Raw genomic sequence first — 120674 nt, forward strand, 5'->3', positions numbered from 1 at the left:
TCTTTTCGAGACAGGGTCTCTCTGTGTAGCCTTGACTGTCCTGGACTCGCTTTGTAGACCAGGCTGGCCTCGAACTCACAGAGATCTGACTGCCTCTGCCTCCCAAGTGCTGGGATTAAAGGCGTGCGCCACCACCGCCTTGCTCCATTTTCTGAAGAATCAAGTTCAAAAAGCCATTTAAGTAGGATGAGGACATAGTTTCTGACTCTAATACACATTTTAGACTTTCATCATAACCCCTGACATTTTATGATATTCTCACTTATTTTTTAAAAAGTGTATGGGGGCTGGAGAGACGGCTCAGAGGTTAAGAGCACTGACTGCTCTTCCAGGGGTCCTGAGGTCAATTCCCAGCAACCACGTGGTGGCTCACAACCATCTACAATGAGGTCTAGCACCCCCTTCTGGCAGACAGGCACACACACAGGCAGAATTGTATACATAATAAACAAATACATCTTAAAAAAAAAAGTATGGGTTCTTTACCTGCATGTACGTCTGCACCAAGAGTATGCCTGTTACCCAGAGGCCAGAAGAGGGCATGACACAGTTTTGAGCTGCCATGTGGGTGCTGGGAATTGAACCCAGGTTCTCTGGAAGAGCAGAGCCATTTCTTCAGCCCCTCTCCTTTATTCTTGAGCCCAAACATTGCCCATCTGTTCTTACAAAGGCTTGGAGCATCCTGAGAGGTCTCTGTAGCAGTGACATCACAATCCCAGAAGGCTCAAGGTTATATCGCCAGTACAGGTAACCACAGGCATGACTATTTAGATACTTAATTTATTAAATTATATAACAAAGTTTCTTCTATACAGTCAGAAAATGCACATTTAGATGAGAACAAAATTAAGTACAAATACGATAATATTGGTTCCAAGAAGCTATTTTAAAAGCAAAAAATTAGAAAGTGCATTTGGAAAATTGATTTAAAAAAAATCTGTAATTGGCATTTGTCATGAGGAATTGTCTCCCATCTGAATAAAGTATGATCAGAACTGATTCTCCCCCCCATCTCTAAAAGCTACTAGAATGTGGTACAAATATTTTGGTACTACAATTTTAGATCTGATATGAGAGAGAGAGAGAGAGACACACACACACACACACACACACACACACACACACACACACACACACACACACCCTTTAAGACATGGCTCAGCCTCCCCAGCTTCTCATGCTTAGACCTTGCTGCTATCCCAGATCACCCCGGAGAAAGGGGCACGTGGGCACACAAAGGAACCAAAGAGTTTGAGACCACAGTGGGAAAGTTTACGTCTTTTTGGAGACCAGACCAAATAATGACTCCTACTGTAAAAGGAGCATGGTGTACATTCGTTCATTTGAGTAGGTATGTTTGCTCTATCACATTTGCCACAGATGACTTGGGCATGGTCATTTGTCCCAACAACTTAATATAACAAGTCGAAAATTCAATGAATTTCCAAGAGCCATATGTAGACAATGAAAAAAGACACTTGACCTCGGAAGCCACTCCCTCAGGCTGAGATCATCAGCAATGAGACACGACAGTAACGGTGGGTGTGAAGGTCAGGGTGCCTCACCTCCACAGGACCCATGGTCACTGTCAGGAGACCAGCGAGCATGCTTTCCACTCACACATCCACAGCCAACGTGGAAGCACGCACTCAGGTAACATCTGGTCCCAGGTACAAAAGTGTCCTCCAGAGCGGCTCTTCACCACCTGTCCGCATCTTGTAAGATCCCACATCTGATCTGAGTACCAGGGAGAAGCGAAAAGTAAATGTTGGTATCAAGGAGAAGGGAAAAACAAAAGGTGGCCAGGCCAGTGTAGGCGACAGTGGATCCTTTGGCATCGTCACAGAACAGCTGCCAGCCAGGTGACCCACCGACCACACTTGTAGAGTCAGGGACAATGACTTGCACATCTACTAAGTCCCTGCTGCACCAAGGACAGATGGTGGACATTGCTGCTTGGAGCCAGGCTCGGTGGTCTGCACAGGTAGCAGTCCACAGTTTTCAGGGGGCTGAGGCAGGAGCTCAGGGCCGGCCAGGGATAAACAGTGAGATGCTCTCAAGACAAAACTTTGGAATTACCCGCTGTTTCCATTTTTCATACCTTTTAATGAAGTGGGGATGGTGGTGGTGGTGGAATGGTTATTAACAATATTTTTTGAAGATGTTCTGTAAAAAACAATGGCTAAGGGAAAAAATATTTCCTAAGACACATTTCATTGGGAGCACAAATCAAAAAACCCTCACTACAGGTTCTGACCAGAAATTCTTAACTGCCAACTCTTAAACCTGAAAACTAGGTGTGTAAGGATAGCTCAAAATGGGAGAAACAAATTTGAAAAAAGTTGAATGTCATCAGAAAGAAGTTCCGATTGACAATCACAGGGTCCTATACAGGGCGGGACCGGAAGGGGAGGCACCGCCCTCCCTCTGTGGCACCACACTGGAGGTTAGTCAGACTCCTCACTCCAGCATATACAGCTTGAAAGAACTGGTTTACTTTCAAAAAGAAAAAAAAAGCATCATAATTCTACCTGTTCATCTGAGTCCAGCCTCTGGACGCAGCCCATCTGCCTTTGTGCTGTGGCCTCCGGCAGTGAACAGGCCACATCCTAGCTTACGATCACTCATCAGCTTTCGTGAATGAAACAAGTAGTCAAACCAGTAGAAAAGACTGGTGGTATATTTAAATAAATAACTTTATTTATGATACTTCAGATTTTATATATGCCCACTATTTAACAACCAAAGTCCCATAAAGTCTGGCTGAGGCACAAGCGCCAATCAAGGCCTTTGAAAAAAAATCAAAGGTAATAAAGTGTCAGGGAAGAGAAGTTCTGTTCTCCCAAGAGAATCTAACAAACCGAAGTCCCTGATTCTTAAGGTCCACAGGGGGAAATTTAATTTCCTTTTAAGGGTATGCCCAGTCAAGAAGCAGATTAACCCATATTTAGAAAAATAAACCCCATAATTAAGAAAAATATATCAAATACCTTTCATACCCAGAACATACTAACACCTTAACACCAGATTGACAAACCTCTCAGTCAGTCCCAGGCTGGGTGTCAGTCTATCCACGAGCACTGCTCACTGGCACTATCTGCTCACACCATGGCATGGTGAAGAGCTACACCATAATACCCTCTCACTGCCCATGGACAACGTGCCAGAGGACACTCCAAAGGGGGTGGGCACAGATGCTGGAGGTCCTTAAAGTATCTGCTAGTTTAGTGAGACAAGTTATCAATGTACAGATGCTGAGAAATGGCTCACTTTGAAAAGCATTACAACTCTGTCACTGTCCAGGGAGACGTCATAGGTGCCCACGATAGTGACACCGTGGCCTGGAGTGGGGAGGAACCTAGCAGAGGAGCAATGACTAGCTCTGCACGGGCAGAGCTCCTGGGCCATCAGGCTGCAGTTCTTAATCGTCTGCCCCAAGCTGCTTAGCACTGACAAGCAGAATGACCTGGAGGGCCACCTTCAATGACTTCTCATGTGGCTCCTGAGTGGACCTCACTGAGAACCAGTCCCCTCCCTCACTTGCTAGTACTAACCTTCCCATGATGAGGGACCAGTGACAGACACTGGCTATTTGTCAGAGTGGAAGTGCGATTTTTATCATGTAGAAGCAAATATTAACCCAATGGAAGAAATAATAAAGCAAGGACCAGCTCCGTTCGCAAGGCCCGCCATTCTGCCGTGCCTGCAGCCACACAGCTGACCCAGGGCTCACAACTCAAACAGAAAAGACACACCTGTTCTCCAGTGCTCTCCATTTCAGACAACCTCAAACATGAAGCTGGCCTATCAACTTCTTACTGAATTGGTGGGAAATGGAAGTTTTCTTGACTGCCAAAAGTTAGGGACACAGATTACAGAGTATCAGCATATGACAGCTGATTTCTCATCACAAGTGTTAAATGAAAGGACAAGAATAATTTTTATTTACATCCAGTCTCGTGGCTGAAAGCGAGCCATCTTTGGATGTAGAGAGCCTGGTGCTGTGAGCAGTGCAGCTGGGAGGCCCGCTGGTCATCAGGCTGCCGGTCACTGAGACCCAGGCTCCCGGCTTCTGCTTGCTTACCTCCTAGGGAGACACAAGCAGCTGAAGCCTTCTGTTGTTGTTTTTAAAATTAAAAACAGAGTATTGTGTATTAGAAAAGATAGCACAGGAAAACCGTGGCTTCTGCTCAGTCCGACCAGGTCAGAGCCACGGGCAGTTTAGAATCATCTGGCTGGCAGGCTCACGGCCGGGACAGGCGCTCTCCTTCCTGGGTTCCCCGCTCCAGGTCAGGGCTGGAGGTGGTGGCAGAGTCCTGGGCCGCCCTTCAGTGGAATGCATACAGCAGCAGCAGGATGGTACAGATGCCAATGACGCCTCCGAGGATGAGCGAGTCGCGCCGCTTCCTAAGGTTGATCCTTTGTATCAGGTTGTTGACAGCGGGAAAGCGGTCTTTGGGAAACCTTGGTTAAGGTCGTATTTGAGAGAAGCCTCTTTAATGAAAAGTCACAGAAATCACAAACAGCAAGTGCCGAGAAAGCGTGGGGAAGAGAGGAGCAATGCAAATTCCTAAACTGGGGTGAACTCAACCCACCCGGGGCATGTAGAGTGCACGAGAAGGAACAGTGGAGAGAAGACAGCCGCCAGAACCCACCAGGCTTGTGAGCTTGAGCAGGAGTGGGCTTTGCAAGGCAGGGAGTGGCCCAGGCCCTCCCACTTCCCCCTTTCCTGTCTGTAGCCCCCGCTCAGAGGCAGGAGTTCTGAAGGCAACCTGCTTCTCTGTGCCTCAGGAAGGAATCTTAGGACTCAGGTAATGGGGCACTACTGAATAATTTAAAGTTTTAGGTTTACTTTGCAGTGGTAAGCACACTATAGCAGGAATATGGGCTAAAGGCTCCTCTATTTGGAGAACATGAGAGATGGAAGCAGAGGCAGGTGGATCTCTGTGAGTTCAAGGCCAGCCAGGTCTACAGAGTTATAGCTCCACAACAGCCAAGGCTACACAGAGAAAAGCTGTCTCAAAACAAACAAACAAACAAAACAAAAAAAAACATGAGGGGGGGGCAGGCAGGCAGGCAGAAAGATACTAGGCAATTTCAATTTGGACTTTGATAGCATTCCACCCATATTTTAGTTAGTATGTCAAGTCATTCCCACACACTCTGCATGTGTAGACCACAGCGGCTGCACTGTTCCGTGTTTCTGTTGATAAGACATTACATCAAGTTCAAAAGACCAATGACTGTGCAGCGCCCTCCTTGTCAAGCGTCAGTGTATTCCCCCATGACTCTTCAAGGGACATATTTGCTCATGTACCACAGATTGTAATATTGTGTGAGCAGGACTGTAGAATTTCTTCAATGTCTAGAATACAATGTCTAGTACACAGAACTGGCATTAGTATATTTCTGAATGGAAAAAAAAAAGACAACTGACAGAGAAACAGGGTCAGGACACAAGTAAAAAATTGACAAACCTTTTATAAGTAAAAACTTCTGCAGAGAAAACTCTTCACTTTTCCTTGTCCAGTGCAGGGATAAACAAAGCCTTTGGTGATATAAACATTTAGCACCGGGGGCTGATACACGGCCTGAAGCGACCCTGGCCAGCTCGAGCACAGCTCTGGCAGGCCTGTCCTTCTCCACCCTTCCCTCTGTCTTGTCAGGCTACATTCCTGAAGCTAGCCACTGAGGTCCAGCCACTTCCTCCTCCTGAGGCTGACCTCCAATGTCCAGCTATTAACGTATTTCCGTCCAGCAATCAAAGACCCCTGCGGCTCCCCTAATTAACACGCCTGTGCGAACACAGGCTTTCCCTTCTACCTTTATAAACTGCGTTTCCCTATGTGCCATGTCTGTCTCCTGCCTAGAGGCGTCCTTCATCTGTCCTCAGGACGAGTATCCCCGGGCCCTCTCCCTTGTCCTCTGTCTCCTGTCTGTCTCTTCCTCCCTGCCCTCTGTCCCTTTGGGGCAAATACATGTCCTTTGGTTTGAGAACTTGGTCTTGGGGTCCTGAGGTGATACTTTCCCTCTCACAGCTCAGAGGTTAAGAGTGTCTGCTGCTCTGTTGGAAGGCTTAAGTTCTGCTTCCACAACCCACACCAGGCAGTTTACCTTAACTCCAATTAAACTATCTTCTATTACACGTGAGTGTGCATGAACGTGTGTGCGTGTGTGCACGCGTGTGTGCACATTTTTGCTTCGGTTGTCTCTGGGGACTACGCCTCTCTGGGTTCTAATAGTCCAGTTCAGGGGCGAGGCTGAACTCAGGCTCTGCAGAGAGAAGCACTTATACTCGGTCAAACAGTCCCTCCCTTGGCCAGTAGCTAGGCTAGGAATGGGCACTGGTTTAGGCTGCGGATCTGGTGACAGCTGTTAGAAAGTTTATGCCTTCTCTATGGCCTTCAAGCTGTGTCATCATGAAGAGAGGTCCCGCCTGAGAGCCAGGCTCACTCAGAGAAAAAAAGCCCTGTGATGAGAGGGCGGAGACACTGGGGAACGGCAGAGCCCTGCTGATGGTCACACTGGTACAATGCAGCCCCGTCCTATGTCTGTGCGGCAGGTATCTCACACCACGCATTGACCTTTATGTGAGTCCTGGACATTTAAACGCACACTGGGCAACAGAGAGAGACATGACGGGGGTGGGAGGGGGTGGGAGGGGTGGGAGGGGGCGGGAGGGGTGGGAGGGGTATGGTGTAGTGTGATTTGATTTCATGGAAAATACACTGGGTGCTGGGGATGAAAGTATGAGGAACTGAGTCCTCAGGACTCACATGGGTGTCAGTGCACAGCGCAAGCACCTGCAACCCTGGTGCTGCTGTGGGCAGAGGGGAGGAGAATCCCTAGAAACTGAACGCAGCCGGCCTGGTGTAAGCAACGCGACAATAGAAACCGTGTCTCCAACTAGGTGGAAAGCTAGCACTTCAATCCCAGCACTTGGGAGGCAGAGGCAGGCAGGGATCTATGAGTTCAAGGCCAACCTGGTCTACAGAGTTCCAGGGTAGCCAAGGCTACACAGAGACCCTGTCTCAAAAACCAACCAACCAACCAACCAAAAACAAAAAGAACAAACAAATTAGGTGGAAGATGAGGGCTGGCACCTGAGGTTGCCCTCTGGCCTCCACATGTGTGCCACAGAAACATGCCATGCACACACAGAGAGAAACACCATGGGAATGTCCAACATGAATCTCCACTTGCCACACACAGGCTCCTGGTGGGTCTGGGCCAGTCCTCTTTCAGAGCCTGGTTCTCTAAGTGCAAAATGATGAAGTTCCTACTTTCTCCCTTTTTTGGGACTGAAAGAATGAGAGATGAACAGAGCCGTGCTGTGTAAACCGCACACCAGCGGGTGAGCTAGGAGTGACTTGGGATGACTGGTTTTATACTAGACTAAAAAGAAAATTGGCAAAGGATTGGAAACACCAAGCAATACCGGGGACATCCTTTTTCTTAGGCAAACAGATAGTAGGATAAAAGTGCCCTTAAATTACTGTGGACCTGGTTGAAAATCATGAGTCCTTCCTCATGGTCATCTGTCAAGAAGCCCCACCCCTGAGCTTATCTGAGGCAGTCCTATTTGAAGTTGAGAAGCTAAAGATTTAAAAAGTAGAGGTCACAACTAACAAGCAGAGACTCCATTGACCTTGGCTTGTGCAGTCCCCACATCCTACCAACAGGCACAGCGCCCATGTACAGTGTGCCCGTTCCCTTCCACCCTCCTGCACCTGGCCTGTCCTCCCAAGTGGCAAATTAAACCAGTGTGAGGGTGGTACACAACACAATCAGGGAGGAATAACGTGGAGCCAGAGCTTTTAAAAAATAGTTTTGTAAGGCTGGAGAGATAGCTCAGTGGTGGCTATCCCAGCAACGACATGGTGGCTCACAACCATCTATAATGTGATCTGATGCCCTCTTCTGGCCTGCAGGTGTATATGCAGCAGAGCATGGTAATACATAATAATAAATAAAAAGAGTATAATTTTGTGGATAATTTTACAAATCTAAATCTCTGTAATTAAATCTCTGGTGTGCTATCCTCTAGAAATGGTGCTAAACATGAGTTATCATGAAGTAAGGAGGTTCTCCCATGATGCAACTCCTACGGGGCACACTACTGCTACCAATGCTAGTGACCTGCTTCCCACCCCATAAAACACAAAACAAAACAAAATAAACCCTTCATTCCACCAACAGATTTCAAAAAGGATACTGGCCAAAGTGTTCATTTTGCTGTGAATTGACTTGAGCATTCCTCTCTGTGAAGTCATATTTTCCTTTGTTGCCATAGCAATGCTTCAAGAAGAGGAAAAAGAAACACTTGAACTGGCAGCAGAGAACTGCTTTGCCTCAAACCTGTAGTAAGGACAATCTCTGAGCCAACCATATAGGCCTCTGTTTGCTGTACGGGGCACTAACCATCATTGTCTCGTGTGCGCTTGGACTCACAAGTGGATAGGTATTAAAAAATAATTTCCACAAAGCACTTTGTATTCCTTGGAGAATGGATGTTACATTAAGTTATTACCTTGTTGAATATGCATGATTTCCAGCACCACATAAAGCCTATCCAGACATACTTTCCTAGCTCATCCCATCATCGGGAGCTGAGCTCAGTGAAATGGAGGCTATTACTTCAAGTTTCAAATACTTAAGAGAGAAAATGTTTCATATAATATATAATGCTTTAAAAAACAATAAATCATTGATATACTTACTGGCACTTCAGATTTCTTACCACTGTTATGAACTAAACATAATTACCTACTTATAAAATTAATTTACCTAGTATGTATGAGTGCGTCTGTGCACATCCGTGCATGCGTGTGCTAGTGTGCATGAGCCTCTGCATGTCACAATGCGCGTGCAGAGGTCAGAGGATGGCTATGAGGAGTTGGTTCACTCCTGTGGATGTGGAGGTGAGATCGGGTGGCAGGCAAACCCTTTGTGCCATCCCACTGTCTCAGCAGTGATTCAGTGTAAATGCTCTGGCTCCAAAGTGACAAGGGACTCCAACTTGGTAATCCCAGTCCCGAATATTAGTTAATAGTCACAGGGCCACAGGCAAATTCCTTAATTTCTGCTTTGTTTTGGAGAGGGTATGTAGTGATCAGTGTCTACCTCATGGAGCCGTCCCTGAGAAGATGAACTGTCCCTTATAAAGGAGGCCACAGGAGACATGCACGTCCATCTAGTGAAAGGCTCATCTTAGGGAGCAGGACTTGACCTTCACTGCAGCCAACAGGGTTGGCGTGAGCTGATTAGTCAATGTGCAAACAGCAAAGAGGCAAAAGAAAACTATTCCTACCTTATTGTTTCTTCTATCAGACGGTCAGAGCTGGAAAAAGAAAATTTAAAAATTTGTAATTATTAAACATTTTTAAAAGCATTTCTTATTTTTCTAAGTGTATAAACTCTACAACCATTTCTGTATAGAGACGAATTAAGGTTTTTTTTAGAGCATCTAGAGAAAAATCCTGAACTCTGAAATTAATCTAGCCACATGTGAAGTAACTTACATTTTGCTGTTGTCAGCTTACATCTTCTGCATGTGTGTGTGCATGCGTGTGTGTATGTGTGTGTGTGTGTTTCTTTATTATTATTAAAGTCTGGCTAATCTTAGTGACAGCATCAAGAAGTTAAAGCTCAGTCCAGATAACTCAGAGCTGTCACCATTATCCACACAAAGGTAAGAATTACAACCGACAAGACAGTTCTGATGCCTCAGGTAGTAGTATTCAAGCCTCAGAGTTCCTTCCTTTAAAAAGAAACAAATCTCAGCTCCTGGAACTTTAGAATCCAAGAATGTGAACAAAGAATACACCTTGGATGGTCAGTGTGCACGCAGCCAACGCCCCACACCACGTAAGAAGAACCAGCCCTTCCAGGAGGACGCGCAGGGAGCGGAGCTGGGGAAAGGGCATCCTGACATCAGAGAGTGACTGGCAGGTGCCAGGCACGGAGCAGCGCAGAAATAAGTATTTGCATGTCTCCAGCCACTTCCTTACAACAGGATGACTATTCACTCTATAAGATGAGTTCCATAAGAAGGCCAAAAATACTTTGCCTAAACCCTACAATTAAGAATTTAGCCAGGTGAACCAGGCGTGGTGGCGCAGGCCTTTAATCCCAGCACCTGGGAGGCAGAGGCCGGTGGATCGCTGTGAGTTTGAGGCCAGCCTGGTCTACAAAGTGAGTCCAGGACAGCCAAGGCTACACAGAGAAACCCTGTCTCGAAAAACAAAAACAAAAACAAAAAACCCAAAACAAAACAAACAAAGAATTTAGCGAGGTGTGGTAGTCCACGCCTTTAATCTCAGCTCTTGGGAGGCAGAGGCAGGCAGATCAATGTGAGTTCAAGGCCAGCCTGGTCTACAAAGCACAGAAGTCCAGGACAACCAAAGCTATACAGAGAAACCCTGTCTTGAAAAAAACCACATACACAAGAAAAGCCAGTTAGTTGCCCTAGAATTCACTGCACAGAGCAGGCTAGCCGAGAACTCAAGAGATCCCCCTGCCCTGCCCTGCCACCGGAGTGCTTGGATTGCAGGCGAGCGCCACCATGCCTTGCTTAATTCAAAGTATTTTGATCAAACATTATAGTAGGTAAAATAAAGAATTTAGAGTCAATGGGTGTGATTAACTATAAGAGAAATGGAATGCTTCAGTTTCCATTTAGTTTCTGTCATCTGAGTGTTTTTGAAGGCCCGGAAAGCTGGAACGTAGCTCAGCTGGTAGGGTGTGTCGGCTGGGTGCAGTGGTATTCCCTGTAACCTGACCCTTGGGAAGTGAAGGCAGAAGGGTCAGAAGTTTATGGTCATCTTCAGCTGGATAAGGAGTTCAGGGCCCACTTGGCACACATGAGACCTTGTGGCCAACAAACAAAAGCCAGCAAGGAAGCAAACAGGACTGCAAACCCGGAAAACCAGATGAGCCACAGCACTCTACACAGCAGGAAGGAAGCACTTCCCAATCTAACATATCGAATAAGAGCTAACCAGAAATATTTTTTAAAAGATTTATTTATTAATTATGTATACAGTGCTCCATCTGCACGTACACCTGCAGGCCAGAAGACGGCAGCAGACCACATTACAGATGGTTGTGAGCCACCATGTGGTTGCTGGGAATTGAACTCAGGACCTTTGGAAGAGCAGACAGTGCTCTTAAGCTCTGAGCCATCTCTCCAGCCCCCAGAAATATTTTTTTCTTCCACCCAAACTATGGTAATGTCAAGGTTCAAGCATGTGGTTGTCTGAACCCGTCTTACTGACTTTTCATGCCATAAAGCTCACAAGAAGTACTCTAAATGAAAGCAGCTTACAAATGTATGAGCCTAAAGAGGTTTGCTCTAGAGCAAGGCATTTTGATGCTTCTTAGCTGCTCTTTAGTGTAGGATCTCCTTTTATTCTAAAATTGTAAAAGTGTGTTTGTGTGTGTATGTGTGTGTGTGCGTGCGCACGCAGTGCCTGTGGAGGCCACCAGAGGGTATCAGATCCCTGGCGCTGGGAACTGAACATGGTCCTCTGGAAGAGCCAGGGAGTGCTCTAAGCCATGGAGCTGTAGCTTTTTCTCCAACCTGCATAGTTCGTTCTCTCTCTCTCTCTCTCTCTCTCTCTCTCTCTCTCTCTCTCTCTCTCTCTCTCTCTCTCCTTCTTCTTCTTTCTGCTTTTTGGGCTTTATTTCTCTCCTCTCAGGGTCCATACCAGGATTTTTATCAACTGGCAAAGATCACACCCGCGTAAGAGCTAGTTCCCTTTCTTGTGGACAAGTCTGTTTCACATCCCACACTTGGGATCAAAACAAAAGCATGTTGACATCCACTATAACCCCTGGCTAAAAATTTTATTTCAACAGTGCATTTAAGCTCCTATTCTCTCACTGCATAGCTCTTAACATAAACCACTCACATAGCTCAACGTCTAGCTCAAAAGTTGTATCCTTATGGAGCTTACCAGACACAGCTGTGTGTACAGGGAAAAGCAATTCTTCTTCACATTATAATATTACGGCCTCACATGAATTCGCTCGGTAATGTAACAGTTACTATAGTTGAGACAGTGTGCACAGCAGCGGCTCTCAACCCGGGGGCCATCGTGACCCCTTTGGTGGTAGAACAACCCTTTCACAGAGGTCACTGAACACTGTCTACGTATCAGATACTATATGATTCATAATGGTAGCAAAGTAGTTTGAAGTAGCAACAAAATAAGTTTATGGGTGGGGGGTCACCACAAAATGAGGAACTACTTTAAGGGGTCACAGCATTAGGAAGGTTGAGACCCGTTGTGCTATAGAGAAGAAAATGTTTTCACATTTATTTCTCACTTAAGCTTTAGAAACCCCACTATCCCAGAGGGTACTGATTTGTTTACTACTCCTCTAAGCAGCAGGAGTCCCAGGGGTAGAGACTGAGTCTGATGCATCTTTGATTCCCTAGAGTTTAGTACAGTACCTAGCACACAGGAGAGAATCATTAAATGCTTAATAAATGAACGAATAGATGAGTAACAGACACTTGCATTAATAAAATATCAATCAGAATTAGCACTGAAATAATCCTTATAATCTTTGTAAGTTTTCCACAGGACATACACACATATTTATAATCATATTTTTATAATCCCTCATTATGAAACAGCACCTCCATTTGAAGTCTTTTGTTTAAGAAAGTCACGTGCCAGCCAAGTGGTGGTGGTGCACGCCTTTAATACCCGCACTTGGGAGGTAGAGGCAGGCAGATCTCTGTGAGTTCAAGGTCAGCCTGGTCTACAAGAGAGAGAGTTCCAGGACAGCCAAGGCTACACAGAGAAACCCTGCCTTGGGGGGGGAGGCAGGGGGAAGAAAAGAAAAGAAAAGACAAAGCTATAAACCTAGTTCTTGGGGGTAGAGGGAGGAAGACCAGAAGCTCAGGGTCATCCTTGGCAAACCAAGTCACTCTGCTTTGCCATTTATTTCAATATTGTAAACAACTGGACCACCTGAGACAAATTAGCTGTAACAGGGAACCCTGAGATGCCCCATGAAAGGAAGGACAGACACATAATGAAACAAAAGCCACCAGCTGCCAGTTATTGCACAGTTCAAAGCCCATGGTTACCGATAGTCCCTAGAATCTCCTCAATGTATTTCCCAGGTTTTCACTTCACAACAGTGCTGTCTGAGGACATCTATCACCATGTCCCTTCTGTCACAGTGAACTGATATTTCTGAAATCATGAGCCAAACTAAGTCTGTTGATGCCTTTAAAGTCTTATCTGTCTGGTGTGTGGGCATAGCAATGATAAACAGTTTTTATCAAGTATGCGTTCTGTAAGCATTTCACACATGCACACACACAACAAAAAATATGTATGTGTACCCATAAACTGGTTCACTGTAGCTCGCACGTGCGCAACAACAAGCAGCAGATAGAACTTAGGAGCAAGGCTGCCGTAAGCTTGCTGTGCAGAGGGGTGAGTGTGCCTTCCCTGCCAGCAGCCCCCAGCACATGACATCCACATCCAGCTCAGCAGAACTGCATGAGGTAATGGAGTTCGTAAGTACTCAAGAAAGGGAAGGTAAAATCCTTAAATGCCATGATTTCAATTGTAGATGCTATATCTGACCATTACGTAACGTGAGTTCCGTGATACTTAATACACACGCTACAACGCAACCATACAGAAAACTTCATAGAGACTTATTTTCGTTATTTTATTGTAAGTGTGTGCATGCGCAGGTGCCTGAACACAGGTGCTGCAGAGGCACTGGCTCTCCTCTCACTGTCGTCTACCTGGGCGACCTCCTCAGCAAGGGCAGTGTGCACTCTTAATTCCCAAGCCTTCTCTCCCGCCCCACTAAAACCTTTTGCGATAAAACCACTGCTTTGTTGCAAAGGTCACTACATTATAATAATTTTTAAATGGTCCCAGTCCATTAATAGAGTTGCAATTTTACTTCACTAAGATAATACCAACATTAAAAGTATTTCAATTTCTGTTGAACAGAACTGGGGGCTGGGAGACGCTCAGCTGGGAAAGCGCCTGCTGTGCAAGCTGAATCCCATCCCCAGCACCCACATACAAATGCAGCTACACTTGTAGTCCTTGTACTGACGCAGCGCGAGCGCGTACACACACACAGCATATACAAAGGGTTGTTGGTGTAATCTCTTTTTTAGTGTTTACTTTTCCTGTCGTCTGGTTGTGAGCCTGGCCTCCAATGGCAGACCATATGTACAGACCTACTTTTTTTTTTTTTTTTTTTTTTTTTTGTGAGACAGGGTTTCTCTGTGTAGCCTTGACTGTCCTGGACTCTCTTTGTAGACCAGGCTGGCCTCGAACTCACAGCGATCCACCTGTGTCTGCCTCCCGAGTGCTGGGATTAAAGGCGTGCGCCACCACGCCCGGCTCAGACCTACTATTTACTTTTGCTAATCTTACTATATATGCAGAAAGGGCTGACAAAGCCTCAGACATGCATTACCTTAGCAATCCTGTACAAATGGCATGGCTAGTAAAATTTAAAATTAAATTCAAAATATCAAAACTCTAAACATAACCTTATGATGTCATATGAAAAATAAGCAACAGGGAAAAGGCATTAAAACAATTCTTTCCTTATTCATAGGCATGGTTAGATCTAAGGTAGCCTGAATAGAGAATATTCTCAATCATACTTGCTACGTGGTCAATAGAAGAAAAAATTATCAACTAAATACTGCAGTCAATCTTATTTTAGTATGACACACATTGTACAGTGGTTCTGAAGTTACTGGAAATAACCCTGTGCAATTTCACAATGCTTTTAACCTTACAAAGGGACTTCACTTTAATGGCACTCATCCTCATGTAACACAGCTTCATTCCAGTCTGAAAGCGAAAACACGAGAAGCCAAGTGATGTGCTTCTCAGAGCAACTGGTCTTTCAGCTCCCTGTAAAATTAGGCCATGATGGTTCCTTGTTACAACAAATATAAAAATTTAAAGAAACAGCTCACAGGGAAGGCAGTGAGGTGTGGGGCAAACACCAAAATGTTAGGAAATGTGCTTAGTAAAAGCTGTACTATTAAACAGTTATGAGACTGTGACCTACATATCCTCTGAGTCTGGTCTTGTCAGTACATAGAGAGCTCCCCCCCCATGTGTGAGTGTGTGTGTGTGTGTGTGTGTGTGTGTGTGTGTGTGTGTGTGTGTGTGTGAGTGTGTGGTATAAGCACATATGTGTGCATGTGCTAGAGCACATATGAGCCAGGGGAGGCTGTCAGACATCCTCCTCTACCACTCTCTGTCCTACTCCTCTGAGGTACCAGGCTCAGGTTTTCCAGCAAGCTTGGTGACCCTCCTGTCTCCATGTTCCAGTGCTGGTCACAGGTACATGTGACTTACAGGTGCTGGGATCTGAATCCAGGTAGTTTTGTTTTTGGTTTTTTGAGACAGGGTTTCTCTGTGTTATCTTGGCTGTCCTGGACTCACTTTTTGGGCCAAGCTGGCCTTGAACTCAGATCAATCTGCTTGCCTCTGCCTCCAAAGTGCTGGGATTAAAGGCGTGTGCCAGCACACATGGCTGGATCCAGGTCTTCATGGGTATGTCGTAAGTGCTCTTCACCATAAGCTATCTCTCAGTCCCAGAACTTAAAAATTTAAAAGGATTTCACAGGGAATTTACTTTACAAAGTAAAAGATAACTGGTTACATGAAGAATATTTCCTATATGTTAATTTCATATTTGTATATGTATATGAAATATTCAATAAATTCAATAAATAAAAAGTTTTCTATACTAGGGTATGTGTATTCATGTTTATGAAAGCAAAATTAAGAGCCTTGTTTATAACTACTGATCCACACAGCAACTATGTATTCAAGTGTTAATGACACAACAGGGGCTGGAGATCCGAACATGCTATGGTAGACTAAGCTCTCCTCATGAGCCTGTGCTCAAGGAGGATCTGACGGGGAAAAGACACAAAGAACAAAGCACTATACACCGTCTTAGCGCTTTGAGGGAAACAACAAAGAAGCCAGAGCAAGGGTGACCAGCTGAGCTAAGAGACCAGGAAAGCCCTCCCTGAGGAGGGGCGAGTGAGCACAGCCCCTCAGCATGCCAATGAACAACGCCTACCTGGGAGAGCAAGAAAAACTATTAAAACAGAGGATAGACCGAGCAAAAGCATGAGGAGGTGACAGGGACAGGCCGTGTGGCAGGCAGCGAGCTGCAAAGGGAGAACGTGGCATGGACGAAGCCATGGAGTTAAGTTGGTAAGATGACCCCACTTGGAGGGAGCTACAGGCCCAGAAAAGGCTGATTCATCTGAGGGACTGGGGGAAGAAGGGAATATCAGAGCAAGAGCTCTTTCAGTAAGTGGACTGCGTAAGAGGCTCTGCGACGCCCACTCCACCTATGTTTACGGTTTGCAGTCTGGCTAAAACTTCACTGGAGCCCTGAGCATATCACATTCTCTCTGGTGGTTTTCCAGCTCCTCTGGCAAAGGACGATTTGTGCCTCTCGCTGAGCTGACTGTAGTGAGCCACCTACTGGCCCAGGGATATTCGGACTTCACACTTTATCTATGAACACCCACACTTTATAACTGGAAAATCTTAGCACAAAGAATCCCTGAGCTGGATGAATTCACTGGTAAACTCTACATACTGAAGAAGGAAGCAACACTAAGCCCGCACAAACTCAGGAAACAGAGAAAGGGACACGTCCCAAGTCACTTAAGAGGGACAGTATTACTCGTAATAAGACCACACAAAGACATTTCCAAAACAGAAAACTAGATTAGATTTCCTCAGAATGATGCAAAATTCCTTAGTTCCAGCAGTTACAGAAAAGAAATATTTTATGATCAAGTGGGATTCCAGGTATTCACACTGAGTTTAATGCTTGATAATAATATAATTTATCATATTATAGTAATTAAGGAGAAAGACAATTTCCCCTCACTAGCTACAATTAATTAATTAATCAATCAAAAAACTAGACCCCCATATTAGCAAGAAGGAGCCTGGAAACAATCACCTCAATAAACTCTGAAATTAATTCAACCACATGTGAAGTAACTTACATTTTGCTTTTATTTATCAGCTTAAGTGTGTGTGTGTGTGTGTGTGTGTGAGAGAGAGAGAGACATCCCTTATTATTAAAGTCTGACTAGATTAATGACAGCATCAACAAGTGAAAGTTCAATCGCGATAACTCAGAGCTGTCACCATTATCACTCAAAAGGTTAAGGAAGAATTACAACCAACTGAATGAGCTTGGTGGTAGACGCCTTTATCCACCGAGCCATTCCTCTGACCCGGTTTTGTTTTGTTTTTCTGATAAACGGACCTAATAATATCAGGCCAACTCCTAATGACTTATCATCGTGTCTACAAATTAAGGCCCTGCTCAGAAGAGAAGCTTTTGCTTGTAGTAAGTGATGATTAAAAACAGACCGAAAACTGGCCAAGATACAGAAAATACGAGATGACAGAATTGCCAGGCGTGGTGGCGCACGTCTTTAATCCCAGCACTCAGGAGGCAGAGGCAGGCAGATCGCTGTGAGTTCGAGGCCAGCCTGGTCTACAAAGTGAGTCCAGGACAGCCAGGGCGACACAGAGAAAGCTTGTCTCAGAAAAAAAAAAGAGAGAGAGATGACAGAATTTGCAGGCCTAAAGGGGTTGCATATATCCCACGGGGGAGCCCCCTCTTCCAAAGGCTGGGCAGAAAGAGTGTAAGAGCCAGAGTTGCTTGATGACTACAAAACAGTGTCTTCTGGATGCAGCAGGATAGACACACAGTGAACTCACACCAGCTGTGACACATGCCCAAGATCTGTGCAAGCCCAAGCCAGACCAACTGCAGCACAGACAGGGCAGCTGAGTGGAGTCCCAGTCCTAATGAGCAGTGACTGACACCTGTCAGCTGCTGGCCAGGAAAGGGTGCAGCCCACAACAAACAGACCACGCTGCAGTGCTGGGACACACAGCCAACAATATTTGATGGGAGAAAAAAAACGACACAAATCTGAGTGGAAAAGGAAGCGGAGGTCGATCTGGGAAAGCCGAAGGAGGAGGGTGAATTAAGACCAAGCGCATTTGGAAAGTGTTCTGAAAGTAATGACCACATCCTTGTTTCTAGGCGTTAAAGTCCCTTTAACTATACTGCCAACCTGTTCCATTCAACTTTCTCTTGCCTAAGTTTCTAAGTTTCTTTATTTCACAACAATGTTGAAAGAAATACATATAAAGTACTTTGAAATGAACGGAAGATACAGCCCAATTTCTATTTTCTCATCCTTTTTTTAAACTTTAAACAAATTAACTGTACTTAAATAGCTTCACTTTTTTCCTGTATCAAACTTTTAAAACTTACTGTGAGTAATCAAAATAAATGCAAACCTTTCTGAAAAAGTATTATAAAATATAATGTACAATATGTTCTGAAGTCCTCAAATAAAAATCTTAATGTGAATTGTTATTTTGGTATAGTCTTTTAGACATCAATAATTTAATAATCTTTTTCAATACATCTTACTCATTTTTGTGTGCACACGTGTGTGTGATTGTGGGCATACACATACCACAATCCACTTGTGCAAATCAAAAGACAACTTGTAGGAATCGCTTTTCTCCTTCCACTATGTGGGTCCTGGGATCAAGTTCAGGTTATCACGCTCGGCGCAGCAAGGATCTGAACCCTGAGCCATCTTGCTGGATTTCAGATAACTTTTTGCCTTATGTATGTGTGTATGCTTGATATGCACGCATATGGTGGGGGGCATAGTGTATGTGCAGAGGTCAGAGGACACCCTCGGGTGCAGTCGTCACCACTCACCTTATTTAGAAAGGGTCTCTTGTTTGCTGCTGTACATCAGGGCTAGCTGGCCCATGAACGTCAGGTTTTTCCCATCTCCTCTCCCATCTCACTGTAGGAGCACTGAGATCACACACAGGCGACTGCATTTGGTTTCCCATAAACTTTGGAGAAATGAACTCAAGTCCTCATGCCTCACAATAATCTTTACACAGACTGAGGCATCTCTCCAGCCCAAATCATTCCTGTTGAAGTCAACTACTATATTTCTGGTGTTTCATGTTTCTTACTTTTGTTTGTTTTTGAAAATAGGGTTTTTCTGTGTAACAGCCCTGGCTCTCTTGGGACTCCCTCTGTAGACCAGGCTGGCCTCAAACTCACAGAGATCCGCCTGCCTCTGCTTGGAATTAAAGGTGTGTGCCACCACGGCTGGTGTTTCTTACTTTTTTGAGAGAAGGTCACACGGCTTAGCCTAAACTGGGCTGGAACTCACTATGTGTATCAGGTTGGCTTTAAACTAGTGATGTTCTGTCTCAGTCCCCTAAATGCTGGGATATATAAGCCTGTGTTATCATGCCCAGATGACTTGTCCTTTTTGAGGCAATAAATACAGAAACACTAATGCAATATAATTTGTATATTTTATTACTTGGATATAGTACCTTGGAAACACTCCAGGAATATATTGATATAATTCTGGATGCGATGTAAAATTCTTTCATGGTCATGGTCTTTACCCAACACAGAAACAACTACCAAGGCTATCTAGGTCTATAACTAAACATATTCTAGAAGAAACTGCCCCCTGTGCCAATCAATAATGTGCAACAAATAAAAGAACAGCTAGGGCCCACGAGATGGCTCAGCATGCTGCCCAGGCCAAGGACCTGAGCTTGATCGCTGCAGCCCACATGGTGGAACCAGAGAGTAGACTCCCAGAACTTGTTCTCAACCGCCATGTACACGCCGGGACACATAATACACAAATGCGTGTAACTGAAGAAAAGGAGCTGTAGAGATGGTGCCCTGGAGCATGACGACCAGAGCCCACGGAAAGCACGAGGAGGTGTCCGGGACCACCTGTAACTCAAGCCTCAGAACGAGGGGGCAAGGCTACCTAGAGCAAGGTGGCAGAAGGCTAGCCACGCTGCGACCCTGCTTAATGAACAGTGTGGAAGAGGAGGACTATTCCCACCTTAATGAGCAGCGTGGAAGAGGAGGACTATTCCCACCTTAATGAACTGCGTGGAAGAGGAGGACTATTCCCACCTTAATGAACTGCGTGGAAGAGGAGGACTATTCCCACCTTAATGAACTGCGTGGAAGAGGAGGACTATTCCCACCTTAATGAGCAGCGTGGAAGAGGAGGACTATTCCCACCCTAATGAACAGCGTGGAAGAGGAGGACTATTCCCACCTTAATGAGCAGCGTGGAAGAGGACTATTCCCACCTTAATGAGCAGCGTGGAAGAGGACTATTCCCACCTTAATGAGCAGCGTGGAAGAGGACTATTCCCACCTTAATGAGCAGCGTGGAAGAGGAGGACTATTCCCACCTTAATGAACAGCGTGGAAGAGGACTATTCCTACCCTCAGGCCTCATTCATACACACACACACACACACACCCCACACATGTGCACACACACATAAAGATAGATAATGAAAGCAAAAATAACTAGTTCTAACACTAGAAGAAGAATCATGACTTCTTTGATATCTCTCTCTCTCTCTCTCCCCCTTTCCCTCTCTCTCTCTCTCTCTCTCTCTCTCTCTCTCTCTCTCTCTCTGTGTGTGTGTGTGTGTGTGTGTGTGTGTGTAAGTACATATGTTTGTTCATGTGTGCTGAGATGCACTCTTACTCGTCTGGCCTGCAGTGGTCTTGAACTGGTGAGCCAAAGCAACCATTGGACTTATCTTCCTAAGTAGCTGGGATTACAGACATGTGCCTCCACACCCTGCCCTGTGTTTTCATTTTATTTTATTTCTATGTGTATGGGTGCATACACATGCATCTACATGTGTGCCTGGTGGCTGTGCAGGCCAGAAGAGGGCACTGGATTCCCTGTGACTGGAGTTCCAGATGGTTGTGAGCCGCCATGTAGATGCTGGGAATTGAGCCCAGGTCCTCGGCAAGAGCAGCTGTGTCCTTAATCACTTAGTTATCACTCCAGGCACTTGTGCCTTGATTTTAACAGTTGATATTTAAAGTGGTGGCCTTTAACGGCAAATGAACTCAACAGTACCTTAAGCTTATCAGACATAACCAATTAATGACATTCAGTAGCAAATAGCAAACTAATTCCTAACACTATTACAGATACTCAAGGGCTAACACGCTGAGCTCACAGATAACTATTCTGACCTTTAAGATCTACCACAAAATACAAACAAGAAAAAAATCATAGAGAAAAATAGAAGATACAGGAGTAGAATGTGGGGCTTGTTTTAAGACACATACACACACGTCAATTATTTTCTGCTGACATCTTTTGTTTGTTTGTTTTGCATTTGTTATTTGGTCTTATTACTCTTTATAAAGTTTCTTCATTAAGTGGTAAGAGGCCACTCAAATATCACTTATCAGTATCATTACTATGGATACGTTAGTAACTTGCAGTAGGGATAACTGCAGCACAGCAGTATGCTGGTTAAAAGAGAAGACATGCAAAGAGCAGAGTGAAATCCACCAGGGGCATCTTTCACCCATGGCTGCTGAGCTGCCATCCATCTCCATGGGACCTACTCAGAGCAGGATGCCCTCTCGCCAGCACAGCCCTTACTATATAATACAGTGTCTTTAAGGCAAGCGGGTCAGCAAGCACAGGCAAGCGGTAGGTAGTACTCACTTTCGAAGGTGATCATGTTCTTTCAAAAACAGTTCAGTTCTCCTGTTGTTTACACCAGACCCACCTTTATATGACCTAGAGCAACGTCAAGAAAAGGCAAGAACATTTAGAAGGTCCTGCAGCATCAGGCTAAGGGACTAACCCTAGTGCTGGCAGAAGAGAGCAGACTGTGCTCTCTGTAGTTTCAAGCACACAATCAGAATATAATGCTTTAATTTCCCTAAAAAACTACTACCACACATGTAAAAGACAAATGCTTCTCCAGTTTAGATTTAGGGGTTTTCTGATTTTCAGAAAGGTTCTTAACAGGGAACCTTACTTTTCTTTTGTGTATTAACTAACTAAGTAGTTACTAATTAGTACATAGCACATGGGACAAGAAGGCTACGGAACTGACTTATCCTTCCTGCTCATCAGCCGGAGCCTCAGGAACACTGCAGCCCAACTGTTCAATCCCGGCACACTCAGTGACCCTTACTGCCATCAAGACTCTCATTTTCTTCTTTCTCTCTCTCTTTCTTTCTTGTTTTTGTTTTGTTTTGTTTTGTTTTTGAGACAGGGTTTCTGTGTGTAGCTCTGGCTGTCCTGAACTCTCTCTGTAAAACAAACTGGCCTTGAACTTAAGAGATCTACCTGCCTCTGCCTTCCAAGTGCTGAAATTAAAGGTGTGTGCCATCAAACCTGGCCTTTAAGAACAAATTTTTTAAAAAATTCCTGAACTGTGCCAGTGTCTATGAAAAGAGGGTCATGTTACAAAACCTGAAGGCTGGCTGAGAGGCAGGGACTCCCACATCTACGTGCCACCGCTCTGCAGCCAGATCATCCCAGGAAGCCTCTCAGCGCCTACGTTTGTAAGGTAACCTAACGACAGCTGCCTCTTGCAGAAGAATACGACTAGGGAACCAAAAAGGGAGTAAATGGAAAAGGACTATGTAGAATCCAAAAACAGCACAAAATCCTCCACCAAACCAGCAAACGAAACCCCTGAGTATCTCTTAGGTATTAGTACATTTACCTCACTAACAAGGTCCCCTCTGGAACTTTGATGATAAACTCCTTCAAGGCCGAGCTGGCCTTTTCACATCAACATCTACAGAATGACTGTCCACAGCTGGTACTCAGATAACAAATGAATGAATGAATTTTTATCAAAGTTTTTCAAAAATTAAAGAGGTTATATTCTAGTGGCTCCCACAAATGTATAGTTATTAAAGGCTAGTCTTTATGTTGGTTCTGACTGCAGCCTTCAAAATGTGTGTGTGAGGCAACTGTATAGACATTAAACAAGGCTTATACATTCAGTCAACAGAACTGTCATACTATTAAACTGTCACAGTACATAGGTCAGGCGTGGTAGTGCACACCTTTTCTCATAGCTGTTAGGAGTCAGCGTTTGAGGCCAGCCTGCTCTACACAGCAAGTCCCAGGCTTGCTAATGCCACACAGAGAGGCTCTCTAGGAACAAGTTTCTCAGAGCACACATTACACATACTAGTTATGATTAGTGTGTGTCTTAGTTGATATAACTATCATAAACTATCACAAATGGGACCACAGCAGTATCACTAGATAGCCCAATGGGAAAACTGTCTAGGTGGAGACACACCTGCCACCTCAGCCCTCAGAAGCAGAGATGGGAACGCTCAAAGCCAGCCTAACCTACTCCTCAAGAAAACAAAACCAAAAGAGGCAGTCTTCAGCATCAGATACTCCACAGGACTTAGAAATATATGTGGAATGCTAGGTTATGCTGTTGAGGGGGAGGGGGAGGAATGGAAGAAAAGAGTAAATCTTGCAGACCGAGATGGCTGTAAAATGTTGGAGGTCCTTAGTCTCGCATAAGGCTTTGACTTTGTATTAAACTGGGAAATGCCTGCCCCCATGCAAACATAGCTCAGGATTTCAGGGATGCTAACGTAAGTGCCAGGGCAGCAGAGTGAAGCAAGAGACTGGACACGGACCCTTCACTGTGGCAGTCATGCCCTTCTTAGCATGGATGGGGCAGGATCATTCAAGCTGTGCTTAAGATCGAGGTTGGCAAGGGCTCACGGGAAGACTGGAAGACGGCAAAGTAGACTCAGCCCACACTGGAGCAAGGCACAAAGGACAACGGGATGAAAATCAGAACCCCTGACAACTAAATCATGGTTTTGCTACTCGCAATTACCCACAGGCACAGCCTGAACCCTCATACACATTCTATACAGTAACAGGAAAGGTAACTTACTCAATATCTTTTCGTACTGATCCCATGAGATTCTCCCTTTCCCGTATTGCCATAAAGTTTGCTTTGGTTTTATGGAATTCATGTGTATAATCCTGAAATAAATCAACATCCAGTCTCAACACAAACTATTAATATATTTTTATCTCCCAGATTTTGCTGTTGTTTTTAATTAACTGTTCCAGTAAGAAACTCCAAAACAACGTCAGACATTTATGGTGTTCGTACCCCTTTTTTATTTCCCGAGTCAGGGTCTAACTCAGTCCAGTCTAGCCTTGAACTTGTGATTCTCCCGCCTCTTCCTTCTAAGTGCTAGACTGCAGGTCTGACCAGCAGGGCTCTGTGTATATGCTACCCCTGAGCTGCATTCTTTACCCTCTCTCTCTAGTGAGAAAGCTTTCCGCGTTTTACCGCCGGTCATGATGTCAGCTCTAACCCAACGCTCACAGGTTTGCATTAGGCAATTATTGTTGGTCCTTGGTTGTGTGTGAGTGAGGGCAAGGGCATGCACCCGCACTCCTGAGGACTCAGTGTGGGGCCGTGTGCATGCTCACCACCAACTTTACCCCTGAATAGACTTCTATTCCTTCCTGATGTTGCTTTCCTCAAGACAAGACCCCGCTATGTAGCCCAGGCTGGCCTAGAATTCACTTCACAGACCAGGTTGACTTCCAACTTGTGGCAACCTACCTGCCTCTGCCTTGTGGGTGCTGGGATTATAGTTATGTGCCACCACACTCAAATTTCCATTTGTGGACCAACAAGATGGCTCAGCAGGTAAGGGCACTCCTGCCAAGCCTACTCAGAGTTCAATCCCAAGTCAATAAATGTAAAAAAAAAAAGAAGTTTAAAAAAAAACCCTCCTATTCTTCTTTGCATATACGTGTGCATGTGTTTCCTGTGCACATGTGTGCAGAGGCCAGACATAAACATGGGCAACTTCTTCTATTGCTTTCAGTCAGGTTTTTTGTTTTGTTTTGTTTTTGGAGACATGGTTTCTCTGTGTAGCTTTAGCTGTCCTGGACTCACTTTGTAGACCAGGCTGGCCCTAACGATCCACCAGCCTCTGCCTCCCAAGTGCTGGGATTAAAGGCGTGCACCACCACGCCCGGCTTCAGTCAAGTTTTTGAAAAAGGGTCTCTCACTGAATCTAAAGCTTACTGTTTTGGCTAGGAGAGCTGGCCAGCAAGGTCAGAGGATCATCTGTCTCCATCTCCCACAAGGTACACATTGGCATATAAATGGCCTGCCTCTAGGTTGCTCTAGCAACCTGACATCATCACCTGCCGCCGCCACCAGGAGCCCAGGATAAAAAGCCAAACCTGCTACGTCATCTCTCCCTTACTTTGTCTCTTACACTCTTACTCTTGCACTATCTCTAAAGGCACACTCCCCCTCCCCCCTCCCCCCATGGCCGCCTCAGGCCCTAACTCCTCTCCCTTTCCTCAAATAAACCTCCCCATATCATATTTGTTGCATGCCACCTAAACTCTGTTGGTAACACACACATGCACGTGGCCATCTTGATATGGCTTCTAGGGATCTGAACTCACCCTATTCCTATCACCACCTTGAGACAGGATCTTACTATGTAGCCCTGGCCGACCTGGAACTCACTGTATAGACTAGGCTGTCCTTGTACTGAGTGCTAGGATTTAAAGTTGTGTACCGATTTTTAAAGAGTTCTTAAACCATATGGTTGATTAATTTACTTGGTAATAAAAATGTTTGCCTCCCAATCTGTACTTCAATATTTTAATACGACCTAATAAATATTTAAACATTTATGTTTTGTTATACTTTTGATATTTGCTAAGATGATATTCTAAACAGTTAATTACTCCGCTTCCATGTTACCTCGATACCATAAAGATATTATGCCAATATGTCACCTGCAGAATGTCTCTATGTCGCTGCAGCGTGTGCATGAGTGCTGCATTCAGCGAGGGGACCCCTGCACTGCTGGTGTACTCTGCCATTTTATCGTTTACTCCCGTAAGCTAGAAAGGAAAGGAGAAAATATTTTGAAAAGCACTAAAAACAGCTTAAGTAAATTACTTGCCTGTAAGCCCTCTCTGCCGACAGTAAACAAGACAAGACCCAGTCAAACCATAACTCCCACAAAGCACACGTTACAATCTGGATACACTTCAGAGGGTCAGAGGAGGAACACGCCCTGAATGGGCCTGGCTTCAATGAACAAAATAACAAAGAGTCATATCTAACAAACAGCAAACAACTGTTTACCTGAGAGCACTTACCCTTGCCAAAAGCTGTTCAATTTCAATGGCCATGGTCTCGAACATTCTGTCTTGGCTTGATCCATTTAAGAGGGGTGTTGTGTCAGAACTAAAAGAGAAACTGAATTTTAAAAATTCCATTACTTAGCCCTTTAAAACACCCTTAAAATAGGGTAATTTTTCTTACAGAGGTCAAATGAACCCTGAAACATTCCTTCTTTTTCTTTAAAGACTGATTTAATGGCAGGGTGGATAAAGCTGCTTGCTGCTAAGCCTGGGATCCACACGGCAGAGACAGAACCAGCAGCTCCTCTACGTTATCCTCTGGCAGTGTGCACTCTAATCCCTCCACATAAATAAATGCAACTTTAAAAAATTTAATTATGACTTTTTCTATTAAAACAATGCCACACGTCTAATATACTATATGCAGTACAAAATATAAATGAATATAAAGACATTCCAAATGCTGTTTACTATTCTCCAAATGAAAGAACAAAAAATGAAAAGGAAGCCAAAAACTCCTTATAATAGTGAGGGGGAAAATAGGCTATAGATTACATTATGAGGCCTATGAGAAATAATCTTTAGCTTTTCTCCAAAATTATGGGTTCTTATACCTTTAAATTCTCCCTTCCTTTAGTGACTCTTATCCAGAAATAAAGCAGGCTTAAAGGAGCTGATTGGATAAGCAGCTATGAAGGGTCAGGCACCAGCCACGTGCAGCGAGCTCTCCCGCTAGCTCTCCGTAGCTCCACTCACAGTATGCACCCACCTCATACTATTTTACAAAACCCTGTTTAACGTCTCTTTATATCAAAAATAGCTGGTCAGAAATTTGACGTTTTACAGATGAAAGATGTCTGACAGACTCAAATTCTCAATTTCATTAGTTTCTTCTGAAAAGCCAGTAACTTTTATTAGGAACCCACACTGTACATAAGGTCACACGAGCAATATGGTACAGATCAGTTATTCCCAACACAAACAAAATGAATCACACTCTCCAACTTGAGTGAAGACCTAGCCCCGTCCTTATATAGCATATGAATGTGGCAACTCAAAGGTTAAGTCAAGTCAACATCAAAAAGAACTTTCACTACTAATGTTCCCCTCATATGCTTATTTCCTTTCTTCTTCTCTTTTTTTTTTTTTTTTTTTTTGGTTTTTCAAGACAGGGTTTCTCTGTGTAGCCTTGGCTGTCCTGGACTCACTCTGTAGACCAGGCTGGCCTCAAACTCACAGCAATCCACCTGTCTCTGCCTCCTAAGCGCTGGGATTAAAGGCGTGCGCCACCACTGCCAAGCCATATGCTTATTTTCATAACAAAACCAATCAGTGAAACAGCCAAAAAGTAGCTAATAAAAATGTTTACAGGATTACTGTAACTTTACTTATGGGTGCGCTTCTTTGCCTGGGTGAGTGTACGTGCGGCCCATGCACACAGGAGCTGGGAGAGACCAGGTGAGGGCAGCAGGAGCTGTGAGTGTGGCTGTGTAGTTGCTAGGAATGAACCCTGGGTCCTCTGCAAGGAGCAGTAGGTGCTCACAGCTGCTGGGCTCTCTGCAGCCCCAGAGGTTTGTGGGTTTTGGTTAAAGCCAGAGGCTTGCTCTATAGACACAGGCCAAGCTAGCCTGGGACTTGGGAGCTTCCTGTCCCCCTCTCTTAGTGCTAGGATTATAGGCATGCACAGGCGTCACAAAGGATTCTTATTTTAGATGAGTAAGCAGGTCTTAAGCTGTATTTCTCCTTCAAACATTCCCATTTATATCATACTCCTTGCAACATGACATAAAAACATCTAATTCTTAGCCAGGCACTGATAAACACCTGTAATTCCAGCACTTGGGAAGCAGACATAAGAAGGAAACAGGGTTGAGTGCAGCTTGGTGTGGGGGTTGGGCTCAGTCCTTTACTGTGTCACAGCTGAGCCATGGTGGTGAGGGCATCTCGTAGGAAAGGCGCTCTGTGTAGCGCCTCCACAAACCCTCCCTACCAGATACACTTACAGAACAGTGGGCCAATACAAGTCAAGGACACTGCCTGTCTTTTCACAGACATACGCCAGCACCTGGCAAATAGTGACTAGTTATGTTCTTTAAATATTTGCTGAAAGGATGAATAACAAGGCTCTCTATCACTGGATATTTCATATTCACCAGGCTTAGGACAGTACAGCTGTTCAGGGAAATGGTCAAAAACTCATTCTCTGCAATATTAGGATTCAGTTCAACTTAATTCACTTGATAGGTGTGTGATGACCCTCAGCTCTGGATTCTCAACATACAAAACCCCGAAGATTCCTAAAAACACAGCTCTGGCCATTGCTGACTATTTGTGTGGCATGCTTCCACTCCGGGCATCAGCCAGAGCACCCAGCACGCAGTCTCTACTTTGTTCCCCAGTGCTCTAGCCTCAGCCTGCGCCTCACAACCAACCTTAGGCTCTCTAGAGAAGGCAGACTCAGTCTGCAGCGGAACTCACTGTTTCCAAGACAGTGTTTCTTTCAGAGGGAACCCAAGCAGAGAACACAGAAAGATCATCATGCAGTACTATTTCCGGACAGATTTGAGTTCTAAAATTGCATACTTACTGGTAAAACCAAATGTGAGCCTTAAATCCAGAAAGGAAAAAAAAAAAAAAAAAACCAGAAAATGTACTCATTAAAAAAGAAAAAAAAAATCTTCACTCTCCTTACTTGGTGAGTGAAGTAAGTGAAAGCAACACCTTGCTCCGAGGTCCATGGGACATGCTGCTAACTTATGTTTAGGTCCCAAGATCAACATATTGGCCCTGCTAACTTTGCAAGCTATAGGCCCTTATGAAAAAAGGAACACCATTTTGGTTGTGATAGTGAAAAGAGTTTTTGTTGGAACACACACACACACACACACACACACACACAAGAATGCATGCACACACACATTATATAGTAGGTTCTGGAGTGAGGACCTAAGTTTAGATTCAAGCTCAGTTTTGCTGTTTTTGTTATTAACTAAAAAAAAAAATCCACCCTCAATTAATCTTTGAAAAATAAGATTTGATTAACAAGTGACAACTGTGCTATCAATGATCTCACTGCTAGGGTGTATATAAGTATAGTCTGGATGAAAATATTCACAACAGCTTTTATACAAAGCTCTAAGAACAGAACTTTCAATACAGTGATTATGTTAGCTATTAAAATTATTATTAATTAGCAAAAATTAGAAATGCCCATCAAATAGTTAAATTTTAATACAGTTATTTAATATATATAGCAAATACAGACAGTAGAGTTAAATGCACCCATAGCTGAACCTCAAAGATAATGTTAAATTAAAAAAGCAAACTGCAAAATAGCCTTTGTGTGTGATGACCCTCAGCTCTGGATTCTCAACATACAAAACCCCGAAGATTCCTAAAAACACAGCTCTGGCTGTGTTTTGCCGAGAAATATCAAGATATGAAACAAAACAGTGATATTTATATGTAAATGAGGACGACAACGTGGGATGCTATTAGAGGCTTTGTTTGAATTTGCAATGATTATTTCCTAAAAAATAGGCTGAAGAGATGGTTCAGTGGCTAAGAGCAATGGCTGCTCTTCCAGAGGACCAATTCCCAGCACCCACACGGCAGCTCACAGCTGTCTGTAACTCTAGTTCCAGGGCACCCGACACCCTGGCACCTATGCACATAAAATAAAATTAAAATAAATTATAGAAAAAAATACCTTAAAAAAAAAGAGAGACACTAACAAAAAAGGGTTCTTGATGCTATTCCTTATATTTCTAAGTATCTCAAACATTTCCTGATTTTCTTTTGAAACAAGTGATAAAGTAATCATAAGATTTAAAAATATAATCTTCCTTTACTTGTAATATGTTAGGTTCTCAAAAAAAAAAATCAAACGTTAGAACTAGCTTCTGTGAAAATAAACAAACAAAAAAAGCTAGCTTCCATGGTGGGGAGGGTCCTGCACCAGATTCATTCATTCTAAAATAAACACCAGAAAAAGGCTGCACACTCTGCATTTGGACAGCTCCTCAGTTCCATTCAGAAATTAGAAAACAAAAATCAGCCAGGTGGTGGTGGCGCACGCCTTTAATCCCAGCTCTGGGGAGGCAGAGGCAGATGTATCTCCGTGAGTTCAAGGCCAGCCCGGTCTACGGAGTGAGCTCTAGGACAGCAGGGCTATACAGAGAAACCCTGTCTCAAAAAGCAAAAAGGAAACAAAAATCACTGTGGGCAAAGCAGACATTTCTTTGGACTAATTGAGATGGAAATTTCTTTAATCTGCTATGGAGCCCAGGATGGATTCCCGGTCATGTGTCTCCTATCTTGGCCTCCAAGTGCTGGGATGGGAGCACAGGCCTGGCTTAAGAAACTTATTATTGATATAAACTCATCTTTAAACTCTAGAAGTTTCTTCTTGAGCTATTACAAGCTTTGTCTAAAGAGTTCAAGTAAATGTTAGTCTCAAGAATTACAAAGAATTCCAGTAAGATAACACACACAGAGACAATGACAAAGAGGCTGACCCATCAACAGTACCCAGCGGACCAAGTCACAGAGTTCCACATCTCAGTTTACTTTTTTAAACATGACTTAGTTTAAGGCAAACGAGGGAATCCGGTAGTACCTATACCTATCGCGGCCTCCGTCTCGGGCACTGCTGTGACTGTAGCTCGTACACAGTTTACTGAAGGAAACTAGTTTCAGGTCAAGTTCATTTTCCAGCTGTCGAGCTTGTTTCCTGAGATCTTTAAGAAAATTACAAAAGTAAATCATTAGTTTATCAGTAGATATTGAAAAATCATCATGTACTGATTTCTGATCTAGTTCCCCAGAAACCAAAGAAGACATACTCAAGAAAATAAATTGTTCAAGTAAGTTTAACTTTCAGACGGCGTAACGACGGAAGCGGTAGCAGGGGACACATAACCTGTCATTTTCCTTTCAAAGACAGCTTGACAACCAATGCCGGAACATCCCTAAGGTTACCTTTACAGAAATAACCAAAAGTTGTAACTTGAAGGAAAACAAGGAAAGAATATAAATCACAAAGAAGTGAAAATGGTTTATAACCATCACATCAATTTACCAGCTAACTCTGTAAGAAGCCAGAGTTTTCTTTTTATGTTTTGAAGCTTTGTTAGGATTTTGGGATTCTTTTCAAACGGGCAAAATATCTTAGCAATTAAACACAAAGAAAAAGCAAATCAACAAAAAATAAAAATTGCTTTTTCAGAAACACTGTGGGGAAGGTAAGTAGAGGTTAAGAACATGTGCTAGATGGGCATGGTGGTGTATGCCTGCAACCCCACCATTCCTGCAACCCCACCACTCCTGCAACCCCACCACTCCTGCAGCCCCACCACTCCTGCAACCCCACCACTCCTGCAACCCCACCACTCCTGCAACCCCACCACGCCTGCAACCCCACCACTCCTGCAACCCCACCACTCCGGGAGTCAGGGGCAATGCACTACGAACAAGGCAAAATACAATTGTAACAAGTTTTTTAAAAAAACACATGTTTTGCTGGGCATGGTGCCTTAATCCCAGCACTCGGGAGGCAGAGGCAGGCAGATCACTGTGAGTTCGAGGCCAGCCTGGTCTACAAAGGGAGTCCAGGACAGCCAAGGCTACACAGAGAAACTCTGTCTCAAAAACCAAACCAAAACCAAAACCAAAACAAACCAAAACAAAAAAGTCCTAAAACCCATATGTTTTCAAAGTATAAGCAAATAGATAAACTGGTATAACAGCTTGGCTTCTAAAGGGCTGAATGAAAAATGCCATGCCTGGAAACCCACATACAACACACACACACACACAACACACACACATATGTATATATGAATATTCTTATTCATAGTGGAGTTCAATGAAAGGACTGAAATACAGGAAAGAATACAGTAAGAATGTCTCAGGACTAAAGACTATGAAAACACTGATTCACTATATTTTGCAATCCCACTCCCAACGTCAGGTCAGCCACCTACCGTCGCTGGGATTTACTGACAATTCTGTTAACCCAAAAACCTCTACCTTCAGGTTTTGTTTTGTTTTGTTTTTTCTATACATGCTTACAGCCTGTGGCACAAAGGTATATTGCCAATAATGGCTTGCACTAATTCTTACACAGCATAGTGTTTTAAAAAACCCATAGCCTAATGACTATCAAAGAAACCAGTAGCCACTTACACATAATTAATAAATAAGTTCTAGCGCTACTACAAGTATTTCCAATGGGCATTTTAAATACGTGTTTTAAACTATATGCATGCTTCTCTGTAATTCTAGCTATTTTTCTGTCTAATGGAAAACATCAACTGGCTGACGGTGACAATACCTTACTTCCCGGGGGTTTCAATGGACGAGAAGAGGAAATAGATTTAAAAATAGTAATAAAAAAAAAAGTAAGGAAGCAAACAGTTAAATGATAAAAATGGGAGCCATTTCTGATCTTTGTGATCATCGTGGGCTAGGAAAGTTTTTTTTTTTTTAATATGACCTCACTTGAGTGCACAGAGTTTCAGTAATTAAGCAAGCACGACTGAATGTTTTCTTGGCGGGGCGAAGAAGAGCAAACGTATTCATTAGAACCCTTTGACTTTATCATTTGAACAAAACCGATCTTGGAGTCCAGGGCGGAAGGTAAAGTTATTTTCAGGATTCTGTCGCCCCAACTGTGAACGTAGCCTCCATCTCAGGCTGCCAGTAGGGATCCAGGAGGAGACATTCCACTCCAAACTGACCCCCAGGCCGGCGCTAAGTTCCTCGCTCTTAGGTTTCCGACAGTCACCTCAACTCCAGGGTTCTGACTCCTCGTCTTCCGGGCTCTGGACATGGTCGCTCGGCACTCTCCTCCTAAGAGTTCGTCCCCGAAGCCTCCTCCTCGGAGTCTCCCCACCCCACGGAGACGTCCACCCGGAGCCCCAGGCGCCTCCTGCTCGGCTCCCTCCACTTCACCCCAACCCCTTCCCGGATCCGGTTCCCTCCGTCCTGCCCCTTCCCCAAGTTCCCAGGCCCCGGGGCTCCCCCTCGGACAACCTCCTCCCGCAATATGCCCGTTTCCGAGGGAGGCCTGGCTTCCCCATTCTGCTGCCTCCCTCAAGAGCAAAGCCTTCTCTGAGTCCCCTCTGAGCCCAGCAGGACCCACCCGGGGGCCTCGCCCTCACCTTCCCAGTAATTGCTGCTCCCCGCCGCCATCTTTGTTGCCCAACGTCAGTCGGGACAGACGAGTAGCGGCGTTGAGGGCTAGAGAGTCAGCTCCACGCCTCCTTTCCTCGCCCCCCCCCCGCCCCGCCTCCCCGCCCCCAGCGCCAGGGTTGATGGGATACGCGAGCCTCCGTAGAGACCGCCACCTGACGGACAGTTAGTTATTTTACAGCTTTAAGTAGCACGTTTGAAAATTGTGGTTTAGCTTGTGAAGCCGCCTTGAGTGAACCTTTCTGTTCTGGGTGGTCTTCGTAGCACATCTTTCTGCGCCTTCAACCTTCAGTTCTCTCATCTCGGCTTCTTCCTCCTTTCAGCAGGTGACTGAGAGGAGAGAGACGGTTTCTGTCGGCGTCCCCTAAATAGGATGTCTTGGGACCGGGGAGTGTAGCGCTTAATGGGCGAGATGCCCGCTTAGACAGACGTAAGAGGCTCTAGATTTTATCCCCAGCCCTCCATAAACAGAACATTGTGGCACATGCTTTTAGTCCTAGTACTCAGAAAGTGCGGATAGGAAGACCAGAAATTCAAAGTCCATCTTGGCTTCATAGGAAGTTCAAGGCCAGCAAAGGATAAATGGAATTCTATCGTAAATTAAAAATAAAATAAAATAAAAATACCTTCAATCAGCATTTTCCTTTCTCAAGAGTCAGCAGTTCCTTTCCACATCCTACCTCTACCCCCGCACCCCACCTCCCCCCCATCTTCCACTGTCCAGCGTGTGTCTTTCTTCACAAGCTGTTTTCCCTGTAGCTACAACAAAGCCTCAGCCCTCTCCTTTCCGGTCAGCAAACGTAGAAAGAGTGTGCTCACTGCTCCCATGTTCCCAAACCTGAGGCTCACTGGTTAAAACTAGCTGGCTGGCAAGCCCCAGTTTTGCCCTTCCCAGTGCTGGGATTACAGACATACGCTCCCACGCCTGTTTTTTCATATTTGTGCTATGGATTTGAACTCATATCCTTATGCTTGTATGAAAACCACCTCACTGGCTAAATATAATATGCGTTATATTAATAAATTGCTGGGTGTTGTTTAAGACCATTGAGAAGCTGGTGGTGGAGATAACGTAGCCACCCCGTAGCTTCCCACATCCACATAACTCATACCCAAGCATGTCTCTCTTAAAGCGTCTCACAAGACCCCATGTCTGCGCATGGACTGACTGGCTGGCTCTGTGAGAAAGAAAAGGTCAGACAGCCAAATGCCCCAAAGAATAAAAATACCAAGTTCACAAAAACAGGAGAGTAAAGGATTGGAGTCAAAACACCGTGTTCTTGATCACAGCCGGAAGGCCGATCGCGCCCAGTCGCCTTCCCGACGTAAGGATGCCTGTGGTGGCCATGGCTCACCGGAAGTCTTACCTAAGAGAAGACATTCCTCCTGGAACTCTTTTTGTGGGTCAGAGTCTCCAAGCGGCTGTTTCTGCTCTCCAGGCTTCTTGGGTCTCTCTCTGCTGGATGACGTAAGTGTCCGACCTCATGCTCTACTGTAGTCTGTTTGCTGCTGTTTCATTCTTTTACGTCCTCTTGCCGTATTCCTGACAAGGAATTTGAAAATAGCCTGGCTATCGCGTTTCATTCTTCGTTTGGGACACCGAGCCGTCTCCCCAGGTCCCTTGGGTGCTCGTTTCTGAAACTCTATTTCCCACTGTTGTGGCTGGAGACTATCTGCTATTCTGTCTTCAGGTGGATGGACAGACAAGTCTTTCCTCTGCCCCCACCATGTTGCTGCTGGACCTGTTTGGTGAGTGTATTTCAATTACTGGGTTTTTCAGATCTGAAACTTTGCAGTCACTGCCTCGCGTCTTCTTCGTGGAAACTGTTCACTGCTGGGACTCTTTTAAAATTCATTCATTATAAGTTTGTTTATAGCTGGGCGTAGTGACACATCCCTTTAATTCCAGCACTTGGGAGGCAAAGGCAGGTGCATTTCCATGAGTTTGAGCATGGCCTGGTCTACATCATGAGTTCCAGGGCAGCTGGGACAATGGTTTCCAACCTGGGGGTTGCAACTTCTTTGGAGACTGAGGGACCCTTTCCCAGGGGTCACCTAAGCCCATTGGAAAGCACTGATAATTATATGACAATTCATAGCATTAGCACAATTGCAGTTACGATGTAGCAATGAAAATAATTTTGTGGTTGGGGGGGTGACCACAATACGAGGGACTGTATTATGGGTTGCAACATTAAGAAGGTTGAGAGGCACTGGCTTAGAGAGATTCTTGTCTGAACTTTTTGCCATTTCTGGTGAGACGGAATATATAAGACCAAAATGAGCCACCTGAGCTAAATATGCGTGGCCCCATTAGGTAGCTAGCAGGTGTTTAAGACAGAACCAGTTATTCTAACGGCGTGCAAGAGGCTTAGAAAATATCTCTCATCAAAGCTCCCAGCCTGAGACCCTGCACAACTCATAACGTTTGCCCCTGAGGGCTCTTGGGATGTTTCTTTCTTCTTTGGCTGCATCAAAGACCCACACCACCAACCAGCTCAGCAGCAGAGAGGTGCAGCAGCCCCCAACACCTCAGGGGCTGTTCACGACCCAGGAAAGGCCTTACCGGGCTTGGAGGACCTGTGAGAAAAACGCAAGACAGGAGGAACAAATGGGAAATGACTGACGTGTAAGGGTGGGAAGCTGGATTCTCTTTCAGACTAGGAGGCAGGAGCTCCAGGTAATGGAGCTGAGGACCAAAGGCTAGACCACATACCACGCAAGGTTAACAGCAGGGAAGAGCCCAAATAAAAAGAGGACTCTGATCTGAGGACCCCCAAAAGTAACCTCATCCCATGCCATGGCTAATTTCCTAATCTATTGTGTAGGTAAGATGTAGGAGTCAATCAAAGGCTTTGCATCCCCTGTAAAGGAAGCCCTGTCACACAACACAAACAGCCGGGACTTTGCTCCCTAACTGATGATGGCACACTCTAATGCCCGGCTCAGCAGGTCTTCAACACTAATCCATAAAAGAGTCAAGGAAGCTGTTGCTGGCACTGGGTGTGTTCTGGGAAGTTGTCCCGGAGACTGCTGGCCTCTCACCAGGCCGCTGAAGTCCATGCTGGACAAACCCACAGATGCAGAGTCAGCGAGCGCCGTGTGGCAATCTGCAGTGTTCTGAGTCCTTCCTAATCAAAGTTTTCAGGTTCGTAAGGACAAGGCGAGGTGTGATAGATAGTGTGGGACATTCCTTGGCAGAAGAGTTCTGCCACTTTCCCACTTTCCCACTTTCACGTTGTGGCTTCCGGTATTTGGAACAGGTGGCCACATGGGTTCAGCCTGCAGATGGAGTGGGTTTTTCCCTATGATGCTGGGCATCAGGGACCGAGGGCTTCCACACTGAGGCACTGCTCTACCGCTGAGCTGCAGCTCCAGCCTCCCCCGCCCCCCTCTCTCTCCCTCCTTTCTCTCCTCCCTCTCCCTCCTCTCTCTCTCTCTCTCTCTCTCTCTCTCTCTCTCTCTCTCTCTGTATCTTCCTCTTCCTCAGTGGTTGTCTACTTTGTTTTGGGGGACAGGATCTCTCACTGAACTGATTTGCCTAGATTGGTTGGCCACCACATCCAAGGAATCTTGTCTCTCTACTCTCAGAGCTGGGGAGTGTATGCAGCATCCCCCATCATTTTTGTGTGGGTGCTGGGGAGTCAGGCTCAGGTCCTCGTGCTTGCACTGTCTCCACTTTCCCCTTCCTTCCCCAGCCGCTTGTTGTTCGTTTTTTTTGTTTGTTTGTTTGTTTTGTTTTGTTTTGTCACTTCTAATTTTGAGACAAGAGTCTCACTAAGTTGCCTGGTCTTAAATGTATTCTGTATCCTCCAAGCCTTGAACTCTTGATCTTCCTGAGTAGCTGGGGTGATGGGCCTGCAAGAATTCTTCTCAGGGTACCTACAGAAGACGCCTCTGCTCTTTGTTCGCTGCTTGGGGGACACGGTGTGGACGCCCCCCCCCCTTGTTTTATATCCCATGACACGTAGGTTTCTCTGGCTTCAGACAGTCAGGTAATAGAGTAGCTCTCTTCCTGCTCCCACATTCCTTACTCCCATTCCCACCCCCCCACCCCCCACCCCCTGCTAATTTTTTGTTTTTTTATTTTTTTGTTTTTTGAGATGCATGTTCCAATCTTGATTTAGGGGGCCTTGAGCTCTGCAGCTCAGGCTGGCCTCAAATTTGCAGTGATCCTCCTGCCTCAGTTTTCTAACTTGTAGGATGACAGGTCTTAACCCAATACAGGCTTCCTTTGACTTTTCTTTTGATAGGTAACTTTTGGTAGAATGCTGTCTCTTTGAAGCTCTGGGTGCCTGGACGGTTACCATCATCCACTGACTCCGGTTAGTGTTGTTTCTTTTGGAAATCCGTATTTGCTGTTATTATTGCCTTGGGTGTGGGTGGGCGGGCATGGCTGCCACAGCATGCATGTCAAGGTCAGAGGGACGACATGGGCTCTGGAGGTGGAACTCAGGTTTCAGGCCCATGTAGCCTGTGCTTTCCCTAAGGGGCTGTTTCTCAGATCTAGAACTTACCACCCTCTCTTGCAGGCAGTCGGGGAGGGCCAGCCCCACCCACTGTGGGTGGAACTGATGCCTGGTGACGTTCTCTGTTAAAGTTGATCTGGTTTAGGCTAGCCCTTACTTTTACTGTGCAGCCATTCATTTTCTAACAGAAAACATGTGTACCTGTGTCCACTGCATGACATGCTGGACTGCTGTCACTCAACCAGTGACTAGGTCTAAACCTGGTGTTCTGCACTCGTGTGGTTTCTCTGCTGTTAGATGGGACGCTTCTCCTACCTCCATTTAGGAAGCAAAGGCTTAGGCTACTACACTTTCCTTAACAGTTGTTTTTGTTTTTGTTTTTGTTTTCTGAGACATGGTGGGCCTATGTAACCTTGGCTGTCTCAAAATTCCGTACATAGATCAAGCTGGCCTTGACCTCACAGAGGTCCGTCAGCCTGTTTCTCATCTACTAGGATTAAAGGTCTGTGCCACATGGTCCAGCCAGCTTTTCTAACTGCTTGTAATAAAGTCTGTTTCAATTCAGTCTACCCAGAGTTACAAGTAGAACTAAACTATATTATTTGTAATTTGTCTGTAAATTACTTTGTATTTCTTTCACATATTCATTATCTGCCATTTATTTTTTAAATCTGTATCCAAAAAAAAAAAAGAGTGCACTTTGTGTATTCTTGGTGCCCTAAGGTAGGAGGGTGTCAGATCCCCAGGAACTGGAGTTAGGGATGGCCAACCACCATGTGGGTACTGCGAACTGTTTTTGGTTTTTGTTTTTTGTTTTTCAAGACAGGGTTTCTGTGTGTAGCCTTGGCTGTTCTTACTCGCTTTGTAGACCAGGCTGGCCTCGAACTCACATCAATCCTCCTGCCTCTGCCTCCCGAGTGCTGGGATTAAAGGTGTGCGCTACCACGCCCGCCCGGGGGGTACTGTGAACTGAATTTGGGTCATCTGCAAGAACAACAAGTGCTCCTAAGCAGTGAGCCAGCCCTCCAGCCCCCCAGCCCTCCAGTCCTCCAGTCCCCCGGCCCCCCAGCCCTCCCTCCAGCCCTCCAGCCTTCCAGCCCTCCAGCCTCTGCTGGTCCTATTTTCATGGCTGAGATTTCTTGTCAAGAGAGAAAAGCTCAGGTATTTCAGTGGGTGTTTTAGGTGACAGGGATGAAAGTGCTCTAACTCTGCAGTTCTCTTCTGACAGGATTCCAAGTCATGGCTTTTGCTTTTCTTTCGTGTGTTCTGTCTCATTAGAAGCTATGTCTCAAGGATGGCCTGTCCATGTCACTCCCACCCAACTCAGATCACACTTAACTCTGATGCCCCATCTTCCGGTCTGTGGTCCTGCTCCACGTGGGCATGCTTTAGCCACGTGGTGAGTCCACACGAGGCCCAGTAACCACGCATGAGCTTTGTCAACTTGGCAGTGGTAAAAAAAATTTCTGACCATGCCATCACCAAGAACTAATTCCAAATCAAATGTACAGCGATTCCAAAGTATCTGGGGCTGTGCTTGCCCGTGCTTTCTTAAACCGCCTCACTACCATTTTGACTCTGAGCATTCCACCCACACTTTGCACTAACGTCACACTACACGAGGGCAGAGAATGCTGCTGGAAACACCCCAGCTCAGACTGGAGACTATGTTAGCAAGTGCAGTGTGTTTACTGTACAAAGTTCTCTGCCCTTATAAAAAATGGCTTAATTGTGGAAAAGGAAAATTTGATTTTTTTCTCCCTACTGTCACCCCCAGCATGTGAGCATCCTATTACTGGGTTGTGATGTGTCAGAACCTGTGCCTTTAAAACTGCTAGTTGAGTAGCTGGGACTAGGAAAGGTTCCCAGTGACTTCTGGGATGGCCCTGACCACACTCAGGCTGCTAGTGCTGCCTGTTCATCAAAGTGGTGTGCATATCATCAGTCAGCCAAGATTTAGGTGAAAATAAATGAGTGTATTTACCCCATTAGCATGTACATGTTCTCATCTTTAATGGTGAAATTATGTGTCCCAAAAAACTGTTTAAAATCAGTTCTTTGTGACTGATTAGCACTGATGCTTGATCTGCATACCTACCCGTTGTTCTTATATACCTAGGACTGTGTAAAAATCCTTTGGGCAAAAGAGGCCACAAGTAGACATCGCCACCAGCCCTATTAGACCCTGGAGATAGCAGCAGGCGTGTCTCTCTGGCAGTTGTTCTTGATCCGCACTGGAAGTGTCACATCCATTGGCTGATATCCCTCTAGTCTTCCCTGCAGTTGCTCCTCAGCCTGGTGATGGGACGGGAGGGTGGGAAAACTGGTATTTTTCTCGTTTTAAATTTGATTCTAACAATCTCTACTTTCAAATTATATCAAGAGTATATGGCTTCTATATACACTTTTCTTTTTCTTTGAGACAGGATCTTGCTGTGTATCCCAGGCTGGCCTCAAGTTATCCACCCTCCTGCTTCCGTGCCTTAGACTGCGGAGGTCTCCGGCGTGCCACCACGCCCATCCCTTTTCTGTTTTGCGCTATTCTGTAATGAAATGCTGTGAGACACCTGGGCTGCCAGGCAGCCGTGTGCATGCTCATCGTCACCCTTGAGGGACGCGCTATATATTGTGTTGGGATCGCTTGGGTTTTAGTCAGCACTCTGAAAAGTAGACTTTCAGTGTGTGTGTGTGTGTGTGTGTGTGTACCTGCATGCGTGTGTGTGTGTGTGTGTGTGTGTGTGTGTGTGTGTGTGTGTAAGCTCAATTTTCTTAACCAATATATTTTGTTAACAACTTAGTTACCGACTAACCAAAACAATAGGAAATGAGGATTAATGGACACAATAACAAAACCTCAAGGATATCAATTCCGAGGAACAATTCTCCAGGCATGAGCCGCAAGATTTCTTCCGCTGGAACCTGGGGTAACCAGAACCCAGAACCTCCGCAGGAGCCGGAGCCCCGAAGCCTTCCCTTGAGCGGTTCTCTCTAGGAGTAGTCTTAAAGTACAGCGATGAGCAGCCAAATCTACCCCAACTCTCCAAAAAGCCCCTGCCTCCAGCTCTGGGCTCATTTATATATCTCCTCCCAGAGTCTGTTCACTGGATCTTTTAAGCTGACAACAATTAAGCTCCTACATGAGGTGGTTGCTCTTTTAGTGAATTAACCTCACCTGTTTTTTCACGAGACCATCCCGATCCCGCACTTGGAAACCTAAAAATCAGGTTTATCTCTCCTTCAGTGTGTGTGTATGTGTGTGTTGTTGTTGTTGTTGGGAACGAGCCAAATTTCTTAGACTCCCAAGAATTTCTTCTAGGCCATCTTCTGGTCTATCTTCTAGGCCAACTCTAATTTTATTTTTTTTTTTAATCTTTCATTTCCAGACTTACTTTATAATTTCTTGTGATAGTCTCCATTGACTCTATCTTTTGTTTCCTGACCTACAGTATTTGATAATGCCAACAGTTGAAATAGACAGATGCTCTTCTGTTTGTCTTTACAGTGCTGACAGAGCTGTGAGGTTCCCTCTGCCTCTACCATGGCAATGCCTTCCACAGGAACTGAGTTCTGCACAGCTAGCCAGGTTCTAGCTGTCCTATTCCCTATGCTCAGTCCCTTCAATCAAGCCCTGTTAAACAGGAAACCACACACAGCTTTCCCCGTATCCCCTTAACACCCACATCCTCCACACAAAACCCAGCGGTCAATCCCGCCTTCTCTCTGCAACGTCGAATGTCTGCAACTCCCCAGCAGCTCTCTAACTCAGCCATCCCCAAAACCTGCCCGCCCCTCACTCATTCCGTGCTTGGTCTTTAAGATCAACTCTAGGTTCCTTATGCCTTTTCAGATCCTAAATCAGAAGCCCGCTTGCTGCTGGGCTCTTCCAGAAACGATATGATCATCACAAATGACAGTGTGTACGGATGTTGGAACCACAGGAAGTACTTGGAATCCTAACGGGTGGTGCTCAGGTCTGAACCGTGAACCCTGGGCCTCGTGCATGGTAGGCCACTGCTTTACCGCTGAGCTACACCCCCAGTCTAGACCCAGCATCCTGAACCTTCCTCATCCCTCCTTCACCTTGGCTCCGGTCGATGACAATCCCAGCCTACAATACACATTATCAACGGGGCATTTATTCTGTGCCGTTTCTAAACAGCCCACCTTAAATTTTTCCACAACTATCGCTCTTATTTTCTACTACAGCTTTGACTTTGTCTCAACTCCTCACGGTCTTCTATTTGAATACATCATTTTGGCTGAAGTTGAGGTATCCATAATACCTTTGGAGATAAGGGATCTTACTATGTAAACCAGACTGGCCTCGAACTCATCAAGGTCTGCCTGCCTTTACCTCCTGAGTGCTGGGATCAAAGCCACGGCCATGCTCAGCTAGAGTATCACGTTCAATTGCCGTGATGCCTTCGATCTAACTGTGCAGCTCATACCCTTTGTCTGCAGGCTTCATCCAGGATAGATCCAAAACTGTACAGTACCCTTAACGTCTCTTAACTCCACTCTACTCCACTGAGGCCAGCCTGTCATTCTTGCCCATCTCACGGATGTTTGTTTACACACTAATGGGAAAACAATTCCATTTGACCCTAGCCAAAAGTACTCAAGAAGCAGCATGCTTGTTTTAAACATATTACTGCTCACGAGGGTGAAAAGTGTAACATTAAATGTTGCACTTTATCATGCTCCGTTGCTAATGACAGAGTTACTTAACATTTATAGTAATAGAGAATCAGCAATAAAGTTGGCCTTTTAGATGCAGGCGAGGAGGAGACATGCCGACCTGCGTGCTGGCATTTATTTGTATCTGAGAAGCATGCAAGCAGTGACCACTGCATTTACATTGCTGGTAACAAATTACAGACATCTGAAACACTGGACACAATCAGTAGATTATGTTTATAGAACCAACCAAAAGACTTCTGGATTTAGGCATGAGAAAACAGTAAAACTCAGGACAGGATTTCAAACAATTAAACAAGCCTTTACCAAAGAAGTATAAATATAACCCAATCTCACCTAAAGACAAGTACGAAACACCTGGGAAATTAAACTTTTGTCAGACTTCAGACAACCCACTGAACCACAGCAGGTTTTCCTGTTTAAATATGTCTTCTCAACAGAAAAGATGACCTCTAAAATAATCTTTGCTTGTATAGCTGACGACATACTTCCAAACCAAAACAACAAATGAAGGAAAACAGCACTGGCTACTCTGGGGGTTCAGTTTTGAGCTGAATACCATGCTAAGTGCATCTCAGTCAGCCCCCACTTTCATCCTATTGAAGACTGTTCCTCCACAGACGTGAAACAGAGACACCGAGCCTGTTTTGAGAGTACTGCAATTTAAAGTCACATCGCACATGGCGTTAGTCACAGGCTGGGCCAGGCTGCAACCTCTCCGAACTCCCTCAGGCGGCTTTGAGAGATGCTAAACGCTGCTGAAGCCCAGCCTGTTGCGGGTTCGGCTCCTCTAGTCTGGACTGAGTTCCCTGTCAGCACAGCCCAGGTTTCTTAGGTAGCTCTACTTTCCCACCCCCTGTGGGAGCAGCGATATTGTTAAGTAACACGAGACACTGAATTCATCACCGTGCCTGACATGCCAGGACAGGCTATTCTGACTGAATTTCACCTGGAACAAGGAGCATGCTCTTAACAAACAGGTTAAAAGCTCTCAGGCTTTCCTGGTGCAAAAGGCAGCACACACGCAGACGTGAAGCCGGCGCAGGGTTAGAGCCCCGCACTGCCGCCGCTGTGTGGTGCTTCTGTGGGGCGGCTGAACACACCATTCAGGATGAGCTACACAGCTGGGGGTGCTTTTGGAACAAAACCTTTTGTTAGTGAAGTCATAAAGCTGGGAACAGTTTATAGGTGGCTCCTATAGTCTAACCTTGGTACTATTTTCTACTCGTCAGGTAGAAAAACTAAACTTAAAACTTTCAAAATTAGAGCTGTAACTTTCTTTGGTCTATTGGTTTTGAATAAAGATTATGAGGCAACACACAAAGAAAGACAAACATCGTAAAATAACTTTTATACAGGATTAGTAGATCTGTTTACATATAAAAAACAAAGGACCCCATTACAGTTAGATTTCACATAAATTACACAGATTAACGTTTTAAAACTACTATTCAATTCTTTTAAAGTCCCTTTTAAAATTTTCATTTGAAGGCACAGTGCATGAAATAAAACCAAAAGACTGAAGCACTTAAGATGAGTAGGTGTTGGTTGTGTCCTATAAAGAGCTATGAATAGTTTTGGATCTGGGGAAATATTCTGGAAAAAAAAAAACAGAGGTAAAAAGAACATAAAAAATACCATGTCATACCTCCAAAAATCTATAGCATAGAATGTAGTTAGTACATTCATGTTACACCATTTATACACATCTTGTCTATATTTACATAATTTCTATCCAATTGCCTTAAAATGGTAACCTACTTTCAAATTTCAGAATAAACCGGGATAATGTTCTGAGAGTCAACTGGTATCATTAATGAATTTTTTAAAAACCAAATATAAATGAGAATTGGGTATTGGGAGGGTTTTCTTCAAGAACTAGAAATCCAAGTTCACTTGACATTAATCAAAGGCCCTAATCACACCCCCCAAACTGCTATAATTAAAATAAATCAGAAACCTAAAGTTATCAACAAATTGCTAAACAGATCACTGAATATTTAACCTTAGTGGGCTTTTAGTAGTAACAATAAAGGAAGGATTTGGGGGGGAAATGCTAGGCTGCTACTGTGAAACAATCCCCACCAGAGACCCACACTGCAGGACACCGTGACACACTCAGAGCCAAGGAGCTTTGGAGAGAGCAGGGACCAAACCCGGCACTAGTGCAAGTCTGGCGAGCCGACGGATCGATTTAATGCTGGGAAGAAGCGCAAACAAGTGGAGCAGTGAGTTGTAGTTACTGGTGACCTGGTGCTAGCTCAAAAGCACAGCAAGTTCAGGCATAAACACTACCCCCTTTTATTTTTCCACTCATAATTAAGTTTTAAATTCAATGTTCACTAATTCAGCAAATCTCCTTCAGATGAAATTACCAAATATTAACAGGTCAAGCACACTGAGCCAAACACAATGTTTCCTTTCCCAAAGCTGACAGAGTCCCAACGCCAATCCCCTCGGCGAGAATGGCAAGTGTTCTTCACGGTACCAGATCCCATCACTGTCTGGAGTTCCGGTGTAGCTGCTTGAGATTGTCCCACCAAACTATGAACACACGTGCGCATGCGCACGCAGACACTGAGCACCACCGAGCCACCGTGCCGCTTTTGTTAAGGCTCAGGGAGGGAAGAAGACTTACAAACTCATCACCAGGACAAAGCAATGCCTTGTGAGCAAAGGAAAGGCACATCTCAGACTGGAGCAAGTTGCCTAATCCTGCGACCGTGGGGTCCGTGACACTAGAAACATGGAAAGTCCCCAGGAGAAGCTCAAGGGATGCATTCCCCATCTCGTATGGCTTCAGTGCCCTCCGCTGCCGAAGCAGTCTGGGACCAGATTGGCTCCACAAATAAGAGGAGGCAGCGCCAAGGAGACAGTGTTAGTAGTCATGGGGCTTGTACATTCATGTTCATAGTGATGGGGCGGGGAGGCCTGGCTTTCCAGCTCAATGCACTAGAAGTTCACTAAAGACTCGAAACTGTGAGCAGAATTTGGGTTTAATTTCAGGAAGATTGACTAAGAGCTATTCTGCATATTCCTTTCTAAAAAAGTCCCTTACATGCTAGGAAGGCGTGGCCTGTGGCTGATGGGATGCACTGTTAAAGACACACTGAATCCGGAGAGCAAGTGCAACGTGTCCTTTAGTGAACACCAACACGAGTAAAATGAAGACTGTCACACAAACTTGGTTCCTAGCTGTAATGTCCCAAGCAGGGCCCAGCCACAGGCCCCTTGTTGGTTTTCTGAGTTGGCACTTTTAAGAATAAAGCTGAGAAAAGAACAATACACATCATTTAGAGTCACGAAGCATTATTAGAGGAAGTGGAATCATGTGCCCTTCATTAGCATTTTTCCCATTCATGTGGCAAAAACAAGGATTCAGGCACTCGGACGCCAGGACCCGGCCATCTAACAGCACAGCCAACAAACGTCATGACCTCACCGGTCCCTTCCACTAACCAAGATCTCGACTTTACCCAGCCACTCCGACGCGCTCCTCACCATGCGCGGCCCCGGTGGCCTCTGTGAGCTGAGGGTGTGGGGAAACTGGTGCGCATCAATGGTATGAATACAGTTTGGAAAGGTAAGAGCTAGTTTTTTGATCCCCTGATTTAGTACAAGTTCAGCAGCAACTTGGCCATTGAAAAACATTCAAAGATATTAAAACTGTTACGTCATTGGTAAGATTCACACTTACAAAAAGCATCACTCCACCGAACAGCATTAAGACAGACACAGTAAGATGCAAATCGTCCGGTCTTTGCATGACTGGCAGTGAAGAGACCTTCACACCAATGTCCTATAGCATGGCAGTCCTTCAGTTGGCTTGTTTAAATGGAGAGAGCCATACTAAAAAGCTTTTAACTGAAAATTTTAACATAATTGCTTGATTTAAAAAAAAAAAAAAAAAAAAAAAAGACCGTCACAGGAATCATCAGGATGAAGAACCGAATCACTTGCTGAGGAGCCCTGTATGCAGAGGCCATGCTATTTCCGTAACAGTACGCCACCGCAGGCGCAGGCGCAGGCTGGAGCATCAAGGGTAGACATTTTGGATCCAAATGCACTAAGAATGTACACGGAGGTTTCTTCCATTTCTAGATATTTTCATCAGTGGAATTTGGAACCTTTAGGTGTGGGACCAGATGGAAACCATAGGTACAACACGGAAAAAGGCTGAGATTTAGGAAACGTTGAGGAACAGGCATTCCTAGAAGAAAGAGTGCGGCACAGATCAGCGGCGGCACCTATGGGTTTCACAGGTTAGGACAGGCGACATCGCCGCTTCCGCTGCAGCTCCCTCTTACCTCTACTCACCGGGACACGTGGCGCCTCCGCAGCAGCGCCACTGAGTTCTCCTTTAAGATGAGGATACTTAGAACTTGGCTAACCCTTTCAAGAGAGGTAGTAAAATCCTGCTTAAAGCACAGCTCACCAGTTCTGATCCAGTTTGGAAGCAGGTAGAAAGCAAATATGAAAGCCCGTTTTATTCCATTTCCTAACGCCATATGTGTTTAGGAATTATCCAGCCGCCATTAAACCTGAATCAGAAGAAGCCCCAGCTATCGCTAACCAGAGAAGAGAACTCCTCAGGAGATGGAGAAAAACTCGAGTTTTTAAAGCTTTATGTCAGAGTCTGACTGGTGTCCCTGCCTTAATGTTTCTGGATTCTTTTGGCCTTTAAAATAAAGATAACAAACTAAAGCCACTAGTAAACTCCTGATGTGCGAAATACATCTACTAGATGGCTTTATGCTGTTACTATATAAGCTCTGAACAGCTCATCTTAAATTAAAAAGAAAAACAAAGTGGCTGTCCCATCTTCTGCTGCATAAACAGAAATCAGATTTTTTTAAAGAAAAGGTTAAGAGTATTTTAAGGAAGGGAAGTGCAGAACTGCCCGTGATATTTAGCAGGTTAACTTCCCAAAGCTCTTTGAAGGAGGAAGGAATCTCTCTTCTCACTGCAGTGTCTCCCGAGAGGAGCTGTCATTTTTGCCTGGTGCTTATGCAGGGAGAGATGCAAAACGTGCTTTTCAATGTTTGCTAGAATATAGTGTTTCCTCCTCTGTGTCCGTTTCATCCTGGAACTCATGACTTAGGAGGGACTTCTTGGAGCCAGTTGACATCATGCGGATCTCATCTTCATACTCATCATGATGTTGCCGGAGCCGATGGAAGCCATCTTTGTGTCTGTTAGACTTGATGGAGCAGATGCACCAAATGATGCAAGCCGTTAGGACCAGAGCTGACATGGTGGCACCTGTCCGACAAGACCACATGGGGGTGTTAACAAGCAGCACTTTGATGGCACTTTTAATAATGTGTCATTTACTTTAATCTCATGCAATTAAGAGCAATTTGCTTGTCTGGAGATGTTCTTCTGTGGCAGACCGCTTAGCTGGCAGGCAGGAAGCCTGGGGCCCAATCTCCAGCATCTCAACAAAGCCACACCACTGATTAGCAAAGCAGCGAAACTCAGAGCCCAGCACCTTTACATTTCTGCTACCCGAAGACAATTTTCAATACCTCAGTGCTTTTTTCCAAGATCATTTTTCTTTTTTCTTTCCTGACAATTATTTCTAGGGCAAGCTCTCTATCATAGGCTGTACTCCCAGCTCCCCAGATTGTTATTTTTCTTCTTCTTCATTTTATTTTTGTAACTTAAAAATGTTTAAATTACATTTTGCTTATTTATCTTGTGTGTTCATGTGTGTGCACACATGCATGCATGTGGAGGGCAGAGGGCGACTTGTAAATTTTGGTTCTCTCTACTGTGGGCTTCAGGGATTGAGCGCAGGTCAGCAGGCTGTCCCACCTGCTGAGCCATCTTGCCAGAACTCACTCGTTCATTTAGTCTTTCTATCCATCCATCCATCCCATCCCATCCATCCATCCATCCCATCCATCCATCCATCCATCCATCCCATCCATCCATCCCATCCATCCATCCATCCATCCCATCCATCCATCCATCCATCCCATCCATCCATCCATCCATCCATCCATCCCATCCATCCATCCATCCATCCATCCATCCCATCCATCCATCCATCCATCCCATCCATCCATCCATCCATCCCATCCATCCATCCATCCATCCATCCATCCATCCATCCCATCCATCCATCCATCCATCCATCCATCCATCCATCCAGACTAGGTTTCACTATATCTCAGGCTACCCTGAGACTCTCAGGTCATCAGACTTGTATAGCAAGATCCTCTACCTGCGTCAAGCAGATGCAGGACAGTGGAACACTGCTTTTTCCACATATTTTTCCCTTCATCTTTCAGTAATTCAAACAATGGCACAAATTAACCCTGGGGGAGGGGGAAATATTTCCTCTTTCCTGGACCTTGAAAAACCAAACATAAGTTCTAACAACCAGTGTGATCTTGATATAAAGCAACATTTGCTTATTCAAGAATATCCAGTAAGATTCGCTTGTGCCAACTACGGCTCTAGGAGTCTGGGGATCAGCTCAGCCCTCTGTTGCCTGGAGCTTTTGTTTTGGTTGGGAACACTGAATGTAGATACGTCCCTATGGTGATGACTGTTATGATAGGAAAATGGTCACTGGGTGAGCTCGAGTGGTGAGCTCAGGAGAGGTGAATCTGAGTGTGAACCTGAAAAACTTAGGGTCAAGCCAGGAGAACACCCAGGACAGCAATAGTTTGGGAAAATCAGGTTTAGTTAAGTAGACTCTAGGGAAAAGGCAATTAGCTAGAGGTGTTTGTGGGGTCTAGCCACTCTCAAAGGAAACAGAACTGGTTTTAACCTGAGTACAAAAAAAAAAAAACCTGAACATCTTTACCTGCCACAGTTACCACGAGTTCCCTTGGCAAGCCAAATATCCGGTTATCTGTATCAAAGACTATAAGCACAGAACTAGCTGCGTCATGATGTACAAAGACCTGTAAAGATAAAGTGCAAGAATCATAAAAAAGTCACTTATAGGGCACTTTAGGGAATCCAGGCATTCAAACCCTCTTCTGGCCTGTGCTGGCACTGCACACCAAATATTAAAATTAAAAATGTAAAAGCCACTTATGGCACACAGCAGCTCTGCTTCAGTAATGCTTTGGGCCTATAAAGCAAACCAGGAAAGTAACTTAGTGTCCTCTATATTACACAAAATGCTGTTCTTTTGTTGCTGAGGAATAGAAAAACACCTCAGGCAACAAAAATATAACAGCTGCTGTAATGAAGAAGTGGGCATACTTTTTATTTCCTTATCCTCTCATGCTTTCTAGGAAAAAGTCTCAAATTAAGACACAAGTGTTATTAACATAAGCACTTCTGCAATCCACCTGAGTTCCGTACCTGGGAATGCTGCTGCTGGTACCCATCAGCAATGGCATTGATGTTATGGACTCCGGGAGCTAGAAGCACATGGAAATAGCCCCCCTCTTTTGTGTGTACTTTTATTCCTTCGTTGAGTACAATGACTGCTTTAGAGATTGGTTTACCGGTCTTGTCTTTAACCAACCCATGGACTCCTTTGTGGACCTGAAAAAATTAACACAATTCAAGTTTTCACAATTCAGCAGATATTTTACAAGCAATGGCTTGAGGCTTGATCAAAATCAACCCAGCACACATGCAGGAGCATGCTCGTGTGCATACACACCCTCTACACAAAACAGCAACAACAAAACTCTTACAGCTATGAATAGGGCACATTCTATAATCCTAGGTACTTAGGAGGTAGCTGCAGGAAACAGAGTTCAAGGCCACTGTCATCAAGTTACCAAACTCAGGCTCAAAAAAAAAAAAAGTTTGATGAAGGTTTTTGTTGATTATACGCCGATGATGAAGCCTAGCATGTCTGAGGCTCTGGGTTTGAAGCCCAGAACCAGAGGCAAACATCTAAAGGCAAGCTCACCTCCACCAGCATGCTAAGGAGAGACTTCTTGTTCTCGGCCCACAGGGCAGGGAGCTGAGCTGCACTTGGGAAGAGGCAGCAGCTTGTGTATACTGTGATTTCTGGGCAATGGCCATAGGTGACACTATAATCCTGAAATATAAAATCCACAATCAAATTAGTACATATAAAAACTCATTGTGTAAAACAGAGTAACTGGGAAGAAAATGGGTGAAGTAAGCAGTGTTTGTGATGCATCTTACAACAAATATAAATAAACCATCATGTGTGATAATGGGTCCCTTGAGGACAGTGGCTATGACTGGCCCACTCTGGTGTGGCAGAACTTCCCACGGTGCCTGTAAGAACAGATGATGGTTGCTGGGGTCTGCTGAGCTGCTGAGTCCACATGGAGAGCCAGCTTGCCTCTCCACTCTGGGACTCCACTGTTGCTCCCACAGCCCTGGAGGTGGAGGACAAGCACTCGGCCCGACCCCTTCAGTCTGAGCCCGCTGTGACAATGGCAACTGCCACAGCAGAGAACCCAGTCAAGCGCAGGAGCCACTTGTGCAGAACTTTGCCTGCCATCTTCCCGAAACTTGCTCTTTTGCACATTTACCTAAGGATATTAACTTTTTCACATGGTCATGAAACATCATCTTTTTCTGTTATAACTTTTTTCTCTGTTTTGAGATTATATATAGTTATATAATTTCTTCCTTCTCCAAACCCTCCCTATGCCCTTCTTGCTCTCTTTCAAAGCCATGGCCTCTTTTCTCATTGATTGCTGTTGCCCATATTACCTGAACATGTTTATGCATATAGATTTCTAAATAGAACATTATATAGACTGAGCAGTCTATATAAATGGAACATGTGTCTCTCCAGGGCAGGCTATAACTAATTGCTGTGGTATTGGATAACCAGTTGGTGTGCTGTTCCTTAGGGAATACTATTTCTCCAACTCTAGGCATTTCTAAGTTGCCTGTAGGCCGCTGCAGGGTGGAGGCCCTGTGGTCCCCCATGCACTTGGGCAGGTCTGTTGTAGTTTTCCGTGTTCAGGTCATAGTCAGGCAGCCATGTTGGTGATATTTTTATGGTTTAGCGTCTGACATCCCTAGGAGATAACCTCACAGCAAACTTCTTGATCCTCTCTGGCTCTTACAATCTTGCTCTCTCTTCTGAAATGTCCTCTGAACCTGTAAGTGCTGGAGCTGTTTTCTAGATGTGTCTATTGGGACTGGGCTCTGCAGCTCTACATTTTGATTGGTAGTAGCTTTCTGTAATGGTTTCCCTCTGTTGTAAAGAGAGGTTTCCTGAGGAGGCATGAGGACCACACTCGTCTGTGGGCATAAGCACAAACACTTAGGACGTAGTTAAGGGTTATGCTGGCCCAGGGAAGTGCTGGTTGTCGGTTCTCCTCCAAGAGCTGTGATTTCAGTAGCCCTTGGTAGTTAGCTGGGCTTGTAGTACTAGGCACAGCTCCCCTCTTGTTGAGCCGGTCTTAAGGCCAATTAGAGAGCTGTTGGTTACCGACAACGTATTCTTGCCACTACTGCACCCTTATGGTTATTGTACCAGAAACTCCATTTTTAATTTTTTTCACTATAATCCATAATTTCCAAATCATGTCAACTCTAGTTCAATATCATCAAAATTAGAACTTTAACACTTGATTCTTACCTTATAGTCACTATTCTAATCAAAGCCCTTATAACTTCTTGTCTAGACTATTTGAAACTAGTTTTTTTGCAGTGTCTCCTTCCAAAATAGCCTAGCCCACTATTATGAACCTAATTTCTCCTTAAGACAACTCAATGCCATTATAATCTTACTCAAAATCTTCAGTGGCTTTCTAGTCCTTATTAAAACTTAATAATTTAAAGCCCCAAATTCTTTTCATTCTTGTCTCTATCTGGTAAAGGCCACTCAATAAACTGCTAAGTGGCCTCTCTGTGCATGCTGCTTCCTTCTGAGCATCCTGCTTCACCGTCTCTGTATCTCTATCTCCATATAAAGGGAGGGGAGGGCTGTGGCTCTGACTAGGTAAGAATTTTCTGTCTTTAAAATTTCATAGTATGTGGAAAGATGCTCTCTTCTAGGTCAATTAATTCTGAAAAAGCCACTTGTTCAGTGGGCCTTGGAACATACTTTATTTATCATGTTACTGCAAAATGGCTCCCACATAGTACATTTTTTGAACAAAAAACTTTAGATCTATTTTATGTATGTGTTTTGCCTACATGTACCTATGTGCATCACATGTGTGGACTGCCCACAAAGATCAGCAGGAATCCTATCCCCTGGACTGGAATTACAGGTGTCTGTGAGCCAGCATGTTCCCGGCATGTGTATTCTGGAAACCGACCCTGGATCCTCCGGAAGAGTAGCCAGTGGGTTTTTTGTTTGTTTGTTTTTTGTTTTTCAAGACAGGATTTTTCTGTGTAGCCTTGGCTGTCCTGGACTCACTTTGTAGACCAGGCTGGCCTTAAACTCACAGAGATCCACCTGCCTCTGCTTGCCTGAATCCTGGGATTACAGCATATGCCAACACGCCTGGCTCTAACCAGTGTTCTTAACTGATGAACTAGCTTTCAAGGTCCCCACATAGTAAAGTCTTAAATAATAAAGAAATAAAGAAATGGAAATGAAGTCAATTTTCTCAACACAACCACTAAGTGAATCCAAGCAGTCTTTTATGCAGAAAAAGAAAAGGCAGTTTCAAATTCATCTGGAATTGTAAGGACCCTTGAATGCCCCAAACAATCCTTAAGAAGAACAAAGAAGACTTATAAATCCCGATTTTTGAAAAGTATTACAACGCTGTAATGAAGAAGTCTAACAGCAAAAGGACGACTGCAGACCTGTCCGGTGTGGTGGTACACGCCTTTAATCACAGCACTCGGGAGGCAGAGGCAGGCAGAGCTCTGTGAGTTCGAGGCCAGCCTGGTCTACAAAGCGAGTCCAGGACAGCCAAGGCTACACAGAGAAACCCTGTTTTGAAAAACAAAACAAGGGGCTGGAGAGATGGCTCAGAGATTAAGAGCACTGTCTGCTCTTCCATAGGTCCTGAGTTCAATTCCCAGCAACCACATGGTGGCTCACAACCATCTATAATGTGATCTGTTGGCTTTTTCTGGCACACAAGCAAAATACTGTATACATAGTAAATAAATTAATTAATTAAAAAAAAAGAAAAACAAAACAAAAACAAAAACAAAAGAACTGTCAGGTTAATTCAAGACCTAAGCATGTCAAGGGAGTCATGAGTTACTTTCCTGTCTTAGAGACTGTGCCTCTCCTTCACTGGATGACCAGCATTCATTTTTATTTTTAATATTTATTTATATGAGTTTCCTATTTGCATGTATGGCAGAAGAGGGTACTAAACCCCGTTATAGATGGTCGTGAGCCACCATGTGGTTGCTGGGAATTGAACTCACGACCTCTCGAAGTGCAGCCAGTGCTCTTAAGGACTGAGCCATCTCTCCAGCCCCATGACCAGCATTCCTAAGGCCATTCTAACTGTGCTCTCTAAAACATACCTTCATGCTGCCCAGGTGACTGTGCCACTCTGCTCCACGCATCACTCCTCCAGGAATGTTCTCGTCTATAAAAACCATTGGGAAACAGGATCAACAAGACCAAAAGGCTCTGCTGTCCCAAAAGCAATCAAGCAAAACAGGAAACCCCGGGTAGAGGAAACGCCTACCTGACTTATTTGGGCAACTGGGCTGACCCATGTGCATCGATGGATGGTTATTTGCATAAAGAGATGCCAAATGCTTTAAAGTTTCTTTGTTTTCCACTACCAAGAAGAAAAATTTGAAAGTCAGTGGAAAAACTGAAAAGACTTTTGTTCAAGTTCAGTATCGCGTATTTGAGTCCTCTTCCTCTTTTTCTAGTAAGTTCTGCACCCCACTGAAGTTTACTGAGGAGTTGCCATAAATAACAACGTTGTTTTGTTTAGTCCAAGACAATCAAACTTACAAGCAAACATCTTTACATGAAAAAAATACTAATGGTGAATTTATACAACAGAAGAAGATACAGTCTTCTTTGGTTTTACTATACCTCAATTATGGACACCTGGAGCCTAATAACAATACCCATTGTACACTGCATTGAAAACAACTCAAGCTGTCTGCATATGCTGTGACCTGGAGAAGAGTCAACAAGCAGCTGCTTAGCTTACCACAGGGCACAACCATGGGCAAGGTGTCAGGTGGGAGGGAGCGGGCAGACTGTTCTCTGAGAATTGGCACTCCCTTTTGTGTGTCTAGCACACAATCTCAAAATCTACAAACATGAACTTCTCAAAGCCTGATTGTAGACAGCACTGAGCAGACATGACTAGAGGCTGCGACTCAACATAGCGTGGCCGTCACCAGGTCTTCCCTCTCCAGCCTGCCCGAGTTCTTCATGTGCGGGATGGATTCTTGTCTACGGCTGACTAGTTGAGCATGAAGCAAATCAATTGCTCACTACTGACACACAGCACACCTGTCTGGACGGGCTTGTCATACGGATATGTGACCAACACAGAGCCGCCATCTAGAGCAATGGAAAGGCTGAAGTCCTGTTTCTGAATCAAGTTTTCAATGATGGCTTTGGTTTCAGGTTGGGAGACATTACCTTAAAAAAACAAAACAACAACAAAACCAGAAAAGTTAAATACAAAATACCAAGTTTTAAATTTCAGCGCAAGTATAAAGAACCATTCTATTTTGAACTCCACTACAACGCTGGCTTACAAAACCTGTGGGCAGCCAGGCGGTGGTGGCACACACCTTTGAGACCAGGACGCTGGAGACAGAGGCTGGTGGATCTTTTGAGTTCAAGGCTGGCTTGGTCTACAGAGTGAGTTCCAGCACAGCCAGGGCTACACAGAGAAGCCTTATCTAGAAAAACCCAAACCCAAACCCAAATCAAACAAACAAAAAGACCAAAAACAAAGCAAAATGACCCCCTCCAAGACCAACACCCCCCAAAAAACAACTTGTGGGTAATTGTCTTTCCACGTGCTGCCTCAAGCCAGCAAGACATGTTCTCAGAGGGCGGTTACTCCAAGTTGTGCACAGTGAAGAGACTGTGTGCACATTAGTACATTATATACAATAGTGTGCACACATGCTGTGCGTGTGTCCACAGTCAGAAGGGCAGAGAGGGCAGGGAACACACTGGAACACCCCAGGAATCCTAAGTTTCTTTTAAAAAGATAAAACGCAAAACTTTAATTACTTTTGCAAAGTGAAAGAAAAATGTTCAAAATGTTTTCTGGCTGTCTAGGTTGATTTATAGTTCACACTCACAGCTCAGACAAGTAGCACCCATCACTCATCCACAAGGTGGGCTGAGCAGTCTCCAAGCCCAGAAACACTCATGTCCAAAGTACCAACTAAGTGGCCTAAAGTTTGGTCCTACTTGTGAAATCTGTGTCCAGGTCTTTGCCGCGGGCATTTGCTTGCCCGGCCTTTGAGGTGCAGTCTTTCTCTTGTGCTCGCTCTCGCCCGTCTGGGTTCAGAGAAGGGACAATGACAATTCTAGTCCTGTCGACCAACTGAAATAAAAAAGACACCAGAAGCTCGTTTTTTTATGTGGGCCCAACAGGTACTTCCTCCTGAACAAAAGTTCATTTTAAATGTCATTTTAAAAGACAGAACACTAATAGAAACTAAAATGTAAAATTCTCATTTGCTTCGAATAAATTTTAAAAGAAAGGAGACAACACTGCATAACTAACGCTCCACGTGACCTCTTGGTGACAAATAAGAGTCACAGAAGCACTCCCGACACACGAAAATCCAGCTTGCTGGCTGCTTTTCTGTGTAAATTTTTATTGGAACATCATCAAGCCCATTTGTTTATGTTTAATTACTTTTGTGTATTATATTATGAGATTGAGTAGCTACACAATGTCTGCTGCTGTTAACCCTAATTATGTACTGTCTGGCCCTTATAGAAAACATTTGCTGATCACTGCCTTAGTAGACACGGTGGGACTATTTTCTGGATTACAAGTGGAATATAAAATCTGAAAATAGAAATGCCTTTTCAGACAAGGAGAGTGGAAAACAGCGTGTCCAAAAACCCTAGGTAGGCTATCTGCCTTGCTATACTTTCTCCTCAATATGCCCCATGGGCACTAATGCCTATACATGTGACATGAAATAATTTCCTAGGTGCTTCACCCTGCCTATTTCTGATAGTAGGACACTCATCATCATTTTCACTGCATTCAGACTCACCCCAGAAACGCACCTGTGGGGGTGTTATTAGAGAAATCTGACTGTGGACCCATACTCAATGTCTGTGCCACTATCCCAAGGACAAGGGTCTCAACAAAATTAAAAGGGGAAGAGGAGGAAGCAAGCAGAAGACCACTGTGCTTCCTGGCTTCGGATCCAGTGTAGCTGGCCACCTCCTGAACATCACAGGCCTTCACCATAGCGACGGGCTCTCATCCCCTCTATGCGAGAGGTACAGTAAACCCTTTCTTTCTGAAAAGACATTAGGCCCTTTGGCTCACTGGTTCCTCAATCTGCCTTCTGGAGCGTCTAAGGTAACTTACGCTTCACCACAGACCTACTCAACAGGTCTCTGCATCCCGTCACCTCCTTCTCTTTTGCCAGGTTCCAGTGTCCAGACTGCATTTCACTCATGATATGGTCTCTTATTACCATCAGCCCAGTAGATACAAGCCTGGCTATATGTAAAAACAACCTGGGCTTGGGTAGAACATGCACCTAACATGTACAAGGCCCTGAGTTTGATGTGTAGCATGTGAGCGTACATGCCTATAACCCCACATTCAGAAGTGGAGGTGGGAGTGTTAGGAGTTTGAAGCCAACATGAGCTATATAGCAAGTTCAAGGCCAACCTTGGCTACATAGTGAAACTCTGTCTCAAACAAATAAACAACCTAAAGCTGTGGCAGTTTATTCCTGGGGAGGAATTCCTGGGGAGTAAGGAGTTATAAAAGAAATATTGCTGCCTCCTGGGGATGAAGTCCAGGCACTGGTGTTTAAAGGCTTCGGGTATTTCTAATATGCAGTCAGGATTTCATTATCTCATTTGAAGAAAGAACAAACAAGGGTAAGGAGTTGTCAATGAAGATGACAAGACAATTTTTAATCAAGTCTCATCTCATCTAGTCACATTGGTCCCTTCCGATCCTGATCAATACCAGTTCCTTCCCAGCTCCTTTGGGGAAAGGTGGTATATTGTAGCAACACTGCATGGACTTTAAAGCAAGATACACTGGGCTCTGTTTGTTTTTAATTACAAGAAAAACAATAGACTTTATATGTTGGTTTAGATTTGTTTTACTAATGACTGGCTTTGGATGTTTAGTAAAGTAACAAATACCTCCATTCACTTTCCACTTGTGTGACAGATCCCCATCCTTCAAAGGATGAGCGCTGAATGACACTGTGTATAAAGTCCTGGCCGACAGTGCTTGGCACGGTCAGGTATAGTGAACAAGTCCTAGTTCTTTGCACCTTTCCTAAATTATAAGTAGGCAATGCTAATTACTGACTGTTCTTGCCCCCTTTTCCCTAAAAGAGCACAGAACAAGGCTTCTTCACCGTGTATGACTAAGCCGTAGGACAAGCTTCTTTTCTATAGCCACAGATGCCTAAGTTAGATAATGCTGTGTCAGTATATATATATAATTTATTGCAGCCAAGATCCCCAACAATTTTATATATTACATGAAAGGTAAAAAGAATTACGTCTTTCATTCTATTTTTCAATATAGTGATTCGTTTATAGGTAATTGAGAATGGCGGTTCTTTAAGTTAGAACATACAGAATTGTGGGTAAGGTTTAAAGGAGCCTCAGCTTACAGGACTGACCGCAAACTTTCAATATTTTCTTCTTCTTTGCTTCTCAACATATACAAAGAAATATACTAACTAGACAGACACCATGAACAATGAGTTTATGCAAAGATGATTCTTTTCTCCCCACTCTACCCCACCCCGAGACAGGGTTTCTCTGTGTAGCCTTGGCTGTCCTGGACTCGCTTTGTAGACCAGGCTGGCCTTGAACTCACAGAGATCTGCCTGCCTCTGCCTCCCGAGTGCTGGGATTACAGGTGTGTGCTACCATGCCCAGCTCGGTTTTTTTTTTTTCTTATAGTAACACAATGTATACTAAAAGTGCTTCTGTGTAAAATCTAGTAGGAAATTTAAACTTTTTCAGTGGCGCCCTGATATCAGTTACTCTGGAGCCTTTGTCTATATGGCAAAACAAATTAGTCTCTTACTTGGGTAACAACTGGGTTCTTTTTGTAATTCAGGCAAAGAAATTCTGCCAGAGCCAAAAGCAGTTCAGTTCCAACTGGAGCGTTTCCATGGATACCAGCAACAAAGCGAATTTTTGGTTCTTCAGGTTCTGATATGTTGGGCTTATTGGAGATTTCGAGGGACCAAATGTGGCGATACTCAGCACTCTGTCCCAAACTTCCAGAAACAAAAAGTCAGCGAGCAATCAAGTGCTACATTAAACTTAACTTACAGACTTGCAAAGTAATGGTGGAGATGGAGACACCAGGCACAAACCCTTTGAGGCTGTTAGACAGAAGCATGGTGCCAGAGAGCCAGGGGCGGCTCCGTGACTCCTGCCAGACTCGGTCCCCACGCTCACTACACTGCCCTGGCTCTCTCTTCAATTCTTATTATGGAAATATTAAATATACTAACTGTAGGAGTCTCTCCTTTTAAAACTTAAAGTAATCTTTATGAGTAACACTTTATACTTTACAGTAAGTGCAACATCAGTTTGACAGTAAAAGCTAAGTCAGCAAATACAAAATAAATGATCAGATTTGCACTTTCACAAGATCTTCGAGCAGAAGGCTGCCTTTCGTTACTGTGACGGAAGAGTGAGCAACTCTAGACTTGAGTAACGTATTAGCGTTAAGTTGGAAAATATTAATAAGATAAAAGTCATTGTGTTTTCATTCAATGACACTTACTGCCTATTGATCTACCACCTAAAAAGCCTGTCCCTACCAATGGTAGATATGCTGTGTTTTAAGGAAACATTTAATTTTCAAAAGCACGTCTTGATTTAGAAGGGTTAAAAAATTTAATGAGCTTTAAAAAAAAGTAGCTAGCAGAATAATGTGCAATTTGGGCTTCGTTTAAGTAGGGAGACCATAAACTGTATGCAATAGTATGGCAGATTTTAAAGCCCAAACAAGGCAGAAATACTAAAGCCAGTTAAAGAAAGGAAATTAAATGGTTCTGCCAAACTAAATATTGCTCTGCATCTATAAACACCATAAATCAGGATTTAAGAAGCTAAAGTGTCTGTCAAAATTAAAAGAATCAATGAAATGCGATGAGTGAAAAAGAAAAGGGCTAAGTGATGCTGAGCAGGTGTACAGAGGCAGCTGTGTGCTCGTGGCACAAACACCCTCCCACAGCAGCCAAAGCGCAGCTGTCAGCTCTGCATGGATACTGCGGGAGCCATGCAACAAGACGTGAAGGAAGGCCTGGAGTGACACAGGGCAGCTGAGCAGAGAAGCCCAGAAAGGAAGGAAGAGCTGCCCCAAGCACCAGTGTGACATGCACTGTGGACTGTTCCAGGGTCACAATCTAAAGTTTCAGGTGTGAGACTATAGGCAGACCAGAGCAAAGCAGTGACAATGCCAGGCCTTTTCTGTACGTGACCCGACAGCTGTCCACTGCCCTCAGCAAAATAAAGAAGCTAAACAGCACTTAGTGAGAATACAAGTCTGCAGCTGGACCTCAGCAAACATCAGAAGTTAGTCAGAGGAAGTGATACAGTCTACGCATCGCTAACCTAACAAGTGGTTTCTGCCAATACTCACTGCCAGAAAATCTCCTTGTGAAATAAGGCTCCAACTTGCATACCCCCAAATACCTCTAAGTAAGTAAAAGATGCATTCCAATGTGGCAAAGCACAGATGGACCCGCTTAAAGGAAGAAAGAAAAACAAGGCGCTCTTACGTGGTAAGGTTTGTAATGTGTGGGTAGTTCATTACAAGTCCTCTCAGGAACTCAGATAAGTCTTTGTATGAATGGTACCGATACAGAGCCAGGTCTGAGGATGAGCTCAGCATGAAGCCTTCCAGGCCATTCTCAGCCGAAAGGTGTTTGATCAGTGCTTCGAACTCTTTAGTAGTTGGGTCGCTGGCGTCGTCAGTGCTGGTGCTAGCCCCCTTTCCTTTCTTTGATTCCCTGTTTGCATCTGTTGAAGATCGAACAAGCGTGAAGTTGACCTGAGTAGCACCTTCACTCCTGACGGTCACGTTCTTGGTAACGGGGTTATACCTATAATAAAGCAGACAGGTGAGACCCATGCTCTCTCAGTATCTAAGAACTGGGAAACAGACGGGCAGAGAATGAAGAATCCAAGGAAGAAATGTGATGTAGGTTCCAAAGCAGTCAAGTTTTTAACTTTGAGTTAATTTATTATTAAAAACAAACAAACACATGTAATTGTATAATATGAACGAGTTTCTAAGATTCATGCCAGGCATGGTGGTATACAACTTTAATCCCAGCAGAAGTGGACAGTTCTCTGTGCTTGAGGCCAACATGGTTGCCATAGTGAGTTCCAGGTGTAGAGAGACCCAGTCTCAAAACAAACAAATAAAAAAACAAACAAACAAAGATTTCAGGGGCTGGAGAGATGGTTCAGTGGTTAAGAGCACTCATGGGCTGCTCTTTCAGGGGACTTGGGTTCAAATCCCATGACCCACATGGTGGCTCACAATCAAACTCCAGTTCTAGGGATGCAACGTCCTCTTCTGGCCACTGTGGGCATGCTCGGACATACATGTAGGCCACTGTGGGCATGCTCGGACATACATGTAGGCCACTGTGGGCATGCTCAGCCATACATGTAGGCCACTGTGGGCATGCTCGGACATACATGTAGGCTACTATGGGCATGCTCAGACATACATGTAGGCCACTGTGGGCATGCTCGGACATACATTAGGCAAATATTTATACACTTAAGATAATAAAAAATTAAAATAGGACTTTGAATGGAAGTTTGCGCTTACTGCAGATGCCCAGCGCTTCCTAGTGTCTGAATGCACCTGTCAGCCTTTAAGGTATGTGGGTGGAAAAGCCTTAGGTAGCAACTTAGGGCATTCCCTACCAAAGACATGATTTTTGCCTGCTTCTCAGCTACTCTGCTGTTCTACTTTCTCTAATTATTCTGCCAAAGTAGAAGAAAAAAGAATAACCCAATAGTGTGGGCTTCTGAGCTATTTCTGAGCCACTAGATAGTTAAACGCTCTGTTCTAGGTGAAAAGAAAGGTACTAATGACTGTAAGGGTCTCCACGTATTTAGCTTTCCTCCAATGGATGGTCAAACTAACTTCACAAAGATGTTGGCTACAAGCAAGAGGGGAATTGTAGTGAGAAATCTGGTTTCTTAAAAACCCAGTTGTGGCCAGGCATGATGGCGCACGCCTTTAATACCAGCACTCTGGAGGCAGAGGCAGGCAGATAGATGTGAGTTTGAGACCAGCCTGGGTCTACAAAGCGAGCCCAGGACAGCCAAGGCTACACAGAAAAACCCTGTCTCCAAACAAACAAACAAACAAACAAACCAAACAAAACCCAGTTGTGTTGGGACTATGGTTTTGTTTCAATCCAGGTGTGGGATACGGGGCTGCTTCAGACTGACAACAGCAGCTGGCTCTGGTTTGGCTCTGGTGGAGCTGCTGCTGGCTGCTGGCTGCTGGTTGGAGATATCCTGCCCACAAAGACTGGACTTATCCCAAGGAACTCGACACCTCTAATCAGCGGAAGTAGTCTAAAGAGATCCATGCCCCTCCCCCTCCCTTCTAGCCTTCTTTCTCTCCTACCGACAACTGGGGGGTTAGAAGGGATTGAGGTGGAGAAGGGAGGTAGGAAAAACCCCAATAGTCAAAAGCCTGGCTGCAGGGACTATTGTGTGGTAGTGCCTACTCTTGTCAAATCATGAAGAAAACCAGCTGAGCGTGGCGATATGCCTGTAACCTTAGCGCTCCAGAGAGCGGAGCAGGAGCGTCAGAAATCCAAGGTCAACCTCAACTACAAAGGAAGCATGAAGCTCAGCCGGGTCATCACCAGCTCCTGACCCACAACAACAAAACAAGCAAACAAAGCCAACAACAACAAAGAAGTTTCAGATTAGCTGTTTCCAATTCTATGCCAGTTGTAAAGCCGGACATGGTGGCACATGCCTTTAATCTCAGCACTCGGGAGGCAGAGGTGGGCAGATCTCTGTGAGTTCAAGGCTAGCCTGCTCTATAAAGTAAATACAGGATAGCCAGATTTAAAAAAAAAAAAGAAAGAAAGAAACCCTGTCTCAAAAAATAAAAAAACAAACAAAACCCCAAACCAACCAACCAAAACAAACAAACAAACAAAAAAACCCCAAAAATCCAATTCTAGGCTATAAAGAAAACCAGATTGCTTTAGTTTTCTGGAAAATAAAATAAAATAAAAGTCATAGGTTCATTTTCTTATTTTTAATAAATAAATCTAGTTGGGCATGCATGCACTTGAGAGGACCAGGAGTTTTGGGGTCAGCCTGGGCTATATGAGACTCTGTCAAAAAAGCAAACAAGTTCATAAAGAGGAAAATGGCTTACTAGGAGCCTGTTATCACCAGAAAGTTTCATGGAAGCAATGATGTAAATGTTATCGCAAAAAAATGAGTGCAAGTGAGAGCTTGGCAAAGCTGTAAAAGGGAACTAACACAGACCGGTGTTCCCTGTGGGATGGCGTGACCTTACTCAGCAGAACATGAGCATTGGCCTTTTCCTCCCTTCTTCCGACAAGCACATCTCAGAATTACTACTAAGAGCGAAGGCCATCACAGGGAGAGGGCAGGTGTGAGAAGGCACAGAAATATGACTTCAGAGACCTATTTGACGGCTCAGTGCCATAGGCAGCAGGTGCTCAGTAGGGAAACTAGCTCTAATACTCCCCGCCATTAAACTCCAAGCTGCTTGGCAGGCTCTTGGGGACTTTCTGGAAATAAGGTTCTAGAAGGGAGCCATGTCTGTCTTATTCCCAAGCCCTGTATTTGAAAGCACTCACCACTTACCCTCGGGCAGATGCTGTGATCTTATATGTCCCCGGGACCAAGAGGCGCCAGTAATCTCCAGCTTTGTAAGTAGTCACTGGGTGGTTGATCTCAGCAACACTGAGCGTGGCATTCAGTATGCCTCTTCCATCTGTGCCATCGAGAACAAACCCTTTGACACCCTGATGGACCTGGACAAAGGACAAGAATACCAATTTTAAGGGGAAAGATCGTCTAATTACTTTAGAAGCTTATATCCAAAATACACATTGCTAATAATATAAACAAAGGAGCTACCAGAAGTTAGGGTCCAAGTAAAGCCTGCGAGGCCATGGAAAGAGCACAGTAACAAGAACATTTTAAACCTTAGGACATTAGGCCGACTTCAGAATATAGGGTGCTGTGAGAGAAAACATGCGGCGGGGTGGGGAGGTGGGGATGGGGGCGAGCCAGGCCTGTTTTGAATGGATTATTTTCTAAGGAGATACAACAAATACATTATATCACATCACACATCATATCTATAGATACCGTTTGTGTGCTACTTTGTTCAATCACCTTTTTCCTCTTCCCCATTTAGACAAATAAACTCATCTATAGCCATGAATTTTCTAGGTAAATACACAAAACAAAGCGGAATACAGAAATAGGGCAAATATATTATAAACAAATTAGAACTAGAAAAGGTATATTGTGGGGCTGAGAGACAGCTCAGTGGTTAAGGGGCACTTGCTTCTTTTGTAGAGGACCTGGGTTTGCTTGCCAGCACCCACATGGCCTTGTGGACACTGTCCACATGCAGACAAGCACTCACGCCCATGGACTACTTTAAAGACACACTCTAACATAAAAGCCTCACATACACAAGGCTCGTTTTGGTCTTGGAGGGAATCACATTTGTTCCTGAGTAATTTACCTGCTTCATAAACTGGATCAGAGACCTTCGGTTTTGTTCCCAGTACTTTGGCAGTTCGTTCTCAAATGGATATTTCACACAGCCTAGTTCGATAGTTACTTCAAAGCAATTTGTCTGTAAATAGTTCCAGTCCTGCATACCACCTAAAGACAAGGAGTTAAAGGGCATCACTCTGAATACACGTTAAACAGTTTAGACTCTATTAGGTGAGAATCATTCCTAGTAAAAACCAGACCATCTTGGCTCTGCAAACTGAAACACGGCAGTAGCTCGCGGGAGGGCTCTTGATGCTGTGCATTCATGAAGAAGCTATTAATTAGCACAGGAAAGGTCCACAAGGGTTTGGAGGTAAAATGCCGTCCCCTGGTCGGGCTGTAGTGTGATATGTCTCCGCAGAACTCAAAGAGCAGTCCAACAGTCACTGCACTGAGTTAAAGCATTTGGGCATTAAAAAAAACAAAACAACAGTTCTTTCTCAAAATTGAAAGGGATCATTAGCAAGCGGCACCATTCAGGAGAACAGAAAACCCACGTTGTAAGGCCTTGATGGTTACCTGGGACATTATACCAACTAGCTCCATTTGTTATCCCATGAGGAAAATACTCATTAGGGTACATATCCTTGCAAGGTCTACCTTGGAACATCTGGTGATTTTCCTGAAAAAGAAAAAAGAATCTTTAGTAGTACTTCTTTGCATTGACATTAAAAAAAAAAAATTGCTGGGTGGATACAGGTAACAATTTTAAAAAGTTACCAAAGGGGTTATGTAAGAGGGTGTGAGGAGGGAGACTTTTCAATATATAGTTTTCTGTATCAGTTGGATTTTGACTCTGTGTGGACAGAAGTTTTGAAGCCTGGGATCCTCTGAACTCCATGGCATGCAACTGCTTTCTCCATCCCACACAACATACATTCACATACAGTTACAAGAAAAAAGTTAAAATTAAGAGCTGGGTGTGGCAGCAGCTGTGGCTGTCTGCACAAGACTAAGCCAGTAAACATTCCAGTGCAGAGTGGGGACAATGGCATGTTTTCCTTATTTTTATTTATTTGTTGCCATTTCTCTAGCTGTTTTCTTCTTTTAGGACAACACTCCTGATATAAGCTGTGTCTTAGTGTTTTCAGTCTCCAGCCTGGCATTTGGCATGAACAGTATCCAGGCTGGAGTCAAGCATAAAGTACATGAGCAATCACTTAGAGTTCTGAGGGAGCACAAATAAACACTTTAGGAATCCAGAGGACAGAAGAGGGCTTTTGACTGGGAAAGATGGTCAAAGCTTCACCTCCCAGCTTGGCAACAGAAAATAAGGACAAAAAAGCACAAAGAGAAAAATACAAAGTTTATCTATTACCTTGAGAATCAGCCATTTAACTTTAAAATATATAAACAAACTCCTAATAGAAACTTGCTCTGCCCACTGAGGCTTGTGATCCCACTGCACTCACAAAAACCATAATTTTAGATCATTGTAATAAGTGTATATGTGCTTTTGTGTGTGTGTGTGTGTGTGTGTGTGTGTGTGTGTGTGTGTGTGTGTTATTGTATAGTCCTGGCTGGCTGTCCTGGAACTCTCTATGTAGACCAGGTTAGACTTGAACTCAGAGATCCTGCTGCCTCTACCTCTCAAGTGCTGGGGTTAAAGGTGTGAGCCACCACACCCAGCCACATGCTCTTTTGCTTTCTGGTTTCTTGCTGAAGGCTGGCACCATGATCTGCTATGCTTCTGACTCCATCAACTTCCACTGATGTCTACCTACCCATCAGATTATACAGTACATAGATGCACTAGTCTACTGCTGGACCAATATGTATACCACAAACATTCATATAAAAGTTAAAGGATACTTTAAAGAAATCTAAGCAGATTTTTAGCATTCTTCCTCCATCTTCTAAGGTCATCTAGAATAAACCATAAACTGGACATCACTGTTCTAGGCATTAACTGCTAACTGCTTAATGAAGTCTGACACTTTTTGTTGTTGTTGTTTTGGTTTTTTTTTTAAATTTTTTATTAACTTATTCTTGTTACATCTCAATGGTTATCCCATCCCTTGTATCCTCCCATTCTTCCCTCCCTCCCTTTTTCGAAGTCTGACACTTGTGAGGCTGTTTACTTGTTCCTCCTGCTGGGAAGGGTGAAGTTATGAGGGTTTTGTGTGTGTGTGTATGTGTGTGTGTGTGTGTGTGTGTGCGCGCGCGCGCGCGCGCGAGCGGGTGGGGGTAGGGTGGGGGAGTGGAGGGTGGTGTTACAGTACTTTTCTGTCTCATACAACCCTTCAATTTTTTCTTTTTCTTTTTCTTGTTCTTTAATAAAGTATCAGAAGGCACCTTTAATTTCTTTCCCTTTTCTTTCTACCCCAGCAGCTGTGAGTTTCAGGCCTCCCCTTTAGCTCACGGTCCTTTCAAACAGTATCTATGCCTTTACATCCTACCAGATCCTCTAAACTGTGTGCATCTGACACTGCCCTCAGAATCGCAGGACTCTCATGTGCTCCATTCCTTGTTCAGTATCTTAGACTCCATCTTCTGGCCTGCCCTTCACTGGCGCCTCTCTACCCCAACCCTACAACCTGCCTCCTTCCACAGGTTTGCTTAGCTCTTCCTGACTGCACAGCCCTCCTGATAGGCAACGTGGGATGGGTGCACAAGTCATGCTGTATTTCTTAGTGTTGTTTTACATTTTCTTGTTTGCATGTATAGAGGTCAGAGGGCAACTGTGGAAGTTGGTTTTCTCCTTCCACCATTGGATCCATCCCAGGAACTGAACTCGAGTCACCAGGTAGCACTGTTGCCTGCTGAGCCAGCTTGCCAGTCCTGTGGTTATTAACTCAGTTACTTGCATTTTCAAGATCACTCACAATACTAAGGGTAGAATTTTGGTAATTATAAAGATTTGCACCACTTGAGGAGAAATATTCGGAGGATGACTACTATACAGCCATCACTCGCTTTAGCCACCCAGAAACCTCCTGAGACTTTTCATACTGGAGAAATCATACTGGAGAAGCATAAAGATGAAATTTTGAGGAGATGACTTTGTGGGTGTTTATTAAGGTTTAAGAAAGCTTTTACTTTTTTTTTGGGTGGGGGGAACCTTTACTTTTACGTAAGTTACTTACTGGCCAAGAACAAGAAGGCTGTGTGAACAAGGAGCGGGAACTTTATTAATCGCCTCTCCCAGGGACAGCAGAAGATAGACACAGACGCCACAGAAGGCGGGATGCAGTGCGATTAAGAAAGGAAGAGAGAGCAGGCAGGACACAAGCAAATGATGGCTGTGAAGACTCAATCTGGATGAACTCACACCGGGTTATGCCGTTCTACTTTTGGTCAATACAAAGTTCCTTACTGAGAATAAGAGGAATCGGATGAAGTGGGAAATAAGTTGGGAGGCCAAGTAGCAAAATGTGACACTGCTCCCCAGGACTGAGGGCTTGGCTGTGGTCAGTGAAGAAACACTGAAGATAGCAGCTGGCCACAGCTGTGTGACTATTCTGGGTTATACCTGTAACGACGAGATGGAGAAAAGTGGTGGTTGCACTGGTTGGTTTTGTCAACTCAACATAAAGCTAGACATATCAGTTGAGAGCATGCCTCAGTCAGACTGCCTGTACACAAGTCTACAGGGCTTTTCCTTGTTGTTATTGTTGTTTGTTTTTGTTTTTTTGAGACAGGGTTTCTCTGTGTAGCCTTGGCTATCCTAGCCCCTTTACAGACCAGGTTGGCCTTGAAGTTACAGTACGCCTCCTGCCTCTGCCTCCCAAGTGCTGGGATTACAGGCATGTGCCACTGTGCATGGCAGCATTTTCTTTTCTTTTCTTTTCTTTTTTGGTTAATGATTGAAGTGGGAGGGTCCAGACCACTGTGGGTGGTGCCATCCCTTGGGAAGGTGGTCCCAGCTTTTGAGTGGGCTGCACAAGCCACAAAGAGGAAGCCAGTAGGCAGAAATTCCCCGTGGATTCTGCATCAGCTCCTGCCTCCAGGTTCCTGCCGTGAGCTCCTGTCTTGGATTCCCTCAATGGACTGTGACCCAGGATATATATACGCCAAATAAACCCTTTCCTCCCGATGCTGCTTCTGGTCACGGTCTGTATCAAGGCTATAGAAACCAAATGAGGACAGTGCTACCTGCTGAGGACTGGGTATTGAGATATTAGTATGTCAAATGTGCAAGATCCTTAGGAATATCACTGAGAGAAATGGCTATGGGTCTAAGTTAGGGAGAAAGATAAATTTTAAAAGTTTAATGGCCTAAGGAAATAAATGAAGGCAAAGAATTGTGAAATCATAGCAAATGAGTGCAGATTATGATGGGAATATGTAAACAATCTGATCAATTAATTTTGATTTTGACAGATGGTATAATATAGTCTTTTTTTTTTTTTTTTTTGGTTTTTCGAGACAGGGTCTCTCTGTGTAGCCTTGGCTGTCCTAGACTCACTTTGTAGACCAGGCTGGCCTCGAACTCATAGCGATCCGCCTGCCTCTGCCTCCCAAGTGCTCGGATTAAAGGCATGCGCCACCACCGCCCGGCATAATATATTCTTATTACTATATGCATGACCCCCCAGATATGCCAATTCTTTTATTGTTTTTGGTTTTTTGGGGGGGTGTTTGAGACAGGGTCTCTCTGTGTAGCCTTGGCTGTCCTGGACTCACTTTGTAGACCAGGCTGGCCTCGAACTCACAGTGATCCACCTGCCTCTGTCTCCCGAGTGCTGGGATTAAGGGTGTGCGCCACCACTGCCCAGCAAGGCAACAATTCTTTAAGGTAAAATAAACAGCTGTATTCTTTGATTAGCAACTCTGAATATGACTCTGCCAAGGTCCGTCTGCAGAGAGGGAGTGAGTAAAAAGGCAGAATGACAGAAGATTATAATTAGAGAGCACAGAGCTGTAGTTATAACCTTTATGATCCATAACCAATAAAATCACAGACTCAATCAGTAGACCAAGATTGGAAACTACTATACCTAGTCCCAGCATGGAATTTTTCTTAGAACTATTTAAATTAAAATTCCAGACACACATACCCTTTGACAATTCTTTGTGTGTGTGGTGGTTAAAAATAAGTCAGTAATGTGTATGTGGAGAACAGAGATTGAAGAGTGTCCTCTCCGAATCATTTTCCACCTTATTTTCTGAGCGGAGTCTCTCTGGCTGCCTTCCCAGGGCTAGATTTACAGACGTGCTCTATGCCCAGCCCTCTGTGTGGGTGCTGAGGATCTGACCTCGGGACACCGTGCATGTTGTTGCCCTGCAAGTCCCAGTCACTGTCTTAATATTTTGATTTGGAAAAATAATTGTGCCCATTATAGGAAGTTTAAAAAACATAGGATCTTGTTTGCCCTTTTTACATTATGGTAAACTTTAAATACCTTAAATGAGTCACTGGTGAGCTTTGTTTTGTCTTTTGAGCCGAGGTCTCATAGCCCACACTGGCTCGGAACCTGCTTTACCAGGGTGTCCCCAATCAGCATCCTTCTGCCTCATCATCCGGCTCCTAAGGCTGGGGTTCAGGCGCGCACCACTACACCAACTGGCAATGTTTTACACAGGGAGCCAGCGACTGAAACTGTAGCTTCAACAGACCTAAAAGGTCTCTGTAACACGTGTTCAACCTTTCCTGTACTGAGACGGTTGCAGGGCTTTTCTTTTGTGTTGGTATAGTAACTAGAGCGGCCTATTTTCAAATGTTCAAAGAGAAAGCAACTATAGACTATTTGTAAGGTATGGTGTGGCTGCATGGCAATAAAATTTAACTTAGCTCATCAATTCTGCCTTAGCCTACTTTACTGGGCCTATAAATTAAATATGCATCATCAAGTGAAATAAGCTGACATCATTTATGTTCCAGGTCCTGAGATAGAAAACATGACGAGTTTAAAAGTTAATGGAGAAGGAGATATAGATGTTCAAACGTGAGATGGGAAACAGGAAAAAGGAAAAAAAAGAATGGGGGTGGGGAGAGCCACGGTGTCTTCACTGTGAGAGCACATGACCTGAATGCTTTAAGGTAGTTTTCACTGAGTTTACTTTCCAGCATCTGCTGTACAAACATACCTTGGAATAAGAAAGTGCTATTTGTTGGAACACGGCATCATCCGGTGATTTGCTGTATGTGGCAACTCCTTGTTCATCATCATCAAAAGGATAGTTAACCACCAAAGAACCTACAAGGGAAACAGGAAAAGGCTGCTGACTGTTTCAAAGTGGATCAGCAATTCAAAACAAGCTTTTTCAGTTGTTAGTGATTCAGCTAGCCTGCCTTCAGGGTCCGAGCTACTTCCTATGTCATCACCTGCCCGCCGTCACCAGGTGTATACGGGTATAAAAGGACCCGCCCACCACCCCTCTCTCTGCGTCTCTCTGTCCATGTCCTTCTCTGCCCCATGGCTCTGTCCCCGTCCATCTGCCTGCCCATCCACATGTTCCCATGACTCTGTCCCCATCTGTCTGTCCACATGTCCCCATGGCTCTGTCCCCGACCATCTGCCTGCCTGTCCACATGTCCCCTTGGCTGTGTCCCGTCTGTCTGTCTGTCTGTCTGCCCATCTACATGTCCAGTCCTCCTGGAGGCCCTAACTCCTCTCCTTTTCCCCTCCCTGAAATGAACTTCCTCAAACCAGTCGCGTTGCATGGTGTAATCATATAACAACAGCACAGTCAGAAACGGAAGGTGTTGACTGTGACCCTGACAGGACCTGGGGGAAGCTAGCTCAGCTAACTGCATCCTAAATGAGATGCTGCCTCAAGCTGCTGCTGCCTGAGACCCCCCCTGCCCGGACAGACTGTACCCAGAACTGTCAACTGAGATAAACCCCTTCTCCCTTAGGTAGCATTTGTCACGGTGTTTTATCACACCAACAGAAAAGGTAAGACAGAAGGGAGAGCCAAGAAATTTGTCAAGGTCAATTATCCTACTATAAATGAAAAACAGAGACTAGGGATGTGGCTCCATGACAGAGAGCTTGCCTAGTGTGCACAGGGCATTGGCACCGACCCCCAAGCCTAGTACAACAACAACCACCAGCACCACCCACTGCTTTCCTTACAGTACTGAGGAAAATCAAAGTGAGTAAGTGGGAAAATAATGCCCGTGCACAAAATCTAAAGGCTCTTTAAAATGGATAGCTCTTTGGAATTTACTGGTCTGATTAATCTATCAGATCTAAAAACAGAAGTACGTAAGTTTTTAACAGTTTTACTTTTGTCTCTTTTTGTTTGTTTTTGTTTTTGGAGACAGGGTTTCTCTATGTAGCCTTGGCTGTTCCAGAATTTGCTCTGTAGACCAGGCTGGCCTCGAACTCACAGAGTCCACTTGCACCACCACTGCCCAGCTTACTCTTATCATTTTTATAACTTTGTTATAAAGAACTTGCAAATAAAAAATATCACATAGTGAAATTAGCCGCACCCAAAGCCTACCCATGTCAATGAACTTCTTACAGTTAGAACAGCCGTTCTGAAGCTGTGGGCCTCCACACTGGAGTTCAGGGAACGTGTAAAGCACACTCTAGGGCTTCACGCATGCTCGGCAGGTGCTCTATGGGCTCAGATGCACAGCTACGATGTTTTACTTCATACGGACCTTCCCGTCTACTCAACTGACTCCTTCCTGAGGAGTCACATTGACATAGATACCCCTAAACCCTCAATGAGAGTGAGATCACTATACTGCAGTTAAGTAATTAGATATATGGAGGGGGGGGCACAGATAAAGAGAATGTGTTTGGTTCTCATGGTGAAAGAGGAGAAGAGGAGAGCAAGATAAAAAAGGAATGAAGGAAGGAAGGTGAGAAGGGGAAAGGCTGTAAGTGCTCTGTGGCAGAGGCAGTGACAGAGGACACGGTGGAAGAAAGCCGAGGGTTGTGTAAGCACACAGGACTTGAGCAGCGTTTTCAAACACTCTCAGCAAGCGCTGCCTGGTGGCAGAGGGGGCTGCCTTACGCACCTCCATGCAGATTGGCTGACAGCACAAACGGATAGGACTTCACCCAGCTCATCACAGCAATAGTCTCTGGCTGGGTGGGGTCGGTGATCGAAACAAACTGGTCTGGGAAATTTCGGTTTAGGTCAAAGTTGTTGCTGTTGTTTCTGCCGATTACACTTATCGAATCTCCTGCATGATAAAGGATTAAAGTTTAAGGCAGGCTTAACTACATTTTAATACAACACATACAATTTCAGGCACCTGAACATGAAAGCACCTCAGGCTCACTGCTACCAACCTTACTGAGTAAAATGTATCTTTTAAAAAAATTGTGTGTGTGATTTTTTTTTTAAATCTCTTCCAGATCCTTACAGTGGTAAAGTCATTACTCTTTAGCGTCTGTCCTCTGCTCAATCTTTGGGAGGAAAAACATCCAATTACACAAATGATACTAAAGCATAGCTCAAGTGTTAATAATGGCATAAGTGACCCCTGGAGTTGTTGGGGCTTTATCGTGAGAAAACAGACCAGCAAAAAGAAAACTGTGGTGTGCTAACATTTGAGTTAGTAGAGAACACTGTTGGGTATTTAACAAAATAGAGGGGGAAAACTTCAACTCATGCTTAACTGTATAGACTCTTACTGTGAGTAAGAGTCTAATTATTGTCATTACAATAAGAGAAGAGCTGCAAGTGAAGGGACAGCCACCTGGAGGGCTCTAACCTTCAGAAGGGTTGGAGGTGTCGGGAGGGGGTCTGTGATGCTGCCAACAGTGAGAAGCCAAGCACCTGAGCCTGAGCCTGCCTGTACGGGATCCCCACGTCAGCTCAGTGTGAGCTATCCACCTGTGCCTGCATGTCGACACTGCGGGGTCTGTTCCACTCACAGGGGTCACTGCTAGGGGCAACTGTGGGAGAGTAAACAGACTGCTTGGACATACTCCAAGTTGGCGGCAGTTGGCTGCAGAGACAGGGACAGCTCTGAAAAGCTGTCCTTTTTATAAAAAGAAAGTTTCTCTGCCTGTTACCCCACTTTATGCCTAGGAAAGGCATCCCTTAAATAGAGATGGGGAGTCTGACACCTGGCCCAGAGGTGAACACAGATAGTTGTCACCTGGCAGACCCTTGCTGGCGGTGAACACTCTCCCCTCAACCATCCACAGCCCATATGCACCTCCCACCCAACCAGCCACCAGCCCCCTGGCTTAGGTGTATATAGACTTCAACTGCTTAGCTCTCCCTTAAGACTCACACCTGTATGGTCCTCATGTTTCTGAATATAAAAATAAGTTTAATTTTTCCCTGCTAACCTATCCATTATCAGTTCATTATAGGTGAAAATTATCAAACCCTTAATGGGAAACAAATATTTAAACGTTCCCTATGGACTCATGGGTTTGGAAGAGACACATTCTTATCTCCTAGGGTCCTGTAGAAGGTGTATGCAGCCCTCCTCCCAGCATTGCCTCAGAGGAGATGGGCTTGCCTAGGCGAGGCAGGAAAAAGAAAAAGCAGCAACTTAGCAGGCCTGACATATGGATGAGTAAGTACAGAACCCCTTTGATGAACAGCTGGAGAGATGGTTCAGCTGGTAAAGTGTCTGCTATGCAAGCACAAATACATTTTAAAAAAGCTAGGCGCTGTAATGTGCATCTACAACTCCAGCACTAGGGGGCGGAGCTGGGCAGATGCCCGGAGCTGACTGACCAGCAAGTCCAGGCGCTCAAAAATAAGGTGGAGAGCAACTGAATAATAACCCAACATCAACCTCTACCTTACACACACACACACACACACACACACACACACACACACACACACACACGTGTGTACATACACACACACACACTCACACACTATATACGTATGCTTCATCACATGATACAGAGTTTACCTTATTTTCTAAGTAACATAAAAGCCAAAATCACTCACAAATCCCACGAATAAAGTTCGACTTCTTCTCTATTCCAAATAACAAGCTGTACAAGAACCAACAGGTTAGACGCTAACAGTCAGCTCTTCTTTACCTTCCTGGGCCTTTTCATACCCATCAGGGTTCATGGACGGCATGAGGTGGATTCTGGTGCTGCGGACCAAGTCCGTCACTTCGGGGTCTGTGCCGAAGTTCTTGCACAGGTATTCGATGAGGTTGAGTAGCAGTTCTCTCCCGACCACTTCGTTCCCATGCATGTTTCCAATATACTTCAATTCTGGTTCACCTGAAAACAAAAGAATTATATGGAAGCCTTTTTTTTTCTCTTCAGTTAACATGGAATCTGTTTATTTTTCCCTAATATATAAAAATCCTGAACCAAAATATTAAGTAAACATATATTTTCCAACGTCATGAAAAATCTTAAGCATATTGTGGCTTAAGCATATGTGTCTGAGCAGGCTCAAAGCATATACGTCTGCACATCTTGTGTGTCTATAGACAGATGTGTCGTATGCAGATATGTCTATAGACAGATGTGTCTAATGCACATTGGTGTATAGCCCCCCACCAAACTGAACTCAGCCGAAAGGATCCAATCTGTGAACTTACTAAATACCATGCAGATGTGGATTCCCAAGTGCAACCTCTTTTTGCGAACAGATTGGCTCTTTTCTGACCAGGTGTGCTTAATTGCAGTTACACACTATACAGATGACATTCTGCACAAAGCACGGTGACACAACACTAGCTCTGAGGGGCACTACTGCAAGCCTGTGGAAGGCCATCGATTACCTGGCTCGTGGACACCTGGGTTGTCCGATATCTCCATCACATAGAGTTCCCTGGACTCTACTGACTTTCCCAGTGAATAAAGACGGGTGATGTTGGGATACTCATTGGCAAATCTTCTCAAGAAGATTTCCATATCCGGGAAATGGTGGTGGTGAAAGTCTTTGGGCTGAATTGGCTGACGGGAGGATGACGTTCCAGAAGGAATATTAGGAACAGCGACTGTGCCTGGAGTTGCTACAGTCCCAGTTGACTCAGGAACTACTGATATCACAGTTGGTCGAAGGGAAAAATCCATCTCTGTGGCTGGTCCTTCTTTCACCATTATATTATTAATAGTCAATGGCATATACCTTAAAAAATTGGAAATGGAGGTGGCTTGGTGTGAAGACACACAATGTTTTAGCATTATAAAAACACAATGACTTTTTTTTCATTCTCCTGCACTTAGTGATCTATCAAAACTCAAAACTAAACCAAGACCACTGTATAAATTAAGCCATCTTGGAATGTTATTTCATAGGAAATCTTGGATTATTATGTCTTTCACAAGCTTCCTAGGTATCACACGTTAGACTGTTTGCCAGAAATGTTGCTGTGACACGCAAAGGGGCGGACAAGCCGGCTGCGGCTGTGATGTCAGGGCATATGCTGCCCATCTTTGCAGCCATTGCCAGGTTGGCATTCCCGCCTTCCGCTCGCCACAAAGCTCACAATTAGAGGGTATCAGTGAAATCTTCATGAAGTGCGTGCGCAGAAAGGTTTGCACAGGTGAAAAACGGCTGCTTTAATGTATCGGAAAGCTGGGAAGACAGGTCTTAAAATTCTATCTATGGAGCCCTGGGCTGCTTCTACTTGATTCAACTAGCTGAGGTAATGCCTCTGACAGCAGGGCCTCTCATAAAGCTTTGACACTCTTTCTTCAGCCCAGTGTCAGGGTGATGCTTCGCGCTGTTGGACTGTGTGACCACACACTCTGTGACAGTACTTATCATTATTAAAGGGGGTAGGGGAGGACCAGAAAACGAGGAAAAACAGAACCCACATTTGGTAGGTTTTGTCTTACATCTAGAGAGAGGCCTGGCACTGTAATTAAGAAACGTTTAAAACTTTTACCCAGTTGAAACCGCTGTAAGATTGTAAATTCCAGGAACGAGTAATCTGTGGAAATCACCAAATCTTCCAGTTGTGATATTGTGATTAATGCCAGCCACTGAGATGGTTGCATTCTCTAACCCAGACCCTGTTACTGCATCCTTCACGAATCCTTTAATTCCAATGTGAACCTAAAAGACAGAGATCAAAACTTAGAGGCAACGAGGCAATCAGTTTGGTGCTGGAGTTTCTAAACAGTAAGACTACTATACTAGTTTCTTCTTCTTCTTTTTGTGACAGGATCTCATTATATAGCCCTGGCCTGCCTGGAACTCTAAGGAGACAACGCTGGCCTCCAACTCACAAAGATTCCCTGCCTCTGCCTCCTGAGTGCTGAGACTTAAAGGTGTGCAGCACCATGTCTAGCAACCAAAGTATTTTTTAATCCCTTGAAGTTGAAACAAAACACAGGCAAAGGGCTAAATTTTTTTTTTAAGATTTATTTTTATTTTGTGTGTGTTGGCCTTCATGTATCACATGTGTGCCTGGTGACCCAGAGAGGCCAGAAAAGTAGGTTGGATGCCCTGGCATGAAATTACAGTTTCGCTGTGAGCTGCCATGTCAGTGCTAGGAAGCAATCCTAGGCCTTCTGCAAGAGCAGCCTGCTCTTCCCCTGAGCCAGCCCTCCAGCCCCAGCATTAATCCTAAATTTAAGTTATAAAACTCTCTACAGCCCTGAGGTGCTTCTGAAGTTCCTTCTCTTTGAAGCCACACTTTGAATTTTCTCTCCAAACTATAACTTCTGGAACAGTCAATTGTTGCGTGAGTTTTTCTGATATTTGCATTAAAACTGATATGCACGCTCACAGTGGTAAAGGGTGTCGGGCAAATATGAACGCATGGCGTTGTTAACCTGATGGTGCAAATTTATAGGGGCTTTTGGTGGCAGGAATTGAACTCAGGGCTTCGTTCGTGTCAAACACTCCTTCCCCCACTACAGATCTGGCCACTTACTTGTAAAAGCGTCTGTGACTGGCAAAGCATGGAAGTAGGGTTGGGTTAGGGTAGAGAAGGTGGCGAGCGTGTACTCTAGTAGATTACAAACTAGCCATTTCTAAAGACGCCTGCACCAGTCATTCATTCGTTTATTTACTTATGTTTTGGGTTCTGTTTTGTTTTTTGAGACAGGGTCTCTCTGTGTAGCCCTGGCTGTCCTAGAACTCACTCTGTAGACCAGGCTGGCCTGGAACTCAGAGATCTGCCTGCCTCTGCCTCTGCCTCTGCCTCTGGAGTGCTGGGATTAAAAACATGTGCCACCACGGCCTGGCCGATCCACAATCTTAAAACACATGAGATAAAGAACATACTATTTAGACTGTTATTCATGGGCATTCAAATCTCTCTCTTATTTAACCCATTATTTCTAAATCCAAACCTTGGAGTCAGCAGTTTTTACCTTTTCAATCAACGTGATCAAAGACTCGCGGTTATTCTCCCACTCTTGTCGAAGCTGGGACGCAGGTGGGTACTTGCAACAAGTCAGTTCTAATGTGATCTCAAAGCAGTTGGCCCAGACATAATTGTAGTCTTGCATACCACCTGCCAAGTGAAGGGGAAACAAAAGTTTATTTACAGAGGGAAAGGAATCCAACCTCCAAAGACTAAAGAAATTAAATTATCCAGATTTTTCCATGTACACATTTTTGTTTCTATTAAGTTGCTTGAAAGTGAAGAAGGCTCTTCAGTTACATAAACTAAGGATGGTTTATACACACTGGGAAGGAATTGTATATACACACGTATATAGAAGGAATGTATATATATATATATATATTCATATACATACAGACATATGAGAACTACATTTAACTGGTAGGATGAGCAGCTATGAAGAATGATTAAATCAACTAATAAAAACTGTTTTAGTTGCTTACGATTTCAGACCAATCCTAACTTTTATATATTCACAGTATTTCTAGAAGTTGTAGAGGTTTTACTATTTTGCCCATTTTACATATGTGAGAGTTAGGCACAAAGAGATTAATAAGCACCTACTACTCTCGTTGTATTCCCTCTGTCAAGAAAACGGCTGCTGGATGTTGTGCTGGACGTCGTGGTGTACGCCTTTAATCCCAGCACTTGGGAGCAGAGGCCGGCGGATCGCTGTGAGTTCGAGGCCAGCCTGGTCTACAAAGCAAGTCTAGGATAGCCAAGGCTACACAGAGAAACCCTGTCTTGAAAAACCAAAAAAAAAAAAAAAAAAAAAAGAAGAAGAAGAAGAAGAAGATGGCAAGAGACAAAGACTCCACCTAGGGTGAGGCAGCTACTTCTGAAAGGCGTTGAATGGGGACGTGCTGAATGCCTGAAAGGAGATAAGCACCCATAGCCACCATCTTTCCCACTTTCCTCCTAAACAAGCCCACACATTCATTCTGCATAAGCATTTGACCTTATCACTCCTGCCACTTGATTTTCTCACGTCTTGTTTTAGGAGGCTGAGTGGAGGAGGGAGAGCACAACTTTTCTGTGAGCTCACCTTGCTCCCACAATGTGGGCTGACAAACATGCAGAGACCCAGAGGCCTCCCACTCCTGCCTGCATGTGGGACAGGCCCTGACCTAGTCATGCCCACTATCCCTGAAGAGATAACCCAAAGCTCAGGTTTGCTGAGCTAATACCTAGAATTCGTCAAATCCTCCCAGGTACCTGTCCCTGGCAAAGCAGAGGTCCTCTCTCAGCTGTCCCCAGAGATCTTGGCTCCACCCTCTGGCAACACAAAATACAGATGCGCACTTTGAGGGTTAGCTTTCTCCAACTCTTGGTACATCTTAGAAGCTAAACGCAGGATCGCTCAGCGATGAGCGCTAAGAGGTGTCCTTGAGTGGCAGCTCTTCTGCCCTTTACAGGCTGAGACACTTGGGTCTTCATTTGCAAGATGTGAGCATTAGGATCACATACGACTTCAGACCCTCAGACTCTGTGGTGCTTGAGAATGCGTGCTAGTTTGATTATACAAGAAAGGCAAGAGAACACTCGAGAGAGGGAGACAGTTCTGAGCTCTGTCTACAGACAAGTCAGTGTTACTGTCCAACGCATAGCTCGCTATGTCCACCAAAGAACAGGGCTTAGCCAGCATGAAGAAAGGCAAGCATCCCAGCCCAAGAGACTCGGTGCTGACCACACAGTAAACAAGTCCGAATATGCTCATGTCTATCCATGTTAATCAAGTGCTTGCAAGCAAGGACAAGTTTTTAAATTAATTTCAAGGGTTGCATGCAAAACATTGGGTTTCATGTTTATCTCATTTTTAAATTATTTTGAGGTGCTGGGAGAGGAGCGTGGGACCTACACGTCCAGACAAGCACACCGCTGCTCATTTAGATTCCTAGCAAAGGCCAAGTCTTTGTCTACAATCTAGAGGTAACACCTATAGCAATAAAAAAGAAATACAGGAACCAGGCAATCGTGGTGCACACCTTTAATGCCAGCACTTGGAAGGCAGAGGCAGGTGGATCTTTGAGTTCAAGGCCAGCCTGGTCCACAGCCTGAGTTCCAGGGCAGCCAAGGCTACACAGAGAAATCCTGTCTTGAAAACAAGCAAACAAACAAAAAACAAAACCAAAAAACAAAAAAAAAAAAAAAAGAAAAGAAAAGAAAAGAAAAAGAAAGAAGAAAAGAAAGAAAGAAATATTGGGCTGGAGAGATGGCTCTGCAGTTAAGAACACCTCTTTGAGAGGACCAGGGTGGGAATTCCCAGTACCCACATGGCAGCTCACAACTGCCTCTAATATGACACACTCACAGTCATACAGGCAACACATGAAACAAAAATAATATTATTAAGATTATTATTTCTTTTTTGTTTGTTTGTTTGTTTGTTTTTCGAGACAGGGTTTTTCTGTGTAGCCTTGGGTGTCCTAGACTCACTTTGTAGACCAGGCTGGCCTTGAACTCACAGCAATCCGCCTGCCTCTGCCTCCCGAGTGCTGGGATTAAAGGCATGCACCACCACACCCGGCTAAGATGTTTATTTCTACAGTATGTATATTTTGCCATAATTTTTAAGAACCAGCAAAGAGATATTATGGGCCTATACTAGTTGTTTCAATTTTAGGATTGAGGGGAAACTTAGAAAGGTTTCTTGGGAATTGTTTTGTTGTTGCCGTTTTTCCTGTTAGGTCTTAAAGAAGGATGGGTAACTCTGAGTCAGAAAAGGGGTCTGAAGAGTCGTGGGCATGGAGTTATAAAAGGGCTGGGTAGGGTCTGGCATGTTGGTTGAGCAGTAACTAGTGACTGGTAAGCCTCAAGATGAACACATAGGAATCCAGTGGGGGGTCAGGCTGAAGAACGAGCTGGGTCTGAAAGAGTCCAGGAAATAAGAGGCGTAAAGACTGCATTTCGCTTGTTCTGAACAGAAAAGTGGCCTCAGGAATGGATGGTCCAGAAATGAGGACTAGGGAAAGAGAAAGGAATGAGACAAGAGCGAGGAGGATGGGGAGATAAACAGCCCTTTCCAGCACTTTAAGCAACAGCTCAAGCAAAGAGCAATCTGACCTAAAGGTGATGGCCACAGATGGGAGGAAGAGGGCGCGAGCGAAACACTGACAGCGGCTGCTGAGTGGTGGAGGTGGGGGAGCCAGGGAGGACCCCAGGCCTGAACAGCTCAGCTACAGACAGAAGGACCTGGGCAGAGTGGACAGAGAGGTGACAGCCTAGGGCTGGAGAGTGGACGGAGGGGGTGACAGCCTAGGGCTGGAGAGTGGACGGAGGGGGTGACAGCCTAGGGTTGGAGAGTGGACGGAGAGGTGACAGCCTAGGGCTGGAGAGTGGACGGAGGGGGTGACAGCCTAGGGTTGGAGAGTGGACGGAGGGGGGTGACAGCCTAGGGTTGGAGAGTGGACGGAGGGGGTCACAGCCTAGGGTTGGAGAGTGGACGGAGGGGTGACAGCCTAGGGTTGGAGAGTGGACGGAGGGGGTCACAGCCTAGGGTTGGAGAGTGGACGGAGGGGGTCACAGCCTAGGGTTGGAGAGTGGACGGAGGGGGTGACAGCCTAGGGCTGGAGAGTGGACGGAGGGGGTGACAGCCTAGGGTTGGAGACTGGACGGAGGGGGTGACAGCCTAGGGCTGGAGAGTGGACGGAGGGGTGACAGCCTAGGGCTGGAGAGTGGACGGAGGGTGACAGCCTAGGGTTGGAGAGTGGACGGAGGGGGTGACAGCCTAGGGTTGGAGACTGGACGGAGGGGTGACAGCCTAGGGTTGGAGAGTGGACGGAGGGGTGACAGCCTAGGGTTGGAGAGTGGACGGAGGGGTGACAGCCTAGGGTTGGAGAGTGGACGGAGGGGGTGACAGCCTAGGGTTGGAGAGTGGACAGAGGGGGTTGACAGCCTAGGGTTGGAGAGTGGACAGAGAGGTGACAGCCTAGGGTTGGAGAGTGGACGGAGGGGGTGACAGCCTAGGGTTGGAGCAGGTTAAGCCCAAGTCTCAGGTTTCTGCAGAACGTTTAGATAGAAATATCCAAGAAAACATTTTAAAGTTCAAATGTAAGGCTTCTGGAAAGGGGTTATTAGAGACTAGGGCACTCACCCGTTCGTGGCAGGCAGTGTTCTAGGTACAGGGGTACGGGTACGAACAGACCAGGTGTATACCAAATCCACGTGCATTCTTAGACAAATCTGGAAAGCATCAGATGGTTCACAGAGACTAAGAGTGATGTGGCAGCTAGAGGCTGGTGACAAGGAAGACACCTCTGGAGAGGGGCTTCATGACTGTATCTTCCTTGTCAACCGGCATCTGTTTAGAAGCACGTGGTAGTCAGCCTTCGCGGGTGGCTACGAGGGGCCTCCCAAGGGGGTACACTCAGGGGGGAAGGCTCACCCTGAGTATGAGCAGCACCAGCATTACCTCTGTTTCCTGACTGCACACAGTGTGACTATGCCTCGCCTTCCCACCACCATGATTTCACTGACTGCACACAGTATGACTATGCCTCGCCCTCCAACCACCATGATGGATTGCATTCCCTTTAAGACAGAGTCAAAGTGAATCCTTCTTCCTTTAGTTGCGTCTGCCAGGTACTTTGTCACTTCAGCAAGAAAACGAATATGCATTACTGAGCCAGAACATGAGAGACAAGACAGAAGCAGCTGGATAGAAGCCACAGAGGAAAGCACTCCAGGCAGAGGGCAAGACTTGTCAGGCCAGGGAAATGGGACGATGGCTACTGTGGCTTCACCTGACAGAAGAGAAATGGTTCAGCGTGAGGATGGGCCGCGCTAGCAATGGAGGGTCACACAGGGCTTTGGTGCCGAGCAGAGCGAGCTTAGAATTTTATTCTAAGAACAATAGAAACTACTGAAAAGTTATCATTTTGGTCTTATTCTGTTAAAGAATATAATTGCAAGATAAAGCTTAGTGCCTTAAGTATATCTAAGGGTATATTATGATGTTAACTGTTGTCATAGTTTGGACATGGCTTGTGTTCTGGAAGCATATTCCACAGTGTGGGGAGGTCACAGGTGACTGAGCCTTCACAAGGTAGAATCTAACAAAAGGTAATAAGGTCCCTGGGGTGCTGCCCTTGGGAGGGGTTGACAGTTCTGATGGAATCCTGTTAATTCTCAGAAAGAGTCCTTACACGCTAGGCCACCATTGCCTTGCTCTCTTCTGCATGTGGCTGGTTCTCTTTATTTTTCTGCCTTATCACTGTCTAGTCTAGAGGGTCCTCACGAGAGGCCGCTGTCGAACCTGCATGACTGGAACTTCTTCACAACTATGACCCCAATGTCTGAGAGAACAGACTAGCACAGAATCATTTATTTGACGTCATAGTTTCAATTTCAGTTCAGGGCTGTGTGGACTTTGATGCTTGGCAGAACATCTGGGTGGTGGGAATGGCAGCTCGGGAGGTTCTCTGCCTCCAGGTGATCAGAAAGTAGTGGTACAGAATACAGCCCTGAGAGGAATGACCCCAATGCCCTCCCTCCTTCAACAAGGCCCTAATAATGTCTTACCACCTCCTAGTAATGTATGAATATATTCATTAGGTCAGAGTCTTCCTAATCTAATCAGTCCTGTAAATACCTTCCAGACACACCCAAAAGTGTGCTTTCCTCATCTCCTGGGTGTTTCTCAATCCAAGCAGGTTATAATTAAGATTACCCCATCAGAGTTGCTGAAATCATGAGGTAAATAAGCCACCTTCCCTTGTTAAGCCTTGGGTATCCTGTAATAGCAGCCCAGCAGAGACTACCAACGATTCCACTCGCGCTGTTACGTGACAGAGCTCTCGAGCGTCTTCACCTCGCACAGCTGAAGCCTGCGCCCACTGAACAAGCCTCTTTTCTCTTCTCTCCTAGGTTCTTGGCAGCTGCCATCCTGTTTTTGATTCTAGCCACTGCCTCATGAATTCCACTTCTTCACAACTGGCTTATTTCATTTAGTATTACTGATGACAACACAATGGCCACTGTGTATACGAGATTAAACTAAGATTATTATAAAAAAAAAAGTTTAAGTTAAAAAATATTACTAGCCAAAGTTTAGCCTTGTTGAAGAAACTAAACAGAGAACACAGGAAAATAACAATGTAAGGGTAATATTAATATGAATTCATCTTTTCTGCATAAGTGAAATTTAACAGCTACTTTATTATAAATATGGCCACTTCACACTTTAATTATGCCAGTAGGCAATGAAACTGTAACAATATAATAGCAGCAAATACACACACACACACACACATATACCCATACACATAATCTCACAAGCATTCTTTTATCTGTTGTTTATTTTATTTCAATAGCAATTTGGGAAATATTTTTTAAAAAGTAGAAGGATCAAGTTTATGTAACATTATAGAATGTTACCTAATCTGGTTTTCAGATGTAACTTTTATAGGACTGTATTTAGTAGCCAGTTCTAAGCAATGGCACAAGTACATCCTCAGGGTAGTGAGCAGGAAAGGACAGAAGTCTCTTAACAGTAAGATCAGGGGCAGAAGAGACCCTCAGCTAAGAGGAGCACTCACTGCTCTTTCAGTTGATCTAGGTTCAGTTCCCAGATCACTGAGCTGCAGCTCCAGCTCCAAAGGATCTGACACAGGCACTGCACACACAGGGATGCACTTACACCCATGTAGGTAAATCCTCATACACATAAAATATTTTTTAAAAATTAAAGATTTAAAAGTATATCTTATTAGTCTCTAGTCCTATAGATCACACATTTAAATACTGATTATTTAACACATAACTCTACGAACAATACAAAACTAAAGGACAGATTCTTGGAGATGAGCTCCCCCCTCCGTGTGTGTGTGTGTGTGTGTGTGTGTGTGTGTGTGTGTGTGTGTGTTGGGGGTGGAGAGGTTTGAGACAGAGTTTCTCTGTGTAGCCTTGGCTGTCCTGGACTCTCTTTGTAGACCAGGCTAGCCTCGAACTCACATCGACTCGCCTGCCTCTGCCTCCCAACTGCTGGGATCACAAGCCTGTGCCACCATGCCTGGCTTTTTTTTTTCTTTAAAGATTTATTTATTTACTGTATAGTGTTCTGCCTGCATTGCGCTGCACACCAGAAGAGGGCACCAGAGGAGACAAGCTTCTCTCTGTGGGTCCTTTAGGCTGAGGAGAGACTTCAGTGAGCAGTGCACCTCAGCCTAACAGAACATCAATAACAGCTTCCCAGTGCAGAACCTAGTGTTAGCATCTTGACATGTATGCCCCAAGTTCTTCTTTGACAAACTATGTTTAGGTTAAACACAAAGCCATGTAAAATGGCATCAGAAATAAAAAAGGACAACTTAAAAATAGTATCTCAGGGCTGAGAGTGGTGACACACATCTTCCATGCCAGCCCTCAGGAGCAGAGAGGCAGGTGAATCTCTGACTTCCAGGCCAGCTGGTCTACAGAGTGAGACCCTATCTTAACAAACAAAGCCAACAGCAACAACGCTACCTGGGAGCTGGTGAAGGCTCTCAGTCTTAGAAGCGCATGCAGCAAGGCCCTGGGTTCAAACTCCAGCATCACACCAAAGCAAACATAAAAAGCATCTTTACCACAATCAAAAATTGTGACAGAAAGTGAGTAACAACAAATATTATAGGATTAAATATAATAAAATGTATGACACATATCAGTATCACAAAACTTACTGTGGGACGTAGATCTTAAGAGTATTAGGACGCTTGTAAGGATACAAAAATTTCCCAATTTAATTTATAAATATTAAATATAATGTTAAGCAAGGTCACACAATCTCAGGAAGAAGTAAGGCTCATATTCTCTCTCATATGTTTGAAGGTATTTACCTAAAAGGTATAAAAGCTTTACCATGGGTCATAGCAAATGAACTCCTTAATCTATAGAAAATTTAATCATAAACAAAACTAGAGGCCAATATGAATGCTTCTATATTCTCAGAAGAATGCCTTTCTAATTATGTTATGAAAATGTGAAATCATTAAAGAAAATAATAGAATTTAACTGCCTAAAGCCTATAAATATCTTTAAAACACTAGCATAAAGACTATAATTGTGTGGATATAGTACAATGTGCCTATCCAATCTCCATGTGATAAATATACAAATTTTTATTTTTCTGTATGTGTGTGATTTTTTAAAAGTTACACATAGATTTTATAATGGAAGCATTTTCATGCCTTCTAGTAAATAGCCTCAAACAGTATGAACAAATCATAAAGTAATTTTACATTTAACTTTGTGAAAAGTCACAATTCTGCCAGAATTTACCTAGATACGTTCTTAAGTAACTGCCCAGTTATAAATGTCTTAGCATTCTAGATGTGCGGTGGTATGTCACTGTGGCTTTAATTAATTTGTGTTTCCCTGATGACCAATAATACTGCACATCCCTTCCCATGAAGGGACATCTTTCACGTACATATTTATCATCTCTACTGGGAAACCTATGAAGCCAGAGACTTGTAAACATGACAATGTGAGGATGCTCACGCAGGGTCTCAAAAGCTTATCTTTCAAGTCCTGGCTCCTGAACCATACTCCAGATCCGCACATCTGTCCTGAGGCAGCACAGCCAAATCATTGAAAACAGAGGCACAGAAGAGTCCAGGACTGGCTGGAGTGACACAGAGGGCAGATCTCAACAGCACCACCCTGCCTCTGCAAGCTGAGCTGACGCTGGAATCACACGCCACCTAAGGCGGGTCAGAGCTTACTGTGAAATTTAGCTAGGCCATTTCCTGCTAGAACAAACATGCGAAACCACCATGAAAATAGGACCAACAAGGAAGGGAAGAAGGAAAGAAGGAATGGATGGATGGATGGATGGATGGATGGATGGATGAAGGAGGTTTTGTGGACAATGTTAAGAGGCTTCATCAAGCACCATTGCTGCTGGAGCTTCAGGTGAGAGGAACTACCACACTGTGGCCAAACATTTCACACATTTGGCAAAGGTCAAAAAATTAAATCTATCCCTAAACTTCTCAAAGACAAAAACAAATTTAAAAGTCCCTGAAAGCAGCCAGAGAACAGCCAGTGCAGGGAGAATACTGAATGTGCAGGAAGACAATTTAAATACCTGTGGCCTCAAGGCAGAAACTAGAGGCCAGGAGGCATAAGGCAAATATTTTAAAGTGCTAAGCAAAACAACAAAACACTAATAACACCTGACAACTCATAACATGGGTTTTATATCCAATAAAAAATATCCTGCAGGAAGAAAGACAAAGCAGACATCCAGTAAGAGAAAACCCGAGAATCTACTTTAGGCAGATTGATTTTAACATAAATTAATACAGGCAGTTCTTCAAGTAAAAGAGAAATAATGCCCAGAAATAAAGAACAAACAAAAAGCAGCAGATGTAATTATGTGGGAACTATATAAACTATTTCTAGCCTGGTGGGGTGGCAGATGCTATCTGTAATCCAAGCACTCAGACGATCTCAAATTTGAGGCCAGCCAGAGCCATACAGTGAGACCCTGTCTTTACAGCCAAGGGTTAGGAAAGTCACTCAGTAGTAGAATGTTTGCCTGGCATGTGCAAGGGCTGGGTGCAGTTCCTAGTAGACATAAACACAAAAACTACTTTACTTTCTCAGCAATAAGAAAATTGAGGCAGGAGGATCATAAATTTAAAGCCAGCCTGAGCTACATAAAAATATCCTATCTCAAAATATAGCTGTACCCCAAGCTCCCAAAGCTAGAAGTATAACAAGAAAACTAATTAAAATTATATTTAAATCCAAACCTACTAGTGATTATATAATCAATGTAAATGTTACAAACAAACAAACCACCTGGCAACCCATAGTCTAGAGTGATAGGTTACATCACCTAAAAGAAATTATCAAAATGAATTAACATTCAGTGCTGGAGATCAGATCACTTCATATACAAGGCATAGATAAGCTAAAAGTAAAAACAAAAACAAAAAGCCTGGGAAAACATGCCATGTGCACACATTCACAAAGCGATGAAAGGCGAGGGATGTTAGGTCACTGCTAGAGTACTTGCCTAGCGTGTGCAAGATCTTAGGATAAATTCCAGCACCACAGTGATGAACAGAAGGAAGAGAAAGGGAGGAGGGAGGGGGAGGGCAGAGGGGGAGGGAGGGAGGGGGAGGGAGGCAGGGGAGAAAGAAAAGAAAGAAAAACAATGAGGAACAATAGTACTCTTCAGAGAAATAAAATGTGAGGAATAAAATTGTATGCTAAAATGGCTACTCCACTAAGACACTATAACCCCAACTGAGTATCTAAAACAGGACTTCAAAATACAGAAAACAAGAACTGATAAAAGTGGGAAGAGCAGGTAGACTTCAGTATTTTGTCAGTAATCACACAACAAAGGGACACCCAGGTCAGCAGAGACTAGAGAACCCACAGCTCTGGGAACTAACTAGGTCTAAAGGCGGCTTCTGCTGCCCCGCCCATCATCCGCAGGGTACACAAGCTTTCCTACCGTGTATAAACACGCATCAGACATGCCTCGTCCTGGGTCATGAAACAAACAGGTTTAAAGAAGGGAAATCCTGCTCAGTGTGTTCTCTGGCCTTGGTGGAAGTGTAGAAACCAGTAGGAGACCTAACAAGCAGCTTCTTTTTGATAAAAGCTCATAAAAGGAAAGCACATTTTCATTACCTCTACCTTCTGAAGGTAATTCACGGATGCATTACCTACTTTAATCTACAGTTTTCTAAACTCATGACTTATCAGACAGAAGAACAGAAAACAAACTTATTTCACAAGATCAAACATCAAAAAAAGCTATCCTGCCTTAGAAAAATCAAAAAGTCTTTAGTCACCAGCTTCAATTCATAATTTAGGAATTGCTTCTAAAACTACCTTAAGATCTGAAAACATATAGAGATGCTGTATGACTTATGAATAACTTAAGATTTTGTATGTGTGTGAGATGACACAAATAAGCATCAGTTGACGTCTATGATAAACTTAACATTTGCTTTTCGGATACTAAATGTCAAAGACCTCATAAGTAATTGTAAGAAATGTAAGCAGTTGGTTTGGATCTGTTGTCTTGATTTTTTTTTTTTTAAATCAACACTAGACCTATCCACACAAAGCTAGCCTTCACTGTACCAGGAAGCAGCCACTGAGCTCTAAGTAGATCTGACGTTGCCACCAGCAGCCACTGCCAAATTCAGCCAAGACATTTGCTTGTTTTTAGGCTAGTATATAAGTTGGCTCACCATAAAGGGGAACCGTCAGACTTCACTGTAACAGCTGGATACAGGCAAAGAAAATTTTAATTTGAGGAATAAAATACCCAGCTCTAGGCATACCTCAAGGCAGTAAAACACCTTACTAACAGTAGAAAGGATCCACTATTTGTCTTATTAATTGCTGTAATCAGCAAGCCTCTATGACCACTTAATCTCTTAGGGGGCTATACAAGCCAATGAGCTTCAACTTGTTCATACTAAACTGAAAAATATGCAACAGTCGTAAATTTGTGATATTGAGGCGCAAGCCCAGAGGCTTAAAAATACGAGGCAAGCACTCTCCTGCTGAGCTATCCTCCCAGCCCACTTCACAAGTATTGAGTTGATATTAAAATGTTTTCATCTTAAATTTGAGCAGTTCTAAACAAAATAATATCCTACAGAACACAAAAGTTTAAATAAAACTTCAACTTACTTTAAATGTATTCAAATAAATGAAAATGACATAGAATCTTAGAATTGTATTTTTTTTTCATTTTAAGAGCTTATGTGTAGGAGTATTTTTGCCTTCATGTATGTCTGTGCACCCTGTGTGTGCAGTGCCCACATAGAGATGAGGGGTCAGATGCCCTAGAACTGGAATCCTAGATGACTGTTAGCACCACAAGAAGATAAACCCAGGTCCTCTGGATGAGCAGCCAGTGCTCTTAACTAAGCCGTCTCCAAAGTAACTATTAGGACCTGCCCAGCGCTACAACAAATTGTTACCCATAGCAGGATTAATTGCTACAGGTAGCCAAAGGTTCTGATCACGTGATCTACTCATAGCCGTTACTCTTTGTGTCACAAGTCATCCTCATATGCTTTGAGATACTCAATTCACCTCTAAAACAGAGCAAATCCCTGTTACTGAGATCTGGCTTTAAAAAGGAGAGAGACTTGAACACAGTCAACTCTTTATTGAAAGATATTACTAATCTCCTCTATCTTAAACAGAAGCATGTTAAGACAGCAACTATCAAGCTGGGCATGGTGGTGTCCACCTGTGATAATACCAGTACTTGGAGAGGCAAACAGATCTGAGTTCAAGGCCAGCTTCATCTACAAAGTGACTTGCAGGACACCCAGGACTGCACAAAGAAACCCTGCCAAGCCCAACAACTAAAATCCCAGCAACCTCCCCCTCTCCCAAGGCTCAAGCCACATCCCAGCAGAGTGCACTTGGTTTATTTTACCGGCTGCTGTTGTTACTCTCTTACGGCACGTTTACTTTTTAAGTTAGGTACCGTAAGAGAGTGACAACAACTGATAAAATAAAACAAGCATAACAAAATACTCTACTGAAAGGCATATGGATGTGCTGCCCCCTCACGGCGTCTCCCTCTTGTGAGGCAGTGCTGGGATGACACGGTGCTGGGCTGGGGGTGAGCATCACTTGGACTACTGGGCAGGCAGCACGCACATGTGGCTATCCTCATCTAAGGGGCGAGTCATGTCCCAGGCAAGGTATGAGCAGAGTGATGTCAGAGTCTATCGTGCCATGCAGAACCGTGCAGAACTTAAGGCTTATGGCTCTTCTCTGTCTGGAACTTTCCACTGAAGACTTTCAAATTATGACTGATGGCTGGTAAGTGAAGCTTGGGAAAGCCCAACTTCAAATAAGGGCAGACTCCTCGGAGTTTCAAAAGGTAGTAAGAAATTCTCACAGTTTAGATGATAATTCTGCATTCCTCAAGATACTTTTAATGACATTCATTAAAAAAAAAAAAGTTTAAAAAAAGGCTGGGTGTGGTGGTGCATGCCTTTAATCCCAGCACTTGGGAGACAGAAGCAGGTGGATCACTGTGAGTTCCAGGACAGCCAAGGCTATACAGAGAACCCGTTTCAAAAGACAAAACCCAACACAGTAACAACAACAACAAAGTTTAAGTAGAAAAACTGAACCAAATGAGCGGAAAGTACAAGGTGACCTTAAAACAAAAAACTTCCCCAATGTTGTCTTTAAATTCAAGTTGTCTAACTCCTACCTGAACTTGTTCTTTCTCCTCAGGTAACTCACGTCTGCGTCCGCTTCCTTCCCCACTCCCACTAGATACATATTTGCTAACGATACGATTCCACAGAACTAACTAATTACACAGCCCGCCTGTTCTCCTTCCCACTTGGTCAATACTCGCTCATATCTTTGAATTGTATTTTTCCTTATTGAAGTATTCTTGATCATCTGAATTACACAGCAAAGGGGTCAAGGACTGAAAACATCTAGTTTGTAAACATGAGCTCTGAAACCTTGGGAGGGATGAATCCCAGCCAGCAAATGTGGCTCTCAGCGAAGGCGGCTGGGCCGTCATCACATTACAAAGTACACAAGCGTGCTGATCTAAAAGGTCAGGCTCCACACCAGGGTGAACTGCAGCCCACAAAAGCAAACTCATGGCTCAAGTAAAGGCAAGTGTGCTGTTTGAATATGGTTTTACCTTTCTCTTTCCTTTTACATTAGAGAGTGCTCAGACTTAAGAGGAGAAAAAGGAAGAAAGCTTCAACCAGGTCTTTAACGTACAAGACGAGGTGAGACCAAAGGCACTTCACAGCACAAATTTCACTATCGGTCATACTTTAAACGTGCGCAGGCTGAGAATTAACGTTTGAATTGTAGGCGCTCCTGTAAGACGACCTCCTGGTACAAACTGCTACAAACGGTTTTTTCCACTCTGGAGGTGACAAATCACCCCTCTGACCATCTATGTTCTGGTTGGATTTTAACTCTAAACAACTAACTTACGCCAGGAAACAGTATCGATTCGATTTTCAAAACTGTGACTGACATACGTCCTTCCCATGCCTTACAGCCCGAGCCTCTTTTCACTGGGATCCCACCCAGTCCAGAGGCTACTTCTTCACAGCTTCTTGGCACTTGTGACTGGAAGACCAAATACTACCTCTGCTGTCACTTCTCCCACAGCAAGGTTGAGGTCGGGTGACTCTTTTCTGTGGGTTCTCCTTGACACTGACCAGTGACCAGTCCTTTGGTTCTTCTGGCACGATTTTTTATTATTTTAGCTTATTAGTTATTTTTCTCTCATATATTGCACCCTGACCACAGTTCTCCCTCCCTCCTCTCCTCCCAGCCTCAGGACCTCACCCCCCTCACCCCCCCCCCCCCCCAATCCACTCCTCCTCTGTTTCCCTTCAGAAAAGGGTAGACCTCCTGGGATGTCAACCAATCACTGCATTTCAACTTGTAACAAGACTAAGCACATCCCCTCCTACTAAGGCTGGCCAAGATAGGAGGACAAGGATTCCAAAAGCAGGCAGAAGTGTTAGAGGCAGCCCCGGCTCCCACTGTTAGGAGCCCCACAAGAACACCAAGCTACACTACCAAAACGTATATGCAGAGGAGCCAGCTCAGACCCATACAAGCTCCTGATTATCGGCTCGTGCCTAACTTCTACCTCTCACACCATTTCCATGTATTACTACACATAAAGGCCTTATCACCAAGAGATCACATTCCAAATTACTACAAAAACTCTCCCTCGGCTCCTTCCTCTAAGACTCTGTGCCTTTCCACACAGAGTCAGACGCAGGGGACTCTGGAATGGGCAGTGCCACTCTGCCTAACGTGAGCGGGCAGGCACTGCACTCAGGATCTTACAGGGGCATGCTCTGCGACGGCAGGGGATGGCATGGCTACACGGAGGCTCGCTAGAGACACGCTGACCTGTGAAGGTCCAGATTTGCCGGGGAAAGATGAGGAGTCCGGCGCACAGGAAAGTCGGGAGGTGAGGCTGGAGAGGCAGACCCTGCTGCAGTTCAGACCTGATCCTCCCCAAATGTGGAACCCGCGGGGACAGAAGAGCCCTTTTAGACGGCCTTTGTGTGTTGTGTTGTTTCTACTGCATAGCTTTAAAAACAAAGTAAAAAAAAAAAAGCAACACTTATTAGACCCTAACACATCTCTCCTAAGCCTGACAACTTTACCTCAGATTGTCAACAGACTTCAGGAAACCAGCTAGGAGGCAGCGCCCTGGACACGTTATTCAGGTCAGACTAGTTTGCGTGCTGTTCGGATCCACTAGTCTTCATGATCTAACAGTTACCGATAGAAACACACTTTAAAGTCCTTATCCTTATCCTTACGGATTCATCTTTTGTTAGTAGCAGGCACTGTGCTTTTTTCAGTTGTGTGTTGCTTATTTACTTCTTTGCCATAGATGTCAGTGTCCTGGAAATGTCCTGTTTCATGACATAGATAACACTGTGCTCCTCCCCTCACGGCAGCATGTAGAGCACATTGGTGCTGCTCAGAGTAATGGCCGTTTTAGAGGAAGAATGGCTGTCCACACGACCAGAGGAGTTCACACTTACACCAGGCTGCTCTGCTTATGTGATGTGCATCTGCTCACATCTCAAAACTCTGACAAGTGTATGAAAAGAGTGGGAAGAAAGCTTGATAAATCAACGGGATGTTTTCTTCTTCCGAAGGAAGGAAAAAAGAAAACCATACTTGCTGTTTTGAAAAGGCTCAGCTCCAAGTTAGCAATGACTTAAAAACAAAATCCCATAGCTATGAAGCACTCCAGCAGCTGGCCTAACAGGACGCTCCACGTGTGAACAGCACGAGTCTGGTGACTAGAGTTCTGACTAATTTCCTATCTCAGGACTCATTCAAATTATAGCAAAAACAACCCAAGATAAATTGTAACTCAGTCTTCACTATAAATGACTGAGGTATATAAACAAGCCAGAACAAAAGAAAGAGAAAGTTAACAGTCATAGGGGAGGGGAATAAGGGGAAAATGGGAGGGAGGGAAGAATGGGAGGATACAAGGGATGGGATAACCATTGAGATGTAACAAGAATAAATTAATAAAGGAGAAAAAAAATAGTAAAAAAAAAAAGAGAGAAAGTTATATGCAAATTGTAAGCTGTTTTGTTCCCATTAGAAAAAAAAAATTGAAAGTAGTTCGATTCTGTGGCAGCCATCAACAATCAAGAACAGTGCTGTTCCAAGCTGGAGGCCATTGCCCATTACTGGCTTATAAGATATGTTAGTGGGTGTAGATACACTTAAGACAAATGACATAGAGCAGACTAGAAGAAACAATTCTACATCTATTACAATGGTAAGTTAGTATCAGCTTTTTGCAGTGATGGGAGAGAGGACCGAGGGCCGGCCATGTGCTACATTAAGTGCTCGTGCCCCACAGTTAAGTATTGTCTCATGGAGTTTTTTTAAAAAGTTTTTAACACATATACACATAGATGAAATGCATATAAGCAACCAAAGGGGGACTGATGGCTGCTCAGTGGCAATCAGTGCATGCTGCTCTTTGTAGAGGACCCAGTTTGGTTCTGAGCACCCATGCCAGCAGCTCACACCCACCAGGACCCCAGTTTTAGGGGATCAGACACTCTCCTCCGGCCTCCAGACAGTAGTACTCATGTGCAGAGACAAATAGGCATCCATATAAAGGTATATTATAGGATACTAGTGAAATTAAAACAAAACATTAAGACCTACCATAAGGCAAACTTATTTTCTCAGGGTAGGAGTAAATGTAGGAAAATATTTTTATTAATTTTGAATCCAAAGTTCAGGTGTCTAATACTTTAAACTATGTACCTAATTTTTTTTTTCAGTTAACAAGAATTTTTTTATTCAACAATTCGCAAAAGATGCACTATTTGCCTTCTATATACAAGACATGATTCTAAGTCATGGAAACAGAAAACCAAATAAAACTGAAGTCCTGTCCTGATGAAGTGGAAACTCTCGCAGAGAGAAGCAGTCACAGTACCTGATACAAAGCTGAGTGCTTAAGAGAGTTCTCAGTGGAAGCTCCTATCCTATGAAGCTGGTCATAGAGTTTTATCTTTACACACAGGGATTGAGGGTGAAAGAATTCACTAACATGTTCAGGATCAACTAACTTCTCACACACACGCACACACAGAATTGAGACTCAGACCTGACTGTCAGATCCCAAGGCTTTGATCTTAACCTCTATGCCTCTGTCTGCGGGAAAATAAAATCTAGCCATGCCCTGCCCTAGACTGTTTCTAAAATGTATGCAGATCTCTGACTTTGAAAATTGTTCCAATTACGGTCTTAGGTTTCTTGCCTTTCCTAAACTATATACATGTAGAGAGGGAGATTCTTTCTTGCGTGTATGTGTGTGTACATTTGTGTAACTGTGTGTGTGTGTGTGTGTGTGTGTGTGTTGTGGCTATATGTGTATATGAGGCCCAAAGAACAACCTCAAAATCATCCTCAAGAGCATGGTCCACCTTTGAGGAAGGTCTCTCACGGCTGGCCAGCAAGCCCCAAGGACCCTCTGGTCTCTGCCTTCCCAGTGTTGGGATAAGCCAGAGACCACTACACCTGGCATTTCCACATAAACCTCAGGTGCTCATGTTATCTCCCCAATCTTTAAAGACAGAAACTCTTTAAAGGGTAATCTAAACTACAGTCCAGTTTCATTAAATATGATTTGGAATATACATATTAAACCTTCAGCTAATTTTTATGTCTTAAAAACTGTCAAGAAGGCCGGGCATGGTGGCGCACGTCTATAATCCCAGCACTCGAGAGGCAGAGGCAGGCAGATCTCTGTGAGTTCGAGGCCAGCCTGGTCTACAAAGTGAGACCAGGACAGCCATGGCTACACAGAGGAACCCTGTCTGGAAAAAACAAAACCAACCAACCAAAAAAAGAACAAAAAACAAAACAAAACAAAAAAAACCTATCAAGATGGCTACTCAGGTGGCTGAGACAGGAGGATCAAGTTTGATGGCAGCTTGGGGGAACTTAGTGAGACCCCTATTTCAGAATAAACTTTAGAGGCTGGAGAGATGACTCCGTGGTTAGAAGCACAAGCTCAGTTCCCAGAACCCACACCGTGGCCTACAACTGTCCGCAACTCCAGCTCCAGGGATCCAGTCCGCTCTTTGGCCTCCTCAGGCACCAGACGTGCATATGGTGCACATACATACATGCAAGCAAACACTCAAAACACACGAAATAAAAATAAATCTTTAAAAAACGTAAACTTTAAAAGAGAGCTGGGGACGTAGCTCAGTGGCAGAATGATGCTAGCACGCACACAATCCTGGGTTCAGTCTCTAGTACTGTCTCAAAAACATCACACAGTCAAACAAGAAGGACAAAAGAAAGAGTGGGGGAAAGACATGCACATGGCAGAGAACACAGCACCGTGCTGTTTAAAATCGTCATCCTGGCTAGGCTCGAGTAATCACAGGCCTACTAGGACCGCCAGTCCCAGCTGGATCCTGTGGATTTGAAAGACAAGTTGAGAGAAGCAAGGACTACCCATGGGCGACTCGACATGTTAGTCAGCCTTGGCAAGGAAGGTAAAGGTGGCAGCAGCCAGCTCACCCCCTCCCACAGCCTTATCTGCTCTCTGATCCTTATAGCAGGAACTGTGTCTGCTCTGCTCTTACTGTGTCCCTGTTGCCTGATACGGAATATGGGACATGGCAGGTAGTCAGGACCATTTTTCTAAGTGAATAGTTATGCTGCATAAGTTATTTCATCTTTTAGTCCTTGGATGTCTATAAAGCCAAAAGAATAAAACTAGATCAGTTTGTCACTTTCAGCTCTAAGACAACTACACGTCTTTGAGCAGGAATTCATAAATACATCACACAGAGTATTAGTAAAGCCATTCCAGGGCATCCGGCTTTGAAAATATGCCCAGTCACGGGGCTTTACAGCATCTCCCTATGGTCCTGCAGGAGATAAATACCGTGATTTTGCCCTGACCGAGCTGCTGGAGCCAGCACGGCTTTCTCTTTAGGAAGCAGTTGCTGCGGCAAGAAGAGAAGCTGGCTACTGTAGAAACAGCACAGTGCATCTGACTGGTCAGTGCAAACAAGACTGAAGTTCATGTTCCAGAAACAATGAACAATGGCAGCAACAAAGCTTAGCCTCCTCAGATGTGGGAAGAAACAGCAACGCCCAGTATCTGATTTAATGAAATGCTCTGTGACTATGTAGCAAGGTACACTTCTTTTCTCTGAAAACAGGATGATTACTGTTCAGTGTGTTTTAGTATATTCTTCAATTGCCAATTAGGAATTATTTTTTAACTTTTTTGGAATTTTTAACCAAAAAAAAAAAGGTAAATTATCATTTATTCCATTAGCTTAAATAATAGCTCTAATTCATAAGATAACATATCCAACTCACAACACTACTGGTTCACAAAATTAGATTTTAATAAATATTTACTAACGATTGAAATGTAAGGATTGCACAGTAAAATATGCTTCCTTATCAAAAGTTTCAGTGGTTTTCAAATCATGTCCAACTTTAACCAGGGAAAAGGTTAGATACTAAATATTTCAACCTTTTGTGGATATCTGTTAAACAGGAAATATGAATAGAAACTACACGGGGGTCAGGAAATTCTAGAAGGTATTCAGTCCTCAAACTAGAGCTCATTTCTAGTATGTGCAGCTAGACATAAAAAAAAAAAAAAAAAAAAACAAAGTGATTAGCCAGGCACGACAGCACCTTTGGTCCCAGCACTTGGGAGACAGACGTAGGTGGATCTCTTTCAGTTTGAGGCCAGCCTGGTTTACATACTGAGTTCAAGGACAGCCAGGGCTACACAGTGAGACCCTGTCTCAAAAGTAAACAAAGGCTTAAATAAAGGTGAATTAACAGATATGTCACAAGATGTTCTATAATGAGACTACAGCATCTCACTATAGGCTCTAATGACATTTGGATAGGTACTCTTTTAAGTTTGTTTTTTAAGGCAGTCTAGCTGTGGAGTTCAGACTGTCCTCAGACTTGTGACCCTGCTGCCTTGGTCTTCTGAGTGCTGGGATGGCATGTGTGCCACTGTGCCAGCTTCTCTCTGCATACTGTTTGTGTGAGGATGATGTATGCCCTTGTTATGTGTGTAGCGAGGGCGCACACACCCATGGACAGGCATGAGGAGGCCAGAGGACGATGTCAGGCATCTTCCTCTCCAGGGCTCCACAGTGGATCCGTCACTGAGCCTGAAGGTCCCCTTTTCAGTTACGTTTCTCTTTCAATGCTCTTTCCTGGATCCACTTCTGTATATTCTTAACCAGTCTAAATTTTGTGCTTTATTATTCTGAAATTTTTAAGATAACAGCTACTTTCATGACTTTTTGTTTGTTTGTTTGTTTTGATTTTTGAGACAGGGTTTCTCTGTGTCTAGCCCTGGCTGTCCTGGAACTCTCTTTGTAGACCAGGCTGGCCTCAAACTCAGAGATCCTCCTCCCTCTGCCTCCCGAGTACTGGGGTTCCAGAGTGCGCTACCACGCCCAGCTACTTTCATGACTTTTAATTAATTATTTACATTTGATAAGCATGGCTATTTTGCCTGCATGTGTGTCTGCGCATACTTGAATGCCTGCTGCACTTGGGAGGCCAGAAGAAGGCTATCAATCCCCTGGGACTGGAGCTACAGACAGCTGTGAGCTGTCATGGGGGGACTAAGAATCCAAGCTCTGCAAGAGCAGCAGGTGCTCTTACGTGTGTACCATCTCTCTGGCCCCGCTTTCATGACTTCTAAAAGAAAGGCAAACAACTGAAGTGTGTCTGGTGTACATCCATGTAGGCACATGTATTTGTACATGGGACATGCATACAGGTGCATATGTTTGTGGGTATCCATGCATATGTGTGTGGAGACCAGAGGTTGACATCAGGTGTCCTCTTTAACTGCCCAGTTTATTTACTGGGGCAGGGTCTCTTACTAAACCCAATTTAGCTAGCCTCGCTAGCCAAAGGCACCCTGTTCTCTGTGTCCAGAGCTCTGAGATTACAGATGGGCCACAGTGCCCATCTAGGCTTTTGTGGGCTCTGGAGATTTGCCCACAAGCATTGTAGCCACCCAGACCTTAATAGTTCTATAAAAATAGTATTCTATGAAAAATTGGAACCTTTATATATTATGACATGACCTCTATGGAAAATAGTTTGCTATCCTCTGAAGAGCTAAATGCAGAACTAATAGTTGGCCGAGCAATTGCACTGCTATCTGTACATCCAAGAACTGAGAACAAGGACTCAGACACTCTCTCGTACAACACTGCTCAGTAGAGCACCACTCACAACAGTGAGGCAGAAATGCCTCAGTGCCATCAACGGAGAATGAACAGGCAGAATCTCTTACACATCTGTGCACACGCGTACACATTTTATATGGAGCGAGTGCCATCTAACTGTACAAAGGAATGCTGTTCTGGTACATGCTGCAGAATGCGTGACCCCTGAGAACACTATGCTAAGTGAAGCACACCAGATGAGTAAAATGCACAAATATTTATGATTTTACATGAAATATCTAGAACAGGCAAATTCCCAAAGATAGAAAACAGGTGAGTGGTTTCCTGCAACTAGAGAAAGGAGAGTAGTGGGGATTGTCAGCGAGCCGTTGCTGAGCGGCTGAGGTGATGGGAACGTTTTGAGAATGGACGGTGAAGGCTGATAACCCTGTGGGTGCTGTTACTGTCACTGGAGTCTCATGCTGCAAAACTGGCCAGGCATCATGCCGTAAGTCTGTGATCTCGGCACCTAGAACATCTGAGGCAGGATGATAAGAAGGAGTGCGATGCCAGTCCGAGCCACGTGACACTCCAAACCAACAACAACAAAGGCTGGAGTGGCTGAGTCATGTGATAAAGAACTTTCCTAGGTTGACTGGACCCCTGGAGTTTGATTCCCAGCATGACAAAAATTTAACAAAAACAGGCACCCATATGCGTGGGCATGCAAAAAAACCAAGATGGCAAATTTTCTGCTAAATACATACATACATACATACATACATACATACATACATACATACATGCATAGCTATGTCTATAACTATATTAAAAAGCAAGCCAGAATTCCATGATCAGTCCACAGATTAAAATATAACAGCGAATATATGCTTTTATGTAAACAGTAAGATTGGTGGTCACTGTACTAGGCCAACAACTTAAGACACAGCTGCTTGGCTCTCTGTCCCCTGACATGTGATCTAGTCTGTATAATGATCTTACTGGGAAACTGGAGTTGAATTATAATATGGGGAGTGACAAACGTAAAAACTGGAATGTTCTATAAGACAACAACTTGAACTTTTTTTTTTCATTACAATTACATTTGTGTGGGTGGGCATGTAGGTATGCAGGTAGGTACACACATACAACGGTGCATCTGTGGAGGTCGGGGGTGACTTTCAGGAGTTGATTCTCTCTTTCCACTAGTGTGGGTCCTAAGGACCTAGTTCAGGGTGTCAGGCTTGGTTGTAGGTGCCTCTACCCACTGGGCCATCTTGCTGGCCCCAGCCTGGACTCTTTACAAGATCAAATGCAATGGCTGAGCCTTGACCAGATCCTGGATTTGAAGATGAGGGAGCCACAGAGGATGGTTTGGGGCCAACAAGGGAAACTACAGGTAGCCTGTGGGTCACGGCACCGACTTCCTGCTGGCTCCTCAGTCACGGTAACGGTGCGTGACAGAAGACCATCTATGCTTGGTAGAGCAACCTATTTTTGGATGATCTGGCGAAAGATTGTGTAGGGGCATTGTGTAGGTGGGGAGGCAAAGCCTGTGGAATAAGAGAAGAGTGGATGGATTTCAATGAAGGACATGTGCATGTTTCTGTGGTCGTGTTTCAGTTTTACTGTACTTTTAGAAACCTTAAAAATACAAAGATTAACATTTTGAAAACTGGAACTCTACCATTTCCTCTTACGTTCAGAACACACATAAGAAAGCTAAGTCACTGAGGGGAATGAGCGGTCTCAGTGCTTTGCATACCTCCCACAGAACACACATAAGAAAGCCAAGTCACCAGAGGGGAAGCGCAGTGGTCCCAGGGCTTTGCATACCTCCCACAGAACACACATAAGAAAGCCAAGTCACCAGAGGGGAAGCGCAGTGGTCCCAGGGCTTTGCATACCTCCCACAGAACACACATAAGAAAGCCAAGTCACCAGAGGGGAAGCGCAGTGGTCCCAGGGCTTTGCATACCTTCCACATCATACCAGTGTGCACCGTTTGTGATCCCATCTTTGAAGGTCTCGTCTTCATCTCCTGGGCAATGGGGTTCGCCAGTTTTCATTATGGGGTGGTTAGAAGCATAAGCTCTTGCCAAGTATCTAAAGACGTCATCGTCGGAGGTTTTGCTATAGGTTCCAGTGGCCTTATGCTCAGGCGAATCATCGAAAGGGTAGCTTGCTACCACTGAGCCGCCGTGCAGATTTCCAGACAGCACAAACCTTTGAAAACACAATCAGATTACACCTCCCTTTAAAAGACACAGAACATACCAAGCATTTAAAAACTCCACAGGATCTTTCATAAATGAACTCATTTTTTTTTTCTTTCTTTCTTCATCCTTTTTTATTTATGTACTCAGTCAGTCAAGTCAGTCAGTCCTGAGGATGAGCCTAGAGCCTGGGCACACGCTAGGCACGTGGTTACAACGGACTCTATGAAGTGATGACCTATCCATAAATGAAATGCTTATCTTGGGGCTGGCAAGGTAACGCAGTGTATATCTGCCACCAAGCCTAGTGCCCGTCATGTAATCCCTAGGATCCACAATAGTGGAAGGTGAGAACTGAGTCCTATAAGTTATCTTCCGACCACCACACGCACACGTGGCATGTGTACTCCCCTATACACATAAATAAATAGAAAAAGTTACTTAAAATTTCAGAACTAAAGCTATAGTGTCGTGGCTGAGTACTTGCTTAGCATGCATAAGCCCTGGGTTTGATCTCCAACGACTAGTAAACAAGACGTAAAACGGGGCTGCTTTTACATTTCCAGTTAACCACAGTGTTTTACAGAGTTTTCCATCATTGAACATGTTACTGAATAATACAGCATTAACATACAGGGTTAGGAAATGCCTTATGTGAGGAGTTTCAGATTCATTGATTAGATTGACGTACAGGAACTTGCCAGAATCCAACCTTCCCCGCCGCCCCCCACCCCCACCCCCCGACCTACAAAAGGACAGTTTCATATAGTATAACGTCAAACTTATGTTTCATAACAAAAGTTGCTAATCAATACTTGTTGAACAAAAGAGGTAAGTTAATAACCTTATGTTCTGTATACTTACTGCCCAAAAAAAATGTTTAGGTTAAAGTATCTCATTTAAAACACAGTTTCACAAAATCCTTATACCAAATTATATTTTCAAAGTTGAAAGGATTCAGGAAAAAACAACCTGATACAGTGAGCTTCTTCCAGAGAAAAACAATACAGCGCACCAGGGCCATCCTCTGCTACAGCGCACCAGGGCCATCCTCTGCTACAGCGCACCAGGGCCATCCTCTCTGCTACAGCACACCAGGGCCATCCTCTGCTACAGCGCACCAGGGCCATCCTCTGCTACAGCGCACCAGGGCCATCCTCTGCTACAGCGCACCAGGGCCATCCTCTGCTACAGCGTACCAGGGCCATCCTCTGCTACAGCGCACCAGGGCCATCCTCTGCTACAGCGCACCAGGGCCATCCTCTCTGCTACAGCGCACCAGGGCCATCCTCTGCTACAGCGCACCAGGGCCATCCTCTGCTACAGCACACCAGGGCCATCCTCTCTGCTACAGCGCACCAGGGCCATCCTCTGCTACAGCGCACCAGGGCCATCCTCTGCTACAGCGCACCAGGGCCATCCTCTCTGCTATAGCGCACCAGGGCCATCCTCTGCTACAGCACACCAGGGCCATCCTCTGCTACAGCGCACCAGGGCCATCCTCACTGCTACAGCGCACCAGGGCCATCCTCTGCTACAGCGCACCAGGGCCATCCTCTGCTACACCCACAGAGGCTTCTGATTGGGCCACTGACTAGGAGACTGACCTGGACAAGGCTGCTTCTAGTGTGTGTGTGTGTGTGTGTGTGTGTGTGTGTGTGTGTGTGTCCACTTGGGGCAGGGGTCAGTTCTAGGGATCAAATAAGCCATGCTCTTGTCAACCACATGCTACACTGAGCTACAGCCCCAGCCTCATTTCTACTTCTTAGTGGACCACTAATGTGGCTCAATTTATAGATACAGAAAAATCACAAGAGCTCCTTTTGAGGCGGAAACTAAAAGTAAAGGCATACATCCTATTTGCACATCTTTCCCTTAGGTAACATTCAAACCATTACTACAAACAGATTAAGTATTTTCTCTTTGCATTCTAACTAGAATTTTCCTGAGCCTCCTTACTTGTAGTTGAAATAAACTGGTGTTTAGAGATTCTAAACATATTTTTCTATATGTTTGAAATATAACCCAAACTATCATACAGGTAACCGGAAAGACTACTTTAGGCATGACCAGTGCCATCTCTGAGGCAAACAAACAATGAAAATTATTTATAACAGAAGAACTTAGCCAATGACGATAAAGACACTTGACGATAAAGGAGATTAGTTTAAAATGAATACAATTTTCATTAGTGCCCTTCCAGACCCCAGAGAACGCCATTTGGGGAAGTGGTATTAGCACAAGCTTTGGAGCTGGGCAAATGTCTCCCAGGGCTGCTGTTCAACAGTAATGTGATCAGAAGTCATTGCCTCCAAATCCCCATTTCTCTCTCATCTATCAAATGGGAATATTCTATCTACCTCTCAGAATTGTTACAACTACTAAAGACAGCACACATGACACACTGAGCAGGACTGTGCTAGCTTCTCAGCAAACGGTCATTTCTTTGGAGCCGTCTAACATCCGGGTCAGCTTTCCATTCGGTTTCTGACTTCCCCCGCCACTGCCACTCTGAGTGACAAATCAACACAGAGCAACAATGAAGGTGGCACACTAGTTTTCTAATTCTACCTAGCTATTTACTTTCTGAGTGTATTTTTTAAACAACTCAAGTTGTTTTTTTTTTTTCCTTCATTGACTTTGGGAAAACTATAAAAAGGCTCTTCTGGTTCAGGCACTTCATATAGTAGCAAGCATTTTTAACATATTAACTATGAGGTGAATACTATTGTAGGCACAAAGAATACATATGAACAACAACAAAAAAGCCCTGAGGATTCTGTGTAAGTGGGGTACACTACTTCATATATTGTTAAGCTAAAACTCCATTAAATAGATTGTTTTGTTCAATGTTTCTTATAACACTTCTCAGAAATATCATAAAGAGGACCTGACACCTTAATTACTTTTGCGACCAGAATATATTAGTAATCTATGACAGTGATTAAATTTGATTTTCTGTATTCTAATTACATACTTTTAAGATCCAATGTCACTCTTCTGGGGACAATTACAAAACAAAGCAGTACTTGTCACAGTGGGATCTTTGTGTATCAATTTCAATCCTATTTGAAAGATATTTTAAGATTTCCATTCAAATCCTCAAGTGTTTCTCATGCTTGACTTCAGTATCATAAGATTTAAAAAGTTAAACTCTAACATTATACTCTTCCCATAGCCCTAAAAATAACCTCTTTAAAAATGGAGGCTATGATATCTGAATAACAATAAAGACTCGCAAAACTATACCTCAATATACAACAGTACTCAAAAATAATGTGTCCACCCCAACATAATGACACTCTTTACAAGTATACCAAGGGTTGGGGCGTAGCTCAGAGGTAGAATATTTCCCAGGCCCTGGGGTTCAACCTTCACCAACCAGAGAAATAAGTCTTAGAGTTTTACATATTCAAAATAACAGCCAATTTTTCTTTTTCCCCTGCCCCTCATCTTTCAGTGCTGGAGGTGGAACTCAAGGCCTCACACGGGTGAGGGAGGCACTCCACTACTGAACTATAAATCCCAGCATTAAAAGGGGATGGCTCATGCCTATAATCCAAACACTTGGGAGGCAGAAGGCAGGCAGGTCTCTTGGTTCCAGGGCAGCCTGGTCTACAGAGTGAGTTCTAGGACAGCCAGGGCTACACAGAGAAAACCTGTCTTGAAAACAAACAACAACAACAACAAAATATAGCTAGGTGAAAAGGACATCAGGAAGTCATTGAAACAATTTATTCCTCAAAACACATTTAAAAGTGTAGTTTGCTAATATAGACTAATATCTGTGTTTTTCTTTTTAATACCCCTCCGGTCTCTCAATCTCTAATTGTGTGTTTGTGCTTTTAATTTTATTTACATATCAGCATCGTCTGTTATCTATTAATTATTAAAGGATATGCATTTTGGGTTAATTTTATAAATGACTTTTCCTTTTTGGTTAGAGTAATGTCTGAAAACAGCAGCAACATAAATTTGGGGTTGATTAGGCTAATCAAACCACTGCCCCATGCAATACCTACTGATCCAGGAGCTTTTACAAACCTCATACGCTCTCAGTGAAGCAACGACCCTGACATAACTCGTGGCCACCAAATGATACAACTACCACTTTGGGAGAGTTAAGCAGAGACTGAATTTCTGCCTTGAGACTTTCAGTATAGCCTCAAAGTGACCTACACCAAAGGGAATCCTTCATGTTGGCCAGAATGACCAAAGACAAAAAACAACAACAACAACAACAACAAAAAAGAGCCTTACCTGGCAATGACAAGCAGAGGCAGGAGGATCTCTGTGAGTTTGAGGCTAACCTGATCTACACGGTGAATTTCAGGCCAGCCACAGCTATACAGCAAGATCCTGTCTCCAAACCACAACAAGCATAAAATAAAATAAAGAGCCCTGCTCGCCACAGTAACTGAAGGTAAGTGTTATGTCAAAATCAAATTTATGCAGATGTGCAGAGATCCGACATGGTATGGAAGAGAAAACAGGCCTAGAACATTTCAACGAATTAAGCATCTACGAGGGACCTTCTGAACGTTAACGTGAAAGGTGGGTGACGAAAAACCGTTTGGAGCCATCGCAAGGTCCACAGATTTCCCAGGCCTCATAACACATGACTGACATCCCACAGAGGAGATGATTTCAGGAGGGCAGGACTCAGCTCAGTTGGCGCAGCACTTGCTAACAGGCATGGAGCCCTGGGTCAACCACAGGCATGGCGTACACCAAGGGTCGGGGACACATGCCTGTGTTCCCAGCTACCGCAGGAGCAGGGAGCTCCCGTCACACACCTGGCTACCCAGCCAGCCCGTGGCTAGCCTGGGCTACATAAGAAATGATTCCAAGTCTCACAGAGAAACTTCTTTTGCTCATTTTTACATTGCTTCATCTGCCTTCATCAAAAAGCCTTCACATGCAGATACAAAGATGGTAACTACTGCCTCATGAAGCTACAAAAAAGGGAACGTGCTGGCAACGCTGATCCTTGTGAAAGGAAAGAGGTCCACAGATTCCATCTGGAGTTAAGTACCATCTGCCTTTATTCCTTTCTGTTACTACTGGTATCTGAAGACTCACACCACAGTCCACAAGAGAAAGTCCTTAAGATTTTAGCTCACGAACAGTTTGCCAGGGGGGACAATTTTCTGTAAAGTTTTAACTGAATAAACACCTCGCTTAATATTTATAATCTGCTCTCGCTACACACTAGTTTCCGAAGGCCCTCACACTTCTACGTCTCACGTCTTAAAAATCCCACACAATGCTTAAATGCTATCCGTGTAAATGCTTAGCTGGGCTGGGCTCCCCAGTGAGAAGGTGCACAGCTGGCATCGGAAACCAAGCGGTTCTGACCCGTGGGGGTTCCCCTTATTCCAAACTCCCCTAAACACAATCAGAAGTAAAGCAGGAGAATCGGTTTCTATCCACTATCAGAGGAAGTGACTGGGGGGGGGGGGCGCGACGGGGTGTCATTTGCTATTTCTGAGCTACATTCTGTCTTCCTGGCTGTGGAGCACTGAGTAACCACGCTTCGATTCCCCCCTCCCCCGGTCTAGGTAACCAGTCTGCCCCTCAATTTCCCCCGTATGCAAAACAAGAGTATGAGTGTTCTCTAGAGGGTATGAGTGGCGTCTAGGTCGCCCGGTTGTGGTCAACATCAAGTGATAAAACGCAGTCACAGAAAGTGCTTGCCACAGTGTTTCTAGTGATGACATTGACAGCTTAGCTACGTAATGAAGGGCCATACTTAGGAACCCTTAACATCTTACCCACTGCTCCCGTACGTCGGTCCTTCAAAAATAGGGACAGAATGTCAGAAAGAAGTTTTCCCCCTCTGGCTATGCACGGCACAAACGACAGCCCCGGGCAGGCTTCTCTATTAACAAGGAGGTACTGCAGCCCAGCCTCCGTTCCAGTTACGGGGTGTCCCTCTCCACACCGACTACCACCCCTCCCCCTTAGGCTGGCAAGCTTTAGCCTGAGCGCCTACTGGGTGTCAGAAAATAAGCCTCCTGCCCTTGAAAGGCTGGCTCCTCGCGTGGGTGCGAGAGCGGAGTCTGGCAACACTCACTTGTTCCTGCGGATCCAGTCGATGAGGGCGCGCACCTCCGGCACCTCGTCCAGGGAAGGTGGCTCGCCGGTGCTGAACTGGTCAGGGAAACTGCGGTTGAGATCGCGGCCTCGGCTGTTGTCTCGGCCGCTGGTCCCAGGCGGGCCGCTGTCGCCGAGGCCGCAGTCGCCCTCGCGGGCGCGCTCGAAGCCATCGGGGTTCAGGCTGGGCAGCAAATACACGTCGGTGGTGTTGAGCAGGCGGACGAGGCGCGGGTCCCCGCGGCGGTAGCCCGACGCCAGCTCACGGGCCAGGTAGACCAGCACCTGGCGCGACACCGTCTCGTCGCCGTGCATGTTGCCCACCAGCTTTACCTGCGGCCGGCCCGGCAGCAGCGGCCCCGCGGCGTCCAGCCCCGCGGCGGCGGTGGTGGGCGGCGGCCCCAGGCCGGCCGTCAGGCGCAGCACCCACAGCGGCCGGCCCTCCACCGAGCTGCCGATGCTGAACAGTCGAGCCAGGCCGGGCGGCCCCGCGGCCGCCGCCGCCTCCAGTGCCTCGCCCAGCGCCGCTTCGTGGTAGTAGTGGTCAAACTGGCCCTCGGCCGCCTCCGAGCCCGCGACGGTCGTCGTGGTCGCCTCAGCCTTCTTGATGTGCGCCGCCTGGGCCGAGCTCTTCAGCAGCAGCAGCAGCAGCAGCAGCAGCGGTGGCAGCAGCCGCAGGCGTCCCAGCCGCCAGGGCTGCCGCTCACCCCGGCCGCTCGCCATCTTCCAGCAGAGCCGCTAACGCCGCTCCACTCCTGCGGCTCCGCACTCCGGGCGGTGGCAGCCCGCCGGATCCCCTCCGCGCCTAGCAACCCCATCCCGCCCTCGAGCCTCAGCCAATCGTAGCCCGGAATGCCGGGGCGTCACGCGAGGGGGCAGGGTCTTCCTTAAAGCGGACGATTCCCTCCGGGCGTGCCTTCTCCACTCTACCAGTTCCTAGAGACTTGAGTCACGCTCCCTTCCTTCACTAAAGGTTCCTCTCTCTCTCTCTCTCTCTCTCTCTCTCTCTCTCTCTCTCTCTCTCTCTCTCTCTCTCTCTCTCTCTCTCTCTCTCTCTCTCTCTCTCTCTCTCTCTCTCTCTCTCTCTGTCCTCCCTGCCTCCCTATTTCCTCTTCTACATCTGCTCTCAGGCTTCCCTTCTTTGCGTTCAGTCTCTTCTTTATGGCTTCTCCTCGGAAATTCGTACCCCTTTTTCTCTGAGAGCTTTCACTAACCCCCTTCTTTGTTGCACCGTTTCTCAGCCACGCTTGCCACGCTTTAAACGCTTTAAGAGCCGATAATCGAAAGAATCAAAAGGTTCCCAAGATTTCAAGGACTCCTGAGAAAAATCAGTAAGTTAGAAAGAACCCACGTTGAAGAATCAAAGGTTCATCTTCTTTGCACCTTTTTTCCCTGGTGAGGAGTTCTTCCTGGGCTTGCGCCCACCTGCCTGCATGCTATTGATTAGAATGAGACACCTGGTGCACCTCATAAAGCAATCCATTCTATTTTTGATTTGCCGCGTGGCTAGATGTCTCCTTTATGAAGTGGAAACTGCCGTGGTAGGCTCCCTCTGTTAATGTGGTCTGTTTCAGTGCACCAAGAGTGTTGGGCTGCAGTCAGTCGTCTATGTGTGCTAGGCTCGGCTCTCATTGGAGAGAGAATCATTTTGCCCTCCGCTAGCACTGATTTTGAGTAGGAACATCTAGATCACCTCTGTACACCCATAGCTATAGTTTCGTAATGCTGTTTTTAAGAGATAGATTTGGCATTTCTAGAAATACCTGCTCAGCAAGTGTAATTCCCCACGCGGGTATTTGGGTAAATCCAGAAAAAACTAACCTTCCAAATAGGGTTTAATCACTTTAGCTTGAAGAAATATGAAAGTTTGGCAATCCTTGTATCAAGTGTGAAATTCTAACCCTCTAACAACATAATTGTGATAACTATTATCATCTTCTTCTTCATCATTATCATCCCCTTCTTTCAGTACTGGATATTTCAAGGTCTCTTTCTGAACTATAATTGAATCTTCATAGGACCAGTGGAATTCAGTGATTAGCAGGTATTTATGAGTAAGTAATGTGTGTCAAAGCTGCATGCTGGGGGGGGGGGGGCAGGCATTGGAGAGATGACTCAGAGTTTAAGAACACTTGGCTGCTCTCCCAGAGGACCTGGGTTCAATCCCCACCCACATGGCAGCTCACCACTGTCTGTAGGACCTAATGCAAACATACATGCAGGCAAACACCAATGCACATAAAATAAAAATAAAATTCAGAATCTCGAAAGCTGGGAGCTGGGAGGCAATGCATTGTTCGCCTAGCTAGAGACTCGGGTGCAGCCTGTGATAAATGCTGCTGTACATCCGTGGAGGCGTTCTCGGGAGAAATCTCGTTCCTTCTGAGTAGGAGGGAAACAGAAAGATAGGGGGAAGGAGCCAAGAGGGAAAGAAAGAATTCCGGGTAGAAGGAGGAGCAAACACAGAAGGTTGCGAAGTCTGGGAACAGAGACCGTGGGTTCTAGAATTGTTTGTAGGTCCAAGGTGCTGGTGATGGGGATCAGAGATGTGGAGGTAATAAGAAGCCCAGGGACACGGGGCCAAAACAGAAGGACCCTGCAAACTAAGACCTGGGCACTACACTTGATCCAGGATCCAGAGAGAGAGCCAAGGATGGACTTGAAGCTGATTTAGAAAAATCCCCGTCTGGCAGTAACTTGGAGAATGAAATAAGCAATCGAGGCTTAGACATGAGGCCGAGAGACCTTCAAGATGGTCCAGAAAGGCATGACCAGGCCTTGAACAAGAGTGGATCTGGAGGAAGCGGAAGGAAGGAGCTGAATGCCAGTGACTGTAGGAGTGAAATGGAATGGCAGGCTGGCTCCAAACTGAACTAGTGCTTTGCCATGGTAACCAGCAGTGTGGTGGGACACCGGTCCTACAGAGACACGAACAAATGGCTGCTCACCCCGGATATGGGACCAATGACAGAGACACCGCTAAAATCCAACTTGGGGAGCCAATTAGTTATATTGTGGTTACTTACAGGAATACGAGTGAGGGGTTGCTTACAGGAGCAGAATCGAGGGAAAGGCAACAGCGGCATCACCAAAAGCTCACCCCAACAGGTTGACCCTGCCTCTTCTAGTCAATTCAGTTGGCTTAAAACATCCTCTGGGTTCCTCAGGCGGCCCCTGCCTCCCCCTAGAGTCTCCTCCAGGCAGCTTAGCAGGTCTGAAAGCCTCTTTCTGCAGCCTTTACTGTTTATATGCTTGGGGGTGAGGGAGGGGGAGGAGTCTGGTAAATCTGGTCCGTTTCAGGAACTTCCTGGAGCCAAAGAAGTGTTTGCTTCTGGAACTAATGGAGCTTCCTGGGAGGAGGGGGAAGTGTCACCTCCCCTTTTAACGTTCTGCATCTTAATGAGCTGTCCTCCCGAGATGGCGGGTTCCCTCCAAATCGCAGAGGAAAGTGTTAAGACAATACACTGTCACTCTGGCTCTGTGAGCACTTCTTCTCCATGCCCCACTTCTTAGGCCAGGCTGCATCGTGCATGCATCGTGCACAACAGCTGTCGCTCATCTGAAGTCAAGGCCAACTCCCTGCAGAGACCCTCTGCCCCTCTCAGAGTGCTCCATCATCACCCAAAGCAAAGGAGCCCAGGAGACTTATTAACTTCTAATCAAGTATTTCCTTCTCTATCATTTCCTTCTCTTCTCTGAATGCCCCCTCACCCTGGGAGGGCAGCTTCAACTAGGGAAAGTGGCTGAAGCACAAATAAGCAAATGTCGGTGAAATAAAGGTAGGTAACTTGAGCCAGTGCCTTCCCTGGTGTCCTTCGGCCTCCCACGGCGCACTTGTGGGCTCTGAAAAGGCTGGAGCCTTCTTCCTTCCAAGTACAACTTGGCAAGTCTATGAAACTCAAAGCTACAGACCAGGTCACTGCTCAGTGAAGGGGAACAGCAGGGCAGAAGGCTGGCATTGTAGTTACCCACAGCTGAATATCACCCTCTGTTTCAGAAGGCTGGAAGCTTGTGACAGGTGTCCCTTTCTCACTCCGCCTCCCACAAAAGTACTGGCTCACAAATAACCAAACTTGGGGGACGCTTTTTTTTTTTAATGGCTTCTTGTTTACAGAAGCTGAGTGGGAGTAATCTGGATCTTTAAAAAAACAGCAGAATCTAGTGGATAGCCAGCCTTATTCAGAAGATTTGTAGATGATTAAGAAGTCAGCATGGGGGGCTGGAGAGATGGCTCAGAGGTTAAGGGCACCGACTGCTCTTCTAGAGGTCCTGAGTTCAATTCCCAGCAACCACATGGTGACTCACAACCATCTATAATGTGATCTGATGCCCTTGTCTAGCCTGCAGGTGTACATGCAGGCAGAGCACTGTATACATAATAATAAATAAATTTTTTTTTTTAAAAAGAAGACAGCATGATCATGATCATGCACTTGTAAATGCCTCGTCTGGCATTATAAACTCATTCTGACAGCCACTTATGGAGCACACAGCTATTACGAGGTCCGCTTTGTGAGTTCAAGAGCATTGGGAGATGAGTGGGGGAGATCTGTCTCGGAGGCAGAATCTACTGAGGGCCCAGAGAACACAGGCGCAGCAGATGACAAGCATGCGCCATCAGGGCAAGTCTATAGCGGGCATTTTTGTAACAGCACAGGAGGACACACAGTCCAAAGAGGTAGGCACAACTGTTTCAGTTTCAAAGTTGAAGACATGGAGGCACAAGGTCACGGCGGTGGGCGGGCAAGCTCTAGAAATCTGGCTGCAAGCCGAGCTTGGTGGCGCACGCCTTTAATCCCAACACTTGGGAGGCAGAGGAAAGTGGATCGCTGTGAGTTCGAGGCCAGCCTGGTCTACAAAGTGAGTCTAGGACAGCCAAGGCTACACAGAGAAACCCTGTCTCGAAAAACCAAAAGAAAAAAAAAGAAAGAAAAGAAAAGAAAAAGACAAAGAAAGAAATCTGGCGGCGAGTAGCTGAGTGTTTGGCCTGTTATTGTTTCTGTGTCATGATCTTCAAAACAAACACCTGCTGGTAGACTACAAAAGAAAAGGCGGTTACGCTGAGTCAGAGAACACCTCCGTCGTGTTATTAGCCCTTCGGCTTTGATGTCTGTACCCAGTTCTTATCAGTCATGTTCTAGATTCTTCACCTTGAGCAGTGGTTCTCAACCTATGGGTAGGAAACCCTTTGGGGGTCGAATGACCCTTTCACAGGGGCCACCTAAGACCATCAGAAAACACAGAAATTCACATTACAATTCATAACCGTAGCAAAATTACAGTTAGCAAGTAGCAACGAAAATAAATTTATGGTTGAGGGTCAGTCACCACGACATGAGGAACTGTATTAAAGGGTCACAGCATTAGGAAGGTTGAGAACCACTGACCTCAACTGAGATGATTTACATGTATAACAGACCATCATTGTGTGTGTGTGTGTGTGTGTGTGTGTGTGTGTGTGTGTGTGTGTATGAGTACCAGTGCCCTGGGGGCTGAAACCTCAGTTTCATGCATGCTAGGCAAATGCTGTACCACTAAATTATGCCCCCAGCCTTAGTTTTGTTTTTAATAGAAATAAGCAAGAGAGCGGGGGCGGGAGGGGGGGACCAGGGAGAGGGACTAGCAAAGTGTACAGGGAACAGTGGCTAGAACAGAAAACACCTTGGGAGAAGCAATAAGAATAAGAGGCAAAGCCACAAAGGTAGGATGGCCAAATAATGAGCGACCTAGAACGCCATGCTGGGCAGTAGGGGTAGTGTTAGCTACAGAGCTGTGTGTGAGAGTGAAATAGGTAACACCTATGCTTTAGCAAGAATGTGCCGAGTGTGTGCAGTAGGCTAATGAGAAGCTCCATTTAGACAAGAGCTGATTCTGCTAAACTCAGAAAGGCAGAAGGATTTGGGGCTGGAGAGATGACTGCTCTTCCAGAGGACCCAGGTTCAATTCCCAGCATGGACACGATGGCTCAGAACTGTCTGGCTCCAGGTCCAGGCAATCAGCCTCCCCCTTCTAGCCTCCAGTGGTGTTGCATGCATATGGTGCACATAAATACATGCAAACAAAACGCCCTTGCACCTGAAATTGTTTTTAAAAAGAGTGGGCTGGGGCTGGAGAGATGGTTCAGTGGTTAAGAGCACCGCCTGCTCTTCCAAAGGTCCTGAGTTCAATTCCCAGCAACCACATGGTGGCTCACAACCATCTATAATGTGATCTGATGCCCTCTTCTGGCCTGCAGGTGTACAAGCAGACAACACTGTATACATAATAATAAATAAATCTAAAAAAAAAAAAAAGAATTGGCTGGAGAGATGGATTAGCAATTAAGAGCATTCTCTGTTCTCGTAGAAGATGCAAGTTTGTTCCCAGTGCCTGCATAGTCGTTCACAACCATCCATAAACTCCAGTTCCGGGGGATTCAACGCCCTTGTCTGACCTCTACAGGCACCACACACACATGCAGGGAAAACAGTCATACACATAAAATAAATAAACTGTAAGGAAAGGAGCGTTGGGGGTGGGTGGGTATTTAGGTTGTTGGGTTTACAATGTTTAACAATTGCCTGAAAAAGAACAAAGGGAAGAATACAAAAGAGGAAAATGACAGGACCAGTGAGGGTGGCCAGGAAGGTGGCTTTGCCATGGAAAGAAAGAAAGATGTCAGAAGAAAAGCTAAGCAGAAGGAGCTTGAGGTGTGGGAAAGGAATTGGCCATTGGGCTTGAGAGCTTTCAGACTTGAGGTGCCTGTGTGAAATCCAGAGCGGGCATGCCTCTTCATATGTTAGCTTTTTTCCTTTTGAGACAGAGTCTTCTGTAGCCGAGGCTAGCCTCCAACTCACTATGTAGCCAAGGATGGCCTTGGCCTTGAACATCTGTTCTTCTTGCCTCTAACTTTTGAGTTCCAGGTGTGTGTGTGTGTGTGTGTGTGTGTGTGTGTGTTGTGAGGCCGGGTATCAGAGGAGGTAGGCATGTCTAGGAGGTAGTGGGAAGGGAACAATTTCTGAAGCGGTGTCCCTGAAGTCGGTCTTCAAATGAGTTGAGCGGGCCGGATGACAGCTAAGTCCGTGTAGGGAAGGTACTGTGGCCCCATCTGAACGCAAGCAGCTCTCTTCACAGACCAAAGTTGCCACTCTAAGGAGTCTCAATTTAAATGTGACCACACTGCATCCATTTATTTAACAAGCATTTATTACACATGCATCATATATCCCAGACATTATTGACAGCAATCAAGAAAAATAGCAGATGGCACTTGGACCGGGGTTGTAGTTGATTGGCGCAATAGGCATGCATGGGGCCTGAATCATTACCACCATAAAAGAGATCCTGCCTTTGGCGGAATTTATATAACCTAGGAGGCATCAATGTGAGCAGATGGAAAGTGAGTACTCAAAATAAATTTTTAGACAGTGTATTAGTTATTCTTCTCCCTGCTGTGACATATTTGGCAGAAGCAGCTGAAGAAAAATGGATTATTTGGGGGTGACGGTACAAGGAAGATAGGGTCCATCATGGTGGAACGGCACGGTGACAAGTGTGTGAGCAAAGTGGTGATGTTGCATTGCCGTCACGAAGCGGAGAAGAACGGCAGTGCTCAGGTCTCACACACACACACACACTTTTTTATTTTTATTCAATGCGGGGTCCTTGCCAAAAAAATGGCCTGGGACAGTTCATGGTGACACAGAAGTGTTGAGAAGAAATTGTATTCTAAATATATCCTGAAGGTAGAATGATAAGACTCGTTGATGGGCTAGTGTGACAGAACTAGAAGAGTTAATGAGACCGCCAGCATCTAAGGTAATCAACTAACGCTACGGAGTGGAGTACCATTTGCTGGAGGAGGAAGACTCGAGGACAGGCAGGCTTGTGGGCAAATAGCTGAAACTGTATTTGTAGAGACGCCTGTCAGACATCTAAGGAGTGAAACAGGCTGTTGGAGATGGAAATACGAGGTCTGAGGAGAGATCCGAGCTGAAGATCTCAGTTTGAATCCAGGGTAGGGAGACATTTAAGCTTTAAGGCAGGACTGCCGCGGAGGCGGGGGCCGAGGGCGGGGGAGGAAAGAGAGCCGGAAAGAGCCACGTGAACACTGCGCGGTGCTTCCATGTGCGCAGGTGGACAGAGGAAAGCCTCAGAGTGGTCAGAAAGTGGGAGAAAAGCAGGAGTTCTCGGAAGCCTAAAGGATGTGTTTATTGTCAGGTGTGGGCCTGGGTGCCTGTAATCCCAGCACCTGATAGGTAAGGCAGGAGGATAGGAGACTGAGGCCAGTCTGGGCTACACAAGAGTTCAGGCCAGTTTGTCGGTCTCAGAAAAGAAAAAGAAAAAAGGAAAGAAGGAAGGAAGGCGGGAGGGAGAGGGTTGGGGGTTCTCACAATGAATGTGAAGGAGAAAGAAGTGATTATGCTAAATGTTACTCAGAGGGCAAGTACAACCAGGACTAAACTATGCCACTGAGTTTGGCAGTCCAGAGATTACTAGTGAATTTTCTTTTGTTTTGTGAGACAGGGTCTCAGGTAGCCCAGGTTGGCCTTAACCTCCATAAATAGCTGAGATTAACACCCAACTCCCGACCCTCACATCTGAAAACAAGTTTGGGGTAAGAAAGAAAATTATCATGTCGATCATAATCTGCGTAATAGCATTTCCTTATATTTATGTGGGCTTTTGAGTACATTAGCCCAAGCGATGCTCACAGCGACACTGCAGGCTGGCAAGGCACCCTGAAAGGGTTCTCAGTTTTAGGCTGCTACTGGCTAGCTCCGGCAAGAATACAAGACACACGGCAGAGCTGCAGGTATCAGCTCCGTCTGTGGAACCTCTCCGGTGCCCCTATCACCACGCCACGGGGTCCGCTGTACTTTGCTCCACTTAAAGTCTATGCGTATCATACACACAGATGACTCACAGTGAGGAAAAAGTGAAGGGTGATCACAGACAAGCCTGCAACAGAGACACAGGTCGGTGAGGCTTATGGCAAGAATGCGAGAATCAGCCGGGCATGGTGGCGCACGCCTTTAATCCCAGCATTCGGGAGGCAGAGGCAGGAGGATCACTGTGAGTTCGAGGCCAGCCTGGTCTACAAAGTGAGTCCAGGACAGCCATGGCTACACAGAGAAACCCTGTCTCGAAAAACCAAAAAAAAAAAAAAAAAAAAAAAAAAAAAAAAGGATGCGAGAATCATTTTAAGGGTCAGTGGGTCAGTAAGAAAGAAATGCAATGCAACATGCAGGTGAGTGTGTATGCGGCTAGTGCCTGTGGAGGAAGAAATCCGAAGACTTAAACTCGGCACCGCAGAGCCCCATCGGCTTAAAGAACGAGAGGAGCTGACAGAAAAAAAAAAAAGATGAGGAGACCATGCAGCTCAGCCAGAATCTTCATGCCCTTGCTGCTCCGTTGCGAGCAGGAAAAGAAAGCGATCTTAGCGTGAAAGGGAAGTGTTAATCAAGGGAAAACTCAGGATGGACTTTGGCCTGGCAATCCTTGCGGCTTACCTGCTCTTGCCCTTAACCCACCTCCTAGTTACGCTGGCACATGTTCCGGAAAGCTTTCTCTGATCTGACAGGCGGGGCTTTCGCTTTCAGCCCACCCTTTGCCAAGGTCCAGCCCAGCTTTGCCTCTGGATGGGGCGACACTTTCTATGGAATCAGACTGCAGTTAGAGTTTGTTTGTCCCCTCTTAGCTTTCCCCCTTTATCCTGTTTCCTTTAAGCCTTCACAGATTGCTCCTCATGACACCTCTCCAGTGAATCGTGCGTGCGTAAAGGCATCCCTGCCTCAGGAAATGCTCCCGCGAGGAGCCTGTGTTTAGACAACCGGGTGTGGACCTGGGGAGGTGGCTCAGGGCCTAGAGCACTGGCGGCTCTTGCACAGGACCTGACTTTGGCTCTTGGCACCCACATGGCAGCTCACAACTGCCCGTGGCTCCAGTTTCAGAGGATCCAACACCCTCTTCAAGCCTCCGCTGGTGCTTGTATGTACACATACATACATACATACATACATACATACATACAGGCAAAACATACATGTAAAAAATTAAAAACTGGAATTTGTTTTGTTTGTTTTATATTTCCTTGATGTTATCATTTGCTTCTGTGGCTTTTTTGTTTGACAGATTGTTTGTTTGTTCGAGGCAGGGTTTCTCTGTGAAACAGCTCTGGCTGTCCTAAAACTTACTTTCTAGACCAGGCTGGCCTCAGATTCAATGAAGCTGCCTGCCTCTGCCTCCTGAGTATGGGGTTTTAAGGCATGTGCCACAACGGTTGGCTTGTTTGACAAAATTCTGAATTCCCTCACGTCTTTCTCCTCCTATGCCAAAGGGAATTGAAAGGTGTTTATTAACGTTTCAGATTTGGTTTTGGTTAAGTAGGCCTATTCCAGTTCCTCATTTGTTTTGCTTTATTTAGAGGTGAGGTCTCACACAGTAGCCCAGGCTGGCCTTGAACCCATTACATAGCCCATAGATAAGACTATCAAGCGCCTGCTTAAAAGGTGTTTTTTTTTTTCTTCTCAGTTTTGGGGATGGAAGCCAGGGCTAGGCAAATGCTCTTGCAGCGAGTGTGTGGCACGCCCATCCCTACTTTAGATGTCAGCTAGAACTAGTTCCCAGGGCATGGGACACTGCCACTGAATCCTGAAACCAGGACAGTGATTTTGAAAGACTATGAGCCACCACGAGAGGGACAGTTCTGTCACAGGCTCATCTGCTTGGCAAAATGTAGGCTATTCGGCCCTGTGCGGGCAGAGGAAACTTTTCAGTCTTTTCAGTCTGCGGACTGGGAGACGGTCCTGCCTAAGACTCCTAAGAGAGAGGGTTGCCCCAGCGGGGGGCAGTATCTGTCCTAGTGACAGGGAAGGAAGCAGGGATCCGGCACTTTGATTTGTACATGGTAGAAAACCTGGCTCTATCTTGCTTAAATAATAAATGGAATGTATCGGCTCATATAACTGAGAAGCTCAACGGAGAAACCTGTGTTCAGGCTTTGCTTCGTCCAAGGGCCAAGTTTATTTTTGCCCCTTGGCCTTGCCTTCTGCCCCGGTTGCTTTCTTCTAAGCCTGACTCCCCGTGTGATTCCAAGACGGCTGCTGGGAGCTCCCAAGGCCACTTGCCCTCTCACTCACACCTGGCAAGAAAAGCAGACCTCGCCCTTGAGGGAGCCAAATATCTGGTTTCACGCCTACCCATGAACCAATCACTGTGGCCGGGGAGAAGTCACGTAGCCTGGGCTTGGCTGGGGCTTGGCTGGGGCTAGGGGTGGTAGTGTCTGATTCCCATGAGCCACCTGCATCCGCAGTGGAAATCAAGGGTTTGGCGGGGGAACAGAACCTCGGGGGGACCGCCTGTAAACAACGACTTGCAGAGCATCTTAACTTGTGTTAACATCTAGCAAGGTGCCTTGCCTGGATTGGAAGTCGGCTGACTGAGTGCAGTGGGGCAAGTGCAGGGAAGTAAGCAGCAACTACATAGCAATATAGTTTACAATATACACTTCATACAGGTTAGCTTGATAGTCGCCACAGTTTGAAAGGAAACATGCCCTCTTCTTGGCTGTTCGGCATCTAGGCCCCTCCCCCACTAGGGCAACCCTCCCCCTTGGGAGTTTTAGGCAGCACGGTCTCCCATTCCTCAGACTGAAATGACAGGCATGCTCTGCCCACACAGGGCGTATAGCCTACAGTCTGCCAAGCAGATGAACTGGTGACAGAGTTCATACTGGGAGCCGATGACATAAAGAACCAGAGACCATGGCTAACGCAGAAGGCAGAAACACTGTTTCTGAGGGACCCAGGAAACAGGACACTTGCCTTCCAGAGCCGGAGGTGATGGCAGAACCAGCCACAGCAGATGGCACTCGGCAGCGACTGTAGCCACCTTGAGTTCTGCCACTTCACACCGCTCCTATTTGTGTATATCATCTGGCACATCTACGAATGAGTCAGTGTCTTTTTACTCTTCTTCGTGTTTATTTTAAGCCGAATGTATTCGTGTGCTGCCGTGGTTTAGGTCATAAATAGCGCCCCATGTGCTAATAAGGGTTGGTCACCAGGCTGAAAGCACTGCTGGGAGCTGACAGGCACTGTAGGAGAGGGGACTTAATGGAAGAGGGTAGGCTACTGGGCCTTTGCCCTTGAAGGGGCTATGGGGACACTGGTCTCTTCCGCTCTTGGTCCCTAGCAGTCAAGAACAGATGGCTGAACAGACGAACCTCTGAACAACAGTCAAGAACAAGCTGAACAGGCAGCCTCTGCCACATGCTCCCGGCATTACTTGCGGCACCCCCGCTGGCTCAGAGCAAGAGGCCAGTCAACCAGAGACTGAACCCGTGCGCCAAAGTAAAACCTCCCTCTTTTTAGACTGGCTGCATCTCAGTATTTTTCACAGCAGCGGAAAGTTTCCTATGCCATAATGTTTAGGATCTTCTGGAATCTCTTTTTTCCCCCCCTTCTGTGCCGCCTTCTCTTCAGGGACAATTTAGGCCTCTAGATAGGCACAGTTTTGTGGGGTTTTGCCAGGTCAAGTAAATAGTGAACTATTCTTTGCAGATCATCTCAGGCCACCTATGGAGAAACCAATTTTACTTGTTTACTATTTTTCTTTTGGGCAGGGCTAACCCTTGTGCATACCAGGCAACTGCTCTGTACCTTAACTAGCCATTATCCCTATAATGAAAGCATTGTCAACCAGAGCTAGTTTCTTAGGGCTACAACTTATTGAAATACAACCCCTGGAGGGCTGAATTATTCTCATTTTTCAGGTCAGAGTACAGGTTCTAAGAGATTAAGTAACTGGTACCCAGCACCACATTTGTCACCTTTCTCTGGAAACTTCAAACACCACTTTATACATGGAGGCAAAACATGCACACACATAAAATAAATAAATCTAAAGGCATTTTTTTAAAAACAAAGCAAACGCTCCAGGGGGGCTTGAGAATGTGGCGGCTGATATCTAGGAATGGGGTGGTATTGTGTGACCTTTTCATTGGGAAATGTGAACAAACAGCTACTTACCCACACAGGGCACCGACAACAGATGGGCATAAAGATCCCACGGAAGCATAGCATGGTGAAGCTGTCAGTTTCTTGGGCTTTCTTATAGAGCATTGGTGAGGACTGACTGAGAGTACCTGGGGCGACATTACACTAGCTAAACCACCAAAGTCCTCCGCCCCCCGCACCCCCCCCCCCAGATAATGACTTCCCCAAAGCTCAGTTGTTGTGGGCGACTTATGGGACCATGTGATAGTTCTAAAGTGGACTGTTGGCTCGGGGTGGAGCTCTATGTAGGCAAGCCTCGGAGAAGACTAGATTACTGGTAAGTCATGGTTATCTGCTCGATTTCCATCCTGGTTATCCTTTAGAATTAACCAACGTAATTAGAAACAAAGCCAGGTTCAGTGGGATGTGAAGACTGACAGCTCAATGGGTCAGTGGTCCTCCTTATTCTCATGAGCCTAAGATTCCTGGCAGGTGCCTAAAACCAAAGATGAGCTCCAGGATGCTCCTGTCTCAGCCTCTCCCAACCCTACAGTTATAGATGTTGGCCACTGTGCCCAGCTCTTACTCGGGTTCTCATGA

At 45.0% G+C, this 120674-nt stretch overlaps 2 protein-coding genes across 6 annotated transcripts; both read right to left on the reverse strand.

Annotated features, from left to right (window-relative positions):
* Positions 1–763: 763 nt before the first annotated feature.
* GOSR1 (golgi SNAP receptor complex member 1) lies at positions 764–33384 on the reverse strand. 5 transcript variants are annotated; one of them, XM_084748963.1, is made up of 10 exons: positions 33271–33384; positions 30726–30846; positions 26123–26210; positions 25754–25861; positions 23865–23956; positions 21638–21712; positions 9311–9340; positions 8216–8298; positions 2102–2166; positions 764–1737 (listed from the first exon to the last, which is right to left on the reverse strand). In XM_084748963.1, exons 1-9 carry the CDS (start codon positions 33299–33301, stop codon positions 2105–2107), a joined length of 690 nt encoding a protein of 229 aa, XP_084605089.1. In that variant the 5' UTR covers positions 33302–33384; the 3' UTR covers positions 764–1737; positions 2102–2104. The 5 variants fall into 5 exon arrangements, with proteins under 5 accessions (XP_084605089.1, XP_084605088.1, XP_084605087.1 ...); XM_084748962.1 differs by having other exon boundaries at positions 764–2166; XM_084748961.1 differs by lacking the exons at positions 764–1737; positions 2102–2166 and adding an exon at positions 2679–4453 and having other exon boundaries at positions 30732–30846.
* A 10420-nt stretch (positions 33385–43804) lies between these two features.
* Positions 43805–107894, reverse strand: CPD (carboxypeptidase D). The gene is made up of 21 exons (XM_084802748.1): positions 107078–107894; positions 100764–101011; positions 77530–77672; positions 76095–76264; positions 74982–75331; positions 74281–74472; positions 72276–72443; positions 70385–70494; positions 64874–64976; positions 64320–64462; positions 63425–63594; positions 60319–60642; positions 58608–58803; positions 55760–55895; positions 54839–54970; positions 54048–54143; positions 53881–53945; positions 50357–50488; positions 49795–49980; positions 49286–49385; positions 43805–47730 (listed from the first exon to the last, which is right to left on the reverse strand). The coding sequence occupies exons 1-21, from the start codon at positions 107818–107820 to the stop codon at positions 47504–47506; spliced, it is 4134 nt and encodes a 1377-aa protein (XP_084658874.1). The 5' UTR covers positions 107821–107894; the 3' UTR covers positions 43805–47503.
* Positions 107895–120674: the final 12780 nt, after the last annotated feature.

This window comes from Acomys minous (assembly GCF_964271855.1).
Source record: "Acomys minous genome assembly, chromosome: 12".
In the NCBI taxonomy this organism is placed as follows: Eukaryota; Metazoa; Chordata; class Mammalia; order Rodentia; family Muridae; genus Acomys; species Acomys minous.

What these genes read in the sequence shown, in the direction of transcription:
- GOSR1 (XM_084748960.1), bottom strand. Translation starts at nt 33,301, where the DNA reads ATGGCGGCGGGGAGCAGCAATTACTGGGAAG. An exon ending in TTGAACAGCTTTTGGCAAGG is followed by an intron (nt 25,862 to 26,122) that starts GTAAGTGCTCTC and finishes TTTCCTTTCTAG; the next exon opens with CTTACGGGAGTAAACGATAA. An exon ending in TCAGTACGAAAAGATATTGA is followed by an intron (nt 21,713 to 23,864) that starts GTAAGTTACCTT and finishes ACGTTGCTCTAG; the next exon opens with GTCATATAAAGGTGGGTCTG.
- CPD (XM_084802748.1), bottom strand. Translation starts at nt 107,820, where the DNA reads ATGGCGAGCGGCCGGGGTGAGCGGCAGCCCTGGCGGCTGGGACGCCTG. An exon ending in TGATCACGTTGATTGAAAAG is followed by an intron (nt 76,265 to 77,529) that starts GTAAAAACTGCT and finishes TCTGTCTTTTAG; the next exon opens with GTTCACATTGGAATTAAAGG. An exon ending in CCTGGACACAGATTTCACAA is followed by an intron (nt 54,971 to 55,759) that starts GTAGGACCAAAC and finishes TGTTTTTTTAAG; the next exon opens with GTAATGTCTCCCAACCTGAA.